Genomic DNA, 129,678 nt, shown 5'->3' on the forward strand with positions numbered 1-129,678 from the left:
AGCGGCCACGGCTCACGGGCCCAGCCGCTCCGCGGCACGCGGGATCCTCCCGGACCGGGGCACGAACCCGCGTCCCCCGCATCGGCAGGCGGACTCTCAACCACTGCGCCACCAGGGAAGCCCTTATTTTTTTTAAATATTTTTTTTTTATTGCAGTATAGTTGCTTTACAATGTTGTGTTAGCCTCCACTGCACAACAAAATGCATCAGCCATGCACATACAGATATCCCTTCCCTTTTTTATTTTTTTTGCGGGCCTCTTCACTGTTGTGGCCTCTCCCGTTGGGGAGCACAGGCTCCGGACGTGCAGGCTCAGCGGCCATGGCTCACGGGCCCGGCCACTCTGCGGCATGTGGGATCTTCCCGGACCGGGGCACGAACCCGTGTCCCCTGCATCGGCAGGCGGACTCTCAACCACTGCACCACCAGGGAAGCCGAAGGGCGTGTTTAATCCTAAACCACTTAGGTTCTGTCCTCTTCTGAGCATTGCAGTTAGAATATCAGTTGTCATCTTAGAATAATTGCATATCAAGAAAATCTTTTGGAGAAAATATTTCTAGGTTTGTTTTTTTTTTTCCCATTCTGAGTATCAGAAAAATCAAACAACTTCTTGGTTTTTTTATTCATAGATGACAGTTAAAATGGCTCTTGATTTAAAAGGGGGACTTTTGATTGTATTGCTGTATAAGCTGCATTGATTACATAATACCTGGGGTGTTTTTTTTTATGCGGTACGTGGGCCTCTCACTGTTGTGGCCTCTCCCGTTGCGGAACACAGGCTCCGGACGTGCAGGCTCAGTGGCCATGGCTCACGGGCCCAGCCGCTCCGCGGCATGTGGGATCTTCCCGGACCGCGGCATGAACCCGTGTCCCCTGCATCAGCAGGCGGACTCTCAGCCGCTGCGCCACCAGGAAAGCCCTCTGGGGTATTTTAATTTAGTTTATGTTCAGTTGTATAGTTTGAAACCTAGAGCCTTGTGCCGGATGTTTCTATGGAATTTTGGAGCGCTTCTTGTTTGGTTCTGTGTGCTCCTTACCCATTCATGTTTATATCTTGGATCGAAAATACCAAAAAATATATTCAGGATTCACGAGGGTAAGTTTAGAAGAACCGAACAATTAAAATACCACTTTTTCCTTCTTTTGCAAAGAAGAAGCGCTATGTAAACAAGCAAGAAATAAGAGGAGTCGGAGTAGGATACGTCAGTTGGACACAAACATAGAACGAAGAACCCTTGGAGAGCTCCAGAATGTGGGTGAAGGCTCCACAGCAGCGCAGGGTGCTTGGCCGTCGGTGGAGTCGCCCCAGGCCGCCCTCGGGGAGCAGAGGCAGAGCGGGCCCCCGCGGGGCAGGTCCCAGCGGAGGGAGAGGCACAACCGCATGGAAAGAGGTAGAAGGTAATGCGTGCCGTCGGTGGTATACAGTTGTCCTAGACGCCAAGCTGATGAGAGTCAGTGCTGGTAACAGGCACCTTTTTGTAGAAAACAATGGTGCAGGCGCTTCTGTGTTCAAGGGAGGGAAAGCTGGCAAGAGTCAATGGTCACCTTGCTTTGCTAGGTGGATGGGGGTAGCCAAGACCACCCCCAGGTTTGAAGATTCGTTAGGAGGACTCATGGCTTTGATTTATTTTGGGCAAAGAACCCAGCAAAGTCAGCAGAGGCGCATGGGGAGAGGTCTAGGGGCCCCAGGCGCCAGCTCCCCAGAACACCTCTCAGTGGAGCCACTCAGGATGCCTGTCACCCCCCAGCACTGGTGACATGTTCCCGGACAGCAAAGCTCCTTAGAGACTCGGGGCCATGGATCCTACTGGGGGCTGGTTGTGGGGGGTATTCCCTAGGTGGCACGCGGCCAAATCCCAGACGCCCAGAAGGAAAGCTGGTGTTTAGCATAAGCCAGTGACCAATGGTGGTGGGAACCCCCCCGAAATCTAAGTTCCCAGGTGCTGGCCGGGGCCGCCTTCCTGGGAGGGAGTCCGCCTGCACACTGGGTTACTCCGTTTTGCTTGGTTCTTTTAAGGATATTGAAGAAGGAGGAAGTTACAGCTTATGTAAGTTGTTTTATCTGTGGATTTTATTTGTGCTGTTCTGTGTAGAAGCAAAAGGTGGTTACTTTTTCTGTTATAGCTGGGTACGGGATGATTCCCTAACATAGAGTTAATTAACTTAGTCATTTATTGAGTACTTTGTACCGGTTTCTGTTTTAGGCTCAGGAAATAGAGATTGAGCAAGACAAATATTCATCTCTGAACCTACAGTGTGGAGCAGTGGAAATTTATTTCTTTAAAGGGATATATTAAAGCTAGGCAGCTAGATCCCTTTCCTAAGGGTGTGTCCGCACATACACGCCAAGTGATGGGCATCACTGAACTCACCGTGAATCATAATGGGCATGGTTTATATTTATTTAATAAACATTTACTGAGCACCTACCGTCTGAAAAAAAGCCTTATATGTACTACATGTTGACGGTAAAAGTTTAAATTCTTGCTCTGCCATTCCCTAGTTTATCAACTTCCTACACATTATCTCTCCACGTGAGTCTCTCGTCTATAAAATAAGGTATATTACCTACTGCGTAGATGGGACACAGGAAGTAAACGAGCTGAAATGTAGCGTCTGGCCCAGTGCCTGCAGTTACAGAGCATCTAGTGAATTCCTGCTGTTGTTGTTACCTTAGAAAGTTGCTCTAAAGTTCTGAGCGTACAGGTGGGGAAATAGAAACAAGGGCCGTATTATCTGAAGGTAATACGTAAAAGTTAAAGATGGTCTAAGACTCCAGTTGTGATGTAAATCATCCCTAAAAAGACCAGGTTTGGGGATATTAACCGGCTGGTAGTCTGTGGTCCTTTATGAACCGGGACCCCTGGAGGATCAAAGCTGTGAATCCTAGCTTCTGTGACTTTCTTGGCACCTGGAGGGCAGGTGAGTGAAAGAATGTCCTGCCCAGAAGAAACACACACACAATTTTGCTTCCAGTTTCAGGGGGTTTGGGTCCATCCTTGGTCTAGAGACTTGGACCTGGTCCTTGCTCCTGGCCCAGGAGAAGTAAACAGGAAACTTTCCAGGGAGCGCAACTGGGCTTGGTGGGCCACTGAAGGGGGGCTGGCCGCTGTAGATGAGGCCTTAGTGAAGAGCGTCCGGGTTTTGCTGCTGGTCCCGGCTGTCGTGTAGTCGCTGCCGTTGATGGCAGCACGGGCCTGGTTAGAGAACCGAGCTGAGGCTGGCACTGTAAACGTGGAACCTTTTGCAAAAGAGCCTTCCGTATCTAGATCCTGGGGCAGCGGCCGGCCGAGCGCCCCAGGCCGCCTTGAGTGAGGCCCCTGGGGCTGAGTGCTAAGAGTTTGTCCTCTCCGTTTCCCTTTTCTGTGCCTATGGGCATTTCCATCTTGTGTATTTCGTAAGTTCGTCAAGTTCCTTATTTTCCTTGTATATTTAGTTGCCTTTGAAAGCGATCCCTGTGTGCAGTTTGTGCTGATTGGATCATTTCTGGTTATTTATAGTGTGGTTACTCTTTAACATTAATTTTTAGCGATAGACTTGGTTTATTGTAAAAAAATAAAGCTTTTCTTTTTAAAACAATGATTTAATGGTTGGCTGTGTGTACGTAATAGTGGTAAACTCTTATTTATATGATTCCTTCAAATATGCTGAAGGTGTTTACAGCAATAAAAAAACTTAACTGTCACTATCTCTACTCAAAGATTAAATGGGTTAAAAACTTCCGGCCATTAATTTTTATGTGTCTTAGGCTTCCTGAATATTTGTGAAATTTAGTTACATTGAAGTTGTAGATTGTTTCTGGGTCGGATTACAAGACCCATCAGGAAACAGGCTGAAGTGACGTCAGTAGCAATTTGGGGGGGAATTAGAATGTAGGTAGCTTAAACCCTTGTGTCCTTCCTGTTTCCTTAGTGACTTTCCCCCTCTTCCTTGCATGAACATTTTGAAAGATGTGATACGCAAAAGTCTTCCATGATTTTCTTAAATTATTTCAGTACACATGTCATCCCACAGGTCTGTTCCGACTCTACCCAGGCTTGTGTCCCAGACACTGGGGGCACCTTGAATAAGACAGAGACCCCGTGGGCTGGAGGGAAGCGGCTAAGAGGTCGAGGGTGAATGGACCACCTCCATCCCGGTGTGGGGTCTGGTTGACAGGCTGCAAAGATGGCTCTCCCTGCTGCGCAGCAGGGAGACTGGACTCCAGGAGGAGAGGTTGGAGGTGGGCAGGAGTGGAGACACAGAGCCTGGTCAGAGGCCGCAGCCGCTCTGCTGTGACTGGCCAGGGCCCGCGGTGCTGGATGTAGGGCTGCTGGGCAGAGGAAGTGGGGATCACGGAGGGGCGTCTGGCTGGAGCAGGGGGGCGGGTGGCGCCGTTTCCTGAGATGGGAAGACGTGTGGACGAGCAGGATGGGGTGGGGCGGAATCCACGTTCTGTGTCCGACGGGCTAGGTTTTCAGTGCCCAGGAGGCGTCAGGTGGAGAAGTTGAGAATGAGTAAACGAGTCTGCTAGCAGGTGGTTCGCTTTGTTTTATTTTTCTAATGAGCACAGAGTTCACTGAACACCTGCCCTCCCCTCACCTAGTCTGAGCCGTCAACATTTACCATGTTTAACACACACGTGCACGCGCACAGCACAGTTTCAAAGACAATGACAGATGCCATGACCCGTCACCTCTAAATATTTACGCCTGCGTCGCCCACGTAACGCCAGTGCCGTTTTCACACCTCACAAGGTCGATAGTCATTGTCTCGTACCATCTACTACCCAGTCCGTATTCCCATGTCCCCCAGATGTTCTAAAGGTGACTTTTATGGCTGCGTGTTTTTCCAAACCAGCACCCAGCCATGCTCCTGTGTTGCCTTCAGTGACGTTTTTCTGTCTCTAAGCTATAGCAGTCCTTCCTACCCCACAGTTTCTACTACGGCACTGAGATTGTGAAGAGATTGGGCCAGACAGGTGCCTGTAGAACCCAGGATTTAGATGATTCGTTGTATTTATTTATGGTAATTAAAATTTTTATAGAATTTTAAACTTGCAGGAAAATTCCAAGATGAGTGCTAAGAGCTCCTTGTGTGCCCACCCAGCTTTACCCAGAACCCCCAGTTGTTCACATTTTGCCCCATTTGTTCTGTCTCTCGCAGTCTCAACCATTTGATGGTAAACTGTGGGCACCATGCCCCTTGATACCCAAACACTTCAGTGTGTGATTTTCAAGAATATTACATTATCTTACATAACCAGAATACAATGGCCCAAATCGGGACACTTCACATTGCTGTAATACTCTTATGTAATTCAAATTTTGCCTCGTGTCCCAATAACATCCTCTACACCATTTTCCCCCGTCCAGCCCCAATCCAGGATCACTGGTGACACAGTTGTTGTGAGGTGACATTTTGGGTTCATGACCTTGAACCCTAGCCAGGCTCTGGGGCTGTGGGGCAGTCTCTCACTCTCTGGGGCAGTGCTCCCCTCTCCTCTGTCGTGTCACCATCAGAGTCATTGGGCAGGACGGTGGCGCTGCCCCCCTGCTTTGTCTTCCCTCCTCCACCTGAAGAGGGGCTGGGGGCCGCCCCGCACCCACTTGTCCTTGCGCACCAGCCCCAGTTACCAGGTGCAGCTGTACTATTGCTTCTCCCTTTCCTGTGCAGTAGGAATTCTGTCCTTTTTATTTTAAATTTATTTTATTGAAGTATAGTTGATTCACAATGTTGTGTTAATTTCTGCTGTAGAGCCAAGTGACTCAGGTGTATATGTATGTATATACACATATATATACACACACGTATATATATATATATATATATATATATATATATATGTATATACATACATACATTCTTTTTCATATTCTTTTCCATTATGGTCTATCACAGGATACTGAATATAGTTCCCTGTGCTATAGAGGGAACTGTAACCCTATATAGGGTTAGGACCTTGTTTATCCATCCTATATGTAATAGTTTGCATCTGCTAACCCCAAGCTCCCACTCCATCAATCCCCCACCCCCACCCCCTTGACAACCACCAGTCTGTTCTCTATGTCTGTGAGTCTGTTTCCGTTTTGCAGATAAGACTGTTCTTTGTAAGGGCAGCATTTTATCTATTCCTCCCATTTATTTATCACATTGTGATCAGTGAAGATGGCAGTTTTTAAAATCTTGTTGAGACTTCCATTGTGACCTCTTATGTGGTCAATTTTTTAAAATTCTGTGTTTATTTGGAAAGGATGTGCATTCTCTGTTTGGCGAATTCTGTATGTTTATTAGGTTGAGGTTACGAATTGTGGTTCAGGCCTTTCCTGTCCTCTCTTGTCTGTCAGACCTGTGGTTCTGAGAGCCCCCGTGGCATCTCCCGCCGTGACTGGCCTTGTCCCATCTCTGTGGGGCTCTCAGCGTGGCTGAGTGTCGGGGGCACACCCTCCCACCTGGGCCCCGAAGTTTGTCACCCCTCTTGGTTTCATTAACCCTTTTCCTTTAAGTCTCTCGTCTCTCTGTACAGATGACACCAGTTTTCTTCCTCTTCCTGACTTCCTGGTATAATTTCTTGACATGTAATTGGAACAGTCTTTCTTTTTCCTACGAAAAATAGTTTTTATTATTGACCTTCTCCTATTTACAAATTTAATGTGAATATCCAACTTTGACCAGAGGTCATCTCAGGGTGTCTGATGAGTTGTAAAAATCCCTTCAAACTCAGCTATTTCACTTAAGTTTCATTGAAATAGACGCTACTTGAGAGAGCAGAGTAACAATTACCAGCTTCCCTTTGAGGCAGTCAAGGGCGGGAGGTGTCCACTTGTCTCCCTCTTTCACGGTCACCCCAAGTTCCCATGAACTGAGTCGCAGGGACCTCGTGAGAGTCTAGACTGAGCCACACCTTAACCCCACTGCTGGCAGAAGTATTCAAAATAAAGACGGGTGCCCAGGGCTATCCACCTCATTTTATGACGATTGTTTAGAAAATCTCTTGAAGTACTTTCTTACATCTGAGAGATGATTCTTGTCTTCCTTCGGACTTCTATTTAGGTATTCTCAAAGGTAAATTCTACCTTCTCCAATATAGGCAAATATTTTATAGTTGGGCTTTGGGTGTCAGAATATAGACACCAATATATCAAACCATGGTTCATCTTACATTGCATTAAGACCCGTTGAAAATCTTTTAAATTTGGGGAAGGAAATTAGAATGTATTCATGTGCAGATATAGCTTCTGAGCATAGACAGTTGTTGCAAATGGCAGATGGCCTTGGTTGGGATGCCACTTAGCGTGTGGACAGGTGGAGTGCTCCAGCCGTTCCAGATGACTCAGAAGTCAGCGCAGTGGCAGCAGAGAGAGCGCTTATACTTCCCTTCCTGGACACAAATTAAATATAAACCTATTGTAGTCCAGCAACAAAGAGGCAGCACAATTCAAAAATGGGCAAAGGACTTGAATAGACATTTCTCCACAGAAGATAAGCACATGGCCAATAAGCACATGAAAAGATGCTCAACATCACTAATGATCAGGGAAATGCAAATCAAAAGCACGTTAATGGATGTGAGATAGCAGTTCACACCCATTGACTGTGGCTCTTAGAAAAGAAAATAACAAGTGTTGGTGAGGATGTGGAGAAATTGCAGCCCTCGGGATTGCTGGTGGGAATGTAAAATGGTGCAGCTGGTGGGTCCTCAAAAAGTGAAACACAGAATTACCATATGACCCAAAAGAATAGGAATTACCCAGAAGAATAGAAAGCAGGGACTGAAACAGATATTTGTATACCAGTGTTCGTAGCCGCTTTATTCATAGTCACCAAAAGGTGGAAACAATCCAAGTGGTGGAAACAATCCAATCAACAGACGAATGGATAAGCAGAATGTCTGTATAGCCAATGGATTACTATTCAGCCATGAAAAGGAATGAAGTTCTGACACATGCCTCACACTATAGATGGACCTCCAAAACAGGATGCTGACTGGGAAAAGGCAGACACAAAAAGACAAATACTGTATGATTCCACTTACATGAAGTACCTAGAGTCATCAGATTCATAATATCAAAAAGTGGAATGAGGGGGGCCAGAGACTGGGGGAGGCAGATGGATGGAGGGAACATGTTTCACAGGGACAGAGTTTGAGTTTGGGGAGATGAGAAAGTGCTGCAAATAGATAACGGTGATGTTTACACAACATTGTGAATGTACTTAAGCCACTGAATTGTACACTTCCAAATGGTAAAAAATGGCAAATTTTATGTTATATATATTTTACCGCAATAAAAACATATAAACTTAGACTTAATTGTGTAGGAACGCTGTGCTTAAAAACAAAAACTTACAGAAATGTATACATGCACAAAAACGGAGAGACTAGAATAATGAACTCCCGTGTGCAATAACTCAGCTTCAGGCATAACTTTGTTTCACCTATACATCGCCATCCTCCCACCGTCACTGAGTTCTTTTAAAGCATTTCCAGATGTCATATCATTTTGATTCACAAATGTATCTCTAAAAAGAAAAGGGCTGTTTAAAAGCACAATCACGTCATCATCATCTTCCTTAATCTCCATCCCTGTCCAGATTTCTCTGATTGGCTCACAAGTGTCTTTTTACTGTTGACTTACTTAAATCAGTATCCAAAGACGGCATTGGGTTCATAGCTCTTAAATACCTTTTAATCTGTTATGGCTCCCCTTTCCTATTTTCCTTGCTGTTTGTTTATTGATGAGGCTGAATGGTACTGAACGCTATTTGGGTCCACTTGCCTGCGCACAGTAAAGGCAATTTGCTGCCACCAGTTGCGGTGAAAAAAAGTTCAGCGTTTCTTGCAGGTGCCAAACAAGCAGTGTGGGCAGCTAATGCTCAAAAGACCTGAAGTTCTTGTTTGGCACCCGCAATAAAAGCTGCACTTTCTTTCACTGCAAGCCAGTGTCAGTAGATTGGCCTTACTGTGCGTGGGTGAGTGGACCCAAATTTGGGTGAGTGGACCCATCATCTCGGCCCCCCGCGTGCCTGCATGCCTTGCTTACAGCCGCCCTTTGAGCCAAATTCCCAAAGGAAGACAGGCACAAACTCACCTCCCACCCAACGCGGCGCCCCCATCGTCACTGTCCCCGCCCCCAGGAGAGGGGACCGGACCTCCCGTCACTTCTGGGCGGTCTTCCCGGTCCTGCAGACCATGGGAATAAGGCCGGCCATTCCCGTCGCATCCTACGCGACCAGGGACGAGCAAGGAGGAGAAAACAAAAGCGTGCGGTGGATAAACACGCGGGCACGTTTCCATCAGAAGCAGGACGAGGCGCGGCTGTCACAGCCGTCACTCCACGACCCTCCTCCATGAACCCGTCCACGCTCCCTGGGCCCCCGAGCAGCTGCTGGGAGTTCGTGGCCTGGTGGGTGACCCAAACCTTTGCTTCTGCCGGGTCTGAGCCTCAGCCGTCGGGCCCGAGGGCATCGGTGTGGCAGTCCACCAGCCTGGAGGATGAAGAGGACCTGGGTTCTCCGGCTCCTCACGCTGGACAGTCGGGCACTGCCACCCCTGCTTTGGGCCTGAAGAGTCCCAAGTGGCCAGGCCACAGCCTCCACCGACAGCCCCAGGAAGCCTCACTGCGTGCCCGCGAGGAAGCTCTCTTCCTCTCGGGACTGAGCCCTCTAGAACCGAGAGTCACAGGACAAGAAGCACAGATTCTGCGGGGCATCAGGAGAGGTAATAGGGAGAGGGGCCACCCCATTCGCACCCCTTGATTCCAGATCCAGCAATCCTGGAGCAAGAGCACCACTGGTTGCGGAGCCCAGACCGTGTCCCGGGAGACATCGCCCCCGCCCTGGCCCGCACGGGGTTGCCACCTAGCCGGCACAGTAACTGAGTCTTCCAAAGGCCGTCAAGCACACCTCGTAGACTGCCCAAAGCATGCAGCCCTGACAACACCAGATGGGGCTGGGGATGCGGAATGACAGGAGCTCTCGTTCACGCCAGTGGGAATTCAGAATGGTGCAGCCTCTTTGGAAGATGGTTTGATTATTTCTTACAAAACTAAGCATCCGCTTACCATACGCTCCAGGAGCACACTCCCTGGTACCTACCCAAAGGAGCTAAAACCCATGTCCACACAAAAGCCTGCACAGGGATGTTTACAGCAGCTGTATTCATAGTTGCCAAAACTTGGAAGCAACCAAGATGTCCTTCAGCAGGTGACGGATAAATAAACGGTGTCCCACACAGACAATGGAATGTGATTCAGCACTAAGTGAAATCAGCTATCAAACCACGAAAAGACACAGAGGAACCTGAAATGCATTTAACTAAGTGAAAGAAGCCAATCAGAAAAGGCCTCATGATGCCACCTCTATGACACTCTGGAAAAGGCAGAACTATGGAGACAGTAAGAGGATCGGTAGCTGCCAGGGGGCAAAGGGGCAGAGGGTTGGGTAGGCAGAGCACGGGATTTTTAGGGCAGTGAAAGCACCCCGTATGCTATTCAACATGCATGTCCTATACGTATTCTGTGAAACTCACACCTCGGTGTGCGCTTGAGTGATGGTAGGCGCTACTGTACTTTAATTGCAGGGTCTGCATGTCCACCGCTATTGTATAGGAACATGACTGGTATTAGGATGTTGTTATGTTCTCCGACCTCGCTGAACTCACTGGCTTTTGTGTAGGTTCTGTAGGAGTTTCTCCCTAGGTCATCGTGCTGCCTAGGGAGAAAGTAGACAGTTCCACTTCTGGTCTTCCCACCTGCATGCTCTTCTTTCTCTTGCCCTGTCACGCCGAGCAGACCCTCCAGCACAAGGCTGAATAGAAGTGGCGACAGTGGGTATCTTTCCTTTTTCCTCATCGAGAGGGAAAACATTCCGTCTTTTGCCATTTAAGTATGATGTGAAGTGTGGTAATTTCATGTACGCCCTTTATCAGGTTGAGGAACTTGCCCTCCATGCTTGGTTTGCCGAATTTTTATCGGGAATGGATGTTAGATTTGCCAGCCACTTTTTTGTTTTCATTTTTGAGGTAATCATATGGGTTTTCACTTTGCTCTATGAATATAGTAATTTACATTGGTTGATTTTCCAATGTAAACAAAACTTGCATCCCTGGAATAAACACCACTTGGTTACGATGAGTTATTCCTTTTAAGAAATCTTGTTGGATTCAATTTGCTAAGCTTTTGTTAAGAATGTGTGCCTATCTGTTCATGTCCAATATTGCTTTGTAGTTTTAATTTCTTGTAATGTCTCTATTCTCTATCTGGTTTTGCTATCCAGCCCTGCTGGTTCCACCAAATGCATATATTTGTACAGCGGTGTCATGTCCGACGCTTGCCCACATTCCTTGAGGCTCACACGGATGCTGTGCTTGGGTCTCTGGCCGTTAGTCCGGAGCCACTAAACTGACTTTGCCACCCACTGGGGGTCTCCCCCTGCACGATGGCCTGTCCACAGAGCAGCTCCTCCTGTTCTCGAAAGCCAGCCCTTCGCATCGGTCCATGATGCTGTTTACTTATTCATTGATTCATTGTTCTGCATGTTTAGTTCTTAGCTCAGGGGAGCCCAGGTGGGGCCTTTCTCCCGCCCTGACCTGCTCCGCCGGGCTCTGCCTGACCCTACAGCCAGGGTCCTCAGCTAAGGAGGGCTACCCCTGGAGGGCTACACCAGAACCACTTGGAGCCACGTTTAGAGTTTGAAAAAAACATGTTTTATATTTTCTTCACATTTTATTTATAAAATAAGTCCCACTAAAGCCAGATCATTCTCACGTTTCATGTCTAAATAAAAGAGGGCTCAAAAACTGTTATCTGCAAGGGATCCGCCCAAATCAAGAAACACAGAAAACAATGTAGGTGCCAAAGGTCTTTATTTCCAATAAGCGAAAAACCAAGTCGCACATAATCTTGATTTTATTTTCTTTTGGAAACATTGTAAATTTCACCATACTGCGTGATTTTGCTGCTCAAAGTGGGGTCAACTGATCAGCTGCACACACGTCAGCTGGGGCCTCCTTAGAAAGGTGGCATTCCGGGTCCCACCTAGGCCTGCTGAATTAGAATCTGCTTTTAAACAAGATCCCCAGGGCGAGCCTGTGCACATTACGGTCTGTGTTGATGTCACGCTTAGAATCTTCTCAAAGATTTTATCGATATCATTCTATATATTTAGTAGTTGTATAATTTTCTTTTTAAATGTAGGTATTTCGATGACCTGAAACTACTTTTTATGTTAGGTGTGAGAAAAAGTGCTCTTTTCCCCCCCCCCACACCTGATACCTTTTCTTGAGTAAGTGGTCCATCGTTATCCTACTGGGGACATATTAAGTCGACAAAAAGAAAAGCAAATTTATATATATTTTGTCTTTTTACTTTTTTTTTTGTGAAAGTTTTTTGGCTGTGCCACGTGGCACGTGAGATCTTCGTTCCCCTACCAGGGATTGAACCTGCACCCCCTGCAGCGGAAGCACGGTCCTCCAGGGAAGTGCAGGATGATCTTACATTGTTCAAAGAAAAGATACTGCAGAAGAAATGAATAGCACTCCATAGATGTCTGAGCTCTGACAGAATGAGCGATTCAGAGCCTGATGGAAGAAAACTGTGCCTAAATCACAGGCCTTTCTTTAAAGCACGTGGTTCCCATACAGAAAACAGCCAGTGGTTGAGATGGGGGTAAGGGTGAGAGGTGGGTACAGTCATCATTTTGAGCCTGCAAAAATAATTCTTCTACAGACCACCTCTTCTATGCTACCATTTATAGGACGTACCCAGGGTTGGCAAACCCATAGGGACAAAAAGAAGGTTAGTGTTTAGGGAGTGCTAATGGGTATGGGATTCTTTGGGGTGATGAAAATGTTCGAAAACTGGTTGTGGTGATGGCATGTGAACACACTACCACTGAAGAGCGCACTTTAAAAGGATGAACCCACATGGCACGTGCATTCCAGCTCATCAGTGGCCAGTGTTTGTCCAGTGCATTGATTACACGAGCCCTGCCGGTTCTAGGAGGAACCGTGCACCACGTGTATTGATTTACCTGCCTGAGTTTTCACCTCCGTACAGCCTGCCTTGTCACACCTGTATTTGGGGCCGCTGTCTCAGCTGTCTACTGTTCGGGCTTACTGCAGGCCTCGTGTCCCGAGAAGGGGGGGACCGCAGGGCACCCCGTGGATACGTGGACTGGTGGTGAAGCGTTACCTAGAGAGGTGTCTCTTGCGTGCGCCCTGATACCCGGCCAGGCCCCGGGCGGCCCCGCGGACACTCGACCCAGGTGTGTCTGACCCTCGGACACTGGACTCGGGCGTCTGGCCCCTTGGACATTGGGATCCGGGCGGCCCGGCCCTGCGGACACTCGACCCGGGTGGTCTGGCCCCTCAGGCACTGGACTTGGACGGCCTGGACCCGCGCGCCGCGCCCCCGCCAGCAGAACGCCGCGCCCCCTACATGTGCGCGCAGCTCGGGACGGGGCGCCGCGGCGGGGGCGGGGCGGGCGGTGGGTGTGGGCCGCCCTCGGGGTGGGGCCTCCGGGCGGGGTGGGGCCTCCGGGCGGGGCGGGGCGGGGCGGGGCGAGGTGGGGCCGGGGAGGGTCCGCCATTGCGGGCGGGCGGCGCAGGCCCGCCGCGGCCGTCGGTGTCTGCGTACCCGGCCGCCCGGCCTGGCCCGGCCTGACCCAGCCGGCCCGCCCGCGCGCCACACGCCTTTGGCGCAGGCCTGTCGGGCCCCGGGCAGCAGGAGGCGCCGCAGGCGGGCGGGCCGGCGGGCCCCGAGGGCGCGGACGCGGCGCTCGGCGAGGCGGGGCTGAGTTTCTGGACCAGCGACCTGAGCCTTGTGGAGATGACGGAGATCGAGTACATGCAGCTGCAGCACATCCTCTACTCGCACATGGAGGCGGCGGCGGCCGCCGGCGAGCCTGAGACGCGCGTCAACTCTTGCTTCCTGGCGGCGGCGGCGCCGGGCGCAGCGGCGGGGGGCTTCGCTGCGGCCGTGGGCGCGGCGGCGGGGTCGCGCCGCCCGTGTACCCGGTGCTGTGCCGCCTGCGCTGGCCGATGGTGGCTTCGCGGGCGCCAACCAGTGCCTGGGCCACATCGACTTCCAGGAGCTGCGCATGATGCTGCTGAGCGAGGCGGGCGCGCCCCGCGCCGCCGAGAAGACGCCGGGCGCCGACGGGCCGGGCGCCGGCGCACCCCGGCCCAAGGCGCCCGACGGCGCCGGCAAGGAGAACGTGGAGGGCGCGACCGAGGTGCGGGCCAAGTCGGCGGTGCGCGTCCGCCTGGAGGACGGCTTCAACAGCATAGCAGCCGAGCCCCCGCCAGCCCCGCGCGGTGCGGATCCCCCCGAGCCTGGCATGGCGCTCAACCAGTGGGTGCATCCCCCAGGGAGCGAGCCCGGCTGGATCAGGGTGTAGACCAGGGTCCTGTGCAGAGAAGCACCAGCCTCGGTCTGGATGTAGACCAGGGTTTTCTGCAGAGGCCAGCGGCGTCACTGCAGCTTGCATCTTAACAGGGAGCAGACCTCAGTGGGTCTGGAGGCTGAGCTGAAAGTTTGTGTGCTCTGTGCAGGCACAGCAAGCAGATATCAAGTGCACAGCCTGCAGCATTACCTTTGCGGCGTGCGCTCTGCGTGTGCATGTGGAAGAGAGAGGAGTTGAGGTGAGTGCACACATGTTCCTGAGGAAGAAAGGTTTTGTCCCCAAATCGCCCACCTAAATGTCAGGAGAGACCTCTGCTTCCCGGTCTGTTGACTCAGGTTGAGGCTGACCTGATCTTGCACAGATGCATCCCCTGGGAGGACAGACGTCATGTTGTGAGGCTTTGAGTGTAAAATGCAGCTTCATCCTTGAGCCAGACTGCCAGCCCATAAGTGATCTCGCAGCAACAACTATCGGAGAGGAGTAGCCTGTCTGCTAGGGTGTCTCCTCAGCTTTCTGTGTGTCCCCACCCTGTAGTTTTCCCCATTTTGCCCATAGTCGTCAGATTTTGGAGGATGGCCAAAAAAAAGCAGAGATGGGTGTCAGAAGTGTAATGGGAAGGGAGGTGTAACTAAAAGATGACACACAGCCACACCTTCCAATGTGAGGAAGAAAGTTTGAACTTGTCCCCTACAACACTAGCTGATAATTGTTTTGTAGAGATTTCCGTGATGGGGGGCATTCATGGTAACAGCTTCGAGTTCCTATCCAGAAAATCAAGTGTTAGTGATTGTGGTGTTTCAGGAAACTTACCTGCCACATACTCTTCATGTGCTTCTGGGTTTCTCTTGTCTTGGCAGTTTGGTAACTCTTACTCGCCATCCCTCCGAATTAATGAATGTTCCACTTCATCAGCCACAAAAGAACTGTAGAACATTAGTGAACAACAAAACCGCTGCTGCAGCTACTGCTCTTCAATCTACAGGCCCTCTGTTTACTGCAAAGAGTTGCTCTACTAGTGGAAATTGTAATCTTTCACAAACACAGGTAGGGAGAAAGATTTGCGAAGCTTTGCTCTTTTGTGTTAAATGGAGAAATTGTATTTTAGTTAGGTCCCAAGGATGTTTCTTTCTTTCATTGAGCTCGATAACTTGTTAAAATCGAGAGTATTTATGTGGTTCGGGGATATTTAAAAATCCGTCGTGCACCTAAAGTTCTTCAAGTTCATGTGAATAACTTTGACGTTACTTCTATTTAAGTGCCTTTTATTTGTGCGTAGAGAGGAGATTGTCACCTGTTGATAACGTTGCTGTTGCTTCATTGTTTTCCAGAGTTCTAGTAACTCACGTTGTGTACTTGAAGCTACCAAGCATCAGGATATTGGATTGCCGAGAGCATTTTCTTTCTGTTATCAGAAGTAAATTGAATCCACTAAACAGACTTTGGGTAGTAGAAACAAAGCTTTGCCTGAGCAGGTTCGGATTAAAGTAGGAGGTAAGCGATAAAACAGAAGCTGGCAGGTGCTTTCTCCTCCTGCCTGATGTCTCTGTCCCCCCCTTTTTTTTTGGCCACGGGTGTGGGAGGGGAGAGCGGTGGTTTATAAACCAATGAAAGGATCTGGGAAGCCTGCTTGCATCTTAGGAATCCTTCTGTCCCTCTGCCCAGTCACCTCACTTGGAACATCCTTGCGAATTTTGAACATCACTTTTATCCTTGGCCTGGAAACGTTGAGTTTAGGGGCTGCTTTTTCTTAACAGTAACCTCCTTAAACAGAAACATGATAGACTTAGGTACATTTTCGATACTGACTGCAAATTTAGGGTTTTTTTTTTTTTTCTCTCTTATTTCATACTTCATGAGTGAGGCAGGAGTCTGAAATCCGCTCAGAGCTTTAGGGGACCATCTGCAGATGGGCAAAGGATTGAGTTGGGAGCAAGAGGCCATAAGGTGATACAGAAAGTCTTAGAAAGAAAGAAACTTCTGAAGGCAAACTTTGCTTACCCCTGATGTTAACCCTCAATCCGTTTTTCCCGGAAAACATTCTTTTTCGAGTTATCCAACAATAACACAGCTTACACTCAGCTTTTCAAGAGCTGATAAAGACAGGGTAGGGATGGAGCTCTCCTTCTTTCTCCCACGCCAGTGATTAATTTTCCATTGTTCTTACGACATTGCTCGTGAAAGTATATGTGAGCATTTGTAAGGTATAAAGGTTAAAATTAAAGTAGTCCCTGTACTGACTACTCAGCTGAGGAACCAAAATATTACCAATACTTGTGAATTCCTCTCTATGTCTTTTGAAAAGCTATCACCATTCTGAAATGTGTGTTAAGTGATTCTTTCACCGTAGAGGGTTTGGCTTTGTACGGTACCTCGGGAATGCACATCACCACAGGTACTTATTAGACGCCTGCTGTACTGTGATAGAAATTTGACATAGTTCTGTAGCACAGGTCAAAGCTATGACGTGATTACTCCTTTTGTGGGGGGAATCTCACTTGTAAGGTGAGGGCGTGTTTAATCCTAAACCACTTAGGTTCAGTCCTCTTCTGAGCATTGCAGTTAGAATATCAGTTGTCATCTTAGAATAATTGCATCTCAAGAAAATCTTTTGGAGAAAATATTTCTAGGTTTGTTTTTTTTTTTCCCATTCTGAGTATCAGAAAAATCAAACAACTTCTTGTTTTTTTTATTCATAGATGACAGTTAAAATGGCTCTTGATTTAAAAGGGGGACTTTTGATTGTATTGCTGTATAAGCTGTATTGATTACATAATACCTGGGGTGTTTTTTTTTTTTGCGGTACGTGGGCCTCTCACTGTTGTGGCCTCTCCCGTTGCGGCACACAGGCTCCGGACTCGCAGGCTCATTGGCCATGGCTCAAGTGCCCGGCCGCTCCACGGCACGTGGGATCTTCCCGGACCGCGGCATGAACCCGTGTCCCCTGCATCAGCAGGCGGACTCTCAGCCACTGCGCCACCAGGAAAGCCCTCTGGGGTGTTTTAATTTAGTTTATGTTCAGTTGTATAGTTTGAAACCTAGAGCCTTGTGCCGGATGTTTCTATGGAATTTTGGAGCGCTTCTTGTTTGGTTCTGTGTGCTCCTTACCCATTCATGTTTATATCTTGGATCGAAAATACCAAAAGATATATTCAGCATTCACGAGGGTAAGTTTAGAAGAACCGAACAATTAAAATACCACTTTTTCCTTCTTTTGCAAAGAAGAAGCGCTATGTAAACAAGCAAGAAATAAGAGGAGTCGGAGTAGGATACATCAGTTGGACACAAACATAGAACGAAGAACCCTTGGAGAGCTCCGGAATGTGGGTGAAGGCTCCACAGCAGCGCAGGGTGCTTGGCCGTCGGTGGAGTCGCCCCAGGCCGCCCTCGGGGAGCAGAGGCAGAGCGGGCCCCCGCGGGGCAGGTCCCAGTGGAGGGAGAGGCACAACCGCATGGAAAGAGATAGAAGGTAATGCGTGCTGTCGGTGGTATACAGTTGTCCTAGACGCCAAGCTGATGAGAGTCAGTGCTGGTAACAGGCACCTTTTTGTAGAAAACAATGGTGCAGGCACTTCTGTGTTCAAGGGAGGGAAAGCTGGCAAGAGTCAGTGGTCACCTTGCTTTGCTAGGTGGATGGGGGTAGCCAAGACCACCCCCAGGTTTGAAGATTCGTTAAGAGGACTCATGGCTTTGATTTATTTTGGGCAAAGAACCCAGCAAAGTCAGCAGAGGCGCATGGGGAGAGGTCTAGGGGCCCCAGGCGCCAGCTCCCCAGAACACCTCTCAGTGGAGCCACTCAGGATGCCTGTCACCCCCCAGCACTGGTGACATGTTCCCGGACAGCAAAGCTCCTTAGAGACTCGGGGCCATGGATCCTACTGGGGGCTGGTTGTGGGGGGTATTCCCTAGGTGGCACGCGGCCAAATCCCAGACGCCCAGAAGGAAAGCTGGTGTTTAGCATAAGCCAGTGACCAATGGTGGTGGGAACCCCCCCGAAATCTAAGTTCCCAGGTGCTGGCCGGGGCCCCCTTCCTGGGAGGGAGTCCGCCTGCACACTGGGTTACTCCGTTTTGCTTGGTTCTTTTAAGGATATTGAAGAAGGAGGAAGTTACAGCTTATATAAGTTGTTTTATCTGTGGATTTTATTTGTGCTGTTCTGTGTAGAAGCAACAGGTGGTTACTTTTTCTGTTATAGCTGGGTACGGGATGATTCCCTAACATAGAGTTAATTAACTTAGTCATTTATTGAGTACTTTGTACCGGTTTCTGTTTTAGGCTCAGGAAATAGAGCATTGAGCAAGACAAATATTCATCTCTGAACCTACAGTGTGGAGCGGTGGAAATTTATTTCTTTAAAGGGATATATTAAAGCTAGGCATCTAGATCCCTTTCCTAAGGGTGTGTCCGCACATACACGCCAAGTGATGGGCATCACTGAACTCACCGTGAATCATAATGGGCATGGTTTATATTTATTTAATAAACACTTGCTGAGCACCTACCGTCTGAAGAAAAGCCTTATATGTACTACGTGTTGACGGTAAAAGTTTAAATTCTTGCTCTGCTCTTCTCTAGTTTAACAACTTCCTACACATTCTTTACCTCTCCACCTGAGTCTCTCGTCTGTAAGATAGGTATATTACCTAGTGCGTAGATGGGACACAGGAAGTAAAGGAGCTGAAATGTAGTGTCTGGCCCAGTGCCTGCAGTTACAGAGCATCTAGTGAATTCCTGCTGTTGTTGTTACCTTAGAAAGTTGCTCTAAAGTTCTGAGCGTACAGGTGGGGAAATAGAAACAAGGGCCGTATTATCTGAAGGTAATACGTAAAAGTTAAAGATGGTCTAAGACTCCAGTTGTGATGTAAATCATCCCTAAAAAGACCAGGTTTGGGGATATTAACCGGCTGGTAGCCTGTGGTCCTTTATGAACCGGGACCCCTGGAGGATCAAAGCTGTGAATCCTAGCTTCTGTGACTTTCTTGGCACCTGGAGGGCAGGTGAGTGAAAGAATGTCCTGCCCAGAAGAAACGCACACACAATTTTGCTTCCAGTTTCAGGGGGTTTGGGTCCATCCTTGGTCTAGAGACTTGGACCTGGTCCTTGCTCCTGGCCCAGGAGAAGTAAACAGGAAACTTTCCAGGGAGCGCAACTGGGCTTAGTGGGCCACTGAAGTGGGGCTGGCCGCTGTAGATGAGGCCTTAGTGAAGAGCGTCCGGGTTTTGCTGCTGGTCCTGGCTGTCGTGTAGTCGCTGCCATTGACCGCAGCACGGGCCTGGTTAGAGAACCGAGCTGAGGCTGGCACTGTAAACGTGGAACCTTTTGCAAAAGAGCCTTCCGTATCTAGATCCTGGGGCAGCGGCCGGCCGAGCGCCCCAGGCCGCCTGGAGTGAGGCCCCTGGGGCTGAGTGCTAAGAGTTTGTCTTCTCCGTTTCCCTTTTCTGTGCCTATGGGCATTTCCATCTTGTGTATTTCGTAAGTTCGTCAAGTTCCTTATTTTCCTTGTATATTTAGTTGCCTTTGAAAGCGATCCCTGTGTGCAGTTTGTGCTGATTGGATCATTTCTGGTTATTTATAGTGTGGTTACTCTTTAACATTAATTTTTAGCGATAGACTTGGTTTATTGTAAAAAAATAAAGCTTTTCTTTTTAAAACAATGATTTAATGGTTGGCTGTGTGTACGTAATAGTGGTAAACTCTTATTTATATGATTCCTTCAAATATGCTGAAGGTGTTTACAGCAATAAAAAAACTTAACTGTCACTATCTCTACTCAAAGATTAAATGGGTTAAAAACTTCCGGCCATTAATTTTTATGTGTCTTAGGCTTCCTGAATATTTGTGAAATTTAGTTACATTGAAGTTGTAGATTGTTTCTGGGTCGGATTACAAGACCCATCAGGAAACAGGCTGAAGTGACGTCAGTAGCAATTTGGGGGGGAATTAGAATGTAGGTAGCTTAAACCCTTGTGTCCTTCCTGTTTCCTTAGTGACTTTCCCCCTCTTCCTTGCATGAACATTTTGAAAGATGTGATACACAAAAGTCTTCCGTGATTTTCCTAAATTATTTCAGTACACATGTCATCCCACAGGTCTGTTCCGACTCTACCCAGGCTTGTGTCCCAGACACTGGGGGCACCTTGAATAAGACAGAGACCCCGTGGGCTGGAGGGAAGCGGCTAAGAGGTCGAGGGTGAATGGACCACCTCCATCCCGGTGTGGGGTCTGGTTGACAGGCTGCAAAGATGGCTCTCCCTGCTGTGCAAAAGGGAGACGGGACTCCAGGAGGAGAGGTTGGGGGTGGGCAGGAGTGGAGAGACAGAGCCTGGTCAGAGGCCGCAGCCGCTCTGCTGAGACTGGCCAGGGCCCGCGGTGCTGGATGTAGGGCTGCTGGGCAGAGGAAGTGGGGATCACGGAGGGGCGTGTGGCTGGAGCAGGGGGGCGGGTGGCGCCGTTTCCTGAGATGGGAAGACGTGTGGACGAGCAGGATGGGGTGGGGCGGAATCCACGTTCTGTGTCCGACGGGCTAGGATTTCAGTGCCCAGGAGGCGTCAGGTGGAGAAGTTGAGAATGAGTAAACGAGTCTGCTAGCAGGTGGTTCGCTTTGTTTTATTTTTCTAATGAGCACAGAGTTCACTGAACACCTGCCCTCCCCTCACCTAGTCTGAGCCGTCAACATTTACCATGTTTAACACACACGTGCACGCGCACAGCACAGTTTCAAAGACAATGACAGATGCCATGACCCGTCACCTCTAAATATTTACGCCTGCGTCGCCCACGTAACGCCAGTGCCGTTTTCACACCTCACAAGGTCGATAGTCATTGTCTCGTACCATCTACTACCCAGTCCGTATTCCCATGTCCCCCAGATGTTCTAAAGGTGACTTTTATGGCTGCGTGTTTTTCCAAACCAGCACCCAGCCATGCTCCTGTGTTGCCTTCAGTGACGTTTTTCTGTCTCTAAGCTATAGCAGTCCTTCCTACCCCACAGTTTCTACTACGGCACTGAGATTGTGAAGAGATTGGGCCAGACAGGTGCCTGTAGAACCCAGGATTTAGATGATTCGTTGTATTTATTTATGGTAATTAAAATTTTTATAGAATTTTAAACTTGCAGGAAAATTCCAAGATGAGTGCTAAGAGCTCCTTGTGTGCCCACCCAGCTTTACCCAGAACCCCCAGTTGTTCACATTTTGCCCCATTTGTTCTGTCTCTCGCAGTCTCAACCATTTGATGGTAAACTGTGGGCACCATGCCCCTTGATACCCAAACACTTCAGTGTGTGATTTTCAAGAATATTACATTATCTTACATAACCAGAATACAATGGCCCAAATCGGGACACTTCACATTGCTGTAATACTCTTATGTAATTCAAATTTTGCCTCGTGTCCCAATAACATCCTCTACACCATTTTCCCCCGTCCAGCCCCAATCCAGGATCACTGGTGACACAGTTGTTGTGAGGTGACATTTTGGGTTCATGACCTTGAACCCTAGCCAGGCTCTGGGGCTGTGGGGCAGTCTCTCACTCTCTGGGGCAGTGCTCCCCTCTCCTCTGTCGTGTCACCATCAGAGTCATTGGGCAGGACGGTGGCGCTGCCCCCCTGCTTTGTCTTCCCTCCTCCACCTGAAGAGGGGCTGGGGGCCGCCCCGCACCCACTTGTCCTTGCGCACCAGCCCCAGTTACCAGGTGCAGCCGTACTATTGCTTCTCCCTTTCCTGTGCAGTAGGAATTCTGTCCTTTTTATTTTAAATTTATTTTATTGAAGTATAGTTGATTCACAATGTTGTGTTAATTTCTGCTGTAGAGCCAAGTGACTCAGGTGTATATATATGTATATACACATATATATACACACACGTATATATATATATATATATATATATATATGTATATACATACATACATTCTTTTTCATATTCTTTTCCATTATGGTCTATCACAGGATACTGAATATAGTTCCCTGTGCTATAGAGGGAACTGTAACCCTATATAGGGTTAGGACCTTGTTTATCCATCCTATATGTAATAGTTTGCATCTGCTAACCCCAAGCTCCCACTCCATCAATCCCCCACCCCCACCCCCTTGACAACCACCAGTCTGTTCTCTATGTCTGTGAGTCTGTTTCCGTTTTGCAGATAAGACTGTTCTTTGTAAGGACAGCATTTTATCTATTCCTCCCATTTATTTATCACATTGTGATCAGTGAAGATGGCAGTTTTTTAAATCTTGTTGAGACTTCCATTGTGACCTCTTATGTGGTCAATTTTTTAAAATTCTGTGTTTATTTGGAAAGGATGTGCATTCTCTGTTTGGCGAATTCTGTATGTTTATTAGGTTGAGGTTACGAATTGTGGTTCAGGCCTTTCCTGTCCTCTCTTGTCTGTCAGACCTGTGGTTCTGAGAGCCCCCGTGGCATCTCCCGCCGTGACTGGCCTTGTCCCATCTCTGTGGGGCTCTCAGCGTGGCTGAGTGTCGGGGGCACACCCTCCCACCTGGGCCCCGAAGTTTGTCACCCCTCTTGGTTTCATTAACCCTTTTCCTTTAAGTCTCTCGTCTCTCTGTACAGATGACACCAGTTTTCTTCCTCTTCCTGACTTCCTGGTATAATTTCTTGACATGTAATTGGAACAGTCTTTCTTTTTCCTACGAAAAATAGTTTTTATTATTGACCTTCTCCTATTTACAAATTTAATGTGAATATCCAACTTTGACCAGAGGTCATCTCAGGGTGTCTGATGAGTTGTAAAAATCCCTTCAAACTCAGCTATTTCACTTAAGTTTCATTGAAATAGACGCTACTTGAGAGAGCAGAGTAACAATTAGTAGCTTCCCTTTGAGGCAGTCAAGGGCGGGAGGTGTCCACTTGTCTCCCTCTTTCACGGTCACCCCAAGTTCCCATGAACTGAGTCGCAGGGACCTCGTGAGAGTCTAGATTGAGCCACACCTTAACCCCACTGCTGGCAGAAGTATTCAAAATAAAGACGGGTGCCCAGGGCTATCCACCTCATTTTATGACGATTGTTTAGAAAATCTCTTGAAGTACTTTCTTACATCTGAGAGATGATTCTTGTCTTCCTTCGGACTTCTATTTAGGTATTCTCAAAGGTAAATTCTACCTTCTCCAATATAGGCAAATATTTTATAGTTGGGCTTTGGGTGTCAGAATATAGACACCAATATATCAAACCATGGTTCATCTTACATTGCATTAAGACCCGTTGAAAATCTTTTAAATTTGGGGAAGGAAATTAGAATGTATTCATGTGCAGATATAGCTTCTGAGCATAGACAGTTGTTGCAAATGGCAGATGGCCTTGGTTGGGATGCCACTTAGCGTGTGGACAGGTGGAGTGCTCCAGCCGTTCCAGATGACTCAGAAGTCAGCGCAGTGGCAGCAGAGAGAGCGCTTATACTTCCCTTCCTGGACACAAATTAAATATAAACCTATTGTAGTCCAGCAACAAAGAGGCAGCACAATTCAAAAATGGGCAAAGGACTTGAATAGACATTTCTCCACAGAAGATAAGCACATGGCCAATAAGCACATGAAAAGATGCTCAACATCACTAATGATCAGGGAAATGCAAATCAAAAGCACGTTAATGGATGTGAGATAGCAGTTCACACCCATTGGCTGTGGCTCTTAGAAAAGAAAATAACAAGTGTTGGTGAGGATGTGGAGAAATTGCAGCCCTCGGGATTGCTGGTGGGAATGTAAAATGGTGCAGCTGGTGGGTCCTCAAAAAGTGAAACACAGAATTACCATATGACCCAAAAGAATAGGAATTACCCAGAAGAATAGAAAGCAGGGACTGAAACAGATATTTGTATACCAGTGTTCGTAGCCGCTTTATTCATAGTCACCAAAAGGTGGAAACAATCCAAGTGGTGGAAACAATCCAATCAACAGACGAATGGATAAGCAGAATGTCTGTATAGCCAATGGATTACTATTCAGCCATGAAAAGGAATGAAGTTCTGACACATGCCTCACACTATAGATGGACCTCCAAAACAGGATGCTGACTGGGAAAAGGCAGACACAAAAAGACAAATACTGTATGATTCCACTTACATGAAGTACCTAGAGTCATCAGATTCATAATATCAAAAAGTGGAATGAGGGGGGCCAGAGACTGGGGGAGGCAGATGGATGGAGGGAACATGTTTCACAGGGACAGAGTTTGAGTTTGGGGAGATGAGAAAGTGCTGCAAATAGATAACGGTGATGTTTACACAACATTGTGAATGTACTTAAGCCACTGAATTGTACACTTCCAAATGGTAAAAAATGGCAAATTTTATGTTATATATATTTTACCGCAATAAAAACATATAAACTTAGACTTAATTGTGTAGGAACGCTGTGCTTAAAAACAAAAACTTACAGAAATGTATACATGCACAAAAACGGAGAGACTAGAATAATGAACTCCCGTGTGCAATAACTCAGCTTCAGGCATAACTTTGTTTCACCTATACATCGCCATCCTCCCACCGTCACTGAGTTCTTTTAAAGCATTTCCAGATGTCATATCATTTTGATTCACAAATGTATCTCTAAAAAGAAAAGGGCTGTTTAAAAGCACAATCACGTCATTATCATCTTCCTTAATCTCCATCCCTGTCCAGATTTCTCTGATTGGCTCACAAGTGTCTTTTTACTGTTGACTTACTTAAATCAGTATCCAAAGACTGCATTGGGTTCATAGCTCTTAAATACCTTTTAATCTGTTATGGCTCCCCTTTCCTATTTTCCTTGCTGTTTGTTTATTGATGAGGCTGAATGGTACTGAACGCTATTTGGGTCCACTTGCCTGCGCACAGTAAAGGCAATTTGCTGCCACCAGTTGCGGTGAAAAAAAGTTCAGCGTTTCTTGCAGGTGCCAAACAAGCGGTGTGGGCAGCTAATGCTCAAAAGACCTGAAGTTCTTGTTTGGCACCCGCAATAAAAGCTGCACTTTCTTTCACTGCAAGCCAGTGTCAGTAGATTGGCCTTACTGTGCGTGGGTGAGTGGACCCAAATTTGGGTGAGTGGACCCATCATCTCGGCCCCCCGCGTGCCTGCATGCCTTGCTTACAGCCGCCCTTTGAGCCAAATTCCCAAAGGAAGACAGGCACAAACTCACCTCCCACCCAACACGACGCCCTCCTCGCCACTGTCCCCGCCCCCAGGAGAGGGGACCGGACCTCCCGTCACTTCTGGGCGGGCTTCCCGGTCCTGCAGACCATGGGAATAAGGCCGGCCATTCCCGTCGCATCCTACGCGACCAGGGACGAGCAAGGAGGAGAAAACAAAAGCGTGCGGTGGATAAACACGTGGGCACGTTTCCATCAGAAGCAGGACGAGGCGCGGCTGTCACAGCCGTCACTCCACGACCCTCCTCCATGAACCCGTCCACGCTCCCTGGGCCCCCGAGCAGCTGCTGGGAGTTCGTGGCCTGGTGGGTGACCCAAACCTTTGCTTCTGCCGGGTCTGAGCCTCAGCCGTCGGGCCCGAGGGCATCGGTGTGGCAGTCCACCAGCCTGGAGGACGAAGAGGACCTGGGTTCTCCGGCTCCTCACGCTGGACAGTCGGGCACTGCCACCCCTGCTTTGGGCCTGAAGAGTCCCAAGTGGCCAGGCCACAGCCTCCACCGACAGCCCCAGGAAGCCTCACTGCGTGCCCGCGAGGAAGCTCTCTTCCCCTCGGGACTGAGCCCTCTAGAACCGAGAGTCCCAGGACAGGAAGCACAGATTCTGCGGGGCATCAGGAGAGGTAATAGGGAGAGGGGCCACCCCCTTCGCACCCCTTGATTCCAGATCCAGCAATCCTGGAGCAAGAGCACCACTGGTTGCGGAGCCCAGACCGTGTCCCGGGAGACATCGCCCCCGCCCTGGCCCGCACGGGGTTGCCACCTAGCCGGCACAGTAACTGAGTCTTCCAAAGGCCGTCAAGCACACCTCGTAGACTGCCCAAAGCATGCAGCCCTGACAACACCAGATGGGGCTGGGGATGCGGAATGACAGGAGCTCTCGTTCACGCCAGTGGGAATTCAGAATGGCGCAGCCTCTTTGGAAGATGGTTTGATTATTTCTTACAAAACTAAGCATCCGCTTACCATACGCTCCAGGAGCACACTCCCTGGTACCTACCCAAAGGAGCTAAAACCCATGTCCACACAAAAGCCTGCACAGGGATGTTTACAGCAGCTGTATTCATAGTTGCCAAAACTTGGAAGCAACCAAGATGTCCTTCAGCAGGTGACGGATAAATAAACGGTGTCCCACACAGACAATGGAATGTGATTCAGCACTAAGTGAAATCAGCTATCAAACCACGAAAAGACACAGAGGAACCTGAAATGCATTTAACTAAGTGAAAGAAGCCAATCAGAAAAGGCCTCATGATGCCACCTCTATGACACTCTGGAAAAGGCAGAACTATGGAGACAGTAAGAGGATCGGTAGCTGCCAGGGGGCAAAGGGGCAGAGGGTTGGGTAGGCAGAGCACGGGATTTTTAGGGCAGTGAAAGCACCCCGTATGCTATTCAACATGCATGTCCTATACGTATTCTGTGAAACTCACACCTCGGTGTGCGCTTGAGTGATGGTAGGCGCTACTGTACTTTAATTGCAGGGTCTGCATGTCCACCGCTATTGTATAGGAACATGACTGGTATTAGGATGTTGTTATGTTCTCCGACCTCGCTGAACTCACTGGCTTTTGTGTAGGTGCTGTAGGAGTTTCTCCCTAGGTCATCGTGCTGCCTAGGGAGAAAGTAGACAGTTCCACTTCTGGTCTTCCCACCTGCATGCTCTTCTTTCTCTTGCCCTGTCACGCCGAGCAGACCCTCCAGCACAAGGCTGAATAGAAGTGGCGACAGTGGGTATCTTTCCTTTTTCCTCATCGAGAGGGAAAACATTCCGTCTTTTGCCATTTAAGTATGATGTGAAGTGTGGTAATTTCATGTACGCCCTTTATCAGGTTGAGGAACTTGCCCTCCATGCTTGGTTTGCCGAATTTTTATCGGGAATGGATGTTAGATTTGCCAGCCACTTTTTTTTTTTTCATTTTTGAGGTAATCATATGGGTTTTCACTTTGCTCTATGAATATCGTAATTTACATTGGTTGATTTTCAAATGTAAACAAAACTTGCATCCCTGGAATAAACACCACTTGGTTACGATGAGTTATTCCTTTTAAGAAATCTTGTTGGATTCAATTTGCTAAGCTTTTGTTAAGAATGTGTGCCTATCTGTTCATGTCCATTATTGCCTGTAGTTTTAATTTCCTGTAAGGTCTCTATTCTCTATCTGGTTTTGCTATCCAGCCCTGCTGGTTCCACCGAATGCATATATTTGTACAGCGGTGTCATGTCCGACGCTTGCCCACATTCCTTGAGGCTCACATGGATGCTGTGCTTGGGTCTCTGGCCGTTAGTCCGGAGCCACTAAACTGACTTTGCCACCCACTGGGGGTCTCCCCCTGCACGATGGCCTGTCCACAGAGCAGCTCCTCCTGTTCTCGAAAGCCAGCCCTTCGCATCGGTCCATGATGCTGTTTACTTATTCATTGATTCATTGTTCTGCATGTTTAGTTCTTAGCTCAGGGGAGCCCCGGTGGGGCCTTTCTCCCGCCCTGACCTGCTCCGCCGGGCTCTGCCTGACCCTACAGCCAGGGTCCTCAGCTAAGGAGGGCTACCCCTGGAGGGCTACACCAGAACCACTTGGAGCCACGTTTAGAGTTTGAAAAAAACATGTTTTATATTTTCTTCACATTTTATTTATAAAATAAGTCCCACTAAAGCCAGATCATTCTCACGTTTCATGTCTAAATAAAAGAGGGCTCAAAAACTGTTATCTGCAAGGGATCCGCCCAAATCAAGAAACACAGAAAACAATGTAGGTGCCAAAGGTCTTTATTTCCAATAAGCGAAAAACCAAGTCGCATATAATCTTGATTTTATTTTCTTTTGGAAACATTGTAAATTTCACCATACTGCGTGATTTTGCTGCTCAAAGTGGGGTCAACTGATCAGCTGCACACACGTCAGCTGGGGCCTCCTTAGAAAGGTGGCATTCCGGGTCCCACCTAGGCCTGCTGAATTAGAATCTGCTTTTAAACAAGATCCCCAGGGCGAGCCTGTGCACATTACGGTCTGTGTTGATGTCACGCTTAGAATCTTCTCAAAGATTTTATCGATATCATTCTATATATTTAGTAGTTGTATAATTTTCTTTTTAAATGTAGGTATTTCGATGACCTGAAACTACTTTTTATGTTAGGTGTGAGAAAAAGTGCTCTTTTTCCCCCCCCCACACCTGATACCTTTTCTTGAGTAAGTGGTCCATCGTTATCCTACTGGGGACATATTAAGTCGACAAAAAGAAAAGCAAATTTATATATATTTTGTCTTTTTACTTTTTTGTGTGTGAAAGTTTTTTGGCTGTGCCACGTGGCACGTGAGATCTTCGTTCCCCTACCAGGGATTGAACCTGCACCCCCTGCAGCGGAAGCACGGAGTCTTAACCACTGGTCCTCCAGGGAAGTGCAGGATGATCTTACATTGTTCAAAGAAAAGATACTGCAGAAGAAATGAATAGCACTCCATAGATGTCTGAGCTCTGACAGAATGAGCGATTCAGAGCCTGATGGAAGAAAACTGTGCCTAAATCACAGGCCTTTCTTTAAAGCACGTGGTTCCCATACAGAAAACAGCCAGTGGTTGAGATGGGGGTAAGGGTGAGAGGTGGGTACAGTCATCATTTTGAGCCTGCAAAAATAATTCTTCTACAGACCACCTCTTCTATGCTACCATTTATAGGACGTACCCAGGGTTGGCAAACCCATAGGGACAAAAAGAAGGTTAGTGTTTAGGGAGTGCTAATGGGTATGGGATTCTTTGGGGTGATGAAAATGTTCGAAAACTGGTTGTGGTGATGGCATGTGAACACACTACCACTGAAGAGCGCACTTTAAAAGGATGAACCCACATGGCACGTGCATTCCAGCTCATCAGTGGCCAGTGTTTGTCCAGTGCATTGATTACACGAGCCCTGCCGGTTCTAGGAGGAACCGTGCACCACGTGTATTGATTTACCTGCCTGAGTTTTCACCTCCGTACAGCCTGCCTTGTCACACCTGTATTTGGGGCCGCTGTCTCAGCTGTCTACTGTTCGGGCTTACTGCAGGCCTCGTGTCCCGAGAAGGGGGGGACCGCAGGGCACCCCGTGGATACGTGGACTGGTGGTGAAGCGTTACCTAGAGAGGTGTCTCTTGCGTGCGCCCTGATACCCGGCCAGGCCCCGGGCGGCCCCGCGGACACTCGACCCAGGTGTGTCTGACCCTCGGACACTGGACTCGGGCGTCTGGCCCCTTGGACATTGGGATCCGGGCGGCCCGGCCCTGCGGACACTCGACCCGGGTGGTCTGGCCCCTCAGGCACTGGACTTGGACGGCCTGGACCCGCGCGCCGCGCCCCCGCCAGCAGAACGCCGCGCCCCCTACACGTGCGCGCAGCTCGGGACGGGGCGCCGCGGCGGGGGCGGGGCGGGCGGTGGGTGTGGGCCGCCCTCGGGGTGGGGCCTCCGGGCGGGGTGGGGCCTCCGGGCGGGGCGGGGCGGGGCGGGGCGAGGTGGGGCCGGGGAGGGTCCGCCATTGCGGGCGGGCGGCGCAGGCCCGCCTCGGCCGTCGGTGTCTGCGTACCCGGCCGCCCGGCCTGGCCCGGCCTGACCCAGCCGGCCCGGCCTGACCCAGCCGGCCCGCCCGCGCGCCACACGCCTTTGGCGCAGGCCTGTCGGGCCCCGGGCAGCAGGAGGCGCCGCAGGCGGGCGGGCCGGCGGGCCCCGAGGGCGCGGACGCGGCGCTCGGCGAGGCGGGGCTGAGTTTCTGGACCAGCGACCTGAGCCTTGTGGAGATGACGGAGATCGAGTACATGCAGCTGCAGCACATCCTCTACTCGCACATGGAGGCGGCGGCGGCCGCCGGCGAGCCTGAGACGCGCGTCAACTCTTGCTTCCTGGCGGCGGCGGCGCCGGGCGCAGCGGCGGGGGGCTTCGCTGCGGCCGTGGGCGCGGCGGCGGGGTCGCGCCGCCCGTGTACCCGGTGCTGTGCCGCCTGCGCTGGCCGATGGTGGCTTCGCGGGCGCCAACCAGTGCCTGGGCCACATCGACTTCCAGGAGCTGCGCATGATGCTGCTGAGCGAGGCGGGCGCGCCCCGCGCCGCCGAGAAGACGCCGGGCGCCGACGGGCCGGGCGCCGGCGCACCCCGGCCCAAGGCGCCCGACGGCGCCGGCAAGGAGAACGTGGAGGGCGCGACCGAGGTGCGGGCCAAGTCGGCGGTGCGCGTCCGCCTGGAGGACGGCTTCAACAGCATAGCAGCCGAGCCCCCGCCAGCCCCGCGCGGTGCGGATCCCCCCGAGCCTGGCATGGCGCTCAACCAGTGGGTGCATCCCCCAGGGAGCGAGCCCGGCTGGATCAGGGTGTAGACCAGGGTCCTGTGCAGAGAAGCACCAGCCTCGGTCTGGATGTAGACCAGGGTTTTCTGCAGAGGCCAGCGGCGTCACTGCAGCTTGCATCTTAACAGGGAGCAGACCTCAGTGGGTCTGGAGGCTGAGCTGAAAGTTTGTGTGCTCTGTGCAGGCACAGCAAGCAGATATCAAGTGCACAGCCTGCAGCATTACCTTTGCGGCGTGCGCTCTGCGTGTGCATGTGGAAGAGAGAGGAGTTGAGGTGAGTGCACACATGTTCCTGAGGAAGAAAGGTTTTGTCCCCAAATCGCCCACCTAAATGTCAGGAGAGACCTCTGCTTCCCGGTCTGTTGACTCAGGTTGAGGCTGACCTGATCTTGCACAGATGCATCCCCTGGGAGGACAGACGTCATGTTGTGAGGCTTTGAGTGTAAAATGCAGCTTCATCCTTGAGCCAGACTGCCAGCCCATAAGTGATCTCGCAGCAACAACTATCGGAGAGGAGTAGCCTGTCTGCTAGGGTGTCTCCTCAGCTTTCTGTGTGTCCCCACCCTGTAGTTTTCCCCATTTTGCCCATAGTCGTCAGATTTTGGAGGATGGCCAAAAAAAAGCAGAGATGGGTGTCAGAAGTGTAATGGGAAGGGAGGTGTAACTAAAAGATGACACACAGCCACACCTTCCAATGTGAGGAAGAAAGTTTGAACTTGTCCCCTACAACACTAGCTGATAATTGTTTTGTAGAGATTTCCGTGATGGGGGGCATTCATGGTAACAGCTTCGAGTTCCTATCCAGAAAATCAAGTGTTAGTGATTGTGGTGTTTCAGGAAACTTACCTGCCACATACTCTTCATGTGCTTCTGGGTTTCTCTTGTCTTGGCAGTTTGGTAACTCTTACTCGCCATCCCTCCGAATTAATGAATGTTCCACTTCATCAGCCACAAAAGAACTGTAGAAGATTAGTGAACAACAAAACCGCTGCTGCAGCTACTGCTCTTCAATCTACAGGCCCTCTGTTTACTGCAAAGAGTTGCTCTACTAGTGGAAATTCTAATCTTTCACAAACACAGGTAGGGAGAAAGATTTGCGAAGCTTTGCTCTTTTGTGTTAAATGGAGAAATTGTATTTTAGTTAGGTCCCAAGGATGTTTCTTTCTTTCATTGAGCTCGATAACTTGTTAAAATCGAGAGTATTTATGTGGTTCGGGGATATTTAAAAATCCGTCGTGCACCTAAAGTTCTTCAAGTTCATGTGAATAACTTTGACGTTACTTCTATTTAAGTGCCTTTTATTTGTGCGTAGAGAGGAGATTGTCACCTGTTGATAACGTTGCTGTTGCTTCATTGTTTTCCAGAGTTCTAGTAACTCACGTTGTGTACTTGAAGCTACCAAGCATCAGGATATTGGATTGCCGAGAGCATTTTCTTTCTGTTATCAGAAGTAAATTGAATCCACTAAACAGACTTTGGGTAGTAGAAACAAAGCTTTGCCTGAGCAGGTTCGGATTAAAGTAGGAGGTAAGCGATAAAACAGAAGCTGGCAGGTGCTTTCTCCTCCTGCCTGATGTCTCTGTCCCCCCCTTTTTTTTTGGCCACGGGTGTGGGAGGGGAGAGCGGTGGTTTATAAACCAATGAAAGGATCTGGGAAGCCTGCTTGCATCTTAGGAATCCTTCTGTCCCTCTGCCCAGTCACCTCACTTGGAACATCCTTGCGAATTTTGAACATCACTTTTATCCTTGGCCTGGAAACGTTGAGTTTAGGGGCTGCTTTTTCTTAACAGTAACCTCCTTAAACAGAAACATGATAGACTTAGGTACATTTTCGATACTGACTGCAAATTTAGGGTTTTTTTTTTTTTTTCTCTCTTATTTCATACTTCATGAGTGAGGCAGGAGTCTGAAATCCGCTCAGAGCTTTAGGGGACCATCTGCAGATGGGCAAAGGATTGAGTTGGGAGCAAGAGGCCATAAGGTGATACAGAAAGTCTTAGAAAGAAAGAAACTTCTGAAGGCAAACTTTGCTTACCCCTGATGTTAACCCTCAATCCGTTTTTCCCGGAAAACATTCTTTTTCGAGTTATCCAACAATAACACAGCTTACACTCAGCTTTTCAAGAGCTGATAAAGACAGGGTAGGGATGGAGCTCTCCTTCTTTCTCCCACGCCAGTGATTAATTTTCCATTGTTCTTACGACATTGCTCGTGAAAGTATATGTGAGCATTTGTAAGGTATAAAGGTTAAAATTAAAGTAGTCCCTGTACTGACTACTCAGCTGAGGAACCAAAATATTACCAATACTTGTGAATTCCTCTCTATGTCTTTTGAAAAGCTATCACCATTCTGAAATGTGTGTTAAGTGATTCTTTCACCGTAGAGGGTTTGGCTTTGTACGGTACCTCGGGAATGCACATCACCACAGGTACTTATTAGACGCCTGCTGTACTGTGATGGAAATTTGACATATTTCTGTAGCACAGGTCAAAGCTATGACGTGATTACTCCTTTTGTGGGGGGAATCTCACTTGTAAGGTGAGGGCGTGTTTAATCCTAAACCACTTAGGTTCAGTCCTCTTCTGAGCATTGCAGTTAGAATATCAGTTGTCATCTTAGAATAATTGCATCTCAAGAAAATCTTTTGGAGAAAATATTTCTAGGTTTGTTTTTTTTTTTCCCATTCTGAGTATCAGAAAAATCAAACAACTTCTTGTTTTTTTTATTCATAGATGACAGTTAAAATGGCTCTTGATTTAAAAGGGGGACTTTTGATTGTATTGCTGTATAAGCTGTATTGATTACATAATACCTGGGGTGTTTTTTTTTTTTGCGGTACGTGGGCCTCTCACTGTTGTGGCCTCTCCCGTTGCGGCACACAGGCTCCGGACTCGCAGGCTCATTGGCCATGGCTCAAGTGCCCGGCCGCTCCACGGCACGTGGGATCTTCCCGGACCGCGGCATGAACCCGTGTCCCCTGCATCAGCAGGCGGACTCTCAGCCACTGCGCCACCAGGAAAGCCCTCTGGGGTGTTTTAATTTAGTTTATGTTCAGTTGTATAGTTTGAAACCTAGAGCCTTGTGCCGGATGTTTCTATGGAATTTTGGAGCGCTTCTTGTTTGGTTCTGTGTGCTCCTTACCCATTCATGTTTATATCTTGGATCGAAAATACCAAAAGATATATTCAGCATTCACGAGGGTAAGTTTAGAAGAACCGAACAATTAAAATACCACTTTTTCCTTCTTTTGCAAAGAAGAAGCGCTATGTAAACAAGCAAGAAATAAGAGGAGTCGGAGTAGGATACATCAGTTGGACACAAACATAGAACGAAGAACCCTTGGAGAGCTCCGGAATGTGGGTGAAGGCTCCACAGCAGCGCAGGGTGCTTGGCCGTCGGTGGAGTCGCCCCAGGCCGCCCTCGGGGAGCAGAGGCAGAGCGGGCCCCCGCGGGGCAGGTCCCAGTGGAGGGAGAGGCACAACCGCATGGAAAGAGATAGAAGGTAATGCGTGCTGTCGGTGGTATACAGTTGTCCTAGACGCCAAGCTGATGAGAGTCAGTGCTGGTAACAGGCACCTTTTTGTAGAAAACAATGGTGCAGGCACTTCTGTGTTCAAGGGAGGGAAAGCTGGCAAGAGTCAGTGGTCACCTTGCTTTGCTAGGTGGATGGGGGTAGCCAAGACCACCCCCAGGTTTGAAGATTCGTTAAGAGGACTCATGGCTTTGATTTATTTTGGGCAAAGAACCCAGCAAAGTCAGCAGAGGCGCATGGGGAGAGGTCTAGGGGCCCCAGGCGCCAGCTCCCCAGAACACCTCTCAGTGGAGCCACTCAGGATGCCTGTCACCCCCCAGCACTGGTGACATGTTCCCGGACAGCAAAGCTCCTTAGAGACTCGGGGCCATGGATCCTACTGGGGGCTGGTTGTGGGGGGTATTCCCTAGGTGGCACGCGGCCAAATCCCAGACGCCCAGAAGGAAAGCTGGTGTTTAGCATAAGCCAGTGACCAATGGTGGTGGGAACCCCCCCGAAATCTAAGTTCCCAGGTGCTGGCCGGGGCCCCCTTCCTGGGAGGGAGTCCGCCTGCACACTGGGTTACTCCGTTTTGCTTGGTTCTTTTAAGGATATTGAAGAAGGAGGAAGTTACAGCTTATATAAGTTGTTTTATCTGTGGATTTTATTTGTGCTGTTCTGTGTAGAAGCAACAGGTGGTTACTTTTTCTGTTATAGCTGGGTACGGGATGATTCCCTAACATAGAGTTAATTAACTTAGTCATTTATTGAGTACTTTGTACCGGTTTCTGTTTTAGGCTCAGGAAATAGAGCATTGAGCAAGACAAATATTCATCTCTGAACCTACAGTGTGGAGCGGTGGAAATTTATTTCTTTAAAGGGATATATTAAAGCTAGGCATCTAGATCCCTTTCCTAAGGGTGTGTCCGCACATACACGCCAAGTGATGGGCATCACTGAACTCACCGTGAATCATAATGGGCATGGTTTATATTTATTTAATAAACACTTGCTGAGCACCTACCGTCTGAAGAAAAGCCTTATATGTACTACGTGTTGACGGTAAAAGTTTAAATTCTTGCTCTGCTCTTCTCTAGTTTAACAACTTCCTACACATTCTTTACCTCTCCACCTGAGTCTCTCGTCTGTAAGATAGGTATATTACCTAGTGCGTAGATGGGACACAGGAAGTAAAGGAGCTGAAATGTAGTGTCTGGCCCAGTGCCTGCAGTTACAGAGCATCTAGTGAATTCCTGCTGTTGTTGTTACCTTAGAAAGTTGCTCTAAAGTTCTGAGCGTACAGGTGGGGAAATAGAAACAAGGGCCGTATTATCTGAAGGTAATACGTAAAAGTTAAAGATGGTCTAAGACTCCAGTTGTGATGTAAATCATCCCTAAAAAGACCAGGTTTGGGGATATTAACCGGCTGGTAGCCTGTGGTCCTTTATGAACCGGGACCCCTGGAGGATCAAAGCTGTGAATCCTAGCTTCTGTGACTTTCTTGGCACCTGGAGGGCAGGTGAGTGAAAGAATGTCCTGCCCAGAAGAAACGCACACACAATTTTGCGTCCAGTTTCAGGGGGTTTGGGTCCATCCTTGGTCTAGAGACTTGGACCTGGTCCTTGCTCCTGGCCCAGGAGAAGTAAACAGGAAACTTTCCAGGGAGCGCAACTGGGCTTAGTGGGCCACTGAAGTGGGGCTGGCCGCTGTAGATGAGGCCTTAGTGAAGAGCGTCCGGGTTTTGCTGCTGGTCCTGGCTGTCGTGTAGTCGCTGCCATTGACCGCAGCACGGGCCTGGTTAGAGAACCGAGCTGAGGCTGGCACTGTAAACGTGGAACCTTTTGCAAAAGAGCCTTCCGTATCTAGATCCTGGGGCAGCGGCCGGCCGAGCGCCCCAGGCCGCCTGGAGTGAGGCCCCTGGGGCTGAGTGCTAAGAGTTTGTCTTCTCCGTTTCCCTTTTCTGTGCCTATGGGCATTTCCATCTTGTGTATTTCGTAAGTTCGTCAAGTTCCTTATTTTCCTTGTATATTTAGTTGCCTTTGAAAGCGATCCCTGTGTGCAGTTTGTGCTGATTGGATCATTTCTGGTTATTTATAGTGTGGTTACTCTTTAACATTAATTTTTAGCGATAGACTTGGTTTATTGTAAAAAAATAAAGCTTTTCTTTTTAAAACAATGATTTAATGGTTGGCTGTGTGTACGTAATAGTGGTAAACTCTTATTTATATGATTCCTTCAAATATGCTGAAGGTGTTTACAGCAATAAAAAAACTTAACTGTCACTATCTCTACTCAAAGATTAAATGGGTTAAAAACTTCCGGCCATTAATTTTTATGTGTCTTAGGCTTCCTGAATATTTGTGAAATTTAGTTACATTGAAGTTGTAGATTGTTTCTGGGTCGGATTACAAGACCCATCAGGAAACAGGCTGAAGTGACGTCAGTAGCAATTTGGGGGGGAATTAGAATGTAGGTAGCTTAAACCCTTGTGTCCTTCCTGTTTCCTTAGTGACTTTCCCCCTCTTCCTTGCATGAACATTTTGAAAGATGTGATACACAAAAGTCTTCCGTGATTTTCCTAAATTATTTCAGTACACATGTCATCCCACAGGTCTGTTCCGACTCTACCCAGGCTTGTGTCCCAGACACTGGGGGCACCTTGAATAAGACAGAGACCCCGTGGGCTGGAGGGAAGCGGCTAAGAGGTCGAGGGTGAATGGACCACCTCCATCCCGGTGTGGGGTCTGGTTGACAGGCTGCAAAGATGGCTCTCCCTGCTGTGCAAAAGGGAGACGGGACTCCAGGAGGAGAGGTTGGGGGTGGGCAGGAGTGGAGAGACAGAGCCTGGTCAGAGGCCGCAGCCGCTCTGCTGAGACTGGCCAGGGCCCGCGGTGCTGGATGTAGGGCTGCTGGGCAGAGGAAGTGGGGATCACGGAGGGGCGTGTGGCTGGAGCAGGGGGGCGGGTGGCGCCGTTTCCTGAGATGGGAAGACGTGTGGACGAGCAGGATGGGGTGGGGCGGAATCCACGTTCTGTGTCCGACGGGCTAGGATTTCAGTGCCCAGGAGGCGTCAGGTGGAGAAGTTGAGAATGAGTAAACGAGTCTGCTAGCAGGTGGTTCGCTTTGTTTTATTTTTCTAATGAGCACAGAGTTCACTGAACACCTGCCCTCCCCTCACCTAGTCTGAGCCGTCAACATTTACCATGTTTAACACACACGTGCACGCGCACAGCACAGTTTCAAAGACAATGACAGATGCCATGACCCGTCACCTCTAAATATTTACGCCTGCGTCGCCCACGTAACGCCAGTGCCGTTTTCACACCTCACAAGGTCGATAGTCATTGTCTCGTACCATCTACTACCCAGTCCGTATTCCCATGTCCCCCAGATGTTCTAAAGGTGACTTTTATGGCTGCGTGTTTTTCCAAACCAGCACCCAGCCATGCTCCTGTGTTGCCTTCAGTGACGTTTTTCTGTCTCTAAGCTATAGCAGTCCTTCCTACCCCACAGTTTCTACTACGGCACTGAGATTGTGAAGAGATTGGGCCAGACAGGTGCCTGTAGAACCCAGGATTTAGATGATTCGTTGTATTTATTTATGGTAATTAAAATTTTTATAGAATTTTAAACTTGCAGGAAAATTCCAAGATGAGTGCTAAGAGCTCCTTGTGTGCCCACCCAGCTTTACCCAGAACCCCCAGTTGTTCACATTTTGCCCCATTTGTTCTGTCTCTCGCAGTCTCAACCATTTGATGGTAAACTGTGGGCACCATGCCCCTTGATACCCAAACACTTCAGTGTGTGATTTTCAAGAATATTACATTATCTTACATAACCAGAATACAATGGCCCAAATCGGGACACTTCACATTGCTGTAATACTCTTATGTAATTCAAATTTTGCCTCGTGTCCCAATAACATCCTCTACACCATTTTCCCCCGTCCAGCCCCAATCCAGGATCACTGGTGACACAGTTGTTGTGAGGTGACATTTTGGGTTCATGACCTTGAACCCTAGCCAGGCTCTGGGGCTGTGGGGCAGTCTCTCACTCTCTGGGGCAGTGCTCCCCTCTCCTCTGTCGTGTCACCATCAGAGTCATTGGGCAGGACGGTGGCGCTGCCCCCCTGCTTTGTCTTCCCTCCTCCACCTGAAGAGGGGCTGGGGGCCGCCCCGCACCCACTTGTCCTTGCGCACCAGCCCCAGTTACCAGGTGCAGCCGTACTATTGCTTCTCCCTTTCCTGTGCAGTAGGAATTCTGTCCTTTTTATTTTAAATTTATTTTATTGAAGTATAGTTGATTCACAATGTTGTGTTAATTTCTGCTGTAGAGCCAAGTGACTCAGGTGTATATATATGTATATACACATATATATACACACACGTATATATATATATATATATATATATATATGTATATACATACATACATTCTTTTTCATATTCTTTTCCATTATGGTCTATCACAGGATACTGAATATAGTTCCCTGTGCTATAGAGGGAACTGTAACCCTATATAGGGTTAGGACCTTGTTTATCCATCCTATATGTAATAGTTTGCATCTGCTAACCCCAAGCTCCCACTCCATCAATCCCCCACCCCCACCCCCTTGACAACCACCAGTCTGTTCTCTATGTCTGTGAGTCTGTTTCCGTTTTGCAGATAAGACTGTTCTTTGTAAGGACAGCATTTTATCTATTCCTCCCATTTATTTATCACATTGTGATCAGTGAAGATGGCAGTTTTTTAAATCTTGTTGAGACTTCCATTGTGACCTCTTATGTGGTCAATTTTTTAAAATTCTGTGTTTATTTGGAAAGGATGTGCATTCTCTGTTTGGCGAATTCTGTATGTTTATTAGGTTGAGGTTACGAATTGTGGTTCAGGCCTTTCCTGTCCTCTCTTGTCTGTCAGACCTGTGGTTCTGAGAGCCCCCGTGGCATCTCCCGCCGTGACTGGCCTTGTCCCATCTCTGTGGGGCTCTCAGCGTGGCTGAGTGTCGGGGGCACACCCTCCCACCTGGGCCCCGAAGTTTGTCACCCCTCTTGGTTTCATTAACCCTTTTCCTTTAAGTCTCTCGTCTCTCTGTACAGATGACACCAGTTTTCTTCCTCTTCCTGACTTCCTGGTATAATTTCTTGACATGTAATTGGAACAGTCTTTCTTTTTCCTACGAAAAATAGTTTTTATTATTGACCTTCTCCTATTTACAAATTTAATGTGAATATCCAACTTTGACCAGAGGTCATCTCAGGGTGTCTGATGAGTTGTAAAAATCCCTTCAAACTCAGCTATTTCACTTAAGTTTCATTGAAATAGACGCTACTTGAGAGAGCAGAGTAACAATTAGTAGCTTCCCTTTGAGGCAGTCAAGGGCGGGAGGTGTCCACTTGTCTCCCTCTTTCACGGTCACCCCAAGTTCCCATGAACTGAGTCGCAGGGACCTCGTGAGAGTCTAGACTGAGCCACACCTTAACCCCACTGCTGGCAGAAGTATTCAAAATAAAGACGGGTGCCCAGGGCTATCCACCTCATTTTATGACGATTGTTTAGAAAATCTCTTGAAGTACTTTCTTACATCTGAGAGATGATTCTTGTCTTCCTTCGGACTTCTATTTAGGTATTCTCAAAGGTAAATTCTACCTTCTCCAATATAGGCAAATATTTTATAGTTGGGCTTTGGGTGTCAGAATATAGACACCAATATATCAAACCATGGTTCATCTTACATTGCATTAAGACCCGTTGAAAATCTTTTAAATTTGGGGAAGGAAATTAGAATGTATTCATGTGCAGATATAGCTTCTGAGCATAGACAGTTGTTGCAAATGGCAGATGGCCTTGGTTGGGATGCCACTTAGCGTGTGGACAGGTGGAGTGCTCCAGCCGTTCCAGATGACTCAGAAGTCAGCGCAGTGGCAGCAGAGAGAGCGCTTATACTTCCCTTCCTGGACACAAATTAAATATAAACCTATTGTAGTCCAGCAACAAAGAGGCAGCACAATTCAAAAATGGGCAAAGGACTTGAATAGACATTTCTCCACAGAAGATAAGCACATGGCCAATAAGCACATGAAAAGATGCTCAACATCACTAATGATCAGGGAAATGCAAATCAAAAGCACGTTAATGGATGTGAGATAGCAGTTCACACCCATTGGCTGTGGCTCTTAGAAAAGAAAATAACAAGTGTTGGTGAGGATGTGGAGAAATTGCAGCCCTCGGGATTGCTGGTGGGAATGTAAAATGGTGCAGCTGGTGGGTCCTCAAAAAGTGAAACACAGAATTACCATATGACCCAAAAGAATAGGAATTACCCAGAAGAATAGAAAGCAGGGACTGAAACAGATATTTGTATACCAGTGTTCGTAGCCGCTTTATTCATAGTCACCAAAAGGTGGAAACAATCCAAGTGGTGGAAACAATCCAATCAACAGACGAATGGATAAGCAGAATGTCTGTATAGCCAATGGATTACTATTCAGCCATGAAAAGGAATGAAGTTCTGACACATGCCTCACACTATAGATGGACCTCCAAAACAGGATGCTGACTGGGAAAAGGCAGACACAAAAAGACAAATACTGTATGATTCCACTTACATGAAGTACCTAGAGTCATCAGATTCATAATATCAAAAAGTGGAATGAGGGGGGCCAGAGACTGGGGGAGGCAGATGGATGGAGGGAACATGTTTCACAGGGACAGAGTTTGAGTTTGGGGAGATGAGAAAGTGCTGCAAATAGATAACGGTGATGTTTACACAACATTGTGAATGTACTTAAGCCACTGAATTGTACACTTCCAAATGGTAAAAAATGGCAAATTTTATGTTATATATATTTTACCGCAATAAAAACATATAAACTTAGACTTAATTGTGTAGGAATGCTGTGCTTAAAAACAAAAACTTACAGAAATGTATACATGCACAAAAACGGAGAGACTAGAATAATGAACTCCCGTGTGCAATAACTCAGCTTCAGGCATAACTTTGTTTCACCTATACATCGCCATCCTCCCACCGTCACTGAGTTCTTTTAAAGCATTTCCAGATGTCATATCATTTTGATTCACAAATGTATCTCTAAAAAGAAAAGGGCTGTTTAAAAGCACAATCACGTCATTATCATCTTCCTTAATCTCCATCCCTGTCCAGATTTCTCTGATTGGCTCACAAGTGTCTTTTTACTGTTGACTTACTTAAATCAGTATCCAAAGACTGCATTGGGTTCATAGCTCTTAAATACCTTTTAATCTGTTATGGCTCCCCTTTCCTATTTTCCTTGCTGTTTGTTTATTGATGAGGCTGAATGGTACTGAACGCTATTTGGGTCCACTTGCCTGCGCACAGTAAAGGCAATTTGCTGCCACCAGTTGCGGTGAAAAAAAGTTCAGCGTTTCTTGCAGGTGCCAAACAAGCGGTGTGGGCAGCTAATGCTCAAAAGACCTGAAGTTCTTGTTTGGCACCCGCAATAAAAGCTGCACTTTCTTTCACTGCAAGCCAGTGTCAGTAGATTGGCCTTACTGTGCGTGGGTGAGTGGACCCAAATTTGGGTGAGTGGACCCATCATCTCGGCCCCCCGCGTGCCTGCATGCCTTGCTTACAGCCGCCCTTTGAGCCAAATTCCCAAAGGAAGACAGGCACAAACTCACCTCCCACCCAACACGACGCCCTCCTCGCCACTGTCCCCGCCCCCAGGAGAGGGGACCGGACCTCCCGTCACTTCTGGGCGGGCTTCCCGGTCCTGCAGACCATGGGAATAAGGCCGGCCATTCCCGTCGCATCCTACGCGACCAGGGACGAGCAAGGAGGAGAAAACAAAAGCGTGCGGTGGATAAACACGTGGGCACGTTTCCATCAGAAGCAGGACGAGGCGCGGCTGTCACAGCCGTCACTCCACGACCCTCCTCCATGAACCCGTCCACGCTCCCTGGGCCCCCGAGCAGCTGCTGGGAGTTCGTGGCCTGGTGGGTGACCCAAACCTTTGCTTCTGCCGGGTCTGAGCCTCAGCCGTCGGGCCCGAGGGCATCGGTGTGGCAGTCCACCAGCCTGGAGGACGAAGAGGACCTGGGTTCTCCGGCTCCTCACGCTGGACAGTCGGGCACTGCCACCCCTGCTTTGGGCCTGAAGAGTCCCAAGTGGCCAGGCCACAGCCTCCACCGACAGCCCCAGGAAGCCTCACTGCGTGCCCGCGAGGAAGCTCTCTTCCCCTCGGGACTGAGCCCTCTAGAACCGAGAGTCCCAGGACAGGAAGCACAGATTCTGCGGGGCATCAGGAGAGGTAATAGGGAGAGGGGCCACCCCCTTCGCACCCCTTGATTCCAGATCCAGCAATCCTGGAGCAAGAGCACCACTGGTTGCGGAGCCCAGACCGTGTCCCGGGAGACATCGCCCCCGCCCTGGCCCGCACGGGGTTGCCACCTAGCCGGCACAGTAACTGAGTCTTCCAAAGGCCGTCAAGCACACCTCGTAGACTGCCCAAAGCATGCAGCCCTGACAACACCAGATGGGGCTGGGGATGCGGAATGACAGGAGCTCTCGTTCACGCCAGTGGGAATTCAGAATGGCGCAGCCTCTTTGGAAGATGGTTTGATTATTTCTTACAAAACTAAGCATCCGCTTACCATACGCTCCAGGAGCACACTCCCTGGTACCTACCCAAAGGAGCTAAAACCCATGTCCACACAAAAGCCTGCACAGGGATGTTTACAGCAGCTGTATTCATAGTTGCCAAAACTTGGAAGCAACCAAGATGTCCTTCAGCAGGTGACGGATAAATAAACGGTGTCCCACACAGACAATGGAATGTGATTCAGCACTAAGTGAAATCAGCTATCAAACCACGAAAAGACACAGAGGAACCTGAAATGCATTTAACTAAGTGAAAGAAGCCAATCAGAAAAGGCCTCATGATGCCACCTCTATGACACTCTGGAAAAGGCAGAACTATGGAGACAGTAAGAGGATCGGTAGCTGCCAGGGGGCAAAGGGGCAGAGGGTTGGGTAGGCAGAGCACGGGATTTTTAGGGCAGTGAAAGCACCCCGTATGCTATTCAACATGCATGTCCTATACGTATTCTGTGAAACTCACACCTCGGTGTGCGCTTGAGTGATGGTAGGCGCTACTGTACTTTAATTGCAGGGTCTGCATGTCCACCGCTATTGTATAGGAACATGACTGGTATTAGGATGTTGTTATGTTCTCCGACCTCGCTGAACTCACTGGCTTTTGTGTAGGTGCTGTAGGAGTTTCTCCCTAGGTCATCGTGCTGCCTAGGGAGAAAGTAGACAGTTCCACTTCTGGTCTTCCCACCTGCATGCTCTTCTTTCTCTTGCCCTGTCACGCCGAGCAGACCCTCCAGCACAAGGCTGAATAGAAGTGGCGACAGTGGGTATCTTTCCTTTTTCCTCATCGAGAGGGAAAACATTCCGTCTTTTGCCATTTAAGTATGATGTGAAGTGTGGTAATTTCATGTACGCCCTTTATCAGGTTGAGGAACTTGCCCTCCATGCTTGGTTTGCCGAATTTTTATCGGGAATGGATGTTAGATTTGCCAGCCACTTTTTTTTTTTTCATTTTTGAGGTAATCATATGGGTTTTCACTTTGCTCTATGAATATCGTAATTTACATTGGTTGATTTTCAAATGTAAACAAAACTTGCATCCCTGGAATAAACACCACTTGGTTACGATGAGTTATTCCTTTTAAGAAATCTTGTTGGATTCAATTTGCTAAGCTTTTGTTAAGAATGTGTGCCTATCTGTTCATGTCCATTATTGCCTGTAGTTTTAATTTCCTGTAAGGTCTCTATTCTCTATCTGGTTTTGCTATCCAGCCCTGCTGGTTCCACCGAATGCATATATTTGTACAGCGGTGTCATGTCCGACGCTTGCCCACATTCCTTGAGGCTCACATGGATGCTGTGCTTGGGTCTCTGGCCGTTAGTCCGGAGCCACTAAACTGACTTTGCCACCCACTGGGGGTCTCCCCCTGCACGATGGCCTGTCCACAGAGCAGCTCCTCCTGTTCTCGAAAGCCAGCCCTTCGCATCGGTCCATGATGCTGTTTACTTATTCATTGATTCATTGTTCTGCATGTTTAGTTCTTAGCTCAGGGGAGCCCCGGTGGGGCCTTTCTCCCGCCCTGACCTGCTCCGCCGGGCTCTGCCTGACCCTACAGCCAGGGTCCTCAGCTAAGGAGGGCTACCCCTGGAGGGCTACACCAGAACCACTTGGAGCCACGTTTAGAGTTTGAAAAAAACATGTTTTATATTTTCTTCACATTTTATTTATAAAATAAGTCCCACTAAAGCCAGATCATTCTCACGTTTCATGTCTAAATAAAAGAGGGCTCAAAAACTGTTATCTGCAAGGGATCCGCCCAAATCAAGAAACACAGAAAACAATGTAGGTGCCAAAGGTCTTTATTTCCAATAAGCGAAAAACCAAGTCGCATATAATCTTGATTTTATTTTCTTTTGGAAACATTGTAAATTTCACCATACTGCGTGATTTTGCTGCTCAAAGTGGGGTCAACTGATCAGCTGCACACACGTCAGCTGGGGCCTCCTTAGAAAGGTGGCATTCCGGGTCCCACCTAGGCCTGCTGAATTAGAATCTGCTTTTAAACAAGATCCCCAGGGCGAGCCTGTGCACATTACGGTCTGTGTTGATGTCACGCTTAGAATCTTCTCAAAGATTTTATCGATATCATTCTATATATTTAGTAGTTGTATAATTTTCTTTTTAAATGTAGGTATTTCGATGACCTGAAACTACTTTTTATGTTAGGTGTGAGAAAAAGTGCTCTTTTTCCCCCCCCCACACCTGATACCTTTTCTTGAGTAAGTGGTCCATCGTTATCCTACTGGGGACATATTAAGTCGACAAAAAGAAAAGCAAATTTATATATATTTTGTCTTTTTACTTTTTTGTGTGTGAAAGTTTTTTGGCTGTGCCACGTGGCACGTGAGATCTTCGTTCCCCTACCAGGGATTGAACCTGCACCCCCTGCAGCGGAAGCACGGAGTCTTAACCACTGGTCCTCCAGGGAAGTGCAGGATGATCTTACATTGTTCAAAGAAAAGATACTGCAGAAGAAATGAATAGCACTCCATAGATGTCTGAGCTCTGACAGAATGAGCGATTCAGAGCCTGATGGAAGAAAACTGTGCCTAAATCACAGGCCTTTCTTTAAAGCACGTGGTTCCCATACAGAAAACAGCCAGTGGTTGAGATGGGGGTAAGGGTGAGAGGTGGGTACAGTCATCATTTTGAGCCTGCAAAAATAATTCTTCTACAGACCACCTCTTCTATGCTACCATTTATAGGACGTACCCAGGGTTGGCAAACCCATAGGGACAAAAAGAAGGTTAGTGTTTAGGGAGTGCTAATGGGTATGGGATTCTTTGGGGTGATGAAAATGTTCGAAAACTGGTTGTGGTGATGGCATGTGAACACACTACCACTGAAGAGCGCACTTTAAAAGGATGAACCCACATGGCACGTGCATTCCAGCTCATCAGTGGCCAGTGTTTGTCCAGTGCATTGATTACACGAGCCCTGCCGGTTCTAGGAGGAACCGTGCACCACGTGTATTGATTTACCTGCCTGAGTTTTCACCTCCGTACAGCCTGCCTTGTCACACCTGTATTTGGGGCCGCTGTCTCAGCTGTCTACTGTTCGGGCTTACTGCAGGCCTCGTGTCCCGAGAAGGGGGGGACCGCAGGGCACCCCGTGGATACGTGGACTGGTGGTGAAGCGTTACCTAGAGAGGTGTCTCTTGCGTGCGCCCTGATACCCGGCCAGGCCCCGGGCGGCCCCGCGGACACTCGACCCAGGTGTGTCTGACCCTCGGACACTGGACTCGGGCGTCTGGCCCCTTGGACATTGGGATCCGGGCGGCCCGGCCCTGCGGACACTCGACCCGGGTGGTCTGGCCCCTCAGGCACTGGACTTGGACGGCCTGGACCCGCGCGCCGCGCCCCCGCCAGCAGAACGCCGCGCCCCCTACACGTGCGCGCAGCTCGGGACGGGGCGCCGCGGCGGGGGCGGGGCGGGCGGTGGGTGTGGGCCGCCCTCGGGGTGGGGCCTCCGGGCGGGGCGGGGCGGGGCGGGGCGAGGTGGGGCCGGGGAGGGTCCGCCATTGCGGGCGGGCGGGCGGCGCAGGCCCGCCGCGGCCGTCGGTGTCTGCGTACCCGACCGCCCGGCCTGGCCCGGCCTGGCCCAGCCGGCCCGCCCGCGCGCCACACGCCTTTGGCGCAGGCCTGTCGGGCCCCGGGCAGCAGGAGGCGCCGCAGGCGGGCGGGCCGGCGGGCCCCGAGGGCGCGGACGCGGCGCTCGGCGAGGCGGGGCTGAGTTTCAGGACCAGCGACCTGAGCCTTGTGGAGATGACGGAGATCAGTACATGCAGCTGCAGCACATCCTCTACTCGCACATGGAGGCGGCGGCGGCCGCCGGCGAGCCTGAGACGCGCGTCAACTCTTGCTTCCTGGCGGCGGCGGCGCCGGGCGCAGCGGCGGGGGGCTTCGCTGCGGCCGTGGGCGCGGCGGCGGGGTCGCGCCGCCCGTGTACCCGGTGCTGTGCCGCCTGCGCTGGCCGATGGTGGCTTCGCGGGCGCCAACCAGTGCCTGGGCCACATCGACTTCCAGGAGCTGCGCATGATGCTGCTGAGCGAGGCGGGCGCGCCCCGCGCCGCCGAGAAGACGCCGGGCGCCGACGGGCCGGGCGCCGGCGCACCCCGGCCCAAGGCGCCCGACGGCGCCGGCAAGGAGAACGTGGAGGGCGCGACCGAGGTGCGGGCCAAGTCGGCGGTGCGCGTCCGCCTGGAGGACGGCTTCAACAGCATAGCAGCCGAGCCCCCGCCAGCCCCGCGCGGTGCGGATCCCCCCGAGCCTGGCATGGCGCTCAACCAGTGGGTGCATCCCCCAGGGAGCGGGCCCGGCTGGATCAGGGTGTAGACCAGGGTCCTGTGCAGAGAAGCACCAGCCTCGGTGTGGATGTAGACCAGGGTTTTCTGCAGAGGCCAGCGGCCTCACTGCAGCTTGCATCTTAACAGGGAGCAGACCTCAGTGGGTCTGGAGGCTGAGCTGAAAGTTTGTGTGCTCTGTGCAGGCACAGCAAGCAGATATCAAGTGCACAGCCTGCAGCATTACCTTTGCGGCGTGCGCTCTGCGTGTGCATGTGGAAGAGAGAGGAGTTGAGGTAAGTGCACACATGTTCCTGAGGAAGAAAGGTTTTGTCCCCAAATCACCCACCTAAATGTCAGGAGAGACCTCTGCTTCCCCGTCTGTTGACTCAGGTTGAGGCTGACCTGATCTTGCACAGATGCATCCCCTGGGAGGACAGACGTCATGTTGTGAGGCTTTGAGTGTAAAATGCAGCTTCATCCTTGAGCCAGACTGCCAGCCCATAAGTGATCTCGCAGCAACAACTATCGGGGAGGAGGAGCCTGTCTGCTAGGGTGTCTCCTCAGCTTTCTGTGTGTCCCCACCCTGTAGTTTTCCCCACTTTGCCCATAGTCGTCAGATTTTGGAGGATGGCCAAAAAAAAGCAGAGATGGGTGTCAGAAGTGTAATGGGAAGGGAGGTGTAACTAAAAGATGACACACAGCCACACCTTCCAATGTGAGGAAGAAAGTTTGAACTTGTCCCCTACAACACTAGCTGATAATTGTTTTGTAGAGATTTCCGTGATGGGGGGCATTCGTGGTAACAGCTTCGAGTTCCATTCCAGAAAATCAAGTGTTAGTGATTGTGGTGTTTCAGGAAACTTACCTGCCACATACTCTTCATGTGTTTCTGGGTTTCTCTTGTCTTGGCAGTTTGGTAACTCTTACTCGCCATCCCTCCGAATTAATGAATGTTCCACTTCATCAGCCACAAAACAACTGTAGAACATTAGTGAACAACAAAACCGCTGCTGCAGCTACTGCTCTTCAATCTACATGCCCTCTGTTTACTGCAAAGAGTTGCTCTACTAGTGGAAATTGTAATCTTTCACAAACACAGGTAGGGAGAAAGATTTGCGAAGCTTTGCTCTTTTGTGTTAAATGGAGAAATTGTATTTTAGTTAGGTCCCAAGGATGTTTCTTTCTTTCATTGAGCTCGATAACTTGTTAAAATCGAGAGTATTTATGTGGTTCGGGGATATTTAAAAATCCTTCGTGCACCTAAAGTTCTTCAAGTTCATGTGAATAACTTTGACGTTACTTCTGTTAAAGTGCCTTTTACTTGCGCGTAGAGAGGAGATTGTCACCTGTTGATAACGTTGCTGTTGCTTCATTGTTTTCCAGAGTTCTAGTAACTCACGTTGTGTACTTGAAGCTACCAAGCATCAGGATATTGGATTGCCGAGAGCATTTTCTTTCTGTTATCAGAAGTAAATTGAATCCACTAAACAGACTTTGGGTAGTAGAAACAAAGCTTTGCCTGAGCAGGTTCGGATTAAAGTAGGAGGTAAGCGATAAAACAGAAGCTGGCAGGTGCTTTCTCCTCCTGCCTGATGTCTCTGCCCCCCCCTTTTTTTTTTTGGCCACTGGTCGGGGAGGGGAGAGCGGTGGTTTATAAACCAATGAAAGGATCTGGGAAGCCTGCTTGCATCTTAGGAATCCTTCTGTCCCTCTGCCCAGTCACCTCACTTGGAACATCCTTGCGAAGTTTGAACATCACTTTTATCCTTGGCCTGGAAACGTTGAGTTTAGGGGCTGCTTTTTCTTAACAGTAACCTCCTTAAACAGAAACATGATAGACTTAGGTACATTTTCGATACTGACAGCAAATTTAGGGTTTTTTTGTTTGTTTGTTTCTTATTTCATACTTCATGAGTGAGGCAGGAGTCTGAAATCCGCTCAGAGCTTTAGGGGACCATCTGCAGATGGGCAAAGGATTGAGTTGGGAGCAAGAGGCCACAAGGTGATACAGAAAGTCTTAGAAAGAAAGAAACTTCTGAAGGCAAACTTTGCTTACCCCTGATGTTAACCCTCAATCCGTTTTTCCTGGAAAACATTCTTTTTCGAGTTATCCAACAATAACACAGCTTACACTCAGCTTTTCAAGAGCTGATAAAGACAGGGTAGGGATGGAGCTCTCCTTCTTTCTCCCACGCCAGTGATTAATTTTCCATTGTTCTTATGACATTGCTCGTGAAAGTATATGTGAGCATTTGTAAGGTATAAAGGTTAAAATTAAAATAGTCCCTGTACTGACTACTCAGCTGAGGAACCAAAATATTACCAATACTTGTGAATTCCTCTCTATGTCTTTTGAGAAGTTATCACCATTCTGAAATGTGTGTTAAGTGATTCTTTCACCGTAGAGGGTTTGGCTTTGTACGGTACCTCGGGAATGCACATCACCACAGGTACTTATTAGACGCCTGCTGTACTGTGATGGAAATTTGACATATTTCTGTAGCACAGGTCAAAGCTATGACGTGATTACTCCTTTTGTGGGGGGGAATCTCACTTGTAAGGTGAGGGCGTGTTTATTTTATTTTTTTTTATTTTTATTTTTTTTAAATATTTTTTTTTTATTGCAGTATAGTTGCTTTACAATGTTGTGTTAGCCTCCACTGCACAACAAAATGCATCAGCCATGCACATACAGATATCCCTTCCCTTTTTTTTTTTTTTTGCGGGCCTCTTCACTGTTGTGGCCTCTCCCGTTGGGGAGCACAGGCTCCGGACGTGCAGGCTCAGCGGCCATGGCTCACGGGCCCGGCCGCTCTGCGGCATGTGGGATCTTCCCGGACCGGGGCACGAACCCGTGTCCCCTGCATCGGCAGGCGGACTCTCAACCACTGCACCACCAGGGAAGCCGAAGGGCGTGTTTAATCCTAAACCACTTAGGTTCTGTCCTCTTCTGAGCATTGCAGTTAGAATATCAGTTGTCATCTTAGAATAATTGCATATCAAGAAAATCTTTTGGAGAAAATATTTCTAGGTTTGTTTTTTTTTTTCCCATTCTGAGTATCAGAAAAATCAAACAACTTCTTGGTTTTTTTATTCATAGATGACAGTTAAAATGGCTCTTGATTTAAAAGGGGGACTTTTGATTGTATTGCTGTATAAGCTGCATTGATTACATAATACCTGGGGTGTTTTTTTTTATGCGGTACGTGGGCCTCTCACTGTTGTGGCCTCTCCCGTTGCGGAACACAGGCTCCGGACGTGCAGGCTCAGTGGCCATGGCTCACGGGCCCAGCCGCTCCGCGGCATGTGGGATCTTCCCGGACCGCGGCATGAACCCGTGTCCCCTGCATCAGCAGGCGGACTCTCAGCCGCTGCGCCACCAGGAAAGCCCTCTGGGGTATTTTAATTTAGTTTATGTTCAGTTGTATAGTTTGAAACCTAGAGCCTTGTGCCGGATGTTTCTATGGAATTTTGGAGCGCTTCTTGTTTGGTTCTGTGTGCTCCTTACCCATTCATGTTTATATCTTGGATCGAAAATACCAAAAAATATATTCAGGATTCACGAGGGTAAGTTTAGAAGAACCGAACAATTAAAATACCACTTTTTCCTTCTTTTGCAAAGAAGAAGCGCTATGTAAACAAGCAAGAAATAAGAGGAGTCGGAGTAGGATACGTCAGTTGGACACAAACATAGAACGAAGAACCCTTGGAGAGCTCCAGAATGTGGGTGAAGGCTCCACAGCAGCGCAGGGTGCTTGGCCGTCGGTGGAGTCGCCCCAGGCCGCCCTCGGGGAGCAGAGGCAGAGCGGGCCCCCGCGGGGCAGGTCCCAGCGGAGGGAGAGGCACAACCGCATGGAAAGAGGTAGAAGGTAATGCGTGCCGTCGGTGGTATACAGTTGTCCTAGACGCCAAGCTGATGAGAGTCAGTGCTGGTAACAGGCACCTTTTTGTAGAAAACAATGGTGCAGGCGCTTCTGTGTTCAAGGGAGGGAAAGCTGGCAAGAGTCAATGGTCACCTTGCTTTGCTAGGTGGATGGGGGTAGCCAAGACCACCCCCAGGTTTGAAGATTCGTTAGGAGGACTCATGGCTTTGATTTATTTTGGGCAAAGAACCCAGCAAAGTCAGCAGAGGCGCATGGGGAGAGGTCTAGGGGCCCCAGGCGCCAGCTCCCCAGAACACCTCTCAGTGGAGCCACTCAGGATGCCTGTCACCCCCCAGCACTGGTGACATGTTCCCGGACAGCAAAGCTCCTTAGAGACTCGGGGCCATGGATCCTACTGGGGGCTGGTTGTGGGGGGTATTCCCTAGGTGGCACGCGGCCAAATCCCAGACGCCCAGAAGGAAAGCTGGTGTTTAGCATAAGCCAGTGACCAATGGTGGTGGGAACCCCCCCGAAATCTAAGTTCCCAGGTGCTGGCCGGGGCCGCCTTCCTGGGAGGGAGTCCGCCTGCACACTGGGTTACTCCGTTTTGCTTGGTTCTTTTAAGGATATTGAAGAAGGAGGAAGTTACAGCTTATGTAAGTTGTTTTATCTGTGGATTTTATTTGTGCTGTTCTGTGTAGAAGCAAAAGGTGGTTACTTTTTCTGTTATAGCTGGGTACGGGATGATTCCCTAACATAGAGTTAATTAACTTAGTCATTTATTGAGTACTTTGTACCGGTTTCTGTTTTAGGCTCAGGAAATAGAGATTGAGCAAGACAAATATTCATCTCTGAACCTACAGTGTGGAGCAGTGGAAATTTATTTCTTTAAAGGGATATATTAAAGCTAGGCAGCTAGATCCCTTTCCTAAGGGTGTGTCCGCACATACACGCCAAGTGATGGGCATCACTGAACTCACCGTGAATCATAATGGGCATGGTTTATATTTATTTAATAAACATTTACTGAGCACCTACCGTCTGAAAAAAAGCCTTATATGTACTACATGTTGACGGTAAAAGTTTAAATTCTTGCTCTGCCATTCCCTAGTTTATCAACTTCCTACACATTATCTCTCCACGTGAGTCTCTCGTCTATAAAATAAGGTATATTACCTACTGCGTAGATGGGACACAGGAAGTAAACGAGCTGAAATGTAGCGTCTGGCCCAGTGCCTGCAGTTACAGAGCATCTAGTGAATTCCTGCTGTTGTTGTTACCTTAGAAAGTTGCTCTAAAGTTCTGAGCGTACAGGTGGGGAAATAGAAACAAGGGCCGTATTATCTGAAGGTAATACGTAAAAGTTAAAGATGGTCTAAGACTCCAGTTGTGATGTAAATCATCCCTAAAAAGACCAGGTTTGGGGATATTAACCGGCTGGTAGTCTGTGGTCCTTTATGAACCGGGACCCCTGGAGGATCAAAGCTGTGAATCCTAGCTTCTGTGACTTTCTTGGCACCTGGAGGGCAGGTGAGTGAAAGAATGTCCTGCCCAGAAGAAACACACACACAATTTTGCTTCCAGTTTCAGGGGGTTTGGGTCCATCCTTGGTCTAGAGACTTGGACCTGGTCCTTGCTCCTGGCCCAGGAGAAGTAAACAGGAAACTTTCCAGGGAGCGCAACTGGGCTTGGTGGGCCACTGAAGGGGGGCTGGCCGCTGTAGATGAGGCCTTAGTGAAGAGCGTCCGGGTTTTGCTGCTGGTCCCGGCTGTCGTGTAGTCGCTGCCGTTGATGGCAGCACGGGCCTGGTTAGAGAACCGAGCTGAGGCTGGCACTGTAAACGTGGAACCTTTTGCAAAAGAGCCTTCCGTATCTAGATCCTGGGGCAGCGGCCGGCCGAGCGCCCCAGGCCGCCTTGAGTGAGGCCCCTGGGGCTGAGTGCTAAGAGTTTGTCCTCTCCGTTTCCCTTTTCTGTGCCTATGGGCATTTCCATCTTGTGTATTTCGTAAGTTCGTCAAGTTCCTTATTTTCCTTGTATATTTAGTTGCCTTTGAAAGCGATCCCTGTGTGCAGTTTGTGCTGATTGGATCATTTCTGGTTATTTATAGTGTGGTTACTCTTTAACATTAATTTTTAGCGATAGACTTGGTTTATTGTAAAAAAATAAAGCTTTTCTTTTTAAAACAATGATTTAATGGTTGGCTGTGTGTACGTAATAGTGGTAAACTCTTATTTATATGATTCCTTCAAATATGCTGAAGGTGTTTACAGCAATAAAAAAACTTAACTGTCACTATCTCTACTCAAAGATTAAATGGGTTAAAAACTTCCGGCCATTAATTTTTATGTGTCTTAGGCTTCCTGAATATTTGTGAAATTTAGTTACATTGAAGTTGTAGATTGTTTCTGGGTCGGATTACAAGACCCATCAGGAAACAGGCTGAAGTGACGTCAGTAGCAATTTGGGGGGGAATTAGAATGTAGGTAGCTTAAACCCTTGTGTCCTTCCTGTTTCCTTAGTGACTTTCCCCCTCTTCCTTGCATGAACATTTTGAAAGATGTGATACGCAAAAGTCTTCCATGATTTTCTTAAATTATTTCAGTACACATGTCATCCCACAGGTCTGTTCCGACTCTACCCAGGCTTGTGTCCCAGACACTGGGGGCACCTTGAATAAGACAGAGACCCCGTGGGCTGGAGGGAAGCGGCTAAGAGGTCGAGGGTGAATGGACCACCTCCATCCCGGTGTGGGGTCTGGTTGACAGGCTGCAAAGATGGCTCTCCCTGCTGCGCAGCAGGGAGACTGGACTCCAGGAGGAGAGGTTGGAGGTGGGCAGGAGTGGAGACACAGAGCCTGGTCAGAGGCCGCAGCCGCTCTGCTGTGACTGGCCAGGGCCCGCGGTGCTGGATGTAGGGCTGCTGGGCAGAGGAAGTGGGGATCACGGAGGGGCGTGTGGCTGGAGCAGGTGGGCGGGTGGCGCCGTTTCCTGAGATGGGAAGACGTGTGGACGAGCAGGATGGGGTGGGGCGGAATCCACGTTCTGTGTCCGACGGGCTAGGTTTTCAGTGCCCAGGAGGCGTCAGGTGGAGAAGTTGAGAATGAGTAAACGAGTCTGCTAGCAGGTGGTTCGCTTTGTTTTATTTTTCTAATGAGCACAGAGTTCACTGAACACCTGCCCTCCCCTCACCTAGTCTGAGCCGTCAACATTTACCATGTTTAACACACACGTGCACGCGCACAGCACAGTTTCAAAGACAATGACAGATGCCATGACCCGTCACCTCTAAATATTTACGCCTGCGTCGCCCACGTAACGCCAGTGCCGTTTTCACACCTCACAAGGTCGATAGTCATTGTCTCGTACCATCTACTACCCAGTCCGTATTCCCATGTCCCCCAGATGTTCTAAAGGTGACTTTTATGGCTGCGTGTTTTTCCAAACCAGCACCCAGCCATGCTCCTGTGTTGCCTTCAGTGACGTTTTTCTGTCTCTAAGCTATAGCAGTCCTTCCTACCCCACAGTTTCTACTACGGCACTGAGATTGTGAAGAGATTGGGCCAGACAGGTGCCTGTAGAACCCAGGATTTAGATGATTCGTTGTATTTATTTATGGTAATTAAAATTTTTATAGAATTTTAAACTTGCAGGAAAATTCCAAGATGAGTGCTAAGAGCTCCTTGTGTGCCCACCCAGCTTTACCCAGAACCCCCAGTTGTTCACATTTTGCCCCATTTGTTCTGTCTCTCGCAGTCTCAACCATTTGATGGTAAACTGTGGGCACCATGCCCCTTGATACCCAAACACTTCAGTGTGTGATTTTCAAGAATATTACATTATCTTACATAACCAGAATACAATGGCCCAAATCGGGACACTTCACATTGCTGTAATACTCTTATGTAATTCAAATTTTGCCTCGTGTCCCAATAACATCCTCTACACCATTTTCCCCCGTCCAGCCCCAATCCAGGATCACTGGTGACACAGTTGTTGTGAGGTGACATTTTGGGTTCATGACCTTGAACCCTAGCCAGGCTCTGGGGCTGGGGGGCAGTCTCTCACTCTCTGGGGCAGTGCTCCCCTCTCCTCTGTCGTGTCACCATCAGAGTCATTGGGCAGGACGGTGGCGCTGCCCCCCTGCTTTGTCTTCCCTCCTCCACCTGAAGAGGGGCTGGGGGCCGCCCCGCACCCACTTGTCCTTGCGCACCAGCCCCAGTTACCAGGTGCAGCTGTACTATTGCTTCTCCCTTTCCTGTGCAGTAGGAATTCTGTCCTTTTTATTTTAAATTTATTTTATTGAAGTATAGTTGATTCACAATGTTGTGTTAATTTCTGCTGTAGAGCCAAGTGACTCAGGTGTATATATATGTGTATACACATATATATACACACACGTATATATATATATATATATATATATATATATATATATATATATGTATATATACATACATACATACATTCTTTTTCATATTCTTTTCCATTATGGTCTATCACAGGATACTGAATATAGTTCCCTGTGCTATAGAGGGAACTGTAACCCTATATAGGGTTAGGACCTTGTTTATCCATCCTATATGTAATAGTTTGCATCTGCTAACCCCAAGCTCCCACTCCATCAATCCCCCACCCCCACCCCCTTGACAACCACCAGTCTGTTCTCTATGTCTGTGAGTCTGTTTCCGTTTTGCAGATAAGACTGTTCTTTGTAAGGACAGCATTTTATCTATTCCTCCCATTTATTTATCACATTGTGATCAGTGAAGATGGCAGTTTTTAAAATCTTGTTGAGACTTCCATTGTGACCTCTTATGTGGTCAATTTTTTAAAATTCTGTGTTTATTTGGAAAGGATGTGCATTCTCTGTTAGGCGAATTCTGTATGTTTATTAGGTTGAGGTTACGAATTGTGGTTCAGGCCTTTCCTGTCCTCTCTTGTCTGTCAGACCTGTGGTTCTGAGAGCCCCCGTGGCATCTCCCGCCGTGACTGGCCTTGTCCCATCTCTGTGGGGCTCTCAGCGTGGCTGAGTGTCGGGGGCACACCCTCCCACCTGGGCCCCGAAGTTTGTCACCCCTCTTGGTTTCATTAACCCTTTTCCTTTAAGTCTCTCGTCTCTCTGTACAGATGACACCAGTTTTCTTCCTCTTCCTGACTTCCTGGTATAATTTCTTGACATGTAATTGGAACAGTCTTTCTTTTTCCTACGAAAAATAGTTTTTATTATTGACCTTCTCCTATTTCCAAATTTAATGTGAATATCCAACTTTGACCAGAGGTCATCTCAGGGTGTCTGATGAGTTGTAAAAATCCCTTCAAACTCAGCTATTTCACTTAAGTTTCATTGAAATAGACGCTACTTGAGAGAGCAGAGTAACAATTACCAGCTTCCCTTTGAGGCAGTCAAGGGCGGGAGGTGTCCACTTGTCTCCCTCTTTCACGGTCACCCCAAGTTCCCATGAACTGAGTCGCAGGGACCTCGTGAGAGTCTAGACTGAGCCACACCTTAACCCCACTGCTGGCAGAAGTATTCAAAATAAAGACGGGTGCCCAGGGCTATCCACCTCATTTTATGACGATTGTTTAGAAAATCTCTTGAAGTACTTTCTTACATCTGAGAGATGATTCTTGTCTTCCTTCGGACTTCTATTTAGGTATTCTCAAAGGTAAATTCTACCTTCTCCAATATAGGCAAATATTTTATAGTTGGGCTTTGGGTGTCAGAATATAGACACCAATATATCAAACCATGGTTCATCTTACATTGCATTAAGACCCGTTGAAAATCTTTTATTTATTTATTTTTTTTTTCCTATTCTTTTTGCGGTATGCGGGCCTCTCACTGTTGTGGCCTCTCCCGTTGCGGAGCACAGGCTCCGGATGCGCAGGCCCAGCGGCCGTGGCTCACGGGCCCAGCCGCTCCGCGGCATATGGGATCCTCCCAGACCGGGGCACGAACCCGTATCCCCTGCATCGGCAGGCGGACTCTCAACCACTGCGCCACCAGGGAGGCCCGAAAATCTTTTAAATTTGGGGAAGGAAATTAGAATGTATTTATGTGCAGATATAGCTTCTGAGCATAGACAGTTGTTGCAAATGGCAGATGGCCTTGGTTGGGATGCCACTTAGCGTGTGGACAGGTGGAGTGCTCCAGCCGTTCCAGATGACTCAGAAGTCAGTGCAGTGGCAGCAGAGAGAGCGCTTATACTTCCCTTCCTGGACACAAATTAAATATAAACCTATTGTAGTCCAGCAACAAAGAGGCAGCACAATTCAAAAATGGGCAAAGGACTTGAATAGACATTTCTCCACAGAAGATAAGCACATGGCCAATAAGCACATGAAAAGATGCTCAACATCACTAATGATCAGGGAAATGCAAATCAAAAGCACTTTAATGGATGTGAGATAGCAGTTCACACCCATTGGCTGTGGCTCTTAGAAAAGAAAATAACAAGTGTTGGTGAGGATGTGGAGAAATTGCAGCCCTCGGGATTGCTGGTGGGAATGTAAAATGGTGCAGCTGGTGGTTCCTCAAAAAGTGAAACACAGAATTACCATATGACCCAAAAGAATAGGAATTACCCAGAAGAATAGAAAGCAGGGACTGAAACAGATATTTGTATACCAGTGTTCGTAGCCGCTTTATTCATAGTCACCAAAAGGTGGAAACAATCCAATCAACAGACGAATGGATAAGCAGAATGTCTGTACAGCCAATGGATTACTATTCAGCCATGAAAAGGAATGAAGTTCTGACACATGCCTCACAATATAGATGGACCTCCAAAACAGGCTGCTGACCGGGAAAAGGCAGACACAAAAAGACAAATACTGTATGATTCCACTTACATGAAGTACCTAGAGTCATCAGATTCATAACGTCAAAAAGTGGAATGAGGGGGGCCAGAGACTGGGGGAGGCAGATGGATGGAGGGAACATGTTTCACAGGGACAGAGTTTCCGTTTGGGGAGATGAGAAAGTGCTGCAAATAGATAACGGTGATGTTTACACAACATTGTGAATGTACTTAAGCCACTGAATTGTACACTTCCAAATGGTAAAAAATGGCAAATTTTATGTTATATATATTTTACCGCAATAAAAACATATAAACTTAGACTTAATTGTGTAGGAATGCTGTGCTTAAAAACAAAAACTTACAGAAATGTATACATGCACAAAAACGGAGAGGCTAGAATAATGAACTCCTGTGTGCAATAACTCAGCTTCAGGCATAACTTTGTTTCACCTATACATCGCCATCCTCCCACCGTCACTGAGTTCTTTTAAAGCATTTCCAGATGTCATATCATTTTGATTCACAAATGTATCTCTAAAAAGAAAAGGGCTGTTTAAAAGCACAATCACGTCATCATCATCTTCCTTAATCTCCATCCCTGTCCAGATTTCTCTGATTGGCTCACAAGTGTCTTTTTACTGTTGACTTACTTAAATCAGTATCCAAAGACGGCATTGGGTTCATAGCTCTTAAATACCTTTTAATCTGTTATGGCTCCCCTTTCCTATTTTCCTTGCTGTTTGTTTATTGATGAGGCTGAATGGTACTGAACCAGTTGTGGGTCCACTTGCCTGCACACAGTAAAGCCAATTTGCTGCCACCAGTTGCGGTGAAAATAAGTTCAGCGTTTCTTGCAGGTGCCAAACAAGCAGTGTGGGCAGCTATTGCTCAAAAGACCTGAAGTTCTTGTTTGGCACCCGCAATAAAAGCTGCACTTTCTTTCACTGCAAGCCAGTGTCTCTAGATTGGCCTTACTGTGCGTGGGTGAGTGGACCCATCATCTCGGCCCCCCGCGTGCCTGCATGCCTTGCTTTTAGCCGCCCTTTGAGCCAAATTCCCAAAGGAAGACAGGCACAAACTCACCTCCCACCCAACACGACGCCCACCTCGCCACTGTCCCCGCCCCCAGGAGAGGGGACCGGACCCTCCATCACTTCTGGGCGGGCTGCCCGGTCCTGCAGACCATGGGAATAAGGCCGGCCATTCCCGTCGCATCCAACGCGACCAGGGACGAGCAAGGAGGAGAAAACAAAAGCGTGCGGTGGATAAACACGCAGGCATGTTTCCATCAGAAGCAGGATGAGGCGCGGCTGTCACAGCCGTCACTCCTGGTGGCAGCCGCTGCGCTGGTACCGACGACGACCCTCCTCCATGAACCCGTCCACGCTCCCTGGGCCCCCGAGCAGCTGCTGGGAGTCCGTGGCCTGGTGGGTGACCCAAACCTTTGCTTCTGCCGGGTCTGAGCCTCAGCCGTCGGGCCCGAGGGCATCGCTGTGGCTGTCCACCGGCCTGGAGGACGAAGAGGACCTGGGTTCTCCGGCTCCTCACCCTGGACAGTCGGGCCCTGCCACCCCTGCTTTGGGCCTGAAGAGTCCCAAGTGGCCAGGCCACAGCCTCCCGCGACGGCCCCAGGAAGCCTCACTGCGTCCCTGCGAGGAAGCTCTCTTCCCCTCGGGACTGAGCCCTCTAGATCCGAGAGTCACAGAACAGGAAACACAGATTCTGCGGGGCATCAGGAGAGGTAATAGATAGAGGGGCCACCGCATTCGCACCCCTTGATTGCAGATCCAGCAATCCAGATCGCAGAGCTGGGTTCTAACTGGGCCGTTGGGCCAACCCCAAACAAATGTTCCATGATTTCCCCAGAGCTACGTAGTCCCTGCCTTCATGTTTCCAAGAAAGGTGCTTTAGCCCTGGATTTTTTTTTCCAACCTCTTTATTGGAGTATAGTTGCTTAAAATGGTTTGTTAGTTTCTCTTTTATAACAAAGTGAATCAGCTATCCACATGCACATATCCCCATATCTTAGTCATGGATTTTAAGGAAATAAGATCTGTGACCTTTAGAACGATTTCTTGTTGTATTCAACAAACATTTATTGCATCCTGTGTGCCAAGCACCCTGGTTGTAGCAGGGACCAGAAGGGTGGCCTTCCCAGCCCTGGAGACGTGTGTAATGGGGTCCTGTGAGGGTCGGCAGCCATGTCCCTGGAGCCTGGGGCCCCTTGTTGGCACTTGAGGGTGGCGTGTATTGACCATACACGTCTCCACGTCTAGTCCTCTGCTCTCCCATCTTAACACGGCAGAGACGTCTCAGGGGTCGCCTGGGGAGGCCCAGCCCCAACCCTGTTGTGAAGCGTTCTGCCTAATGCATTTCCTGAGCACCTTCTGTTTGCTAGCTGCCCGTGTTCTTGCAGACTTAGGTTAGCAGTGAGTTTAGGAATAAGGTGTATCTTTAATTTCCTTCTGATTTTCCACCGAGAACTGTCTTCTATTAGTATTCGATTAAAGTCAGGCTGTTCCAGGCGAAGCGAGTTATGCTCTGATAAGAAAGGGCAGAATTAAAAGTTGGGCAGTGGGCCCCTCCCCTGATTGTCTGCTGTTACCGGGGGTCACCATTTCTTTCTGGCGAGCAGTGCCCCTCCCAGCATGTATGCGTGTGTGAGCATCACCATGGCTTGTGGAGGAAATGCGTCACTGGAACCTGGACACGGGGCGACGCCCAGTGCTTCAGGTGGCCCTTCGTGTGGGTGGGGTTTATCTTCTTGGTGAGGCGGGGAGGGTTTGGAGTGGGGACTCGGCTCCCGTTTTCTTCTTGGCGGTGGAGTTGTGGGTCCTGCTGTTGACACAGGAAGTCTCTCCGTGACTGAGCACAGGGTGCCTTATAGGCGCGGAGCCCCTTCCCTGGCAGCCCGCGGACTGGGTCTTTTTTGTGTGTGTTTTCCAGATGTTCCAGGTACTGATTGTTTTTTATTTCTGTTAACATGACGTGTTTTACCTTTTTTATACACGTGTTGCAAGCTACCAAGTGACTTCCGTTTGGCTCTTACAGAGCGAAGATTGAATGTTTACAGGTCAGTTCACTGTTGTCCTTGGGTCCCTGCAGTTGGCACTGTGTCCAGTAGAGGCCTGATTTCTCATACAACTGGTGGCTTCGGGAAGTCCTTTAAGAAACACTTTCCTTAAAGAGTCCCTTTTGCATTTCTTCTTACTTAAATGGTGGCGTCAGGTACAGTGGAAACCTAATGTTACTCTCTTTAAGGCCAGCATCAAATGATGTGTGTTAATTCCACTGCAAAGGCTGTGTGACTAAAAGCTAATGGACATGTACTATTTGGGAAGGAGGAGGCCTAACGGTCTACATTGAGCTCCGTTGATCTTAAGCTCCCACACTTCCTGGAGTCTCTCGCTTAGGCCTTTTTTTAAAAAAATTCCAAACTCTAATTTATCCCCCTGCCCGAGCATGCGGGCCGTGGGATACACTTTGTTTTCTATGTCTGAGTCTATTTCTGTTTTGTAATAAGTAAGTTTATTTATGTCAGGTTTTTTAGATTCCACATATAAGTGATATATATTCGTCTTTCTCGGATTTCATTTAGTATAATAATCTCTGGGTCCATGTATGTTGCTGCAAATGGCATTTCATTATAGCTGAGTAATGTTTTGATGTATACATTAACCACATCTTCTTTATCCATTGCATCCATCAGTGGACATCTAGGTTGATACATGCCCAGGACTGGGATTGCTGGATCATACAGCAACTCTAGTTTTTAAAGGAACCTCCGTACTGTTCTCTTCATTTTATTTTTTTGAGTAGTGTAGTTGACCCTTGAACAACATGGGTTTGAACGGTCCGGGTGCACTTACACAGGGACTTTTTCCAATAGTAAATAGTACGGTACTGCACAGTCTGCTGTATACGGAGGCCAAGTATAAGTTATACACGGGAAATGGATGGGAGTCCAGTTCCTGCATTGTTGAAAGGTCACCTCTAATTTTGAGGGTAAGTAGTTGCGTGAAGTTGAATAGGTAATTGTACGCATTTTAATAAGAATTGTTGTAGCCGTGATTGTACAACCTACTTAGTCGGTGTGATTATCTTGGTTGTAATTTGTGAAGCAGAAGTTTCTCTCTTGAGTGTCAAACTTAGGTGCTATGGTTTTGTTTTTCATATGCTGATAGAGACACTCAAGAGGTATTTAATACACCTTTACTACAGGAAGGGAAGTGAGGTTCTCCCCCAATGTAAAGAGAGCTATACTGTGTATAGGTTGCAAAGATAACTTTATATATAGAGAAAATTAGGATATAAAGAAAGGATATAAAATATGAAAGGATATAAAGAAAGCAGAAACCCCAGAAATGGCACCATTTGGAAGCCCAGTTACAGCTGTGGATGTGTTTGTGAACTTGGTTGGGGCAGGGTGGGGGTGGGGGTCAAGATGTGCTGGGAACTGTTACCTGCTGGCTTCGCTCAAGGGTGTGGGGCTCTTTCCATGGCAGGGGCTGTGGAGTTCATCATCCTTTAATTACAGTCTTAAAGAATTGCATCATATGGCTGTTTCTGGGTTTTTCTCAAGCTGGTCGCCTGGTGATGGACATTGGTTTGTGTCCCTTAATTTTAAAAAAAAAAAAGGCATGCTGGGAGCCCCCTTACAAATGACACAGGCTATTTATCATACTCTGACTGGCACTTGACACGATGGAGTTTCACAGTTGTCCCCATTTCCCTGGGCAGCACACCTAGCTGTTAGGTTTGCAGTTGGGGTTGAAGGCAGGGACACCCTGGTGTGAAGCCTGCCTTCTTCCGTGGTGCTGCCCCTTGAGCCTCCCAGCCCCCTCTCTGCTTATCAGAGGACTTACCCTACTTGTTAGTGTGTGGGTGTGGTCATGCTGTGGTCAGCGGAGGAGGACGCTGGGGGCTGCCTTGGTCAGGACTTGGCATGCTGAGCCGGCACAAGGAGTGGTCCCCCTGAAATGCCCCCAGTGCCCCATGGAGACAGGGCTAGGTCAGTGCTAGCCATTGACTCTTTCGGTTTGTTAGATTGTAATTTAAACAGTATTTGTGTTTTTAGTAGTAAGGTGGCTTTCTTCTGCACTTTCGCGACCCGGGCAGTGGTGGCAGGAGTCGGAGAAGTTGCCTCAAGTTGAGCTCTGCGTGGATCTGTAAAATCCTGTTTTTATTTAATAACTGCTTTATTTAAGCTTGGACCTTCCCCACTGCCCCCCAAAGGTAGACATTGGCCTCTTCTAATCTCAGAGAAAGAAAGGAAGATTCCGGCTCAAGTATACAGTTGAATTCTTGACGTTTGCATTTCCACGGTCTCCAAGCATTACTTTTGCCCCTTGGCCTGTGGCATGAGATGCAGCTCCACTCATGAAGCACGTACTTGTGAGAAGCAGCAGGCCTTTGGTTTCTTCCTCCAGCCATTTTCTCTTTGGACTTGAGTGGCCGTCCTTCTGAATGCTGCCGTTTCATAACCGGTGCCTTCTCAGTCATCCGAGGAGAGGTGGGGAGGGTCTGGGAGAGCAGCCTCCTGGAGCGTCACTGTCACGGCCCTTCCGTCTCACTGGCCCATCAAGAGCAGCCCTTTGAAGTAGCCAGTAGTGTCAAGTCTGTGCCGTTGGCCATACTCAGACTGACCCCTTTGCACCTAAAATTAACAAGGACCCTAGAGGGCTTTTGTTTATGTTGTGTCTATTGATATTTTCCATATTTGGCATTAAAAATGAGACATTTAAATATACTTAAAAATAATAACGTAAATAACACTTTATGGAAACTGTGTTCCAAAAGAAAAACAATTTAATGAGAAAGGTAGTGTTGTCCTAGGGTTTTGCAGGTCTCCTGAACGTCTGGCTTAAGCGACAGTAGCCGGATTCTCTGGTCTCCTTCGTCCTATCTCTGTCATTTGGCTTCTGAGAAACCACCACGTCTCTGCCCTTAGTGTTGTGCAAAGAGTTTGACCTTGGGGGGGGCTCTCCTGAAAGGCCCGGGGGCCACACTTTGAGAACCTCTGCTGTAGGTCATGGTTAGAAATGCTCTTGTTGTTGAGAAATGGGAATTTCAAAAGGCAGTTGACTCTGAACTTTAACACCTGGGGAAATGGGTTACCTTTAAGAAGATAGGCAATGTTTTCAGGGGGCCCTCCACCACGTTCTCGCTTTTTGGGAAAAGCGTGGACTATCTGGCTAGTTTGTGGTCCCCAGTGAAGAGGGTTCAGTGCACACGTCCCCCTCAAAGTGGACCGGCGGGAACCAGAGCCCCAGAGTACAGCCGGGGTGCGCTGTGGGTGAGGAGGCCCCAGGGGTCTTTGGGCCTGAGGGAACGGTGGCATTTTGCCTTTATCGTAGGCTGTCTCACCCACAGCCTCTCACCGCATCCTTACCAACAGCTCTTGCCGCAGCGAGACACGGTGCACCAGGCCTGCACTGGGTGCTACGGGTGACACGGGGATCTGGCAGCAGTGCCCCCGTGGGTGCTGGAAGGGAGTAGCCAGCCCGGGTGCACTCGGGGCCCAGACAGACCACTGCGGACATGAAAGCGGTAGGGTGGGTGGTTAGGGGGGCGGAGCTGGAGGATCAGGGTCCCTAGGAAGCAACCCCTGAGGTGCCCAGCAGGGCTGACTGTCCTGGGGAGCGACTTACTGTGCCCAGGTCCCGTCTGTGACCCTCCCTCCCCCCCACCTCACAGTCACACCCTCTGTCTTGGTTGGGGAAGGATGGGGGAGGCTCCCGTTTGGGGGCCCATCCCAGTGTTGTCCTGGGCATTTAGCCAGACCTGCCCCATCTTGCAGACTCGGTGAGGACAGGAGCCTGTGCAGTTCAGAGGGTCCCTAAGACCCTGGCGGGGGCCTTGTCTTACAAGCACCAACCCCCAGGGTGTAGGATTCAGAGAGTCCCTTGCCAGTGTTTGAAGCCATGTCTTCTTGTTCCTTGAGAGACAAGAGGGAGCTGCCTCAGTGCCCTCGGGCTGCCGTGGCAAGGACCACAGGCTAGGAGCTTTGACACAGTGGACTTGATTTCTTGCAGCTCTGAAGGCGGGAGGCCCGAGGTCAAGATGCCGGGGCAGTTGGGTCCCGGTGGCAGGGCCAGGCGGGCTCTGGGGCCTCTTTTCCAGGGCAGATATCCCATTCAGGAGGGCTCCGGGGACACAAACGTGCAGACCCCAGCAGGAGTCCATCCAAGGGAGCAAGCGGTTCCGTAGAGGACAGGGAAAGCCTCGTTGCCTCCACCTTAACCCTGGACGCATTCAGGTGGCTCTGCTGGTTGTTCCTGAGGCGCTTTTGGAGAGCTGCCCACCGAGGTCACAAGCCTGTGTTTTCACTAGGAAGTGGATAGAGAGAAACCAGAGTGCCCGCTGCCCGCCCGCCAAGGGGGAGCTGGGGTCCCGGCCTCACCAGAGCTTTGCCGAGGCACCAGTCGTGGCGAGCTTTTCAGCCACAAGGTTGACTTTTTGTCTGCACAGACCCGTGAAGCAAAAACACCTAAGAAATTTTGAACAGCAGGTGGTTCCTAGATTTCTCTCTGTAGTTACCACTTGAGAAGCTTATCGTGCTGTGGGTCCTTTTGCTTCAGTGGAATTTGAATGACAGTGTTACTTGGCAAGCAGCAGACTTTGGATTGGCCACCTAAAGGACTGCAGTGCCACTGGGGCAGTCGAGTCAGGATGAGCGTGGGGTCGCTGAGAGGGACCGCTGCCAGGGCGGCAGGATGTCGCATGTCCTCTCAAATTCCTGGGCGTGGCCTCGTTAGTGACTGTCCCATTAATAAAAACGGAATTGTGCAAGAGGCTTGTGAACTTGTGAAAGCTTGCTGTTTTCAGTACTTCATAGAACTTTCAGCACCTTCTCAATGCCTCCTCATCCCCAGCAAAGGATTCGTCATGAGACGGACGACTCTTAACGTGAAATATCAGTAACTGTGAACTTTGGCCCAGCCTGTTAGAACCATAAGTTGAGTTAGCAGAGTCCGAAATACTGAGGTTACGTTGTAGCATTGGATATAATTTGTGACCGAAATAATGAGGTTCTGTTGTAGCACTGGATATAATTTGTGACCCGCAGGTTAGAATTGTTTCAAAATTAAAAGTGTTAGCCTTGAATGTTGTTTCGGGGTGTGAGATTCGGAGGACCACCTTGTTTTGCCGCTAGGTGGGCAGGGCAGGTGCACGCTTGTGTGTTATGTGTTTGAGAAGCCGCAACTGTTTTCTCGTGTTTGTTGTGCTGTGAAAATAGGAGCTTCATTGTGGTTCTGTATGACATTTTAAAGTATCTCAGAGAAATGAGTCTCCAGTCCATAGAACTAAGCATCTTCAGAGGGGTAAGATGCGGTTACTTACCTGTGGCGAGCTTTGTAGTAGTGGAGCCTTCAGATTTACGTGCTTGTAGAGTCGGGCAGCACCCACGTTGTTTGTTTGGGGAGCGTATTTTGGGTTTTGCTCGAAAGAAAATCACTTCTGGCAGCTTAACGTTTTCCAAGGGTTGTATAGTCTGAAGGGAAGACGAAGTGGGGCTTTAGAACAGTTTTGTGGAAGCAAATGTTTCCTCTCTTCTGACACTGGAGTGCGGATTCGTGTGAGTGCTTGGCGTGTATCCAGAATGTTCTTGAGCTACCGGAAATGGGGTGTTTTGAAACCCTTTGGAGGCGAAGAGCTCAGAAGCCCTGTCCAGGGTCACAGTCGGCCTCGTGAGCCAGCCCTGCCGGGTCGGCGTTTGCACTGCTGGCACAGAGGTTCCCGGTAGTGCCCCTGAGGGGCCAGAGGCGCCCGCAGCCAGGGGCCGCAGAGCAGTGCCGATGGACTGCATTTTTCAGGTGGTGTGTGTCAGGCGTTACCTCGAAGATGCACAGTGTGAGACTCGAGGAAATCAGCTGACTATATTTGTTACTGATGACAAAATTCCGGTGTTAAAGGAAAATTAGCATTTGGAAAAGCTTTTATCTGCCACCCTGAGCTTGATGGCTTCCCAGTAATGAAAGACATTTCAGGAGATGGGCGCTCACATTAAGAGATGCGTCTCACGTCGTCTAATGAAATGTGCCAGCGTGTGGACTCTGCATGTGTCCAACTGGCCACCGTGCACATAGGCAAAAGATGTTTTCAGAGTGCGTTACGACGCAGGAAGGTGCGGAGCATTCATGGCTGTGGTTGCAGATTCGTGTCACAAGTGGTTTTCACGGCACTGCGGCCCGTCGAGGTTTGATGTGGTATCAGGGAACATCCACAATTCTGAAAGCCTTTCTCAGGATTAATTTTGGACATACATATCCCACATGAGCAACCGCTCTTTGGGGTCCTCAGTTTTTAGGGGTATAAAGGGACCTTGACAGCAAAACGTTGGAGAGCTGCCTGGGAGGTGGTGGGCTGCTTCCTGCCCTTGGGTGGCCTGGGGGAACCTAAGGTTTCGTGTTGGTGTTCCTAGGTCTGCTTAGGAAGTGGAGCCGTTTTCAGCTGAGAGGACATTTGCACTTAGAAATGTAAAGATACAAAACTATCTCAGTGCATCATGTTCGCCTCCAGGTTTTCTTTTTCCCAGTTTCAGGGATGACCGCCCACCGTTCTTTTCCTCTGGGGAAAAGTTGTTACTAGTACGGTGTGACCACCGTTTGGTGACCTGCCGTTGTGTGTGGACCCACATTTTAAGTTGTGTTGGGAACAGAACACAATTCTTCTCTTTTAACTTTTGCCTTGATCATAGGGGTTTGTTTTTGTTTCGTGACGTGAAATTTTACCTTAGAATTTCTGGGAAGAAATTATGGAAGCGATCTTGCAAATGTAAAATCAAAAAAAAGAACCAAAACGAACCAGATGATCTAAAATGATATGATCTATTCTGAATAAAGTACTTCATTCCACTTAACAGAGATAGCTGGAGTTTCCTTTTCTGACGATTCAGAAGTCAAATCCAGAGGCATGGGTTTCTTCTTGGGTGGGTGGTTCAGATTAACACAAACCTTAAAAACTTGTAAATTCCTGAGACCATCGTACTTTCTTTGCTTTTATAAATGTTCACTGTTTTGAACAGTTTCTCCTGAGAAGTTTCTCATTTTGAGATGGGTTGACCATATGTGAGAGAGGTGGTGGCCGGCCATGGGGGGCCGGGTGTGACCAGAGTGAGATGGTCGCTATCTCTTTAAAAGGAGGTGGGACGGAATGTTTGCTCTGAGGTCACCCAAGGAGACCACAGTTACAGGGGAGGCAGTTGGTGTGAGGTGAGGAAGAGGTGAGTTGCGGGCAGGGAGTCCTGGGTCTAGAAAGCAAAATGTGTTAAAATGTTAACACTGCGGACTTACCTAGAAACAGAGACACATTTGTGGAGCAAACTAGGTTTCGTGATTGAATGAGGGCACAGGAGGAGAAACGTTCTTTAAATATGTAAATACACATAGATGAGCTGTACCCTGGTGATGTTCAATCATCATCACATTAGTCCTCTGAAATCTTCCTTAGATTTTTAACTAAAAGGCTGACATAGGTATAGTGTTCTAGGGCTTCCCTGGTGGCACAGTGGTTAAGAATCCGCCTGCCGAGGCAGGGGACACGAGTTTGATAGGTTTGTAGTTGGGACTGAAGGCAGGGACACCCTGGTGTGAAGCCTGCCTTCTTCCGTGGTGCTGCCCCTTGAGCCTCCCAGCCCCCTCTCTGCTTATCAGAGGACTTACCCTACTTGTTGGTGTGTGGGTGTGGTCATGCTGTGGTCAGCGGAGGAGGACACTGGGGGCTGCCTTGGTCAGGACTTGGCATGCTGAGCCGGCACAAGGAGTGGTCCCCCTGAAATGCCCCCAGTGCCCCATGGAGACAGGGCTAGGTCAGTGCTAGCCATTGACTCTTTCGGTTTGTTAGATTGTAATTTAAACAGTATTTGTGTTTTTAGTAGTAAGGTGGCTTTCTTCTGCACTTTCGCGACCCGGGCAGTGGTGGCAGGAGTCGGAGAAGTTGCCTCAAGTTGAGCTCTGCGTGGATCTGTAAAATCCTGTTTTTATTTAATAACTGCTTTATTTAAGCTTGGACCTTCCCCACTGCCCCCCAAAGGTAGACATTGGCCTCTTCTAATCTCAGAGAAAGAAAGGAAGATTCCGGCTCAAGTATACAGTTGAATTCTTGACGTTTGCATTTCCACGGTCTCCAAGCATTACTTTTGCCCCTTGGCCTGTGGCATGAGATGCAGCTCCACTCATGAAGCACGTACTTGTGAGAAGCAGCAGGCCTTTGGTTTCTTCCTCCAGCCATTTTCTCTTTGGACTTGGGTGGCCGTCCCTCTGAATGCTGCCGTTTCATAACCGGTGGCTTCTCAGTCATCCGAGGAGAGGTGGGGAGGGTCTGGGAGAGCAGCCTCCTGGAGCGTCACTGTCACGGCCCTTCCGTCTCACTGGCCCATCAAGAGCAGCCCTTTGAAGTAGCCAGTAGTGTCAAGTCTGTGCCGTTGGCCATACTCAGACCGACCCCTTTGCACCTAAAATTAACAAGGACCCCGGAGGGCTTTTGTTTATGTTGTGTCTATTGATATTTTCCATATTTGGCATTAAAAATGAGACATTTAAATATACTTAAAAATAATAACGTAAATAACACTTTATGGCAACTATGTTCCAAAAGAAAAACAATTTAATGGGAAAGGTAGTGTTGTCCTAGGGTTTTGCAGGCCTCCTGAACGTCTGGCTTAAGCGACAGTAGCCGGATTCTCTGGTCTCCTTCGTCCTATCTCTGTCATTTGGCTTCTGAGAAACCACCACGTCTGTTCCCTTAGTGTTGTGCAAAGAGTTTGACCTTGGGGGGCCCCTCCTGAAAGGCCCGGGGGCCACACTTTGAGAACCTCTGCTGTAGGTCATGGTTAGAAATGCTCTTGTTGTTGAGAAATGGGAATTTCAAAAGGCAGTTGACTCTGAACTTTAACACCTGGGGAAATGGGTTACCTTTAAGAAGATAGGCAATGTTTTCAGGGGGCCCTCCACCACGTTCTCGCTTTTTGGGAAAAGCGTGGACTATCTGGCTAGTTTGTGGTCCCCAGTGAAGAGGGTTCAGTGCACACGTCCCCCTCAAAGTGGACCGGCGGGAACCAGAGCCCCAGAGTACAGCCGGGGTGCGCTGTGGGTGAGGAGGCCCCAGGGGTCTTTGGGCCTGAGGGAACGGTGGCATTTTGCCTTTACCGTAGGCTGTCCTCACCCACAGCCTCTCACCGGATCCTTAGCAACGGCTCTTGCCGCAGCGAGACACGGTGCACCGGGCCTGCACTGGGTGCTACGGGTGACACGGGGATCTGGCAGCAGTGCCCCCGTGGGTGCTGGAAGGGAGTAGCCAGCCCGGGTGCACTCGGGGCCCAGACAGACCACTGCGGACATGAAAGCGGTAGGGTGGGTGGTTAGGGGGGCGGAGCTGGAGGATCAGGGTCCCTAGGAAGCAACCCCTGAGGTGCCCAGCAGGGCTGACTGTCCTGGGGAGCGACTTACTGTGCCCAGGTCCCGTCTGTGACCCTCCCTCCCCCCCACCTCACAGTCACACCCTCTGTCTTGGTTGGGGAAGGATGGGGGAGGCTCCCGTTTGGGGGCCCATCCCAGTGTTGTCCTGGGCGTTTAGCCAGACCTGCCCCATCTTGCAGACTCGGTGAGGACAGGAGCCTGTGCAGTTCAGAGGGTCCCTAAGACCCTGGCGGGGGCCTTGTCTTACAAGCACCAACCCCCAGGGTGTAGGATTCAGAGAGTCCCTTGCCAGTGTTTGAAGCCATGTCTTCTTGTTCCTTGAGAGACAAGAGGGAGCTGCCTCAGTGCCCTCGGGCTGCCGTGGCAAGGACCACAGGCTAGGAGCTTTGACACAGTGGACTTGATTTCTTGCAGCTCTGAAGGCGGGAGGCCCGAGGTCAAGATGCCGGGGCAGTTGGGTCCCGGTGGCAGGGCCAGGTGGGCTCTGGGGCCTCTTTTCCAGGGCAGATATCCCATTCAGGAGGGCTCCGGGGACACAAACGTGCAGACCCCAGCAGGAGTCCATCCAAGGGAGCAAGCGGTTCCGTAGAGGACAGGGAAAGCCTCGTTGCCTCCACCTTAACCCTGGACGCATTCAGGTGGCTCTGCTGGTTGTTCCTGAAGCGCTTTTGGAGAGCTGCCCACCGAGGTCACAAGCCTGTGTTTTCACTAGGAAGTGGATAGAGAGAAACCAGAGTGCCCGCTGCCCGCCCGCCAAGGGGGAGCTGGGGTCCCGGCCTCACCAGAGCTTTGCCGAGGCACCAGTCGTGGCGAGCTTTTCAGCCACAAGGTTGACTTTTTGTCTGCACAGACCCGTGAAGCAAAAACACCTAAGAAATTTTGGACAGCAGGTGGTTCCTAGATTTCTCTCTGTAGTTACCGCTTGAGAAGCTTATCGTGCTGTGGGTCCTTTTGCTTCAGTGGAATTTGAATGACAGTGTTACTTGGCAAGCAGCAGACTTTGGATTGGCCACCTAAAGGACTGCAGTGCCACTGGGGCAGTCGAGTCAGGATGAGCGTGGGGTCGCTGAGAGGGACCGCTGCCAGGGCGGCAGGATGTCGCATGTCCTCTCAAATTCCTGGGCGTGGCCTCGTTAGTGACTGTCCCATTAATAAAAACGGAATTGTGCAAGAGGCTTGTGAACTTGTGAAAGCTTGCTGTTTTCAGTACTTCATAGAACTTTCAGCACCTTCTCAATGCCTCCTCATCCCCAGCAAAGGATTCGTCATGAGACGGACGACTCTTAACGTGAAATATCAGTAACTGTGAACTTTGGCCCAGCCTGTTAGAACCATAAGTTGAGTTAGCAGAGTCCGAAATAATGAGGTTACGTTGTAGCATTGGATATAATTTGTGACTGAAATAATGAGGTTCTGTTGTAGCACTGGATATAATTTGTGACCCGCAGGTTAGAATTGTTTCAAAATTAAAAGTGTTAGCCTTGAATGTTGTTTCGGGGTGTGAGATTCGGAGGACCACCTTGTTTTGCCGCTAGGTGGGCAGGGCAGGTGCACGCTTGTGTGTTATGTTTTTGAGAAGCCGCAACTGTTTTCTCGTGTTTGTTGTGCTGTGAAAATAGGAGCTTCATTGTGGTTCTGTATGACATTTTAAAGTATCTCAGAGAAATGAGTCTCCAGTCCATAGAACTAAGCATCTTCAGAGGGGTAAGATGCGGTTACTTACCTGTGGCGAGCTTTGTAGAAGTGGAGCCTTCAGATTTACGTGCTTGTAGAGTCGGGCAGCACCCACGTTGTTTGTTTGGGGAGCGTATTTTGGGTTTTGCTCGAAAGAAAATCACTTCTGGCAGCTTAACGTTTTCCAAGGGTTGTATAGTCTGAAGGGAAGACGAAGTGGGGCTTTAGAACAGTTTTGTGGAAGCAAATGTGTCCTCTCCTCGGACACTGGAGTGCGGATTCGTGTGAGTGCTTGGCGTGTATCCAGAATGTTCTTGAGCTACCGGAAATGGGGTGTTTTGAAACCCTTTGGAGGCGAAGAGCTCAGAAGCCCTGTCCAGGGTCACAGTCGGCCTCGTGAGCCAGCCCTGCCGGGTCGGCGTTTGCACTGCTGGCACAGAGGTTCCCGGTAGTGCCCCTGAGGGGCCAGAGGCGCCCGCAGCCAGGGGCCGCAGAGCAGTGCCGATGGACTGCATTTTTCAGGTGGTGTGTGTCAGGCGTTACCTCGAAGATGCACAGTGTGAGACTCGAGGAAATCAGCTGACTATATTTGTTACTGATGACAAAATTCCGGTGTTAAAGGAAAATTAGCATTTGGAAAAGCTTTTATCTGCCACCCTGAGCTTGATGGCTTCCCAGTAATGAAAGACATTTCAGGAGATGGGCGCTCACATTAAGAGATGCGTCTCACGTCGTCTAATGAAATGTGCCAGCGTGTGGACTCTGCATGTGTCCAACTGGCCACCGTGCACATAGGCAAAAGATGTTTTCAGAGTGCGTTACGACGCAGGAAGGTGCGGAGCATTCATGGCTGTGGTTGCAGATTCGTGTCACAAGTGGTTTTCACGGCACTGCGGCCCGTCGAGGTTTGATGTGGTATCAGGGAACATCCACAATTCTGAAAGCCTTTCTCAGGATTAATTTTGGACATACATATCCCACATGAGCAACCGCTCTTTGGGGTCCTCAGTTTTTAGGGGTATAAAGGGACCTTGACAGCAAAACGTTGGAGAGCTGCCTGGGAGGTGGTGGGCTGCTTCCTGCCCTTGGGTGGCCTGGGGGAACCTAAGGTTTCGTGTTGGTGTTCCTAGGTCTGCTTAGGAAGTGGAGCCGTTTTCAGCTGAGAGGACATTTGCACTTAGAAATGTAAAGATACAAAACTATCTCAGTGCATCATGTTCGCCTCCAGGTTTTCTTTTTCCCAGTTTCAGGGATGACCGCCCACCGTTCTTTTCCTCTGGGGAAAAGTTGTTACTAGTACGGTGTGACCACCGTTTGGTGACCTGCCGTTGTGTGTGGACCCACATTTTAAGTTGTGTTAGGAACAGAACACAATTCTTCTCTTTTAACTTTTGCCTTGATCATAGGGGTTTGTTTTTGTTTCGTGACGTGAAATTTTACCTTAGAATTTCTGGGAAGAAATTATGGAAGCGATCTTGCAAATGTAAAATCAAAAAAAAGAACCAAAACGAACCAGATGATCTAAAATGATATGATCTATTCTGAATAAAGTACTTCATTCCACTTAACAGAAATAGCTGGATTTTCCTTTTCTGACGATTCAGAAGTCAAATCCAGAGGCATGGGTTTCTTCTTGGGTGGGTGGTTCAGATTAACACAAACCTTAAAAACTTGTAAATTCCTGAGACCATCGTACTTTCTTTGCTTTTATAAATGTTCACTGTTTTGAACAGTTTCTCCTGAGAAGTTTCTCATTTTGAGATGGGTTGACCATATGTGAGAGAGGTGGTGGCCGGCCATGGGGGGCCGGGTGTGACCAGAGTGAGATGGTCGCTATCTCTTTAAAAGGAGGTGGGACGGAATGTTTGCTCTGAGGTCACCCAAGGAGACCACAGTTACAGGGGAGGCAGTTGGTGTGAGGTGAGGAAGAGGTGAGTTGCGGGCAGGGAGTCCTGGGTCTAGAAAGCAAAATGTGTTAAAATGTTAACACTGCGGACTTACCTAGAAACAGAGACACATTTGTGGAGCAAACTAGGTTTCGTGATTGAATGAGGGCACAGGAGGAGAAACGTTCTTTAAATATGTAAATACACATAGATGAGCTGTACCCTGGTGATGTTCAATCATCATCACATTAGTCCTCTGAAATCTTCCTTAGATTTTTAACTAAAAGGCTGACATAGGTATAGTGTTCTAGGGCTTCCCTGGTGGCACAGTGGTTCAGAATCCGCCTGCCGAGGCAGGGGACACGAGTTTGATCCCTGGTCAGGGAACTTAAGATCCCACATGCAGCAGAGCAACTAAGCCCGTGTACGACAACTACTGAGCCTGTGCTCTAGAGCCCACGAGCCACAACTACTGAGCCCGCGTGCCACAACTACTGAAGCCATGCGCCTAGAGCCCGTGCTCCACAACAAGAGCAGCCACCGCAATGAGAAGCCCATGCACCACAATGAAGAGTAGCCCCCGCTCACTGCAACTAGAGAAAACCCACGCACAGCAACAGAGACCAACACAGCCAAAACTTAAATAAATAGATTTAAAAAGAAAAGAATTTCTAAATAATGACTTTCATGTGTAATTTTTTTGTTCATCTTTTCATGTTTTGTTCCTTTCTCTCTGTCTCTGGGTTTTTACTGACCTGGGTCCGTCTTAAAAGTACGATTGTAATTGGAAAGCAGCTGGTACCAGTGATCAGTTTTGAAACCCTCCTTCCCACTGAGGCCTCTGCCCTCTGCCCACCAGCTTCCTCCCCACCAGTGCGCAAGCGGAGGCCTTTCCGGCCCCCTGCTTTCAGAGTGTAGTCAAAGTATCTTCCCTTCTTTAAAAGTCCTTAAGGAAGCAGGGGACTTTGTTTTGTGGATATTGTTTGTCGACTCGCCCAGTGTCTTTGTGGGTCATGTAATGTACATTCAAATAAGAGATTGTTTGGAAAGCTTCATGCCTTTTTTTTCTTAAACATGATTTTAGTTATAGTTGCTTTAAATCTTTAAGCGGTTTTGTTGTCTTCTTTTAGGAGCTTACTCCGTGGTGACTGTCTCGAGATAATCTGCATTGTAATCTGTGAATAGTGACCGGCAGCAGCAGGGTTTCGGGGCTTGGCGCTTCCCTTGGACCCCACAGTTGCATCGGCCAGGTTTTCATTGTTTCTGGGAAGTCGGAAGAAGCGCCCAAGCTTCCGTGTGGGGCAGGTAACGTGGCAATAGTGTTAAACGCCAGCAACACAATTTTAAGTTTTAATGTCATGTTTTCTATTTCAAAAGCGGCATTATATGTAAAGAAACTGATGTGACATTAGTATTTGTTTGCAGTGGTTTAAGCTTTAGCCCAAGATTTCTTGAAGAGTGTCTAATTGTGTGTTAAGAATCTGATTCGGAGTACTACTTTATTTTTACATGGGTGGTTTCTTTAGTGCATTTACGATGACGTTGTATGTTGTCTCTGGTGAGAACTGTGTTTTGTAGAGGAGAGTCCTTCCTGCAGAAAGACTTGGGTGACCAGGACAGTGGCGTGGTCCTTGGTGGCACAGGTGCTGATGTCACAGCTACTCCTGCAAGCTTCCAAGTGGCCTGGGAGAGTGTGGGTCCAGGCCCAGGGTGGGGGAGTTGCAGACCTGGACATGGAAATGGGAGGTGACCATACTTAGTGGGAACCAAAAAGAGAGTTCAGTTACGTGTGATTTTTAATTTTGTATGTTTTCTGTTTGAAGGTTTCCATTCTGTACTAGTCCTTCCCCTGGGATGGCTCATGGCATAAAACCTGAGTCATCGTTAGCATTTAAATGTAATTGAAGCCCGCGCAGCTTGGGAAAAACTTCCCAAGGTCTATACTATCTTTTTCAGGCTTTTTCATTTTAAACAGGAGTGAAGTTTTCACAAACACGACCGTTTAAACAGTCTGTTAGAAAGAGGAGAGAAGAAATAAATACCACCGGTGCTGCGTGGGTCAGAATTTTCTCAGTGTCCTGATCGTCTGCTGCTGCAGACCCTGCGTGCAGAGCTGGATGGGCCCATCTTGTGTCAACACAGTCGTGGCTCGGGAATCTGGGCAGGGCTCAGCGGGGGCTGGGTGTGGGTGTTCAGGGTCCGAATCCCCCATCTCCACGTGATCCCTCCAGCAACGTGGTCAGACGTCTCACACGCAGCTCGGGGCTTCCAAGCACTAGGCCCAGAGCCAGCACGGCGTTCTGTCCACCGAGCTCTGCGGGCAGAGCCAGGTGGGCCCCGCGTCTCTGTGCGGGCGAGGCCGAGGCACCCGCCACCCTGTCCTGTCCTGGCAGCACTGCTGCTCGCTTCCTCTTTCCCCGCTACCTCTTGTCCAAATCCTCGTCCTCAGCAGTTGACAGATGCACAGATTTGGTTTGTTAGCTGTGTGTTTCTGCTGAACATTAGCTCCGTAACTGTTACACTTTTCTTCAGAGATCACCTTGAATCCTCTCCGCGCACTTTAGGAAAAGCCTTCGGTTTTTGTAGGTGGAGAATTCTTGCGATTCACTGTGTCTGGGTTTCCTCCGTGTGGGTGGTGCCCCTTCTGGTGCACTCTCGTGGCTGGTGGGTGCCGGTCCTGGGCCTGGACCGCGGCCCTGGCTGACGCCTGGCGTGGTTTGGTTGCATTTCCCTGTTAGGTATGGACGAGGAGGATGACCCGAGTGGTGAGGACGCGCCCAAGGCCATCAAGCCCACCAGCAAAGTGTTCAGGAAGACGTGGAGGTTCCGGAGGAGCACCATCGGCAAGCGCGAGGGCGCCGGGGATGCGGAGGTGGATGCCCTGGAGCCGCTGCCCCGGCAGCAGCAGAGCCCGTCGCTGCGTCGCAGCGGAAGGCAGCCGAAGCGTACGGAGCGGGTGGAGGAGTTCCCGACCACGGTCCGGCGCCGGGGCCGGAGGGGCACCTCCGTGTCCCTAGAGGCCTCAGAGGAGCCGGCGTCCTGTCCAGTGACAGAAGCGGAGAGCGCCTCCGAGGGGAGCATGGAGAGCACCTCGGACGGGAATAGCGGTCCCAGGTCTGGCTGCACGGGTGCTAAGGAACGAACGGCCTCCTCGGTAAAGGCCAGAGGGCGTGGCGACGAGATTGACACCTCCAATAGCCACAGTGACGGTTTGACTTTGAAAGAACTCCAGAATGGCCTGCGGAGAAAGCGCGAGCAGGAGCCCACCGACAGGCCCCCAAAGGGCATCCAGAACCGTCTGAGGAAGAAGCATCGGGAGGAGGACCCGGTGGAGACCGTGGATGCTGAGGCAGGCGATGCGATGGAGGGTTCGCGGCCCGTCCCGCAGGAGCCGGAGGCCGACCTGGGGGCTGCGTCCCAGGCGGCGAAAATGGACAGAGAGAGCCAGCTGGAAGGGAGGGCGGCCCCAGGGGGGAATGCAGAGGAACCCGGAGACGCAGTCCGACACAAGCCCGCATGTGAGGTGTACGACCCCAATGCCCTGTACTGCCTGTGCCGCCAGCCTCACAACAACAGGTGGGTCGTGGGGGGATGAAGTGGCTGCCCAGGCTTCCGGGGGGGAGTCCGAGGTGTGGAAAGTGCCAGAGAGGGTTTTCCATTCGTCTTAGTTTAGAGAGTCCCAGGGTGGCCTGAATGAGGGACTTGTTCTCTTGGGAAAGACGAGCAAGTCATTGTCAAAAAACAAAAACAAATATGGCATGGGTGGGCACTGCCAAGAGCCACACCCTCCACCGAGGTGGGGGCTGGCGTGGGACATTGGCTGCCTCGGTCCCAGCAGCCACGGACAGGGCGGCCTGGACCAGAGAGGATCTGCTGTCCCAGAGAGCTCGCTGGGTGACGCTGCTCCAGAGCGGCTGTGACTGGGCTGTGGTGTGGACGTTGGGGCAGCTCAGGGAGGGGGCGGGTAAAGGCATGGCTGCCCTCCTGTGGACAAGAACTGTGGTGTCCAGGGCAGAGTGCTCCCCTGAAAGAAAAGAGGAAGCAAATTTGATTGAATGTTAGTAAAATTGAGAGGGGCACGTGGATGCTCTTTATTCTGTTCCGTCCACGTGTCTGTAATATTTTTGTTTTTTTCATAATAGAATGTTGAAATTTGACTTGTGTTTAAAATTGAGTTGGTCTCTCACTTTCCATTCGTAATACTAATAATAATCTCCATTCCTTATTTTATCATTCCAGGTTTATGATTTGCTGTGACCGATGTGAAGAATGGTTTCATGGCGACTGTGTGGGCATTTCTGAGGCTCGAGGGAGGCTCTTGGAAAGGAACGGGCAGGATTACATCTGCCCAAACTGCACCATCCTGCAAGTGCAGGACGAGCCCAGCTCCGAGACCACAGGCACGCAGGACTCGAGATCGAGACCTGCAGATGCCGACGGCATGGACTGTACAAGTATAGGAATCGTGGAGCAGAAATCGAATGAAGACCAAGGAATTAAGGTTAGAATTGAGAAAGCTGCCAACCCAAGTTGCAAGAAAAAACTCAAGATACTCCAGCCCGTAAGTACCTGTCTCCCAAGGTCAGCGGTAGAGGTGACTGTGGAGCCCTCAGCTGCCGTTGGCAGAAACATCAAGACAGAAGCGTTTGTTTCCTGAGATAAGTTAGCTCTTCCCAGGAGTGGCATTGGGCGCGGGGCTGGGCTCTGCGAGCTCCCAGGTCCATGCACCTGCTTAAGGCTGGCACGCCTGTCTATTCTTTCTCTATGTTTGTTAATCATATCTATCTCCTATGCTGTTATTACTGACTTAACATTTTCCATAAGTGGACTCACTTTTGTAAGTCTTCCCTTAAGTTTTCTCATGAATGGATCCGGAGTTTGAAGTACATATGTGAACAAACAAAATTATTTTTGAGTCACAGGGGCACGTGTGCACCTATAGTACCCGTCAGCGCCTTGAGAGAACCAGTGGTCTAGTCCCTTCCTCGCAGCAAGATGCCAAGGCCAGCGGTGGTGACCGCACGGGTCCCCAGGCTGACAAGACAGCTGCGGCTGGCACGCCCTCTGTTATGGTGTTCTCCCACTCACCAGTGCTTGTGCAGCTGTGTTTTCTCCTTTCCCAACTCTGTTCACTCGTGTCTCCTGCCCAAGGGCAGGATTTTTTGTCATGGATTCCGTGGATCTTGAGAGCTGTCTGAGGCTCTCATGATCGTCCTACTCAGAGCATGTTTTCACCCCAGACCTTCCTTGAATTGGGGGCCCATGCCGCCCCCACAGCCTGTGCTCTAGCCAGTGTTGGGCATGCAGACGCCCTTGCGGTGGCCGTGTCCTAGCTTCCCGCCGTCTCCCCCTTGCACTGAGGTAGCCTCGAGGGCTGGACCGTTTAAATTTTACCTATCATGGGCGTATGAGGAGGCATCGAGTGGAAGTATGATGAGAACTGGTAAGGAAGAGAATGAATGGAAATGGAAGTCAGTAGGAAACGTCCTGTGATTGCTGATGTGTTTGAGACTACCCAGAAACTTAAGTATTTCTCTGAGTAAAACTTGGATTCTGTGGAGGAAAAACAATTAAGTGCATAATTTGAGATTTAAGATTTTGCTCCAGTACATTGGAGGGGTATGTTCATGTATGTTATTAGTCTCGACCACCAGAACATGCTCTAGTGATCATGGACAGCTGTGTTCAGCCCTTGTAGTGAACCAGGTTCCTACCGCACGGCAGGCAACCACAGACTTGTTCAGCAGCTTAAACAACACACATTTATTAGCTCCGAAATCCAGGCCTGGCTTAGCTGGGCCCCCTCTGCTCTGGGTCTTCCAAGACTGCCCTCCAGGTGTCTGTGGGGCCTGAGGTATCAGAGGCTCGGCTGGGGAAAGATCCACTTCCAAAAGCTCTGACTTGGTTTAGCATGAAAAATATATCCCGGGCAATTTTTGTGGCCTGATAATAGCAAAAAGTGATCTGTTGTTTCTGAGAGCCACGTTTAACTGGGTGTCCTGGGTGTCATCTCCCAACCTTGCCCGCCGAGCCTAGGCATGGGTGCCCTCTCAGCAGAGGCAGCAGTGGAATCCTCTATCTTCTGGAGGCTCAGTTCCTCTTTGAAGGGTTTTCAGTTGATGAAGTTGGACCCTTTGGACTAACTCAGAATCCTCTCACTTGGGATCTTAATTCGTTGGTAAAATCCCTGCCCATTTGCCCGATAAGGGAACCTACTTGTGGTGTGAAACCCCATTGTGTTCAGAAGTGCGCAGCGTGAGCGCCGGGTCCGCTTAGGGTTCCGCCCTTCTTGCGTGGCTGAAGGGCAGGTAAGAACCCGAGGGCCTTCCTCAGGGGAGGTAGATTTGTGTGTTTTGAATAAACAAAGGTACATGTTTATTCATAGTTTTTTCATACATGATTAAAAGCAGTCATCTCGGTACCATAAATAGTTATGTTACAAAGTGCCATACCCACCTAGTGGGTGAGTACACTGAAGCCACGTCTGATCCTGCAGGTCCTAGAGGCGCCTGGTGCCGCCAGATGCGTTGGCCCCGGGTGCTCGAGCGTGGCGCAGCCCGACTCTGTCTACTGCAGCAGCGAGTGTATCCGGAAACACGCCGCGGCCACCATGCGCTTCCTGAGTGCAGGGAAAGAGGAGAAACCAAAACCTAAAGAGAAACCCAAGACAAAGCCGGAAAAAATCATTCTTCAGAAATGGAGCGTTCAGGTAAGTTGACTGAAACCAACCATTTGTGTAGTTCAAACCATGAGCGTCTGGAGGTTACAGGCTCGGTGGGTTGATTTGGAGAGTGTAGGGCACACAGGCCCGGACGGGATGCAGGCACCTTCACACTGCCCTCCGCCTTGCCCACCAGTGTTCTTGTCGAAATGACAAATAGGCACGTGTTCTCATGTTTTCCTTCTCCGCCTCCTGCCGAGGGATTAACTGATAGAAACGTGGGAACCGGCTGCTGCGTGGAATAGCTCTCCACCCACACGCCAGCCCCGCTGGGAGGAGAGTGGTCCCTGCTGGAGTCTGTGCGGGGAGTTGACACACAGTCAGCGGGGTGGCCAGTGGGTTCTGGGGGCACCGCACTGAGTGGTGGGGTACAGGGATGTCGTTTGTACGCCTGTCCTTTCTCCACGTGCTGTTGTGTCTGCAGCTCCTGCCTGTCCGTGCTGCTTGGGCGCGTTCTCACACGGGTCCCCGGTCTGCCGTGCTCTCCGCCTTGCTTCACTGCCTCACTCCACGGCCCCTCGGATATCCTGGCGGCCTAGCGCCTCATCAGGATGCTAGGTTGACGGGTTGTTGTGTCAGGGACCTTCTCATCGTTCGGATGTTGATGCGGGCCTGCTGGATGTCGGGGAGTAGCCAAGCCCTCTGCTGAGCAGATGCAGTGCATTGGGCTTAGGATGGTCCAGGAGCTGATTGAGTCGTGACCCTCACTGCAGAGTGCAATGCGCAAAGGTTAATTTCTGACCTCGTTCATGATTGTTGCTTTACTGATTATCCAGGCAGGCATTAAAATCTCTTCTGTGCACAAGAGACCGGCTCCAGACAAGAAGGAGAACACAGCGAGGAAGGTGGCGGTAGTGCCTCCAAGGAGTGAGGTCCTCGCTAAGGAGCCGCCCTGTGAGAGCAGCACGCCGTCATGGGCCAGCGACCACAATTACAATGCAGTAAAGCCAGAAAAGACTGCCGCCCCCTGGCCGCCACTGTTGTATAAATGTATGTATCACCCGGTGGGGGGAGCTCTGGACCCTTCCCGGTCTTTCTGGACGGCCGTGCACTCGGGCCTGTCCAGAGCTAGGAGTTCTAGCCGTGTTTTCTGCTGCACCTGCAGAGATCAAAGCCCTTGCCCAAGTCCAGGAGGCCTCCTGAGCCCCGCGTGCCCATCCTTAGTCTGTCGGGACTTCCTGTCCGTGTTTCCAAAAAGCTGTACCAGCCCCGTTGCTGAATGTCTCACCTCCGACGACTGATGTCTTTAATCGCTTTTCTTTATTATCAGGCTCTGGTAAGTATGTGTAGTATCTTCAGCAGAATCTGACAAGGGGGCGCGCTGCCCGGCACTCAGGGTCCGCCGTCATCCAGGTGTTCACCACTGCGCCGTCACCGCCGTGGGCTCTCCACGCGGGGGCCTTTCCACACAGTCTGCTCCCAGCACACGTGACCCTCACTTCTTTGCATATTGTGGGAGCCTATTACTATCAGCACAGTAGGGTTGTAGCTGATTTTCAACTGAAGCATGATTTGCAGGAGTTATATTATTCTTGACCAAACCGGAATTTTTTTTATGTCCAATTCACATACTACACACAACATAAACACACATGCCAGCCTTGAAGGCTGTTTACCCTGCTTCCCGTGCTTGAAAGTAAGTGAGCACAATGTCTCTCCACTCTGAGCAGCACCCAGACCAGGAGTCTTGGCGTGCACTGCTGGGTCATGCCACCCAGGCTTCAAGTTCAGACAGACCTTTGCAATCCCAGATGAGATCATGCAGCTTGAATCTTTTCTCTTTCTTCTTTTTCTCAGCTCATTCTCCAAAATTAAATTTTAGAAATTTAAATTGCTCTGGGGCACATCTTATTCTTATTTTTCTATGATTAAGGTCATTTTGTGTTTTTATTTATGCTATCTTTTATACTCTTGCAACTTTTTTAAAAAGCACAAGAGGTTAAATGGCCCTAAATTCCAGGATTATAGCCACGTGCTGCTTCCTCCTCTCAGCCGGCTGTTTAGGCCAGTGGCCTGAGGGAAGGCCTCGTGGATGTAGTGCGGTTAGAAGACTGCATAACTAGATGCATTTTGAGAATGTAAATGACCCAAGACCTAAGAAATGGCGTTGCAAGTAAACTGCCAAGCAATACTGTGTGTGTGTATGTCTATATACAGATTTATTTGTGTATTTATTTTTGGATTTTTGGAGTGAGTGGTTAAATATAGAATTAACCAGTTGCTATATTAAAATGAGTCTCAATACACCTCAGGTTGTTTGAACCAAGAACTTCATGCTAACAACGTGTCGCAAACATCCATCAAGTTATAGCACCTCTACACCGTAGCGCCTCTACAGGGGTTACGAGTGGACCTAAATATAAACATCGCCCAGCTGTGAATGGGTGGGGAGCCGTCATGTTGGAATCCTGGGCTGAATGTTCTCAGTCGGTTATAGGCACGTGACAGAATGAAAGGGAAACTGAGGTGTAGCCACAAAACCCTGGGTGATTGATTTCAATTCAGTTGATTTCCATCTCTGTCGACCAGAATCGGGAGACTGCCCCCAGGCTCGGAGTGTGGAGTCAGATGTAGGGCGCACAGTGAGAAAGGAAAGCTGGCGGGGTTTGGGGGAGGGGTGGGTGCTTACTTATCCCCAGTTCTGACTTCCCGGTTTTTGAGGGAAGATTGGGGTGGAGGGGCGGGGAGCCCGGCCTCAAGGAGGTGGTGGCTCTGCTCACAGGCCGGGTTTCTCTTCCCTCTGCCCCACCCCCCTCCTCTGCACATCACCTCCTCACTGACCACCTTCCCAGCGCATTTTTTTTAATTAGTTTCTGCTTTATAACAAAGCGAATCAGTTATACATATACGTCTGTTCCCATATCCCTTCCCTCTTGCGTCTCCCTCCCTCCCACCCTCCCTATCCCTCCCCTCTAGGTGGTCACAGAGCACCAAGCTGATCTCCCTTTGCTATGTGGCTGCTTCCCAGTAGCTATCTACCTTACGTTTGGTAGTGTATATGTGTCCATGCCTCTCTCTCGCCTTGTCACAGCTTACCCTTCCCCCTCCCCATATCCTCAAGTCCATTCTCAAGTAGATCTGTGTCTTTATTCCTGTTGTACCCCTAGGTTCTTCATGACGTTTTCTTTTCTTAAATTCCATATCTATGTGTTAGCATACGGTATTTGTCTTTCTCTTTCTGACTTACGTCACTCTGTATGACAGACTCTAGGTCCATCCACCTCATGACAAATAGCTCAATTTCGTTTCTTTTTATGGCCGAGTAGTATTCCATTGTATATATGTGCCGCATCTTCTTTATCCATTCATTGGATGATGGACACTTAGGTTGTTTCCATCTCCGGGCTATTGTAAATAGAGCTGCAATGAACATTTTGGTACGTGACTCCTTTTGAATTATGATTTTCTCAGGGTATATGCCCAGTAGTGGGATTGCTGGGTCATCTGGTAGTTCTATTTGTAGTTTTTTAAGGAACCTCCATACCGTTCTCCATAGTGGCTCTACCAATTCACATTCCCACCAGCAGTGCAAGAGTGTTCCCTTTTCTCCACACCCTCTCCAGCATGTATTGTTTCTAGGTTTTTGGATGATGGCCATTCTGACTGGTGTGAGATGATATCTCATTGTAGTTTTGATTTGCATGTCTCTAAGGATTAATGATGTTGAGCATTGTTTCATGTGTTTGTTGGCAATCTGTATATCTTCTTTGGAGAAATGTCTATTTAGGTCTTCTGCCCATTTTTGGATTGGGTTGTTTGGTTTTTTTTTTGCTATTGAGCTGCATAAGCTGCTTATAAATTTTGGAGATGAATCCTTTGTCAGTTGCTTCATTTGCAAATATTTTCTCCCATTCTGAGGGTTGTGTTTTGGTCTTGTTTATGGTTTCCTTTGCTGTGCAAAAGCTTTGAAGTTTCATTAGGTCCCATGTGTTTATTTTTGTTTTTATTTCCATTTCTGTAGGAGGTGGGTCCAAAAGGATCTTGCTGTGATTTATGTCATAGAGTGTTCTGCCTATGTTTTCCTCTAAGAGTTTGATAGTTTCTGGCCTTACATTTCTGTCTTTAGGCCAGTTTGAGCTTATTTTTGTGTATGGTGTTAGGGAGTGATCTAATCTCATACTTTTACATGGACCTGTCCAGTTTTCCCAGCACCACTTACTGAAGAGGCTGTCCTTTCTCCACTGTACATTCCTGCCTCCTTTATCAAAGATAAGGTGACCATATGTGCGTGGGTTTATCTCTGGGCTTTCTATCCTGTTCCATTGATCTATCTTTCTGTTTTTGTGCCAGTACCACACTGTCTTGATGACTGTAGCACATTTACGTCTCAGAAGTACGTGGATGGATAGCCACAGCTTGTAGCCTGCATAAGGGACATGCTGTTGAGCTAGTTGCTTCTGATCATTTTCTGTTATCCCAGAAATGTCATCTTCCCAAAAGATGATTGGGAGGAGTGTAAAAGGTCGAAGGTAAACACCGGACTTGAGCCTCGGTGAGCAGCAGCTGTGCCTCTGCCTCTTCCCCAAACCATTACTTGACAGTGGCAGTGGCTGTGGACCTTCCGCGGGTCCCCACACACAGGCACAATGGGAGGGGGCCCCCCGCACACACTCAGCAGAGCCCTGCATCCCCACCACGCCCCCACCCGCCTCCCTGGCTGCAGAGCGTGATATGTTTCTGGGTGCAGGTGATGCCGGGACCGCTCTTCGGAGGGGGCGTTTCCCATGTTGCCCTGGACTCGGGTCAGGGCTTGGGTGGATCCTTAGGCAGCCAGTGTGCGGCCCCTGGAGGTGCTCTGCCCCCACCCCACTTCTCCCAGGCCATTGGCACTGGCTTTGGGTTGTGGGTTCAGGGCAGCCTTGCATGAGCATCGTGGGCAAGACCTTGCTACACAGAGGCTCTGACCTGCTTCTCGTGGGGCAGTCAGTAGATCTTAAGGTCCTCACAGTGATGGGATTAACACCCACTTGTTCTCTGATGAGTTTTTTAAATTGTTTTTCAGACTTTCTGAAAACAAAAACAGTGTAACTTAGGGAAACAGTTGCCATTGTATTTCCCCCCAGGTCCCTGTGTCTCGTAGTCCTCCTCATGGTTTCTCTTCATTTCCTCTTCATCGCCTCTCGTTACTGTCCAGGCACAGGCACGAAGAGGGCTGAAGATGTTCTTCTAAAGTGGCCCTGGTTGCTTAGGGTTTGGAAGTGGAATTGTGTTAGGCATAGGTACATGTTCCCATGTTTGGGGCTCCCTAAATGGCTCCGAGATGACTTGAAACTCTGGGGACCTGAATAAATTTTGACTAGAAAATCCGATTTCTGCAGTTCCGTGTAGGTTTGAGAATTGAAATGGGGACCCCTGGCAGAACCTGTGCACCCAGGTCCAGTGATGTGTTAGCATCCTGCCCTGACGTAAGCGTTGCCCCGTGGTCTCCGTGTGCCACACGTCCGGTTCCTGTGCTGTGGCGAAGTGGATCTGGGGGCGCGGGTTTCACAGGGATCGGTGGTGTGAGTTCCGGGAGCACGCTTCACAGGTAGTAAGAGAAGACAGGTCCCCATGGTGACATAGATGGGGGGCGCTGCCTGGACCAAGGGGTGTTTGGTAGGAATGGAACGGTGGGAGAGGCATGTTTTATCAGCTACACGAGCTGTTTTTCTCTTGTCTCTTCCAGATCTGCAGTGGCAAAAAAATGTGGGTGGGGACAAAGCAGCCTTGTACATCTCACCAATTTCCTCCCCCCATTTGGAGAGAGAACCAAAACTTGTCCTGATGAGGATTTACCTTGACAGCTGTTTTTAATGTTATCCAAATACCTGGAATTTTCTTGGTCATTGGCATTCTCTCGTATTTTTAAGTGTTTTACTTTTTACAGGTTTTTTTTTTTTAATAGACAACTGTTCAGAAAGTTAGTGCAGGGAAGGTTTTGCATGTACATGTACTTTTTCTGACAGAGACCCTCAGATGTATCCTGGCTGCCCCCCTTAGTTCTTGTGCTTTAGCGGGGGGTCGGGGTAGAAGTTTCTAGCAGGATTGGTCCTGCTCACCTCACCTGCCCTTTGGCCTTCATGTGGCCTCTGGGGCTCTGCATCTCCTGTGGCACTATTCACAGACGGTCCCGCGGCAGAGTCCCTTAGGTGGCATCGAGTCCCATGGGATCTTTCTGAAGATGCAACTGTAAACCCTCCCACACGGTGTAGGAGTCTCAGGTATACTTGAAGCTGTAAAGTAATGTTTTTGATTTTTTGCGTGTTGCACCTCACCGTGCACATAGTCGTAGTCTTACCTTCTGAAAGTTAAAGAAGTAAACCTGGAAGATCGATAAGAAGGGTTTCCACTTTGATTTCTGTCAACGAAGGTCGGGGCGTTGCCATGCACCTGGGGGCGACAGCAAGACGAGCACAAAGGTAACGGCCGCTAAACCCGCCGGGGTCAGCAGGTGCCGCGGGCTCTGTGCCCCAGAGTCTTATCACGCCCTCGACCCCCTCATGTTGCTTGAAGTAGCAGATGGCGCAGGCACAGATAACAGTTACAGTTGAACCTTGTCAAAGTGGTGACAGTGCCTGTTGGCGGGTCTTGGAGATGAGGGAAAGCAGCAGCTCTACTTGCAGCTGAGCGTCAGGTCTGGCGGCCCGTCCCCGCCAGTGCAGTTGGCGTAGACAGGAGAGCGGAACGCCTGCCTCACACACAGCCTCGGCCCCGTTTCCTTCTCGTGGTTCGTGCTGGAGGATGATGTGACCATTTTTTTCATATATTACCAGTCCAGCGTGAATTGGGTTTTGGTTTTCAAAATCTGTGAAACTCTGAAAAGAAGGAAGGGTCCATTTGCCTCCGGAGGCGTACTTGGTTTTTTGCAAGCTTGTTACGGCCAGTTCTGTGCACCTCTCTTGAGGTGTAAGTCGCTCACATACTGCACATCAGTAAGAAGAAGTCAATCTGGACAAGCTTTGTGTAGCCCCAGATCATGGCAGTTTGGCTGTGGACCCACATACAGACCCCTAGCGATGGAGGGCAGCTGGCGTGAGGGCCCCAGAGATGGAGATCAGGCCTCCCAAGTCTTCGGTGGGGATTGTCTCTGTTTCTGTGTAAGCATAACTTCTACAGGAATAATTCACTGCAAACTATTTAAGCAAAGGCACAAAAGTAAAATGGTTCTCTCTTGCTACTTGACTTTTCACACTAAAGTCTTGACAGCCAAGAAACAAAGTTGTAATGAGAAACGTCTTCGTACACGTGTCAGGCTGAGCTGAAATTAGAACTGATGTCACAGTGAGCAGAGTCCACTCCCCCCAACCCCTGCCGCTGGTCCACTGTGTCCTCTGAGCCCTGGCTGGTCCCGTTACGTTACCCGGGCCTTGTGGCGGTAGCTGCCTCGGCCTCACCACTGAGCCTGGGTGGATCTGGGGCCCTGTGGGAATGGCGGGGGGGAGGGGACGCTCCGACCTGCACCCCGTGGGCTTGCTTGGCGCCTGGTCACATCCGAAGCTCTTCGATTCCTTTGGCATTTACAGCCAATCATTCTGAGTAGTGTCTCCCCCCCTGCCCCCCACCGTGTCAGTGTGACTGAAAGCCTCATATCTGGGGATTTTTAGGGTAACTTGGCACCTCTTTGGGGCAGGACGAAAGGTATAAAGCAGTGACCGTCCCTCAGGGTTTCTCACTGGTCCCTGTGAGGGCCCACCCCGGCAACGGCTGTCCCTGAGCTGTGACTGGGCGGGAGCCACGCGATGCTGTGCTGTGCGGTGCGACTCGGCTCTTGCCAGGCGCCGGTTCCTTGTGCTGCTGCACAGCACTGGCTGCTCCCAGTAACACAGCTTCCACTCCCTTTTCCTCCTGTCCCCTCGAAGGCCCACCAGTGCCACCCAGTGGCCAGCAATGCCATAGCAGCATGGCCCACCTTGCCGTGTGGCAAGGCCCCCAGTTTCATGCTTCCTGGGAAGTTAGCCAATTAGATTGTTGCTGGTCCCTGAGCGCACCGGCCTGCCTGGTTCCTGCCGGGCTTCACCACAAACAACTCGTTTCCAGTAGAAACCAATGGCCAGACGCAGCAGAAACGACGTCATCTGGGGCGGTGGCCTGGCCACCGGCCAGCCTTTCCTCCTGTATCTGCTCCCCGAGACAGCACCTGGCCTGGAACTTGGGCCACTCTTTTCCCCATCGGCAGCCCCCGGGATGGCCCAGACTGGGTGTACATTCCGAGGAGGCCGTCTCTGTCCGGCACGTGGGCAGGTGGTCACCCTGCCTCGAGCTGGCAGCACTGGGGGCCCTGCCACTGCTGGAGCCACTCTGCCGGGGGTGGGTGGGCTGCTGTCCTGTTCTAGAACTGGCGCTTCGAGGTCGGTTGGTTACGCCTTGCTCTTCTGTGAATGTATACACATAATACAGTTAAAAGGGAATTTGGATGAAGAATTTGCAGATGTGATTTTAGCTCTACTCAGAAGTAATGCTTCTGTCGCTGTCAGACGCTTTGGCACGACATGGTGTCACTGCCATTCCAGCAGCAGCTAACCCGCATCCAGCTGACGGTGGGACCACATGCACCTGTTTTCTGTTTTGAGCATTTTTCCTCAAAGTAGAAGAGGGATAGAGCTGACTTGTTGGGGTCCACCAGTTTCCACATTTTACCAACTTTTTATTTATGTAATCATACTTACATACGCTCTGAGACGCAGGTGAGGGATAATGAAAGTTGACTTTTAAAAGCCAGAAGCAGGGGCTTCCCTGGTGGCGCAGTGGTTGAGAGTCCGCCTGCCGATGCAGGGGACACAGGTTCGTGCCCCGGTCCGAGAAGATCTCACGTGCCGCGGAGCGTCTGGGCCCGTGAGCCATGGCCGCTGAGCCTGCGCGTCCGGAGCCTGTGCTCCGCAACGGGAGAGGCCACAGCAGTGAGAGGCCCGCGTACCGCAAAAAAAAATAAAACAAAACAAAAAAATAAAAAATAAAAATAAAAGCCAGAAGCAGCTAATCTTCTAGAAGAGCAGCACAATGGTTAAGGAAAGCCATCCCCTGCTTTTTAAATAGAGTACGTTCATTTGCCGTTACCACTCTTGGATAGCAGGTCACTTTAATCACCTGTACTGTGAATGTCCTAAAATTAAGCTCCTGGCTTCTGTTTTCCCTGAATGAGACAAAACACCGGTTAGACCAGTAGGAGCGTTGATCTTAGGGAGTGAATGTGTTCGGAGTCAACAGGAATTCTCACTTGAAACAATGTAAATGTCACATGGTAAGATGTGTTTGAGGCCCCATCATGGGTGCCTCATTGAGAATTCTGGAAGCCCCTTAGGCCAGCTTTTTAGAGTTGCTTAAAAGTGTGCTACTAAAATAATCGCAGCAAAGTTTGTATAAAGTCAGTGAGTGAGCTGGTTTTAGGACTCGATTTTAATCCTGACGGGTTTGTTCCTTCATCCCCTGCTGGCAGTCACAGCTGGCACCGCGTCCCGCTCCACTCCACTCTCGTTCCTTCCCCCAAGAAGAGGGGCCTCTGTCCATTTCATTTAACTTAAGCTCTAGCAGTCTCTCCCCCCACCCCCCGCCTAGATGAGGTGCTGTGGACCCCGTTAGCCGAGGCTGAGCTGGTAAAGATAAGTTTCCGTGTACTGAGGTATGGTAGCGCCTTAGGAATATGGATTTGAGCTGATGAATAATATACGTAGAAACATAGTTCTTAGCTCCTATGACGTGGCCAGTTCCTCCTTTGTCAGACAGCTGTGACTTGCTGACGGGACGTGGGTGACAGCCAGCAGGGTGGATGTCGAGCACAAGCGTGCTGCTCAGCGGGGAGCGGGTGGTCTTGGGAAAGCCTGGACAGCATAGCCCGGGGGTGCCGGCACACGTGGGGCCAGTGATTGGGACACCGTGGACAAGGGGACATAAGGTTGGGGGGGTGCTCTGTGAGATGAAAATAGGAGATTTGCAGTCAGGATTGTTGCTTGATGACAATGAAGTACTTCTGACAGGGTTCTAAGTTTTGGATGTGTGTAGCGCTGTTGCAAAGTTTCTAAAAATAGGTAATTTCACCTGTACTATGCAATGGAAAAATCTTGCGGTCCCTGGGCTTTTAACACCTGTGGCTGAACTGGCCTGACCAGTGCTGGAGGAAGGCAGTCCTGAGGGCAGCGCTCGGCCCTTCGCCAGGATGGTCACGCAGGGTGTAGGCTGTGAACGCCTTGGGGGCTCTTGTGGGGTCAGGCCTTATTTGTAGACAGGGTCTCACCTCTGTCCCCGGACTTCAGATTTTCTCCCTGCTTCACTAGGACAGTTGCAAGAAGCACCGGCAGCCGACTGGCATTGGTGGGCGTTCAACCCCTGCGTAAAATCGGAAGGCTGCTAGAGCATCTCGAAGTCTCCTGTTTAGCATGTGGGGACTCATTGCGCTGTGGGTAGTTTGAGAAAAGCCTGCGCCTGGGGAGGCGGCTTCTCCGTCGGTCCTGTGTGACGTGGCCCTAGGTGGTGTCCCTGTGCTCTCCTGGCTTGCTCCCTGGACCTGCCTGCCCCCCCCACCCCGTTCTGCCCTGGGTCCCAGACGTTCTGGGCGGTGGGCCTGAGCGGGGCCATCTGGGAACACGCTCCAGCTCTCCGTCACGGCTCCCCATGGACGTCTGCTGGGCCGCTCGCCCCTAAGACCGAGGGACTGGTCTTAGGATGAACCTCCTTGCTTGCCTCTGACTGTAATTCTGGTAGTCTGATACAGGATTAAGCGGAATCAGTCCATGCGAAGTACTGGCATAAAGATTCTCATTTTAGCTTTGGGCTGTAATCCTTGTTTGCATTAAAAGTGCTAACCTACTGTCTTACCCCATAGCGAGCTACTACTAGAGGGGTGTGAATGGGAACGTGAATGACCGCAGGTGGCGTTCCTGCCACCGAGCTCCTAGTGTAAAAGTAACTGGTCTCCCCCCATGTTGCAGTTTTCTGCCAACATTCTATATATTTATTAACCGTGTCCAGTTGACTCTTGTCCAAGAGGACGATGAGCACCTGTGAGCCCCTAACCCCAGGGTGGACTCTCGCTAGTCCTTCCAGTGCCCCAAGGGCCCCCGAGGTGGGGCTTGGGTATGCATTCGAAGAGAATGTGTCTGATCCACCCTGGAAAGAGTTTCTAAGCCCCTGTTCACCAAAAACTGCACTGGGACTCTCCATGCGAGTGGTCTTTGAAATCTATGCCTTCTCTTGATACAGCGAAATTTGGCCTTGGAGTTCCAGGCTAAGCTAACGGTTCAGATCAAGCCTTTGATCGCTTACTGGTTTATCGGTTGAAGTAAAAGTTTTAATACTAAAGCATTTCTCTCTGAAACAAAGTATATTCAGTATCGTAAATGTTGCTGGTAGCCCTGTTTACACTCCTTTTCTGAATTTAACAGTTACTTTAAAAATCCTCTTTAAATCTGTCTCACAGTGATGCCTGGTTATTAGCTTTGCTGGTTTCGGGTGCACATGCTGTGTGGGGTCCCCTGCACCCCTGCCTCACTAAGCGGCCCCTCTCCTTTCAGCCGTGAAGGAGGACAGACGCGCAGAGGCCAAGGCGGCGGTGGCGGCGGTGCCGAAGAAGGTGGCTCCTCCAGGCTCCTCGGGGGGCCTCAAGCAACCCTCGCCCAGAAGTCTCCTTCCAAAGAAGTCCCCTCCTTTTGCAAATGCGGCGGCAGCCAAACCGGCCATCAAAAAGTTGCCACCGGGGTTCAAGGGCACCATCCCCAAGAGGCCGTGGCTCTCGGCTGCCCCCTCCCCCTCGGGCAGCACTCCCTCGGCCAAGCAGGCAAGGCTGGCGCCTGTTGCTGCCACGTCTGCTTCCAGAAAGTTCCCCAGCTCCGCTGCTTCGGTGGGCGCCATCAGGAAGCCTGGGACCACCTCGGTTCCCCTGGCCTCTGCAGCCCCGGGACGCCTGGGCCCCGCGCGCCCCGCCTCGTCACAGCCAAATTCTCAAATTCGGCAAAACGTACGACGCTCCTTGAAGGAGATCTTGTGGAAAAGGTGGGCTGTTCCACTTTGTTTCTTATCTGTTGAAGTGGAAAATTTTCCACGTAAAGGGTGGTTGTTTCACGATGGCCCTGCTGTTTAAGAAAAATGTCACATGTGGGACTTCCCTGGCGTCCAGTGGTTAAGACTCCGTGCTTCCACTGCAGGGGGCACCGGGGTTCCATCCCTGGTTGGGGAGCTGAGATCCCATGTGGCATGGTAAGTGCAGCAGTTACCGTGGGGCTTTTTTCATTCCATCTAGAGTCACTGACAGCGATGACTTAATCATGACAGAAAATGAAGTAGGAAAAATTGCACTGCACCTCGAGAAGGAGATGTTTAACTTGTTCCGAGTCACAGACAGTCGGTACAAGAGCAAGTACCGCAGCCTCATGTTCAGCCTCAAGGACCCCAACGACCAGGTGCGTGTCCGACCGTCGGGAATGGGGGCAGTCCTGGCCAGGGGCTGCCCAGGCCTGGGTTAGGGCACTGGGTCCCCCTGCGGCTGCGGGTGAGTGGCATGCTGTTCCCGTGGGGCCAGGCGCTCGCCAGCTGAGGTTCTTGCCACCTGCGCGCCTGTGTGCCTGCCGGGGCCCACGCTGTCTGGACCGTCCTCTTGACCTCTTGCCTGTGTTTAGAAGCAGGGCACATACTCTGACTTTCCATTTCGCCTTGTTAACCCGCTGGCAGAAGGGATTTCTTCTACCTTTGTCCCTAACACTGTACCTTCTTCAGTCAATTGTGTTTTCTGTGAAGTGGTCTTTGTAGCAGGGTTAGTGCGGTGGGATACTGGAGATCAGCTGCCCGAATTCAGGGCCCTTGTTCTCCAAGCTTCGATGGGAGGCTCTGGGCCCTCGTCCTGCCGCGGGGCAGGGGCTTGCCTTGCTGCCCACATCCTCTCCAGTATCTTAGAGGGTTTTGAACGAGTGAACAAGAGATGTTTGTTTACAGGGGCTCTTCCATCGTGTTCTGCGTGAAGAAATCTCTTTGGCAAAACTTGTGAGAATGAAGCCAGAAGAACTTGTCTCCAAAGGGCTTTCCATGTGGAAAGAGAGATCGTCAAATCCTGTGTGTGCCGACGGGAGAGGCGGCTGCGGATGCCAGAAGCCTGACACCAACGCTGCCCCCAACCCCACCCCCGAGTGAATTAATAGCCTATTGGCATGAGAGAGTCCCCTTGGGAAAGAAGGGCTAAGGGTTCACGTTTGTCTGTCTTTTTCATCTTAGGTGATGGAGTCCGGAACTAACTTGCATAATGAGACTAAGAAGCCGACCGTTAAACCGGAAACTATTCCCGATATGGAAGATTCTCCGCCAGTATCAGATTGTGATGTAAGCGTTTAGGATTTCCAGTGCTCACGAGAATTGACAAAGATGATCCCGTTCCAGACGTTGTTAGGTGCCTGAATTACTGGGCAAGACACTGAGCTGACACAAGTGTGTGTGGTTGTATTGCTTCTCAAGTACTTGTGTTCAGTAGTCCTTTTCCTCTTTTTTCAGTGGTTCTTCATCACGTGAGATGTTTTTTCCATGGGTGCTGCTAATTTGGAGAGGGGGTGGGAAAGAGATGACCTCCTCTGCTTCTTGTGCTTTAGGAACAGCAAGAATCGGTGCGGGCGGCCCCCGAGAGGAGCGCGGTACCGCTGCTGGGCCTTGGCGGCGGCATGCTGCAGGACACGACCGGGCAGCACCGCACACACCTCTTTGACCGGAACTGTAAGATCTGCACAGGTGAGCAGATCCGGGGGGAGACTGTGGAGACCCTTCTCAGGACGGCTGCATTCATACCAAGTTACACAGTGGAAAGGCTAGAATTGTTTCTTCAAGCTTAGGAAGTGAGCCCCTACCTTTATAGTGTTGTTGTTTTAAAGCAGTGATCGTCTGTCTGCCCATGGGAAGGCTTTGCTCTCGAATGTGTGGGACTTCTCACGAAGGCCTGCCTTCTGTTCTCCAGGTCAGGTTCCATCGTCGGAAGATGAGCCAGCTCCGCAAAGACGAAAGTGGTCAACTTCTGCCAAGAAGGAGGACTCAAGGTCCAAGCGTGACAGCTCTGCCTCTGAGCCCGCTCTCAGCTCAGCCGATGATGCGGCCCCAGAAACTCTGCCTGAAAACACCTTGGAGCCAGACCTGGAAAGCGCTGCTCGCGCCCATTTGGAGGGAAAGTCCCTCCCGGTGCCTCCAGCGGACGGCCACCCCGAGCCCTCCGCCCTGGAAGGCGCCCCCTGCCCGGCCCCTGGTGGCGGCGCAGTGCTCACCACAGTCACGGTGTCCGGCCGAGACCCCAGGACTGCACCAGGCAGGCCGAGCACGGGCACGGCTCCCTCGGCAGCCCGCCCAGGCAGCGCCCACCCAGCAGAGCCCCGACAGGATGTCCCGAAGCCTCTGCCGACCTCCGTGACGGTGCCCAAGTCCATCTTGGTCAAGCCGTCCACGTTGCCCGAGCCCAGATACCTCCTGTCGGTCCCGCCGTCGCCAAGCATCAGGTGCTGCCCCCGTGTGTGTGGTCTGAGCAGCTGAGCTGTGGCCTTTCTTTCAGATGAACAAAGGAGCAGTAATGAGTGATTCAGTCGTTTGGCTCTGAAATCCACCCAGATATACAACTCTCCTCAATTTTCTATTTTAGAAAGGCATTTTTTTAAAGCTTCAGTTTTAGGATGACTAATTATCACCTTAGACATATAGTTGTTGAAAACTGGAATTTGAATTTACAGCCATCCAGTTGATTGCCTATATAGTTTATATTTCTTTGACCAGAATGTTCATATCATTATGATGAAGGTAATTAATTTGAAAAAGTAAGCTATCAAAACTTGCAGGAATTCACTTTGCTTTTATAAACACGTTAAATGAATAAATAAATAAATAAATCTTGGGGATTCTTTGGGCAGAGAAAGATTCACGTATTTTCTGTGGTTTTGTTTTACAGCATCTCGGAGTCCCAGTCCCCTCCAGAAGGAGATACCACCCTCTTTTTGTCTCAACTCAGCACCATTTGGAAAGGATTCATTAACATGCAGAGTGTAGCGAAGTTTGTCACTAAGGCGTTTCCTGTCTCTGGATATTTTGATTATCTCAGTGAGGTTAGAACCAGGAGGGAGAGAAGTGTGTGTGTGTGCATGTGCGTGCACGCGCGCGTTTTCCAAAGGCAGTCTGATCCCGCGCTGGAGTCAGGCGTGTGACCACCTTCCTGCTGAGTGTCTGGACGCACAAGCACCTCTGAAGGCAAAATAGGGGTTGCCGGGCCGAGTCAGCAGGTTACGCAGTTTGGACAGTGGCGAAAATTCAAATGAGAAATCAGACCCTCCCTCTTTTCTGAAAAAGCTGAAGCTTGTCTTCCTTCTCCCTCTGTTCCGCTAGAGCTTGTGCAAAAGCTGGGTGTGCATGTGCCCACTGCAGGTGTGGCCAGGCACGGGTGACCTGCCCTGGTGTGGAGGGGTGCACATGACAGGTCTTTTATTTTTCAAAATTAACGAAACAGCGCTAGCGTTTCAGACTTAACAAAGAGTGCTCAGTCTCTTCTGAGACATACCTGGATCTTTCCTGTATGTGTATGTTCATAAAAGACAACAGTAACACACTTTGCTAAATGGCATCCTATTTAGCAGAAGGTTATCCTCCTACCACCCTTGGGTTTGGTCACTCATAATCCCGGATGTTAGTCAACTAAGCAACATTTGACACAGTTATTGCCGCTGTGTTTGGGATAGTTGCAGTTGTCTTAGTTGTGAATCTCGGGTAGTTTGGGGTGTGTCTCTCTGTGACGGCCACGGTTCCACCGGCCATTGAATCAGAGCTCATTTCACTTAGGACCTGCCCGACACAATTCACATCGGCGGACGGATTGCCCCGAAGACAGTCTGGGATTACGTCGGCAAACTCAGGTCTTCGGTGTCTAAGGTACCTGCCCACAGTCTGACCTCTGCACCCAAGGGAGAAGGGGTTTGTTTACACACGGCTCTTTCTTTGACATCTCGTCTTGCGCGTTACTACTTAAACTGTCTGTAGTTGGTGAGATGTTTGCAGCTGGACGTTGAAGTTGACAGCTGGCTAACCTGTGAAGGGGGGTCTGAGTAGCACGACGGTGGAAGCTTTGTGAGAGCGCATGTGCGGTTCAGAGTTAGAAATACAGATGCTGTGTCCCTTGTTGTCTGAGCTGATGGAGGAGAGGTCGGGGGAGGCGGCTGGGCTGGAGTCTGAACCGCTGAGATGCGGACGCAGCTGTGTGTCTGCGTGTGCAGTGCTCTTTGGGGGAGGGGCTCTGGTTTTCACTGGGGTCACAGAAGGGTTACGACCCTGGTCTAGTTCAGCCCTCCCGTTTCGGAGGTGCGGGCAGCTCATCGCACGCTTAGTGGTCACTTAGCTCTGTGTCAGACGCTGCCCCAGACTGGCCCTGCACACAGAGTACCCCATCAGTACGAGAGCCCCAGGAGGTGGGCTCTGTGTTGAGGACAGTGGGGCTAAGTAGTTTTAAAGCAGGTCCTCCGAAACCAAGATCAAACCCAGCAGTCTTGAGACTCGGGCCTGTGTCCTCTTCAGCAGCTCATTGTTCTGATGTGTTGGGCAGCAGGGCTGTGACAGTCAGAATCAGGGCTGGTCGCTTCTCTCCTCGCTTCCCTCCTGCTTTTGGGGCTTAGGTGCAAGGAGAAGTGGCTGCCTTTCCGAGTGGCCGCAGGTCAATGCTCCCCGCCCTCTGTTTGTTGCAGGAGCTGTGTCTGATCCGCTTCCACCCCGCGACGGAGGAGGAGGAGGTGGCCTACGTCTCTCTGTACTCCTATTTCAGTAGCTGCGGCCGCTTTGGCGTCGTGGTAAACAACAGCAGGCACGTCAAGGACTTCTACCTGATCCCGCTGAGCGCCGCGGACCCCGTCCCCTCCAAACTCCTGCCCTTTGAGGGACCAGGTAGGCCCCAGGCTTCCGCCCACACGTCCCCCCCACGCCCTGCGGAGTCCGTCCCAGCGAGCTGCGTGCCTCACCTAGACCCGGCCTTTGGCAGCGGAACTTGGGAACAGGGGTGAAGCAGCGGATAGTGGAGGGTGGCACGGGAGGTCCCCTGAGGAAGGTGTGCATTGTCTTAGAAAAGTCCTGTGAAGAGGGACAACCCTGTCCGGAGCCCGCCCGCCTGGCATGAGCAGGGTGTTGCTGGCAGGGGCTGGGCAGTGCCGGGAGGGCGGGGCCTGGGCCTGGCCTGCGGGCTTGGCTCCTTGCAGGCGTCAGGCAGAGCCTCTTCGCTGCAGGCATTCGTTTTGAGGAGAAACGAAAAATAGCGTTGAGAGACAGGAGCTAGTTCTAGAAATAGTCACTTTGAAATCTGCTGCTCGAATTCTTGTCTTTGGCAGACCACGTTTTGTTCACTCATTCCTTAGAAAGTGCTGCTTCTAAAGAATTATTTCCAGGCTGACCAGAAAGAAAGTTCAGGCTTCTCAAGGGAGCTAAGGGTGATTCCAAGGGGGGGCGTGGTCTCTGGGGACCCAACTCCCCTTAACCCTGAGAAGTTGACGGGACTTAAGTCTCGCCTAAATGGGAGTGTCTCCTTGTCCATGGCGCCCCCAAAACGGCTAAGCCTAAAAGATGCTGAGTGTAACCCGCGGTGAGGGCTCTTGAAGCACCTGCTTCTAGAGGCAGTAGCTACGCCCACGCCCGGCGCCTCCATGTCCATGGCCAGCGCCCCTGCCGCGGCCAGGCACTTACGCGCCCCGGCGGCTCTGCGGCTGGGCCCAGCGTCCTGGTCGGTCCCCGTGACCGCAGGGCTCGTGTCCCCTGACACAACACACGGAACTGTCTCAGTGCCAAACACGTTAGAAGCCAAGCTCTCCGGGGGGCTGTCCCATTCCTCGCGCTAAAGCGGTGCCGCCTGACGGGCAGCAGGGAGGGCTGTGGCCGAGGTTCTTGGCGGGCAGCTCCTGGGGCGCTGGCCGGCTCCCTGGACGCCGGCCGGCTCCCTGGACGCCGTGTTCCTGACGCAGCGGTGACGGTGGTGAAGCCGACTTTCCGATACCGTGAAGAGCCTCCGGCCAGTCACAAGGGCGGAAGCCTGTGCGGGGCCTAGTGTGAGCGTAGATCCTGTGACACGCACACTCTGCGTGTCTGTAGCAGCGGGACCTGGGAGGTGACGAAGCCCTGTTTCACCCGTGTTGGAGCCCCTCTCAACGGCTCCACCTGCAGAGCCCGCGATGGGGTCTTGCCTGACACCGTCCCGGTGCACCTGGTCACACGAGCAGGGGGCTGCCAGGTTCGGGGCCACAGACAGACCCTGAGCGGGGCAGAGGTGGATGAGGTCAGGCGTGGTGAGGAGGCAGGGGCGCGGGGGCCACCGAGGAAATCCCCAGTCGGAGCCGCGGCGGGAGCTGGTGCAGTGCTGGGTTGGGGCCCGGCTGGCAGAGGGAGGGGGCCGCGCTGGGTGTTCCGGGGTGACACGGGGACGAGGAAGGCTGGGCAGGGCGCCCACCTCGTCTGCTAAGTGACCACACTTGATGACCAGCAGAGTGGACATCACTCCTCCACCTGCATTGCCAAGGCTGTCACTTCCTGAAGGGGATGCTCAAAAGCCTGCAGGTGTTCATCCACAATAGAGAACGAATGTTTCATTAAAATAAAGTAGTAGGAGGGGTTTTGGAAACGTGATTGTACGGGAAATTTTACCATAAACGTTTAAAGACTTTTTTTTTCAATCGAAGGGCTTCTAAATCTCAGCTTGTTTAATTTAGTATATATGTTTTTAATTCTAAGGGCTTTATTCACGGAAGGAAGAGCAGTCAGATGGGACGCTGGGCCTAGGCCAGGGTGCCCGGCCCTCCCGAGGGGGTGGGGGGCGCCTGTCGAGGGCCCTCGGGCATCTAAGGTGTGGACCACCCTGAGCAGAGGACAGGGACCTGCCTTCCGAGGCACTGCCGGGAGAGGGCCATTCTCTTAGGCTGGCTCCATCCGTGGTGTCTGCCTTCTGTCCTCACTCTTAACTGCTTCCTGAATAGCAGACCGTTTCCGTGACTTGCAGTATTGTCAGATAAAAGCACGTCTTCAGTTTCTGCGTGTCTTCCTGCGTAGCTGTGTACAGGTGTTGTAATCAAAGGCAAAATGGTGCTGAATGGAAAGTGCTTCTCTCTCCTTTGAAATCAATGAATATTTCATGGAAACTGGCCATCGTTTGTCTGAATTTGAACCATTTGGTAGCTCTTGGTGCCCATCCAGGTGCACTGTGACGGAGGAGTGTCTCCACCTGGCTTTGCCTCAGCCGACGCCAGTGTGCTTCTGGCTGTGCAGGCGGCGGTGCTGCGCTGGGGGCGCCTGGACACGGGCGGGCGGACGGACGGATGGACGACGCTCTCCTCACTGGGACGCGGAGCCCTGGCTTTGCTCAGGTCTTAGGGACCCAAGAGTGGGAGCGGGCGAAGTCTGCATGGGAGCCGAGTGTGGCGGGCGGGCAGCTGCTTCTCCCTGTATTTGCTGGGTCTCTGCCCAAGTCCTCTTTGAGGATGGTTGCTGCTAACTCCAGCACAGTTTCTGTCCCCGCAGAGGTGGACGTTTTGTCTTGTCAGACTCAGACCATAAGAAGGTGTTCACTGTAAATACTGAATAGTGGAGCATGCCAGGTTGATTTAGGGGTAAAAGCCTCATTTGATAGTTGGGCAGCTTTCAGCTGGTTTCTTAATTAAAAGTAAACCTCGTCTCCCGCCGTGCCACGTCCAAGGTGCATGGGGGCTGCTTCCCCCGCGGCCCTGTTGCTGACACACCCGGACACAGATCCTGGTTTGGGTCTTGGCTCAGGAAATCCACACACACCTTTTCAGCTGTCCCTCGTCCCTGGGTTTGTCCACTTCTCTCTTTGTACGGGTGGTCTGGGGCTGACCCTTTCTTTCACCGTGAAGACTCGGGGACCTACATGCAGCTAGGAAGGCTCGTTTCATCCACACGGGACATTGTGGACACGTTTGCTCCCGCAATTTGGAGGGGGTCGGGCAGGGGTGCTGACGCCCCGGTGCTCAGTCTGACCAGTACCCCTTGTCTGGAAATGATAGTTCAGTGGCCTTCCACCTAGTTCTCATCTACTTGATGAGTCATAAGCCTCACCACTGCCCTCAAAGGGAGGTCGGTAAGTAAGCACCCCCCTTGTAACCATGGGACAGAGGCCCTGTGCGGAGCCGGTGGGGCGCCCCGGGCCCCCGGAGGGAGCCCTGTCTCTGCACGCAGGCAGCGTGCTCACTGCTGCTGCGCCGTCTCGGGGCGCCCTTTCCTCTCCAGGGGTCACACTCAACAGTGGGCGCGCCCACAGGGGCCCCAGGCAGAAAATGGGGCCTTCGGGGGAAAGCTGCCCCTGCCACCGCCCCAGTGGTAGTAGCCCTTTGACTGTGTCCAGCGTGCCGTTGCCAGGCGCCTGTCGTGAGGTTGCGGAGTGGGGTGGAGCCAGACGTGCCCTCACCTCCCTAAAGGTCACTGCCGAGACCCCGGTAGCACAGTGAATCATATTCTTCCACGAGTAAGTCATCTCCACGGTGCTAGTTACATTTCAGGTCTCCATGCAGCCATAACGTGCACAGGTGAAGTAGAGAAGGTTTGACTGCTTCAAAAACAGCCCAATTCAAATGTAAAATCCTGGGGAAGATTAGTGGGGAAATGCATAACTAACACTCCTCCAACTCTGGAGCTTTATTAGATCGCTTACGGGTGTGTGTAGATGAAGTAGTTGAGAGCTGAAAGCATTTAAAAATACTAGCTGCTTAGTTAGATGCTGGTCTCCAGGGAGTTTACTGTTTTCGAAACAAATGTAAATGTTAAGTAATTGAATCCTACCCTCACCTGTGATGCCTGTGACCGCAAAGGGTAGAGTCTAGAGAATTTTGCCAAGTCGGGGGTGTATCATTTTTGTTAGGAGGCATATAAAGCTGTTGCAAGTTGTAGGGCTGGCACACCTCCCGAGGACAGGACCCCATCTCCCTGGATTTAACGCAGTGCCTTAGCCTCCACACACAGCATCTTTGACCTGAAACGTGATTCATGCCGCAAGCCCTGGTGTTGGCACCTTAGAGGTTAAGCTCTTCACAGGTAGCATAGCCCATCTGCATTGAGGACAGTGAGGACAGTCGTGGGCCCTGGGCTGCTGAGAGGACGCCCCCGGCCAGGGCTCCCCAGCCCTCCCCGCCCCCGCCCGCGTGGCCGAGCACATTCCTCTGCTGCTCCTGCTCACGGGGCTGGCCAACGCTCCAGCTTGTGGCTCGGCTGGGGACCTGTTCTGCCAGCTCTGGGGCCGTGTCGGTGAGAGTCGGTCCAGAGAAGGCCACGAGAGCTAGTTGAGCTATTGACTATGCCCCAGACTGGATATTAGTGAGCTGTGAATTATTCAGTAAGTGGCTGTTACAGCGAGTGAGAGATTTACTATTTTAAGTTAAAATAATTCATTTTGATTAGAAAGCGAACTTGATAGAGTATCTTTCACATCTGAGCAGAACCATCTGGATGCCATGCTCAGTGCAGTGGGCCTGGCCTTCCTGTGTCCACGCCCTCCTTTGCCCAGCTCCTCCTTCCCCTGAGTCACCACTGTCATTAGAAGGGCAGGCAGAGGACATTCTGGAAGCCATTCCTCTTATCATGAGTGGGTGTCTTCATGGGCACCTCAGCCCTTGAATGTCAGCCTGTGAAACGAGGCGCTGAGCACAGTGGGGAGGGGGGCCAGCAGTACCTCGCCGATCCATGCGGATGCTGGGCCAGCCCAGCTCACTCTGGCATGCCAGGTCTTCCTCCTCCTCGGGGGCGGGATGGGACATCCGCCACCCTCGTGCTCGGCATGTCACCCCATCTCTGTTGGAATTTAGGAAGGGTGACAGGCGCTCAGAACTACACAATGGGTGTCTAGGGACAACTCTTTGATCTGTGATCAACTTCAAATCACAGAAAGAATAGGAAAAACAGTGCTGATTTTCTTTTTTAGTGAGTCAACCAAAAATATATAGCATGAATGTCTTTTACACAATAGTGATTTATGTGTAAATTGAGTTTATACAATTTGATTAATTCAAAATATGCTGTTGAAACAAAATTTTGGTGCCGTGTTTATCGTTTCTCCCTAACTTACTGATCTGTGACGTGGGCTTCTCTGTTCCCCTGTTGGTATTCCAGGTTTGTTATTACTGTGAGGGTGGCGGAGCCGTACAGAAACAGTAGCATTCCTGGTCCAGTGCACCACAATCCAGAATGTGTGGACCAAGAATGTGTTAAGAAATCATGATGTTTTAAGAACTGTGCAATGTTCTGAAATTCCCAGCGTGTTGTGCGCGAGATCTGACCTCTGTTGCCCCTGTCCTGAACACCTTTGGGCTTTAAGCCGCACGTCCTGTGTTGACAGAGACCTGAGCGTTCGGTAGCTTTTGAGAAGTTACTGGTCATTGAATGTCTTTCTAAACCTGCAAGAACATTTGTTTTAGGCATTTTGGTCAGCATCACTTTTCCCATCAATTGTCATTTTGACACCAGTGACTCATGAATTTATCGAAGGGCGTGTGCTATATCGATCCGTATAATTTTGTTGATCATTATAATTGAGTTGTAGAATTGGTCCTTAATTGAACCTTTAATTTTAGTATGAATAGCTTAATTTACATATTGCAGCTCATAAGTTAAAGTCGAAAGGGGGTGCTGCCTTCCTGATTTGTAGCAAGAGGCAAATGAAGGAACACAGCTAAGAGTTTGTTTAGAAAACATCCTGGTACATACAGGCTTCCTTCCCAGTAGGTGAACGTCCTGGAGTGTGTGCGTGCTGGCCTTCCCCACCTCCCCCAGCGCGCCTCTACCCTAGCGTTGTGTATAATTGAAAATCTGTAATAATTTTAGCACTGGGCAAACGCACGTGTGCATTGGGCCCTTGGTTTTGTGGTTTGTGGGCCCGTCAGGCTGGGCAGGTGCGCGGCGCAGTCTGCATCTTTTGCAGCCGGTCTTCGAACACTTGGTTCTATTTTGCCACAGAATTTCCCCCTCCTCCTCCCTCTGGAAACCATCCCCCCGCTGCCCTTCACACCCAGAGTTGACCCCTGAAGGACAAAAGCTACAATTCGATTCTAAAATTTGCACAACTGTTTTGCTTTTTAGGTCTTGAGTCACCGCGTCCAAACATAATACTGGGGTTAGTAATCTGCCAAAAAATACAGCGGCCTTCAAATGCTGGCGAATCAGACAAGACAGAGGAGAAGCGGCCCCGTATTCAGACACAAGAAGAAATGGATGCCGTCCACCCCAGAATGCCAGCAGCCCTGCTCCCTGAGAAGAAGCCCCGCAAGTACCCGCTGCGCCCAGGGGACGCGGCTGTCAGCAGCACACCCCCGGGGTCTCCCCCACCCCCATCCCCTCCTCCAGAAGCACCAGGTGCGCCGGCCTCATCTTCCGGGTTACGGATACTGTCGTCGCTCAAACCAGGAGCCACGAACACTGTCACAGCATCACCCGCGTCAGTGACGGTTGCGGTGGCCGCTCCCTCTGTCACTACTTCTTCTTCAAAAACAGCTTCACCCCTAGAATATATCCTGCAGACTCTCTTTGGGAAGAAGAAGGCGTTTGACACCCCCACCAAAGAGCCTGCCGAGTCGGCCCCAGCCCCCCACCAAGACTCGAGAGCCAAAGCCGGCGGCGGGGTGCCGGCGGCGCTTCTGCTGGACCCAATTGTCCAGCAGTTTGGTCAGCTCTCAAAAGACAGAGCTCTGGAGGAGGAGGAAGACGACAGGCCGTATGACCCCGAGGAAGAGTACGGTCCTGAGAGAGCCTTGGACACTCAGCTCGGAGACCGCGGGAGACGCCAGGACACGGACAAGGCCGCGGAGGCAGCTGAGCGGGAGGAGGTGGCCTATGACCCGGAGGACGAGACGATCCTAGAAGAAGCCAAAGTGACCGTCGACGACCTGCCCACCAGAATGTGTGTGGACGCGCACGGCGGGCCTGGCCTGCAGGCGCCCTCCCTGGCCGAGCGGCAGCAGATGATAGAGGAGCTCACCAAGCAGATCGAGGAGCAGCAGAAGCAGGTGGAGGAGCAGGAGGAGGCGCTCAGGCAGCAGAGGGCGGCCATCGGGGCCTCCATGGCCCACTTCTCCGTGTCGGACGCGCTCATGTCGCCGCCGCCGCCCAAGCCCGCGCTCCCCGCTGGCAGCCAGGCCCCGGGCCCGAGCGCCGAGGCGCGGCTGAGCCGGGACCCGCGGCAGGCCAGGCGGCTGGCCACGGAGGGCAACGAGAGTGAGGCCGCGCCCCGAGGCCCCCGCCGGCCGGAGTAGCGCCCGGAGGGGCCGCTGCTCCCCCGGGGCCACTTCCAGCCCAGGCGGAGCCAGAGTCAGCCCCTCCACCGTGGGCTCCGGGCGAAGAGGCCCCACTGCCGGCCAAGCAGGACGGCCCCCTGCGCGAGCCCACAGAAAGCCCGGGGCCTGAGGGCGCGGCCGGCGTGGAGGGCGCGGCCAGGCCTGCCCGGAAGGTGCTGCTGCCCACGCTGCAGGGCGCCTCCTTCCAGCCCCTCTTCCCTTGGCAGCACGACGGCCAGACCTTCCACCCTCCCGGAAGAAGGGATTCTTTCTCGGGTCCAGTGTACGCCTCTCAGGAAAAACCTCTGGGCTCTTGCCAGTACGAGGATCAGAGAAATGCGCAGTTTCCCGAAAAACGTGACTCCCTGGCAGCTGAAACCGCAGGAGACAGAGAGCCACAGCCCAGGCCGGGTGAGGGGGCCGGCACGTTCCCCACCGCAGCAGAGAAAGGGGGGCCTGTGCCCCAGTTCCAAGGCCAGCGGGAGCCTGCACCGCGCGTTCTCGGGATGTCGGGCCTTCACGGCCCCAATTTCACAGGCCCACGGGGGCCAGTCCCTCCGTTCTCGGAAGAGAATTCTAATAACGATGGGCCGAGAGGGGGGCCTCCACCAGGCAGATTCGGGCCCCCAAACGGGCCCATCCCTTCTTTGTTCTCAGGGCCACACGGGCCACCTCCCTACAGGGATGGGAGGGGCCCATCCGTTTCCCACGTGGACGGGCCCAGGGGAGCAGGGCCGCCTCCATTTGGAGACCGCAAGGACCCCCACGGGGAGAAGAGGGAGTTCCCGGAGGCCCCGTACGGTGAGGCCTCGGGCCCCCCTGGCCAGAGCGAGGGGCCCGAGCAGGCCCCGTTCCTGGGAAGCGGGCACCACGCCTTTGCAGTTCGGGGGCCAGAGGAGGCCTCTGCTGTCCCAGTTTAAAGGACCCCGAGGTGGCCCTCCTCCCCCTCAGTTCAGAGGTCAGAGAGGCCCCCCCGCGGGCCACTTTGTGGGCCGAGGGGGCCACACCCTGGGCAGTTTGAAGGCCCCCGGGGTCAAGCTCCTGGATCCGTGCCGGGACCCAGGGGGAGGCAGCCTCAGCGGTTCGAAGAGCAGAGGGTCCACTCGCCGCCCAGGTTCACCGGCCAGAGGGCACCGGCGCCCTTGCCCTTAGGGGGTCCCCGGGGGGCCACTCCCTTCCCCGAGAAGAGCGAATCGGTGCTTCCACACTTCCACTGCCAGGGCCCGGCCACCCCCGGAGCCAAGCCGGCGCCCCGGGCGCTGCTGGAGCTGCCCAGCCACCCGCCCGCGCCACCCACCGCGCCGGCCCCAGGCCCCGAGGCCGAATTCGGCGAGGTCAGGGGCCACGAGTACAGAGGCCCAGGCTGCAAGGGGCGGCCCCGGGACAAGGCCCCGGAGGAGCCCGAGGCCCCACCGCCCGACAGCCGCCTGGGCCAGGCCCTCGAGGACCGGCGGCGCGAGCGGGAGCGTGGGAAGCCATGGGAGGGGGAACGCGGCCGGACCTGGAGCCGCGAGCAGGACTGGGACCGAGGCCGAGAGTGGGACCAACCCCGCGACAAGGACACTGGCCGCGAGTGGGACCGCGGCCGCGAGCGCAACGCGGGCAGGGGCGAGCGGCGCGAGTGGCACTGGGCCCGAGGATGGAGCTGCCACCGCGACCGCAGACGTGACCGGGAGAGGTCCTGCAGCAGGGACCACGAAGGCGACAAGGTCCGCGAGCAGGAGCGCCGGAGGGACCGCAGTCGGAGCCCGGAGCGACCCCGGGACCCCAAGGCCGCGGCCCTGCGGGGCGCCGCCCCCGCCACCCAGACCTAGGGCCGCCCGTGAAGCCGCGCTCACGTGCTAAGTAGGTGGTCTTGGAAAGAGCTGGGAGCTGACGCACAGGACAGAACCTTCTGGACTTGAGAAATTACTGTAATTTTGTGTGTGATTATTTCTTAGCAAATTTCACACCTTTACAATTCTGACGCTTTTTAAGTAAAAACAAAAAACTAAGAACTCTTTAACATGTCCATTTGAATGTACTGAAATGGGAAAGTACCTACAAGAGCATATTGCTTTTCAGATTATAAAGTTATCTTTTCTCATAACTTGACTGTTGTAAATTTTAAGGGAGTTTAGTGGACCTCAGAGCCATACCTTTCCTGACATCTTCTCATCTGTGATACCTGTTTCCAGAAGCTAACTTCACAGGGTTCGGGGCAGGCGGCCGCGTGTTTCTGTGCATGGCTGTGTCGGCTCGTCTCTGGAATGTTGAGAAACACCAGACTTACAGGTGCATCTTTCTGTTGTCATGAAGAAATTTGAAATACAAATTTCAACCAGGAAACAAAAACACATTTCTTGGTTTTGCTCAGTGTTTAGGTATCGCCTTACATGTTCCCCCCAGCCCCAAACAGGATTAAAAGCAACATCTGAATAGAAATTGTGGAATTTTAAAGAACAATTTATTTTGAAAGGTGTAAATTTTACCAGCCTAAAGAAAGTGAGAAAAGAAAGCAATTAAGTGTACTTTAAAAGGCAGGGTGGGTGGAGGGAGTAGGTTTCTTTGATTTGGATAATGAGGAACAAACGTTTTTGTTTGTTGAACTTTACCATCTGAGCGGTTCGTTCTCTGTCCCGGGAAAGGTGCACGAGCTCTGCACTGTGGTACTTGTCAGGTGACAAATCTCGACGTTTGTCGTTGAAACGGAACAATATTTGTGTAAAGCCTGAGATGAAAATAGTGATACTAGCTTAAGAACTGCCAACTAGAAAGCTTTTCACTGTGAGACACAGGATACCGCTTCTCGTCATGTGTATTTTCCAAGTACTTCTGAAGTGCGAAAGAGAGAAAAAACTTGCTCATTTATTTGACTGTACAAGAAACTTTGATAATTTTTTTATATTTTCATAAAGTTACTTTTGCAAACATAAAATTAGAGAATTCCATTTTTTCTTTGGAGTCTGTTCCATTGAACATCACTACAGATTTTTCAGTTTCTAGCACAAACGTTTAAGTTATGAGAACATCGAGAACTTAGCAATTTGGAGTGATTGGTGTTAGAGACCCTGTCATTAGGTTACGTTAAAGTGGCGACGAGTTCCGACATCTAACGACATGTGAAGGCTTTTTTAGGTGTAAAACAAAATTTTTCTAATTTAAATACAACAAATGTAAAAAATCAAGTGTGTTTGTTTAGGTTTACTTGATAGAAATTTCTGTAAATTGTATTTTATATTGCAAAGTATTATATCACTGTACATTAAAACCTGGAGCTTCATAGCTTTGTTACTTGAAGTAGAATAAGCACCTACAGAAGGTTTTCTGTCTCGTGTGGCATCGCGTTGGAAAGTCGGGTCTGGAGAGGGATGCCTCAGCTCCCGCTTCTTGGCAGTCGGCGTGGTGTGGGCATCGGTGCCCTTTGGCCTGAAGACGCCTGCCGGATGCACCCCGTTCCCGGGATGGTTCCAGCACAGGACCCCATGTCGAGCAGGAAGCCCGAGGCCACGAAGGGAAGGACGGAGAAGCGCACGGTCAGGGGATGACAGAGACGTGGTCCCGGGTGGGGGTGGGGCTGGCGGTCGACAAAGGTACCGACAGGGTCGGCAGGCACCCAAAAGTCCCGGCCGCTGACTCGGGCCTTAAAGGAGCACCGGGCTGGTCACGAGCGTGTGGTGAGGCAGAGCTGGTGGCCCAGGCGCCTTGGCGGGTGGAATAAGGGGCAGGGGCTGGACCAGCAGATGCGGTGCCTTCAGGTCAGGGAAGCGGCCGCCGCTGGGAGGAGAAGAGAAGAAAGGTGTGGGCCTTGCCCTTGAACTTCAGGGCCACCGGTGACTGGCCCCAACGTGGTGGCCCTTGTGCCAGCATTTAGCTTCTCAACAAGTTTGTGCACCCAATGCCCACCGTGAGCCCAGACAGCCAGAAAACATCCCTCGGGCAGGACAGGCTCTACCCCTGTGGGCTGGAGAGTCAGTAACTTACGGTCTGGTTTACTCGGCTGAGCGCACAAACCAGGGGCAAGTGTCGCAAAGCAGGGGTCCCGCGAGGGGACGCCGCCATCACTGCCATCTCAGAAAGGCGTCGGGCCAGGCGAGGCCTGGAGGGTGGCCGCTCATCTACGGAGAACCCACCGCGCTAGCCTGACCTTGGCGAAGACCGCCCTACGGCGAGGTCCTGCGAAAGAGGAAATCCCGAATCCTGCAGGATAGACGCCGAGCAGGGCTGGGCACGGTGCCCGGCTCCAAAACGCGTGAGTCCCTCCGGCCTGCAGGCTGATGTCCAAGCAGTTTTCCCAAAACGTCGGGGAAAATATACCCAAGTTTTAAAATCCTCCATCCCTGGAGTACAGCTGGGACATTTGCATCCTCCCCAACCCCTGCTTTATCTGCTGCAGAGAATATACTCCCGCGGCACCCGCAGCTCTGTCCTCACGCTGCCAGCTTCCCCTGCTCTCCTCCAGGACCAGCCCTGACGGCTCCAACCCGTGACCCCGTTTAGCCAAAGTCACTCACACGCAATCAGGTGCGCCGTGCAGAGCTTGGCTGTCCGGAAACCTGGCGTGAGGACTCCCTCCCGCTGGAGGCCTCGAGGGCCGCGGTGCCTGGCAGGGCCCCGTATCCCATCCAGCTCCGCAGAGGCAACGGTCGGGGAGGATGAAAGCAGCCTCCAAGGGAGGATCACACCCCAGGGGCCGGACCCTCCCCACCGGCGCACCAGCAGGGCCAGGGCCAGGGAGACAGCAGGGCGAGGGCACGGCGACGGGGACCAACTGGCTGTGCCCTTGAAGGGGCCTGAGCAAGGCTTGGGGAGGCCCCTCAGGGTGGGGGTGGGAGCTCCTGGCTTGGGATGGCTCTGACGCCTGCTTCCCATCAGACATTTAGGACAGGGGAGGCCCTCCAACACCACCCACACTTTCCACCCAGCGGTCACCAAGGGCAGTCATCTGTATCTTTTCCCTTAATCTTTTTTCCCCTCTATTTTTCTTTTACAAAATTGGGATTCTATACATTCTTGTATCTTTTCTTCACTTCTTATAACCTGGGCAATTCCCAAAGTTATCAAGTATTCATCAAGAGCATCATTTAGGACTTCCTTCGTGTTTCAGTGGTTGAGAATCCCCCTGCCGGGCTTCCCCGGTGGCACAGTGGTTGAGAGTCCGCCTGCCGATGCAGGGGACATAGGTTCGTGCCCCGGTCTGGGATGATCCCACATGCCGTGGAGTGGCTGGGCCCGTGAGCTATGGCCGCTGAGCCTGCGCGTCCGGAGCCTGTGCTCCGCAGCGGGAGAGGCCACAACAGTGAGAGGCCCGCGTACCGCAAAAAAAAACAAAAAGAAAGAAAAAAGGAAAGAATCCACCTGCCAGTGTAGGGAATACGGTTTCGAGCCCTGGTCCAGGAAGATCCCATGTGCCGCAGAGCAACGAAGCCCGCGAGCCACAACTACTGAGGCTGCGCTCTAGAGCCCTAGAGCCCGTGCTCCGCAACAAGAGGAGCCACCGCAATGAGAAGCCCGCGCACCGCAACGAAGAGTAGCCCCCACTCTCCGCAACTAGAGAAAGCCCGCGCGCAGCAACGAAGACCCAACGCGGCCAAAAATAAAAATATATAAATATATTTGTATATTAAAAAAGGCATCATTTACATTTTTCACATCGTTCAAAAGTTTCTAACTTCTACTTTCCAGAGAATGTGGGCTCCCTGGAGATTTGTGGGGTCCTGTGTGTTCCCAGAATGTGGGAAATGAAAGAGGTGTACGAAGAAAATCAAGATCTCCCAAATGCCGCCATCTGGAGACAACTGTTCTTAATGGTGTTTCTGGCCCACTTTTCCTGTACCCATGTTGCTGGTGTTCAGGTGAGGGGGTCACCAAGGAAGCACAGAGACTTTTTCCATCTTCGAGCTTCACACGAGGGTGAGGCAGGCAGCCCTGGTGGCTGGAGCGGCTTGCAATGTCACTGAGGGTCCCCCGTGCTCTGCCAACCTCAGCTCATGACTCTTGTCCTCGTGTTTGCAAGGAGGCTGCCCCTGCAGCCATCACGTCATCACCTCAGTGTTATAGGAGGAAGCCAGCAGGAGGGACAGAGCCTCTGTTCCCCTTTGAAATGTCTGGTTTGACCTCATTGGCCAGGTTGGCACACGGCCACCTCTGGCTACAAGGCAGCAAATCAGGGTATCGGGGTCTGCCAGAGAAAAAGAAGAGGAATACAGCCACTGTGGACCCCACCCCAGGGTGTCCCTTTACGTAAAGGGTCAGAAAAGTGACTGTAGCAAGCGCTGGCGAGGATGCGGGGTGGCGGGGAGGGAAGGTGGCACCGCCCTGGAGAAGAGCTGCGGGTTTCCAATCCGTGACTTGTCATTAAATTCCACACAAGCCGGCCACCCCCCGCTAGACATTCACCCCAAAGCACGCATCATCAGTGAGGGCAATGTCACCCCAAGGAGATGAGAACCCAAGTACTTAGAGTGATTTATTCACAGTTGCCTACACCAGGAAACCACCCTGATGCCCTTCAGTCAACACAGGGGTGGATCGTGGCCCAGCCACGGGGAGGAGGGAAGTGCATCCAGTGAGAGAGGCCCCAGACCAAGGCCACTGGCCGCAGGACCCCCTGAGGGACATGCTGGAGGGGGCAGGTTGCAGATGGGGGGGGTGGCGGGGCCTCTAAGGGGCAGCACAAGGGAGGCATCTGGGGGACGGGGGCGTCCTGCCCGATGGCAGCGCCGCAGGCACAGCTGTTTGCACTTGTGACTTTGACCGTGAGCAACACCCAGATGCACACGGAGACCAAGTGCAGCTCCCAGGGATAAGCCCCAGCCCCCGTGCACACACATGCACACGGATACGCACACGTGTGCACACACTGGCACACACGCACACACGTGTCAGGAACGAAAAGAAAGCAGCTCAAGTGTGGAAGGCGAACCGGCCGCGGTCACGCTTCTCTCCCTGGACGATGTGCACCTTTCGTCTGTAGTGGCGCACTCTTGGATTTCAGAAAAGATCCCCACCCGTGTAATCAAGTGGTAAAGGAAAGCTTTCCTTTTGTTTGGAAAACAAGGAGTGGGGAGGGAGGAGGAGGGCAGAGGGAAGGAGAGGAGCCCCATGCAGCGGCCTCGGGTCCCTCTGCCGCTGCTTTTCTCAGCCACGCTATCACCCCCGTCAGGACGGCCCTGTGCATCCCTGGCTCTGGCGTCCTGCTGCATCGTGCCTTATTCTAGGCCAGTCCTGGAATCCCTCTACCCTGCTGGGCATTCGGACCCGATTCTCTCCAGCACAGGCTCCACCACTTGCTGCTCTTACTGTGTTGTGATTTTGCAGTTTTAACTGAAGACTCGACCCTTCCCTGCCTCTGCTGGCCTCTGACTCCTGCTGCCCTGCCCCTCGTCGCTGGAGTGTTCATCTCTTGACCCCGCGAGCTCAAACTCACGTTAATTTCCTTTGGAGTTCAAAAGCAGTTGCTCAAACTTTCCTTTAGTTTGTCTTTCCTTCTGTGCGTTGCGTGAGTGTGTGTGTGTGTGTGATTAATCAATACTTTATTAGCTGAGGAACTTTCGAGCAAGCAGCAGGAAACTTGTATTTTGTTCAATGTCCTATTTCTCAGTCCTATAAATCTATTAAACAATACTTTTAGAGATATTTAAACACAATATCGAACACTTAAACACCAAATTAAATACTGAACAATTTTTCCAAATATTTAGAAATCGGTCACAAAGGTATTTTATCGAATTCTCCTAAGCCGCTGATTGAAATCACATCTCTAACAAAGGTTTCTCCGTTTCTTTTACTCCTTAAGGAGCGAACAAAACTCACAAATCACAGCAATAACACGATGCGCAGCAAATGGTTTAGAGACGCCGGTGCCGTGGGTTTCACCGTCTCTTCGTTATCTGGATCAGAGAGAGACAGAGAGAAGAGGAGAGGGAGGGAGAGAAGAGGAGAGGGAGGGAGAGAAGAGGGAGACAGGGATGGGGGGACGCATCAGGGCCTGGTCTGCAGGCTTAGCCCCAGCTGTGGGAGCTGCTGCAGCCAGAGCTGGACGGGAAGGATGGGCAGAGGGGAGGGCGTGGAGGGCGAGGTGAGGCCAGGCCGGGCCCCACGAGGATGGACTAGCCACTCTCACGTGTTTCTCTCTACCTCCAGCCTGGACGATGCAGACAGCCGGCCTGAGAAGCTGGCACAATCTGTCATAGAGGTTACAGGCACACCTGGCCCGAGGGAGGCTGAGCGGGCCCGGGAGGTGGCGTGGCCAGTGGGGACACTGCCCCCAACAAGGCGAATGCTACGCGTGTGACCCCAGGTCGACCGTCCGAGTTGAAATATCGGTGTGGCTGTTCCTCCCCTTCTGGTCTCCAGATCTCGTGCAGAACTGTCTCTGCTGATCCCCTCAACCGCGAACACACAGCAGAGGGGCTTCTCACAAAAGGGGCCCAGTTAGCCGCCCCGCGCCCATCATCTCGGCCCCCGCGCGCCTGCATGCCTTGCTTACAGCCGCCCTTTGAGCCAAATTCCTAAAGGAAGACAGGCACAAACTCACCTCCCACCCAACGCGGCGCCCCCATCGCCACTGTCCCCGCCCCCAGAAGAGGGGACCGGACCTCCCGTCACTTCAGGGTGGGCTGCCCGGTCCTGCAGACCATGGGAATAAGGCCGGCCATTCTCGTCGCATCCTACTCGACCACGGATGAGCAAGGAGGAGAAAACAAAAGCGTGCGGTGGATAAACACGCAGGCACATTTCCATCAGAAGGAGGAGGAGGGGCGGCTGTCACAGCCGTCACTCCTGGTTGCAGCCGCGGCGCTGGTACCGACAACGACCCTCCTCCATGAACCCGTCCACGCTCCCTGGGGCCCCGAGCAGGTGCTGGGGGTTCGTGGCCTGGTGGGTGACCCAAACCTTTGCTTCTAACGGGTCTGAGCCTCATCCCTCAGGCCCGTGGGCATCGCTGTGGCTGTCCACCGGCCTGGAGGATGAAGAGGACCTGGGTTCTCTGGCTCCTCACCCTGCATAGTCGGTCCCTGCCACCCCAGCTTTGGGCCTGAAGAGTCCCAAGTGGCCAGGCCACAGCCTCCACCAACGGCCCCAGGAAGCCTCACTGCGTGCCCGCGAGGAAGCTCTCTTCCCCTCGGGACTGAGCCCTCTAGAACCGAGAGTCCCAGGACAGGAAGCACAGATTCTGCGGGGCATCAGGAGAGGTAATAGGGAGAGGGGCCACCCCCTTCGCACCCCTTGATTCCAGATCCAGCAATCCTGGAGCAAGAGCACCACTGGTTGCGGAGCCCAGACCGTGTCCCGGGAGACATCGCCCCCGCCCTGGCCCGCACGGGGTTGCCACCTAGCCGGCACAGTAACTGAGTCTTCCAAAGGCCGTCAAGCACACCTCGTAGACTGCCCAAAGCATGCAGCCCTGACAACACCAGATGGGGCTGGGGATGCGGAATGACAGGAGCTCTCGTTCACGCCAGTGGGAATTCAGAATGGTGCAGCCTCTTTGGAAGATGGTTTGATTATTTCTTACAAAACTAAGCATCCGCTTACCATACGCTCCAGGAGCACACTCCCTGGTACCTACCCAAAGGAGCTAAAACCCATGTCCACACAAAAGCCCGCACAGGGATGTTTACAGCAGCTGTATTCATAGTTGCCAAAACTTGGAAGCAACCAAGATGTCCTTCAGCAGGTGACGGATAAATAAACGGTGTCCCACACAGACAATGGAATGTGATTCAGCACTAAGTGAAATCAGCTATCAAACCACGAAAAGACACAGAGGAACCTGAAATGCATTTAACTAAGTGAAAGAAGCCAATCAGAAAAGGCCTCATGATGCCACCTCTATGACACTCTGGAAAAGGCAGAACTATGGAGACAGTAAGAGGATCGGTAGCTGCCAGGGGGCAAAGGGGCAGAGGGTTGGGTAGGCAGAGCACGGGATTTTTAGGGCAGTGAAAGCACCCCGTATGCTATTCAACATGCATGTCCTATACGTATTCTGTGAAACTCACACCTCGGTGTGCGCTTGAGTGATGGTAGGCGCTACTGTACTTTAATTGCAGGGTCTGCATGTCCACCGCTATTGTATAGGAACATGACTGGTATTAGGATGTTGTTATGTTCTCCGACCTCGCTGAACTCACTGGCTTTTGTGTAGGTTCTGTAGGAGTTTCTCCCTAGGTCACCGTGCTGCCTAGGGAGAAAGTAGACAGTTCCACTTCTGGTCTTCCCACCTGCATGCTCTTCTTTCTCTTGCCCTGTCACGCCGAGCAGACCCTCCAGCACAAGGCTGAATAGAAGTGGCGACAGTGGGTATCTTTCCTTTTTCCTCATCGAGAGGGAAAACATTCCGTCTTTTGCCATTTAAGTATGATGTGAAGTGTGGTAATTTCATGTACGCCCTTTATCAGGTTGAGGAACTTGCCCTCCATGCTTGGTTTGCCGAATTTTTATCGGGAATGGATGTTAGATTTGCCAGCCACTTTTTTTTTTTTGCATTTTTGAGGTAATCATATGGTTTTCCACTTTGCTCTATGAATATCGTAATTTTACATTGGTTGATTTTCCAATGTAAACAAAACTTGCATCCCTGGAATAAACACCACTTGGTTACGATGAGTTATTCCTTTTAAGAAATCTTGTTGGATTCAATTTGCTAAGCTTTTGTTAAGAATGTGTGCCTATCTGTTCATGTCCAATATTGCTTTGTAGTTTTAATTTCTTGTAATGTGTCTATTCTCTATCTGGTTTTGCTATCCAGCCCTGCTGGTTCCACCGAATGCATATATTTGTACAGCGGTGTCATGTCCGACGCTTGCCCACATTCCTTGAGGCTCACATGGATGCTGTGCTTGGGTCTCTGGCCGTTACTCCGGAGCCACTAAACTGACTTTGCCACCCACTGGGGGTCTCCCCCTGCACGATGGCCTGTCCACAGAGCAGCTCCTCCTGTTCTCGAAAGCCAGCCCTTCGCATCGGTCCATGATGCTGTTTACTTATTCATTGATTTATTGTTTTGCATGTTTAGTTCTTAGCTCAGGGGAGCCCCGGTGGGGCCTTTCTCCCGCCCTGACCTGCTCCGCCGGGCTCTGCCTGACCCTACAGCCAGGGTCCTCAGCTAAGGAGGGCTACCCCTGGAGGGCTACACCAGAACCACTTGGAGCCACGTTTAGAGTTTGAAAAAAACATGTTTTATATTTTCTTCACATTTTATTTATAAAATAAGTCCCACTAAAGCCAGATCATTCTCACGTTTCATGTCTAAATAAAAGAGGGCTCAAAAACTGTTATCTGCAAGGAATCCGCCCAAATCAAGAAACACAGAAAACAGTGTAGGTGCCAAAGGTCTTTATTTCCAATAAGCGAAAAACCAAGTCGCATATAATCTTGATTTTATTTTCTTTTGGAAACATTGTAAATTTCACCATACTGCGTGATCTTGCTGCTCAAAGTGGGGTCAACTGATCAGCTGCACACACGTCAGCTGGGGCCTCCTTAGAAAGGTGGCATTCCGGGTCCCACCTAGGCCTGCAGAATTAGAATCTGCTTTTAAACAAGATCCCCAGGGCGAGCCTGTGCACATTACGGTCTGGGTTGATGTCACGCTTAGAATCTTCTCAAAGATTTTATCGATATCATCCTATATATTTAGTAGTTGTATAATTTTCTTTTTAAATGTAGGTATTTCGATGATCTGAAACTAATTTTTATGTTAGGTGTGAGAAAAAGGGCTCTTCCCCCCCCCCACACCTGATACCTTTTCTTGAGTAAGTGGTCCATCATTATCCTACTGGGGACATATTAAGTCGACAAAAAGAAAAGCAAATTTATATATATTTTGTCTTTTTACTTTTTTTTTGAAAGTTTTTTGGCTGTGCCACGTGGCACGTGAGATCTTCGTTCCCCTACCAGGGATTGAACCTGCACCCCCTGCAGCGGAAGCACGGAGTCTTAACCACTGGTCCTCCAGGGAAGTGCAGGATGATCTTACATTGTTCAAAGAAAAGATACTGCAGAAGAAATGAATAGCACTCCATAGATGTCTGAGCTCTGACAGAATGAGCGATTCAGAGCCTGATGGAAGAAAACTGCCTAAATCACAGGCCTTTCTTTAAACCACGTGGTTCCCATACAGAAAACAGCCAGTGGTTGAGATGGGGGTAAGGGTGAGAGGTGGGTACAGTCATCATTTTGAGCCTGCAAAAATAATTCTTCTACAGACCACCTCTTCTATGCTACCATTTATAGGACGTACCCAGGGTTGGCAAACCCATAGGGACAAAAAGAAGGTTAGTGTTTAGGGAGTGCTAATGGGTATGGGATTCTTTGGGGTGATGAAAATGTTCGAAAACTGGTTGTGGTGATGGCATGTGAACACACTACCACTGAAGAGCGCACTTTAAAAGGATGAACCCACATGGCACGTGCATTCCAGCTCATCAGTGGCCAGTGTTTGTCCAGTGCATTGATTACACGAGCCCTGCCGGTTCTAGGAGGAACCGTGCACCACGTGTATTGATTTACCTGCCTGAGTTTTCACCTCCGTACAGCCTGCCTTGTCACACCTGTATTTGGGGCCGCTGTCTCAGCTGTCTACTGTTCGGGCTTACTGCAGGCCTCGTGTCCCGAGAAGGGGGGGACCGCAGGGCACCCCGTGGATACGTGGACTGGTGGTGAAGCGTTACCTAGAGAGGTGTCTCTTGCGTGCGCCCTGATACCCGGCCAGGCCCCGGGCGGCCCCGCGGACACTCGACCCAGGTGTGTCTGACCCTCGGACACTGGACTCGGGCGTCTGGCCCCTTGGACATTGGGATCCGGGCGGCCCGGCCCTGCGGACACTCGACCCGGGTGGTCTGGCCCCTCAGGCACTGGACTTGGACGGCCTGGACCCGCGCGCCGCGCCCCCGCCAGCAGAACGCCGCGCCCCCTACACGTGCGCGCAGCTCGGGACGGGGCGCCGCGGCGGGGGCGGGGCGGGCGGTGGGTGTGGGCCGCCCTCGGGGTGGGGCCTCCGGGCGGGGCGGGGCGGGGCGGGGCGGGGCGGGGCGGGGCGAGGTGGGGCCGGGGAGGGTCCGCCATTGCGGGCGGGCGGCGCAGGCCCGCCGCGGCCGTCGGTGTCTGCGTACCCGACCGCCCGGCCTGGCCCGGCCTGGCCCAGCCGGCCCGCCCGCGCGCCACACGCCTTTGGCGCAGGCCTGTCGGGCCCCGGGCAGCAGGAGGCGCCGCAGGCGGGCGGGCCGGCGGGCCCCGAGGGCGCGGACGCGGCGCTCGGCGAGGCGGGGCTGAGTTTCAGGACCAGCGACCTGAGCCTTGTGGAGATGACGGAGATCGAGTACATGCAGCTGCAGCACATCCTCTACTCGCACATGGAGGCGGCGGCGGCCGCCGGCGAGCCTGAGACGCGCGTCAACTCTTGCTTCCTGGCGGCGGCGGCGCCGGGCGCAGCGGCGGGGGGCTTCGCTGCGGCCGTGGGCGCGGCGGCGGGGTCGCGCCGCCCGTGTACCCGGTGCTGTGCCGCCTGCGCTGGCCGATGGTGGCTTCGCGGGCGCCAACCAGTGCCTGGGCCACATCGACTTCCAGGAGCTGCGCATGATGCTGCTGAGCGAGGCGGGCGCGCCCCGCGCCGCCGAGAAGACGCCGGGCGCCGACGGGCCGGGCGCCGGCGCACCCCGGCCCAAGGCGCCCGACGGCGCCGGCAAGGAGAACGTGGAGGGCGCGACCGAGGTGCGGGCCAAGTCGGCGGTGCGCGTCCGCCTGGAGGACGGCTTCAACAGCATAGCAGCCGAGCCCCCGCCAGCCCCGCGCGGTGCGGATCCCCCCGAGCCTGGCATGGCGCTCAACCAGTGGGTGCATCCCCCAGGGAGCGGGCCCGGCTGGATCAGGGTGTAGACCAGGGTCCTGTGCAGAGAAGCACCAGCCTCGGTGTGGATGTAGACCAGGGTTTTCTGCAGAGGCCAGCGGCCTCACTGCAGCTTGCATCTTAACAGGGAGCAGACCTCAGTGGGTCTGGAGGCTGAGCTGAAAGTTTGTGTGCTCTGTGCAGGCACAGCAAGCAGATATCAAGTGCACAGCCTGCAGCATTACCTTTGCGGCGTGCGCTCTGCATGTGCATGTGGAAGAGAGAGGAGTTGAGGTGAGTGCACACATGTTCCTGAGGAAGAAAGGTTTTGTCCCCAAATCACCCACCTAAATGTCAGGAGAGACCTCTGCTTCCCCGTCTGTTGACTCAGGTTGAGGCTGACCTGATCTTGCACAGATGCATCCCCTGGGAGGACAGACGTCATGTTGTGAGGCTTTGAGTGTAAAATGCAGCTTCATCCTTGAGCCAGACTGCCAGCCCATAAGTGATCTCGCAGCAACAATTATCGGAGAGGAGTAGCCTGTCTGCTAGGGTGTCTCCTCAGCTTTCTGTGTGTCCCCACCCTGTAGTTTTCCCCATTTTGCCCATAGTCGTCAGATTTTGGAGGATGGCCAAAAAAACAGAGATGGGTGTCAGAAGTGTGATGGGAAGGGAGGTGTAACTAAAAGATGACACACAGCCACACCTTCCAATGTGAGGAAGAAAGTTTGAACTTGTCCCCTACAACACTAGCTGATAATTGTTTTGTAGAGATTTCCGTGATGGGGGGCATTCATGGTAACAGCTTCGAGTTCCATTCCAGAAAATCAAGTGTTAGTGATTGTGGTGTTTCAGGAAACTTACCTGCCACATACTCTTCATGTGTTTCTGGGTTTCTCTTGTCTTGGCAGTTTGGTAACTCTTACTCGCCATCCATCCGAATTAATGAATGTTCCACTTCATCAGCCACAAAACAACTGTAGAACATTAGTGAACAACAAAACCGCTGCTGCAGCTACTGCTCTTCAATCTACATGCCCTCTGTTTACTGCAAAGAGTTGCTCTACTAGTGGAAATTGTAATCTTTCACAAACACAGGTAGGGAGAAAGATTTGCGAAGCTTTGCTCTTTTGTGTTAAATGGAGAAATTGTATTTTAGTTAGGTCCCAAGGATGTTTCTTTCTTTCATTGAGCTCGATAACTTGTTAAAATCGAGAGTATTTATGTGGTTCGGGGATATTTAAAAATCCGTCGTGCACCTAAAGTTCTTCAAGTTCATGTGAATAACTTTGACGTTACTTCTATTAAAGTGCCTTTTATTTGTGCGTAGAGAGGAGATTGTCACCTGTTGATAACGTTGCTGTTGCTTCATTGTTTTCCAGAGTTCTAGTAACTCACGTTGTGTACTTGAAGCTACCAAGCATCAGGATATTGGATTGCCGAGAGCATTTTCTTTCTGTTATCAGAAGTAAATTGAATCCACTAAACAGACTTTGGGTAGTAGAAACAAAGCTTTGCCTGAGCAGGTTCGGATTAAAGTAGGAGGTAAGCGATAAAACAGAAGCTGGCAGGTGCTTTCTCCTCCTGCCTGATGTCTCTGCCCCCCCCCTTTTTTTTTGGCCACGGGTGGGGGAGGGGAGAGCGGTGGTTTATAAACCAATGAAAGGATCTCGGAAGCCTGCTTGCATCTTAGGAATCCTTCTGTCCCTCTGCCCAGTCACCTCACTTGGAACATCCTTGCGAATTTTGAACATCACGTTTATCCTTGGCCTGGAAACGTTGAGTTTAGGGGCTGCTTTTTCTTAACAGTAACCTCCTTAAACAGAAACATGATAGACTTAGGTCCATTTTCGTTAACTGACAGCAAATTTAGGGTTTTTTTTTTTTTTGTCTCTTATTTCATACTTCATGAGTGAGGCAGGAGTCTGAAATCCGCTCAGAGCTTTAGGGGACCATCTGCAGATGGGCAAAGGATTGAGTTGGGAGCAAGAGGCCATAAGGTGATACAGAAAGTCTTAGAAAGAAAGAAATTTCTGAAGGCAAACTTTGCTTACCCCTGACGTTAACCCTCAATCCGTTTTTCCCGGAAAACATTCTTTTTCGAGTTATCCAACAATAACACAGCCTACACTCAGCTTTTCAAGAGCTGACAAAGACAGGGTAGGGATGGAGCTCTGCTGCTTTCTCCCACGCCAGTGATTAATTTTCCATTGTTCTTACGACATTGCTCGTGAAAGTATATGTGAGCATTTGTAAGGTATAAAGGTTAAAATTAAAATAGTCCCTGTACTGACTACTCAGCTGAGGAACCAAAATATTACCAATACTTGTGAATTCCTCTCTATGTCTTTTGAAAAGCTATCACCATTCTGAAATGTGTGTTAAGTGATTCTTTCACCGTAGAGGGTTTGGCTTTGTACGGTACCTCGGGAATGCACATCACCACAGGTACTTATTAGACGCCTGCTGTACTGTGATAGAAATTTGACATATTTCTGTAGCACAGGTCAAAGCTATGACGTGATTACTCCTTTTGTGGGGGGAATCTCACTTGTAAGGTGAGGGCGTGTTTAATCCTAAACCACTTGGGTTCTGTCCTCTTCTGAGCATTGCAGTTAGAATATCAGTTGTCATCTTAGAATAATTGCATCTCAAGAAAATCTTTTGGAGAAAATATTTCTAGGTTTGTTTTTTTTTCCCTTCTGAGTATTAGAAAAATCAAACAACTTCTTGGTTTTTTTATTCATAGATGACAGTTAAAATGGCTCTTGATTTAAAAGGGGGACTTTTGATTGTATTGCTGTATAAGCTGTATTGATTACATAATACCTGGGGTGGTTTTTCTTTTGCGGTACGTGGGCCTCTCACTGTTGTGGCCTCTCCCGTTGCGGAACACACGCTCCGGACGTGCAGGCTCAGTGGCCATGGCTCACGGGCCCAGCCACTCCGCGGCATGTGGGATCTTCCCGGACCGCGGCATGAACCCGTGTCCCCTGCATCGGCAGGCGGACTCTCAGCCACTGCGCCACCAGGAAAGCCCTCTGGGGTGTTTTAATTTAGTTTATGTTCAGTTGTATAGTTTGAAACCTAGAGCCTTGTGCCAGATGTTTCTATGGAATTTTGGAGCGCTTCTTGTTGGTTCTGTGTGCTCCTTACCCATTCATGTTTATATCTTGGATCGAAAATACCAAAAGATATATTCAGCATTCACGAGGGTAAGTTTAGAAGAACCAAACAATTAAAATACCACTTTTTCCTTCTTTTGCAAAGAAGAAGCGCTATGTAAACAAGCAAGAAATAAGAGGAGTCGGAGTAGGATACGTCAGTTGGACACAAACAGAGAACGAAGAACCCTTGGAGAGCTCCAGAATGTGGGTGAAGGCTCCACAGCAGCGCAGGGTGCTTCGCCGTCGGTGGAGTCGCCCCAGGCCGCCCTCGGGGAGCAGAGGCAGAGCGGTCCCCCACGGGGCAGGTCCCAGCGGAGGGAGAGGCACAACCTCATGGAAAGAGATAGAAGGTAATGCGTGCTGTCGGTGGTATACAGTTGTCCTAGACGCCAAGCTGATGAGAGTCAGTGCTGGTAACAGGCACCTTTTTGTAGAAAACAATGGTGCAGGCACTTCTGTGTTCAAGGGAGGGAAAGCTGGCAAGAGTCAATGGTCACCTTGCTTTGCTAGGTGGATGGGGGTAGCCAAGACCACCCCCAGGTTTGAAGATTCATTAGGAGGACTCATGGCTTTGATTTATTTTGGGCAAAGAACCCAGCAAAGTCAGCAGAGGCGCATGGGGAGAGGTCTAGGGGCCCCAGGCGCCAGCTCCCCAGAACACCTCTCAGTGGAGCCACTCAGGATGCCTGTCACCCCCCAGCACTGGTGACATGTTCCCGGACAGCAAAGCTCCTTAGAGACTCGGGGCCATGGATCCTACTGGGGGCTGGTTGTGGGGGGTATTCCCTAGGTGGCACGCGGCCAAATCCCAGACGCCCAGAAGGAAAGCTGGTGTTTAGCATAAGCCAGTGACCAATGGTGGTGGGAACCCCCCCGAAATCTAAGTTCCCAGGTGCTGGCCGGGGCCGCCTTCCTGGGAGGGAGTCCACCTGCACACTGGGTTACTCCGTTTTGCTTGGTTCTTTTTTTTTTTTTTTTTTTTTTTTTTTGCGGTACGCGGGCCTCTCACTGTTGTGGCCCCTCCCGTTGCGGAGCACAGGCTCCGGACACGCAGGCTCAGTGGCCATGGCTCACGGGCCCAGCCACTCCGCGGCATGTGGGATCTTCCCGGACCGGGGCACGAACCCGTGTCCCCTGCATCGGCAGGCGGACTCTCAACCACTGCGCCACCAGGGAAGCCCTGCTTGGTTCTTTTAAGGATATTGAAGAAGGAGGAAGTTACAGCTTATGTAAGTTGTTTTATCTGTGGATTTTATTTGTGCTGTTCTTTGTAGAAGCAAAAGGTGGTTACTTTTTCTGTTATAGCTGGGTACGGGATGATTCCCTAACATAGAGTTAATTAACTTAGTCATTTATTGAGTACTTTGTACCGGTTTCTGTTTTAGGCTCAGGAAATAGAGATTGAGCAAGACAAATATTCATCTCTGAACCTACAGTGTGGAGCAGTGGAAATTTATTTCTTTAAAGGGATATATTAAAGCTAGGCAGCTAGATCCCTTTCCTAAGGGTGTGTCCGCACATACACGCCAAGTGATGGGCATCACTGAACTCACCGTGAATCATAATGGGCATGGTTTATATTTATTTAATAAACATTTACTGAGCACCTACCGTCTGAAAAAAAGCCTTATATGTACTACGTGTTGACGGTAAAAGTTTAAATTCTTGCTCTGCCCTTCCCTAGTTTAACAACTTCCTACACATTCTTTACCTCTCCACCTGAGTCTCTCGTCTATAAGATAGGTATATTACCTAGTGCGTAGGTGGGACACAGGAAGTAAGGAAGCTGAAATGTAGTGTCTGGCCCAGTGCCTGCAGTTACAGAGCATCTAGTGAATTCCTGCTGTTGTTGTTACCTTAGAAAGTTGCTCTAAAGTTCTGAGCGTACAGGTGGGGAAATAGAAACAAGGGCCGTATTATCTGAAGGTAATACGTAAAAGTTAAAGATGGTCTAAGACTCCAGTTGTGATGTAAATCATCCCTAAAAAGACCAGGTTTGGGGATATTAACCGGCTGGTAGCCTGTGGTCCTTTATGAACCGGGACCCCTGGAGGATCAAAGCTGTGAATCCTAGCTTCTGTGACTTTCTTGGCACCTGGAGGGCAGGTGAGTGAAAGAATGTCCTGCCCAGAAGAAACGCACACACAATTTTGCTTCCAGTTTCAGGGGGTTTGGGTCCATCCTTGGTCTAGAGACTTGGACCTGGTCCTTGCTCCTGGCCCAGGAGAAGTAAACAGGAAACTTTCCAGGGAGCACAACTGGGCTTAGTGGTCCACTGAAGTGGGGCTGGCCGCTGTAGATGAGGCCTTAGTGAAGAGCGTCCGGGTTTTGCTGCTGGTCCCGGCTGTCGTGTAGTCGCTGCCGTTGACGGCAGCACGGGCCTGGTTAGAGAAGCGAGCTGAGGCTGGCACTGTAAACGTGGAACCTTTTGCAAAAGAGCCTTCCGTATCTAGATCCTGGGGCAGCGGCCGGCCGAGCGGCCCAGGCCGCCTGAAGTGAGGCCCCTGGGGCTGAGTGCTAAGAGTTTGTCTTCTCCGTTTCCCTTTTCTGTGCCTATGGGCATTTCCATCTTGTGTATTTCATAAGTTCGTCAAGTTCCTTATTTTCCTTGTATATTTAGTTGCCTTTGAAAGCGATCCCTGTGTGCAGTTTGTGCTGATTGGATCATTTCTGGTTATTTATAGTGTGCTTACTCTTTAACATTAATTTTTAGCGATAGACTTGGTTTATTGTAAAAAAATAAAGCTTTTCTATTTAAAACAATGATTTAATGGTTGGCTGTGTGTACCTAATAGTGGTAAACTCTTATTTATATGATTCCTTCAAATATGCTGAAGGTGTTTACAGCAATAAAAAAACTTAACTGTCACTATCTCTACTCAAAGCTTAAATAGGTTAAAAACTTCCGGCCATTAATTTTTATGTGTCTTAGGCTTCCTGAATATTTTTGAAATTTAGTTACATGGAAGTTGTAGATTGTTTCTGGGTCGGATTACAAGACCCATCAGGAAACAGGCTGAAGTGACGTCAGTAGCAATTTGGGGGGGAATTAGAATGTAGGTAGCTTAAACCCTTGTGTCCTTCCTGTTTCCTTAGTGACTTTCCCCCTCTTCCTTGCATGAACATTTTGAAAGATGTGATACACAAAAGTCTTCCGTGATTTTCCTAAATTATTTCAGTACACATGTCATCCCACAGGTCTGTTCCGACTCTACCCAGGCTTGTGTCCCAGACACTGGGGGCACCTTGAATAAGACAGAGACCCCGTGGGCTGGAGGGAAGTGGCTAAGAGGTCGAGGGTGAATGGACCACCTCCATCCCGGTGTGGGGTCTGGTTGACAGGCTGCAAAGATGGCTCTCCCTGCTGCGCAGCAGGGAGACTGGACTCCAGGAGGAGAGGTTGGAGGTGGGCAGGAGTGGAGACACAGAGCCTGGTCAGAGGCCGCAGCCGCTCTGCTGTGACTGGCCAGGGCCCGCGGTGCTGGATGTAGGGCTGCTGGGCAGAGGAAGTGGGGATCACGGAGGGGCGTGTGGCTGGAGCAGGGGGGCGGGTGGCGCCGTTTCCTGAGATGGGAAGACGTGTGGACGAGCAGGATGGGGTGGGGCGGAATCCACGTTCTGTGTCCGACGGGCTAGGATTTCAGTGCCCAGGAGGCGTCAGGTGGAGAAGTTGAGAATGAGTAAACGAGTCTGCTAGCAGGTGGTTCGCTTTGTTTTATTTTTCTAATGAGCACAGAGTTCACTGAACACCTGCCCTCCCCTCACCTAGTGTGAGCCGTCAACATTTACCATGTTTAACACACACGTGCACGCGCACAGCACAATTTCAAAGACAATGACAGATGTCATGACCCGTCACCTCTAAATATTTACGCCTGCGTCGCCCACGTAACGCCAGTGCCGTTTTCACACTTCACAAGGTCGATAGTCATTGTCTTGTACCATCTACTACCCAGTCCGTATTCCCATGTCCCCCAGATGTTCTAAAGGTGACTTTTATGGCTGCGTTTTTTTCCAAACCAGCACCCAGCCATGCTCCTGTGTTGCCTTCAGTGACGTTTTTCTGTCTCTAAGCTATAGCAGTCCTTCCTACCCCACAGTTTCTATTACGGCACTGAGATTGTGAAGAGATTGGGCCAGACAGGTGCCTGTAGAACCCAGGATTTAGATGATTCGTTGTATTTATTTATGGTAATTAAAATTTTTTATAGAATTTTAAACTTGCAGGAAAATTCCAAGATGAGTGCTAAGAGCTCCTTGTGTGCCCACCCAGCTTTACCCAGAACCCCCAGTTGTTCACATTTTGCCCCATTTGTTCTGTCTCTCGCAGTCTCAACCATTTGATGGTAAACTGTGGGCACCATGCCCCTTGATACCCAAACACTTCAGTGTGTGATTTTCAAGAATATTACATTATCTTACATAACCAGAATACAATGGCCCAAATCGGGACACTTCACATTGCTGTAATACTCTTATGTAATTCAAATTTTGCCTCGTGTCCCAATAACATCCTCTACACCATTTTCCCCCGTCCAGCCCCAATCCAGGATCACTGGTGACACAGTTGTTGTGAGGTGACATTTTGGGTTCATGACCTTGAACCCTAGCCAGGCTCTGGGGCTGTGGGGCAGTCTCTCACTCTCTGGGGCAGTGCTCCCCTCTCCTCTGTCGTGTCACCATCAGAGTCATTGGGCAGGACGGTGGCGCTGCCCCCCTGCTTTGTCTTCCCTCCTCCACCTGAAGAGGGGCTGGGGGCCGCCCCGCACCCACTTGTCCTTGCGCACCAGCCCCAGTTACCAGGTGCAGCCGTACTATTGCTTCTCCCTTTCCTGTGCAGTAGGAATTCTGTCCTTTTTATTTTAAATTTATTTTATTGAAGTATAGTTGATTCACAATGTTGTGTTAATTTCTGCTGTAGAGCCAAGTGACTCAGGTGTATATATATGTGTATACACATATATATACACACACGTATATATATATATATATATATATATATATATATATATATATATATATATACACATACATACATACATTCTTTTTCATATTCTTTTCCATTATGGTCTATCACAGGATACTGAATATAGTTCCCTGTGCTATAGAGGGAACTGTAACCCTATATAGGGTTAGGACCTTGTTTATCCATCCTATATGTAATAGTTTGCATCTGCTAACCCCAAGCTCCCACTCCATCAATCCCCCACCCCCACCCCCTTAACAACCACCAGTCTGTTCTCTATGTCTGTGAGTCTGTTTCCGTTTTGCAGATAAGACTGTTCTTTGTAAGAACAGCATTTTATCTGTTCCTCCCATTTATTTATCACATTGTGATCAGTGAAGATGGCAGTTTTTAAAATCTTGTTGAGACTTCCATTGTGACCTCTTATGTGGTCAATTTTTTAAAATTCTGTGTTTATTTGGAAAGGATGTGCATTCTCTGTTTGGCGAATTCTGTATGTTTATTAGGTTGAGGTTACGAATTGTGGTTCAGGCCTTTCCTGTCCTCTCTTGTCTGTCAGACCTGTGGTTCTGAGAGCCCCCGTGGCATCTCCCGCCGTGACTGGCCTTGTCCCATCTCTGTGGGGCTCTCAGCGTGGCTGAGTGTCGGGGGCACACCCTCCCACCTGGGCCCCGAAGTTTGTCACCCCTCTTGGTTTCATTAACCCTTTTCCTTTAAGTCTCTCGTCTCTCTGTACAGATGACACCAGTTTTCTTCCTCTTCCTGACTTCCTGGTATAATTTCTTGACATGTAATTGGAACAGTCTTTCTTTTTCCTACGAAAAATAGTTTTTATTATTGACCTTCTCCTATTTACAAATTTAATGTGAATATCCAACTTTGACCAGAGGTCATCTCAGGGTGTCTGATGAGTTGTAAAAATCCCTTCAAACTCAGCTATTTCACTTAAGTTTCATTGAAATAGACGCTACTTGAGAGAGCAGAGTAACAATTAGTAGCTTCCCTTTGAGGCAGTCAAGGGCGGGAGGTGTCCACTTGTCTCCCTCTTTCACGGTCACCCCAAGTTCCCATGAACTGAGTCGCAGGGACCTCGTGAGAGTCTAGATTGAGCTACACCTTAACCCCACTGCTGGCAGAAGTATTCAAAATAAAGACGGGTGCCCAGGGCTATCCACCTCATTTTATGACGATTGTTTAGAAAATCTCTTGAAGTACTTTCTTACATCTGAGAGATGATTCTTGTCTTCCTTCGGACTTCTATTTAGGTATTCTCAAAGGTAAATTCTACCTTCTCCAACATAGGCAAATATTTTATAGTTGGGCTTTGGGTGTCAGAATATAGACACCAATATATCAAACCATGGTTCATCTTACATTGCATTAAGACCCGTTGAAAATCTTTTAAATTTGGGGAAGGAAATTAGAATGTATTTATGTGCAGATATAGCTTCTGAGCATAGACAGTTGTTGCAAATGGCAGATGGCCTTGGTTGGGATGCCACTTAGCGTGTGGACAGGTGGAGTGCTCCAGCCGTTCCAGATGACTCAGAAGTCAGCGCAGTGGCAGCAGAGAGAGCGCTTATACTTCCCTTCCTGGACACAAATTAAATATAAACCTATTGTAGTCCAGCAACAAAGAGGCAGCACAATTCAAAAATGGGCAAAGGACTTGAATAGACATTTCTCCACAGAAGATAAGCACATGGCCAATAAGCACATGAAAAGATGCTCAACATCACTAATGATCAGGGAAATGCAAATCAAAAGCACGTTAATGGATGTGAGATAGCAGTTCACACCCATTGACTGTGGCTCTTAGAAAAGAAAATAACAAGTGTTGGTGAGGATGTGGAGAAATTGCAGCCCTCGGGATTGCTGGTGGGAATGTAAAATGGTGCAGCTGGTGGGTCCTCAAAAAGTGAAACACAGAATTACCATATGATCCAAAAGAATAGGAATTACCCAGAAGAATAGAAAGCAGGGACTGAAACAGATATTTGTATACCAGTGTTCGTAGCCGCTTTATTCATAGTCACCAAAAGGTGGAAACAATCCAAGTGGTGGAAACAATCCAATCAACAGACGAATGGATAAGCAGAATGTCTGTATAGCCAATGGATTACTATTCAGCCATGAAAAGGAATGAAGTTCTGACACATGCCTCACACTATAGATGGACCTCCAAAACAGGATGCTGACTGGGAAAAGGCAGACACAAAAAGACAAATACTGTATGATTCCACTTACATGAAGTACCTAGAGTCATCAGATTCATAATATCAAAAAGTGGAATGAGGGGGGCCAGAGACTGGGGGAGGCAGATGGATGGAGGGAACATGTTTCACAGGGACAGAGTTTGAGTTTGGGGAGATGAGAAAGTGCTGCAAATAGATAACGGTGATGTTTACACAACATTGTGAATGTACTTAAGCCACTGAATTGTACACTTCCAAATGGTAAAAAATGGCAAATTTTATGTTATATATATTTTACCGCAATAAAAACATATAAACTTAGACTTAATTGTGTAGGAACGCTGTGCTTAAAAACAAAAACTTACAGAAATGTATACATGCACAAAAACGGAGAGACTAGAATAATGAACTCCTGTGTGCAATAACTCAGCTTCAGGCATAACTTTGTTTCACCTATACATCGCCATCCTCCCACCGTCACTGAGTTCTTTTAAAGCATTTCCAGATGTCATATCATTTTGATTCACAAATGTATCTCTAAAAAGAAAAGGGCTGTTTAAAAGCACAGTCACGTCATTATCATCTTCCTTAATCTCCATCCCTGTCCAGATTTCTCTGATTGGCTCACAAGTGTCTTTTTACTGTTGACTTACTTAAATCAGTATCCAAAGACGGCATTGGGTTCATAGCTCTTAAATACCTTT

The 129,678-nt window shown here is 50.4% G+C and overlaps 2 protein-coding genes and 2 pseudogenes across 4 annotated transcripts; all 4 read left to right on the forward strand.

The window, feature by feature from the left end:
• Positions 1-9,327: 9,327 nt before the first annotated feature.
• On the forward strand, positions 9,328-17,852 carry LOC309805981 (transcription factor-like 5 protein; annotated as a pseudogene). The gene is made up of 7 exons: positions 9,328-9,697; positions 9,742-9,849; positions 13,243-13,464; positions 13,681-14,330; positions 15,240-15,426; positions 15,711-15,873; positions 17,602-17,852. The product of its transcript is annotated as a transcription factor-like 5 protein (transcript).
• Positions 17,853-25,775: 7,923 nt separating this feature from the next.
• On the forward strand, positions 25,776-34,335 carry LOC309805983 (transcription factor-like 5 protein; annotated as a pseudogene). Its single transcript has 7 exons — positions 25,776-26,145; positions 26,190-26,297; positions 29,706-29,949; positions 30,128-30,812; positions 31,722-31,908; positions 32,193-32,355; positions 34,085-34,335. The product of its transcript is annotated as a transcription factor-like 5 protein (transcript).
• LOC309806868 (death-inducer obliterator 1-like) lies at positions 34,295-108,084 on the forward strand. The gene is given in 19 exon segments (XM_082625882.1): positions 34,295-34,331; positions 75,034-75,208; positions 76,642-77,479; positions 78,143-78,464; positions 80,400-80,612; positions 81,401-81,614; positions 92,108-92,585; positions 92,833-92,992; positions 93,522-93,638; positions 93,798-93,902; positions 94,166-94,301; positions 94,525-95,053; positions 95,497-95,650; positions 96,378-96,467; positions 97,274-97,469; positions 103,644-104,789; positions 104,792-105,695; positions 105,697-105,818; positions 105,821-108,084. Coding segments are annotated over 17 exon segments (6,549 nt in total). The 5' UTR covers positions 34,295-34,331; positions 75,034-75,208; positions 76,642-76,643; the 3' UTR covers positions 106,648-108,084.
• A 3,441-nt stretch (positions 108,085-111,525) lies between these two features.
• On the forward strand, positions 111,526-122,167 carry LOC309805984 (uncharacterized protein; the record flags this gene model as incomplete). The annotated part of the gene is given in 12 exon segments (XM_082624347.1): positions 111,526-111,602; positions 112,958-113,066; positions 113,450-113,617; positions 113,826-114,009; positions 114,054-114,161; positions 117,566-118,291; positions 118,294-118,320; positions 118,323-118,650; positions 119,558-119,744; positions 120,029-120,115; positions 120,119-120,191; positions 121,917-122,167. Coding segments are annotated over 12 exon segments (2,325 nt in total).
• Positions 122,168-129,678: the final 7,511 nt, after the last annotated feature.

The sequence above is a fragment of the Mesoplodon mirus genome (assembly GCF_964341445.2).
Source record: "Mesoplodon mirus genome assembly, chromosome: 6".
Classification (NCBI taxonomy): Eukaryota; Metazoa; Chordata; class Mammalia; order Artiodactyla; family Ziphiidae; genus Mesoplodon; species Mesoplodon mirus.